Source organism: Saimiri boliviensis, chromosome 3 (assembly GCF_048565385.1).
Source record: "Saimiri boliviensis isolate mSaiBol1 chromosome 3, mSaiBol1.pri, whole genome shotgun sequence".
In the NCBI taxonomy this organism is placed as follows: domain Eukaryota; kingdom Metazoa; phylum Chordata; class Mammalia; order Primates; family Cebidae; genus Saimiri; species Saimiri boliviensis.
In genome coordinates this window covers 177,023,499-177,167,677 of record NC_133451.1, presented here as the reverse complement: position 1 = coordinate 177,167,677, position 144,179 = coordinate 177,023,499, and the positions used below count along the sequence as shown (strand labels likewise).

The window sequence follows — 144,179 nt, the reverse complement described above, 5'->3', positions numbered from 1 at the left end:
ACTGCAACCTCCACCTCCTGGGTTCAAGCAATTCTCTTGCCTCAGCCTCCCAAGTATCTGAGATTGCAGATGTGTGCCTCCACACTGGCCAATTTTTGTATTTTTAGTAGAGACAGGGTTTTACCATGTTGGCCTGGCTGGTCTCAAACTCCTAACCTCATGATCTGCCCTCCTCAGCCTCTCAAAGTGCTGGGATTTACAGGCGTGAGCCACTGTGCCCAGCCCCACTGAGAATTTTAAGGATTCTTAAAATTAAGAGTCGCAGCTTACATATGCCTTAGGAGGTTGTGGGATTTGGACTATCCCAGTGAGAATCTGAATAAATACTTACACAGTCCAAGACCAACCTTGTGTTTTCTTAAAGGTGGGCAGGGAAGGGATGTGCTTTCTTCTAACCACTTCTAACTTCCATAAGACTTGCTTCTGTACAGAAAGATCCTGCCCTGTCCTTGTGGAGAGGTTATTTAATGCCTTGGCATCATGAAACTTGACCAGGCTCATCTGGCTTAATGCCACGCTTATGGCAGGACACTGCTTCTTGTTTCTTCCCTTAACCATCAGGGCTGGTTTTAGGAGGAATAAGTAAACAAAAGAAATAAGTGCTCCATTTAAAGCACTAATTTTATGTTGGTAAATGTAAGAATTTTTTTTTAAAATTACGTATTTATTTATTTTTTTGAGATGGGATCTTGCTCTGTGGCCCAGGCTGGAATGCAATGGTGCAATCTTGGCTCACTGCAACCCCCGCCTCCCGGGTACAAACGATTCTCCTGACAGCCTCCTGAGTAGCTGGGACTACAGGCGGGTGCCACCTCTGGTCTTGAACTCCTTCGTGATCTGCCCGCCTTGGCCTCCCAAAGTGCTGGGATTACAGGTGTGAGCCACTGTGCCTGGCCAAAAAGAATTTTTTTTAAGTGTCTAATTGCCAGGCATGGTGGCTCTTGCCTGTAATCCTAGCACTTAGGGAGGCCAAGGTGAGAGGATCCCTTGAGCTCAGGAGTTCGAGACCATGCTGGACAACATAGCAAATCACCATCTATATGAAAAAACAAAAATTAGCCAGGTGTGGTGGTGCATGCCTGCGGTCCTAGCTACTCAGGAGGCTGAGATAGGAGGATCGCTTGAGCCTGGGAGGCAGAGGTTGCAGTGAACTGAGATCACGCCACTGCACTCTAATCTGGGTGACAGAGTGAGAACCCTGCCTCAAAAAAAAAAAAAAAGTGTACAGTTTTGTATGTATATTTTATGATACCTATATAGTAAAAATTTTATGTGTATTTTATGTTGCATATTTTCATGATACCTATATAGTAAAAATTTTCATGATACCGATATAGTAAAAAATTTTAAAAAGTATTTATGTAAGAAAACTCAAAAGGGATGGCAGTGTGAAAAGTCATCATGAAGAACTACTGGCGTCACAGATGCTCCCCCATCATTTTCTGTTTCTCGCACTTTTCATAATGTGGTGTCATTATGCCTGTAAGGAGTTTTGAAAGCATAGGAGTCAGGGAGAAAAAATAAATGCAGCTAGTCTAATTTTTGATTAAAAATGAAAGAGAGAGAGTGAAGCAGGGGTAGGGTGGGACAAGGAGAGAGAGAGCAAAAATGAGAAAAGTGAAATTAGATATTCTCAAGTATTGTCAGATTGTCAGAGAAGAAAACAACCCTGATGTAACTGTCTTGAAACATTTTAAACTCTTGACTTCTTTTTTTTTGAGACGGAGTTTTGCTCTTGTTGCCCAGGCTGGAGTGCAGTGGTGCGATCTGGGCTCACCGCAACTTCTGCCTCCTGGGTTCGAGCGATTCTCCTGCCTCAGCCTCCCGGGTAGCTGGGATTACGGGCACCTGCCACCACACCCAGTTAATTTTTTGTATAGAGACGGGGTTTCACCATGTTAGCCAGGCTGGTCTCAAACTCCTGACCTCAGGTGATCCACCCGCCTCAGCCTCCCATGGTGCTGGGATCGCAGGCGTGAGCCACCGCGCCCCGCTAACTTTGACTTTTTTGTCTTGAAGTAGTAGAGGATTTTTGTGCTTATTTTTAGTTTATGAATGAGTGGTGTTTGTGTCAACATGTTAAACACTGGGATAAAAACAAATGTATTCTTATTTTCTTCAGTGGAACTGTTGGAAATGTCAGATACCTTCAGGCACGAAGCAACTGCTTCTCAGAGAACCGCCTCAGGTTTGAGCTTCCAGGGCTATTTGGCAGAGGTGCCCCTGTTCTCTGTTTGTCTGAGACAGAATTAGGTCACACAAACAACAAAGACACATAAAAGAAATCCCCTTCTAGGTTCAAAAGGAAGTGAGAAAAAACTGGTATAAATAAGAAACCTTTTTTTTTTTAATTGTACTTTAGGTTCTGGGGTACATGTGCAGATCATGTAGAATTGTTGCATAGGTGCTTTTTAAACATATTAAAGTATCCCTTTCTCAGCCCTTTTTTTTTTTTTTAAACAGGGTCTTGCTCTGTCACCCAGGCTGGAGTACAGTAGTACAACCTTTGCTCACTGCAACTTCCGCCTCCCGGGTTCAAGCGATTCTCCTGCCTCAGCCTCCTGAGTAGCTGGGGTTACAGTCATGCACCGCCACAGCAGGCTAATTTTTGTATTTTTAGTAGAGACAGGATTTCACCATGTTGGCCAGGCTGGTCTCGAACTCCTGACCTCAGGTAATCAACCCACCTTGGCTTTCCAAAGTGCTGGGATCAGAGGCATGAGCCACTGTGCCCAGCCTGGTTTCAGACTTTAAATGTAAATATATTGTCTCAGGACATGTTTTCATTAGAAATTTCAAAATATTCAACACATATAATATGCCAACAAATATATAGATACTTTGTTGACTAAGGTATTCTCATATGAATTGCAAGAGGACTTCATTTAAACCATACAAGAAACAATCAGGTTGATTCAATAGGAGTTAGAGCTGGATTGGCCTTTACAAATTATCTAGACCAGAGCAGTCCTGTACAACTTTTTGAGGTGATGGAAATTTTCTACCTCTGTACTGCCAATGCCGTAGCCACTAGCTTCGTGTACGTACTTGAAATGTAGCTGGTGTGATTGAGGAATTGAAGTTTTAATTTAATTTAACTTAATTTCCATTAAGTAGCCACACATGGCCAGTGCTGTGTTTGCAGTCTCGATCTAGACCATGACGTTTATTTAGCAGATAAGGAAATCAAGAGAGAAGCTGAGAAGCTCAAGACATCTGTCCGATATAGCATTAATAGTTTCAACCAATTTTCATGAAGGAGAGATTAGGGGAAAGAAGGAAGACAAATAAATTGGATATGTTAGTGCTCGGAGACTGTTCCCTTATTCAACTTTTATTTTAAATCCCTTGAAATGCCCAGAAACCACCCACGTGGTGGGGGTGATGTGTAAGATTACCCAAATTGATTTCACTCCCAAATCCCCTCTGATTCTCACACTACGCATTTAGAAAGCACTTCATAGTTTTCAAATCATGTTCATCTATACAGTTTTCTCTCATTTACTCTTTTTTATTTATTTATTTTTTTGAGACAGAGTCTTGCACTGTGGCCCGGGCTGGAGTGCAGTGGTGAGTTCTAGGCTCACTGCAACCTCCGCCTCCCGGGATCAAGCGATTCTCCTGCCTCAGCCTCCTGAGTAGCTGGGATTACAGACGCCCATCACCACATCCAGCTAATCCTTTCTATTTTTAGAAGAGATGGGGTTTCACCATTTTGGCCAGGCTGGTCTCAAACTCCTGACCTCATGATTCACCCACCTTAGTCTCCCAAAATGCTGGTATTACAGGCATGAGCCACCACTCCCAGGCTCATTTGTGCTTTTCAACATCGATGTCATGTTGGAAGAGGAACTATCACCCCTACCCTACACCTGAGGTTCCCACAGGCCACATGAGCTTCACAGGTACAGGTAACTAACAAGTACAGCTGCGGGGGAAGGTTCTGACTCCTAGTTCAGCCTCTTTCTGTTACACTCGGCTGCCTTGTATCTAAGTCCCTAAGAAGTGTTAAGACCTTGGAACCTGCCTTCGTATTTAGGGTGAATTAGGAAAGCCCACAGAGCAGAAGCATCTTCCACAAAACATCCTCGTCTAGTAGAAGCACAGACTCCAGAATCAAGGGGATATGGGATTGGTAAGAGTCTGCCAAACTTACAGGTATAATTGGACAAGTTACTTAGCCTTTTTTGAACATCATTTTCCATGTCGATAAAATGAGGATGATCGTGGTACCTAAAAGACTTCTTGTGCAGATTAAATAATTCAGGTAAAGTGCTTTGCGCAGTACTTGTTAGCAATAATTATGGATATTAACATAGAAAGAAGTAAGTCGTGTTTTGATTGCTTCCTGGGCCTATTTCTTGATTCAGAACTAGAAAACAGCAACTTTGTTCTTTTAGAGTGCTTCTGAATCTTTTAGCCTTCTCACCATATTCTACCCTCCCTCTACAGTTCCTGATTCTCCTTCTCCCACTATCATACCATCAAGAAAATGGGGCCGGGCGTGGTGGCTCACGCCTGTAATACCAGCACTTTGGGAGGCCAAGGCAGATGGATCCCGAGGTCAAGAGATTGAGACCATCCTGGCTAACGAGGTGAATCCCCATATCTACGAAAAATACAAAACGTAGCTGAGCATAGTGGCTTGTGCCTGTAGTCCCAGCTTCTTGGGAGGCTGAGGCAGGAGAATTATTGAACATGGTAGGCAGAAGTTGCAGGGAGCCGAGATCCTGCCACTGTACTCCAGCCAGGGCGAGAAAGCGAGACTCCATCTCAAAAAAAAAGAAAAGAAAAAAAAGAAAAAAAATGGAATTGAGTTCCCACCCCAGAAATCTCTCATTGCTGTAAACTTTGTAGGGCTCCAGGGGAAAGAGTGAGGCCTGTGGGATTTCAGAACCATTGACAGGTCCCCTGATGTCCATAGCATCGTGGGAACAACAGTATAAAGCTGTGTGCCCAATTCAAAGGAGTATATTCTGAAAGTTTTCTAAAATTAAACCTTTTCTCTCCATGAAAAGATTTTTTTTCCTCACAGTCCTCCTATCCTCATCACTATAAAAATCGAGCCAGTGTCTGGCTGTGTCATGCTCAGAGTCAGGTTCAAGCCCCAGCTGGGGGCTTGGGGGAGTGGGTGGACGTGGGGCAGGGAGCTGGAAGAACACTCAGTAGACAGCAGGTAGACGAAACATGGCTTTGTTCAGCAGCAGCGTTCACAGCTTTCTCACACTAGCTCTCTCACGCTGTCCGCCCTATCTCGGTTGCTTAGTCCAGCAGCTCCCACACACAGAGCTGCACAGCCGGCTCTCCCTTGCCTTCAGGGTCAGCAGCTTAACTCTTTCTCTGTCTGGGCACAAGTGAGCTGAGCTGTGTCCTGGCTCTTCCTGTCCATCTAACAAAGACGGAAAGCTCTGACTCTCTCTCTCTCTCTCTCTCTCTCTCTCTCTCTCTGGGTGCCAGCACACCTGTATAGTGTCAGCAGGGCAATTATACCTTTTACAGACAATACCGATTTAGAGCAAAGGGATGGCCTTCCCATGTTATGGCTACATGGCTGTGATACCAAGTGGAGTTATACACCTGCACTCTAAACTCCCTGAGTCACACAGGATGTGACATCCTACCTTGGCCTATCCTTGAGCAAAGCACAGCTATGTTCCTTACAGGCTATTATTAACAAGTCAAAAAATATGCCAGCCACGATGGCTCATGCCTATAATCCCAGCACTTTGGGAGGCAAAGGTGGGTGGATCACCTGAGGTCAGGAGTTTGAGACCAGCCTGACCAACATGGAGAAACCCCATCTCTACTAAAAACACAAAAAAATTAGCTGGGTGTGGTGACACGTGCCCGTAATTCCAGCTACTCAGGAAGCTGAAGCAAGAGAATTGCTTGAACCTGGGAGGCAGGGGTGGCAGTGAGCCAAGATCACACCACCGCATTCCAGCCTGGGCAGCAGAGCAAGACTCTGTCTCCAGAAAAAAAAAAAAAAAAAAGTAAAAAAAATAACAGATGCTGGTGAAGTTGCAGAGAAAAAGGAACACTTAGACGCAATTGGCGGGAATGTAAATTAGTTCAGCCATTATAGAAGACAGTGTGACAATTCTTCAGAGACCTCAAAACAGAAATACCACCCAACCCAGTAATCCCATTACCAGGAATCTACCCAAAGGAATCTAAATCATTCTATCATAAAGACATGTGCATGTGTAAGTCCACTGCAGCACTATTCACAATAGAAAAGACACGGAATCAACCTAAAGGTCCATCCATGGTAGATTGGATAAAGAAAACGTGGTATGTATACAACCTGGAATACTATGCAGCCAAAAAAAAAAAAAAAAGAACAAGATCATGCCCCGTGCAGGAACATGGATGGAGCTGGAGGCCTTTTTCCTTAGCAAACTAACACAGGAACAGAAAACCAAATGCTGCACCTTCTCACTTATAAGAGGGAGCTAAATGATGAGAACACATGGGCATATACAGGGGAGCAGTAGACAGCGGGACCTATTGGTGGGTGGAGGGTGGGAGGAGGGAGAGGATCCCAAAAACAACTAATGGGTACTAGGCTTCATAACTGGGTGACAGAATAGCCTGCACAACAAATCCCCTGAAACAAGCGTACTTCTGAACTTAAAATAAAGAATTTTTATTTTAAAATTTGAGCCGTTTTCAGAATGGATAGGAGAAATGAGCCTGAACATAAAGCCTGTCTCCAATTCAGAAGCTGATCCAGTAAGTTTCTCCTCTCCTTCTCTGGCCATCCTGTGACCTAAGGCTCTTCCATAAGCTTTGGAGTGTTCACGATCGATCCAGGAAATCTTGGCGTCAAGGATATCATTTGGATCTACACATTTTCTCCCTAATGATCACCCCCTAGTGTGAGAGAAAGACACCCAAATCACATAAATCCTACACACAAAATAGGAGAAAACTGAAGACATTATTTTAAGTTAAAATAGAACGCAAATGATAACCTGTTCCCTATCTGGTGAGACAAAATATACAACACTGGAAAACTGTAAAAGTGCAATCAGGGAAGTAAATCTCTGCTCTGTAATTTGGGTGAGCATAGCTCATCCTATATCCATGAATTACCATCCTTTTAAAAGCACTCCAAATCAATATGTTCTCCTCTTGGAGACTATTCAGATGAGCGGAATGGTTGTAAAATACTTCTTTGGCTAATATGAATGACGACAAGAGAAGGTTGTAGTATCATCAGGGCACCAGTCTCAACAGAACATAACAAATACCTCATAATTACTGCAAAGAGTGAAGTGCCATCTTCTCTACTCTGATCAGAGATTGTATTTTTGCTCTTGTTAAAAATTTGTATCACAGCAGGAGTGTGGATAGATTCCTATAAAGCGATTTTAGCAATCTGGAAAAAATATTATGGTTAAAGTCTGCACTGACATAACTAAGAAGACAGTTCTCATCTCCACACGGGCCAATTAAATAAAAAGTCTACTTCACGCTTATAGACTGGGTCCCCATCTGGGAGCAGGCTTTTAAGCATTGTGCATCACAGGACATAAAATGCCTGGGCTGCGCAATGATTATGGTTCATACTGCCTGTCATAATTACTGGAAAAAGCAACACAAAGAATTTGGACTTACACTTGAAGAACAGCCCATTATTAATATGGTTAGAAAGCTCTAGATCTGGGTTTAAGCTTTTGCAGCTCGCCAGCTACGTGACCTTGAACCTCTGAACTACGGCTTTGCCATGAGGAAGTTAGACATCATAATAGCTTTTCAGCCAGGCATGGTAATCCCAGCACTTTGGGAGGCTGAGGCGGGTGGATCATAAGGTCAAGAGATGGAGATAATCCTGGCCAACATGGTGAAACCTGTCTCTACTGAAAATATAAAAGCCGGGCGTGGTGGCGTGTGCCTGTAGTCCCAGCTACTCAGGAGACTGAGGCAGGAGAATCTCTTGAACCTGGCAGGTGGAGGTTGCAGTGAGCTGAGATTGTGGCACTGCACTCCAGCCTGGTAACAGAGTGAGACTCTGTCTCAAAATAATAATAATAATACTAATAGCTTTTCTTCCATTATCCAAGGTAATTGTGGGAAATACACAAAAGAATGAATGAGAACTCTGTTGTAATGGTAAAGTGCTTAGACAAGCAGAAGATACCATTAATATTTACAGCTTAAATGCTGAGATTTTAAAAATATAGCTGCTGTTGTATGTTTGGTGTGTGGTCCCCCTGGGGTAGCTTTAAAAAGATATGGGCTGCATTTCTGTTAGAATGGCATTTAGAACTCCACTTCATCAAAGTCCAGAAGAAACTTCCATAAATTCTTCTTCCTTACTGAAATAGAAATCCCCTATGTCTCCAGGGGCATGTTATCATAAAAAAAAATGCTCAGTTATGATCAATAGCCATGAAGCAAAGTTGATGGCCACCTCATAATCATCCTTCCACGTGAGTTACACTAAAAACAGCATCGCAAGTAGCACCTGCAAGACTTCTAGAGAAGTTATTTTTAGTTGAGAGGGTGGGAAGGAAAAAGATGGCACATGCCAATGCCTCCTGATGAGCTGTAAAATACCCACCAAAAACAGGGGCGAGGTCAGGCATGGTGGCTTATCCCTGTAATCCCAGCACTTTGGGAGGCCAAGGCAGGTGGAGCACCTGAGGTCAGGAGTTTGATACCAGCCTGGTCAACATAGTGAAACCCATCTCTACTAAAAATACAAAAAATAATCAGGCTTGGTGGTGGGTGCCCGTAGTCCCAGCTACGCTGGAGGCTGAGGCAGGAAAGTTGCTTGAACCCGGGAGGCAAAGGTTGCAGTGGGTTGAGATCATGCCACTGCATGCCAGCCTGGGTGACAGAGTGAGACTCCATCTCAAAAAACAAACAAACAAAAAGCACCAAAGTAAATAAAAGCAAACAAAAAACAGGGGCAAGCGTTGCTTTGCTTTCTGTTTTACATCCATCCCTGAGTTGTAAATATTAAAATCACAAACACAGATATGCTCTTACTTTTCTTTTTATCTCTTTCCATTAAATTAAGCTTTCGTTTGAAAGCCACACGAGATCTCAGATAATTGCCTTTAAGAAATTAAGTGAGGTACAGAGAGAAGCCCTTCAGTTAGAGTAACCTGGGAGGGTGAGGGGGGCAGGGGCTTCTTGAATCTATACTTTAAATATTGGCATTGTTGGAATCCTCAACAATTTAAATACTGAGGGGAAAATGCCATATGTAGTGAGACGTAAGGGATAGAAAACACGTGGACCAGTGAGTAACGACAGCAAAAGGAGAGAAATCTCAGGCAACTGGGACAATCAGTTCATAATCAGGCTGGGTTGGTGCTAAGCCACAAAGACTAGCCTTACAAGGCTTTGAAATCTTTGCAGGGCTTCTGGGTACCAAGTTGGACGATCAGCTTCCAGGCCATGAGAAGTTCTGTCCTGGGGAGGAGAATCAGATAAGTGAGGCCAAGTAGAAAGACAACTTCCCACTCCTCTAAGGATTCATGCCAAATATATTCTCCCTGGGCCTTTAAACAGAAAAATCTCTAGTTTCTTGAGATAAAATGTACGGTCACTGCATAAATTGCTGATATGAGGAAAAGAACAGGAGTAGTCTTTTTGCTGAGGGAGCCTGTCCTCCTTCAGGGAAAACTTCTATTTTGATTCATTTCTCATGAGAGGAGAGAGGGGCACTCGCCCATTTTTTTTTTTTTGTATAGATTCTGTGCTCATTCATTCTCTGGTAGCTTTTGTTGAGCAAGCTCTGAATGAAGAGACCACCTAAACAATAACTTATTTGTGTAATCAACAAGGCTGGTTATTCACTTGGGTGCAAGCAGGCTGAGTCTGAAAAGAGAGTCAGCAGAGGATGGTGGGATAGGAGCTGGTTTGGGATAGGCAGTGGAAAGTTACAGTTCAGGGTAGTTTTTGCAAGCGGGGTAGGGGGGTTGTCACAGGGTCCAATGTCACAAGGTTGGCTTATCAATTGAGGCAGGAACAATGGCAGAATATCACAAGGTCAGTCAATCAGGTGCTGCAGGAGCTAGCTATTCTTCTTTTTTGGTTTTCCTGTTATCTCAGACTTTCTGGGTCCAGGAGGCCATCTGGAAGTGTATGTGCCAATCACAGAGGTCACCATGGCTTAACTATGGTGTGGCCCATGGTGCAGTCAGTTCAAAGGACTTTGCAGCTTTCACTCAAACATGGACTTAGCCCCTGGAGCCTGGGGAAACATAAAGAAAGAGAATCTCAGTCTATTTTATTTATTTATTTTGTTTTTTGCTTTTACTTTTACTTTTTTTTTCTTCTTTTTTTTTAATTGCATTTTAGGTTTTGGGGTACATGTGAAGGACATGCAAGATTGTTGCATAGGTACACACATGGCAGTGTGGTTTGCTGCCTTCCTTCCCCTCACCTGTGTCTGTCATTTCTCCCCATGCTCTCTCTTCCCGCCTACCCACACCCCCATCCCTCCTCCATTTCCCCCCAATGGACCCCAGTGTGTAGTGCTCCCCTCCCTGTGTCCATGTTTATTTTTTATTTTTTAATTTTTCTGTATTTTCTTTTTTTTTTAATTGTGTACTTCTATTTTTTGAGAGGGGGTCTTGCTCTGTCCCAGGTGGAATGCAGTGGCACAATCTTGGCTCACTGTATCCTTCCCCTCCCAGGCTCAAGTGAACCTCCCACCTCAGCCTCCTGAGTAGCTGGGACTACAGGTACATGCCACCACACTTGGCTATTATTTTGTATTTTTGGTAGAGACTGGATTTTGCCATTGTTGCCCTGGCTGGTCTCAGACTCTTGAGATCAAACGATCCACCTGCCTTGGCCTCTCAGAATGTTGGGATTACAGGTGTGAGCCACTGCACCAGGCCTGAGAATCTCAACATATTTTAAATGAGATTCTTTTACTTGGGGTGAGTATTAAAAATATTAATTGAGAGGAATGTATGTATATACAAATGTAAATGCATATGTAGGAAAATACATATATGAGATGCATGCAAATGTCTGCTAACACCAAACGCCCTTCAGAAACCAGAAAACTATCGCATGAATGAAAAAGAGGTGGGAACCAGTGTTGGTTTGGGCTAGATTTTGCCTTAGAAAGTCAAGAAGGGACTGAATTAGATTCTGCACAAACCAAGCCTATTTAAAATGCTCAAATATTTGGAGTCCAAAATAATTCAGACTGAGCTTACAGAAACAAGCGAAATTGAAGCTGATTTATTGAAACATTCTTTTTCTCTCTATGAAGGGAAAATACATCTCAGGACCTTCAATTCACTAAACCAAGGGAAAAGTCAAGCTGGGAACTGTGTCATGCAAACCTGCCTCCTATCTGATTCCTAAGATAGCTTCAAAGATAAAAGAGCTACATACCTCCGCAGGCTGGGCATGGTGGCTCATGCATGTAATCCCAGCATTTTGGGAGACTGAGGCAGGCAACCAAACTCTCGACTCCTGAGGTAGGGAGTTCGAGACCAGCCTGACCAACATGGAGAAACCCCGTCTCTACTAACAATACAAAAAAATTAGCCGAGCCGTGGTGCATACCTGCAATCCCAGCTACTCAGGAGGCTGAGACAGGAGAATCGCTTGAACCCGTGAGGCGGAGGTTGCGGTGAGCCGAGATGGCGCCATTGCACTCCAGCCTGGGTGACAAGAGTGAAACTCCATCTCAAAAAAAAAAAAAATAAATAAAAATAAACAAAATGAAAACCTACATACCTCCCTCACAATTTCACAATTTGCCCACTAGGAAATTCCTGTGAGCCTCAAGGTCTTTACCCTAAAACAGTTCTGTTGAATTTCACCCTGGCAATGGAAACTGACAGCTTGTCTTCACTTCCCCAGACAGAAAGTCATCCCTCTGCTCACCTGAGACAAATGCCTATCTGATGACTGCCTCTGCCCTAGTGTTTACGTAAAAATGCAGATTCACTGAGCTAAACTAAATTGTCTTTTCAGTGAAAAGCTAATCAAGGACTCAAAAGAATGTAACCTTCTGTCTCTTTCATCTAGCCTGTGTGTCCTACCCCACTCTTCAAATTGTCCCTCCTGTCGGGACTGAACCGAACCGATGTACATGTTACACGTACACCTATTGATTCATGTCTCCCCTCTCCCTAAAATGTGCGGAAGCATGCTGCACCCCAGCCACCGTGGGTGCCTGGTGCCAGGACCTCCTGAGGCTGTGCCATGGGCATGTCCTTCGCTTTTCTAACTAAGGTTCCTAAGTTGTTCGGGACCTGTTTCTGATCCTAAATAGTTTGGGTTCACATCTCTAAGGCTCAGCTGTGATTTTCTTGTGAACTGGGCTTCATTTATTAAACACAGATTCGTTAACTGTTTACTAAGCATCAGGCCCTGTACTCAGTGCTGGAGCGCAACAGTCAAGAAATCACGGCTGCTGTCCCCAGGAAGTTGTAATCGCTCCAAGGAGGTAAATAGTGTGTAAATAAATTCATAATAATGATTTAAGCATAGTTAAGAAAGTATTTCATTTTGGATGGGTGCGGTGGCTCATGCCTGTAATCCCAGCACTTTGGGAGGCCGAGGCAGGTGGATCATGAGATCAGGAGATTGAGACCATCCTGACTAACACGGTGAAACTCTATCTGCACTAAAAAGTACAAAAAAGTAGCTGGGCATGGTGGCATGTGCCTGTAGTCCCAGTTGCTCAGGAGGCTGAGGCAGGAGAATCACTTGAAACTGGAACAGAGGCTGCAGTCAGCTGAGATCGTGCCACTGCACTCCAGCGTGGGCAACAGAGCAAGACAGAGAGGCTCCAACTCAAAAGAAAGAAAGAAAGAAAGAAATTATTTTATTTTAATTAATCACCTCTTTAAATGCCCTGGGTTCTAATATAGTCACATTTTCAGGTACTGGAGGAGGTAAGGGCTTCAGCATATGAATTTTGGGGGAACACAGTTCAACCCATAACACTTCCTGATCCTAGTACATAGTTTTGGTCCTGAGAGGCAATGAATGGGATTCAGAGATTGGGGGGTGAGGGGCACCTCCCACCTGCTCCCAGAGCTCAGTGGTGAAATGGACGAGGCTTCATAGGAACTTTTAACATTCTGCATTTCCCTCCAGTTGTTTCCTAATATTCAACAGAAATAAGAGACCTAAGTTTTAATCCTCTTCCGACAGAGAGAGATAAACATGGTATACTACAAGAATTCATAAGAGAAAGATATTACTTGTGTTTGGTGGGTCACAGAAGCTCTGCCTAAGAGGTGAGATGGTTGATGGGCCTTGGAGAATGGGCAGCAGGTGGATGTGAAGAAATTAGAGCATCAGAGGCAAGACAAAAGCGTGGATTCAGGAGCATGTCTTGGGTATGGAGGTTATTCCTTGTGAATCTGTTGTATTTGAGGCATTTGGTATGTTATCACTTTGAATTTCCCCAGAACTTGTGTGAGCTAAGCTAAACAGGAATTTACACAGTTTATTCTTTTCAACAACAAGGATACAAAAGCTTAGAGAGGTTGAAAAGCCCTGGAGTGACAGTGAGCCTGTCTGACTTCAGTGTTCTTCCCACACATTGGCTCTTGTGTTTTCTTTTCTTTTCTTTTTTTTTTTTTTTTTTTTTGAGATGGAGTCTCCCCAGGCTAGAGTGCAGTAGTGTGATCTCGGCTCACTGAAACCTCTGCCTCCCAGGTTCAAGCAATTCTCTGCCTCAGCCTCCCGAGTAGCTGGGATTACAGGCACCCACCACCACATATGGCTAATTTTTGTATTTTTAGTAGATATGGGTTTCACCATCTCGGCCAGGCTGGTCTTGAACTACCAGCCTCATGATTCACCAACCTTGGCCTCCCAAAGTCCTGAGATTACAGGCGTGAGTCACTGTACCTGACGAAAGTTCTCTATTTTTAAGGCTCACATAATTAGTTTGGGGTTACCTGATAACCCATGGTAATATCCCCATTTTAAGGTCTACACCTTAAATTATATCTGCAAAATCGTGTTTGCCCGGGAAGATAACATATCCACATGCTTCAGAATTAGGGTATAGACATCTTTGGGGCCTTTCTGCCCATGACAGTGCTGGTGGGAGGGCAGCATCCCTAGAGACTTGAATTCCAAGGACCAAGCAGAGGAGGCGTGTGAGGAAGATCCTTTAGAGATGTTTTGGCAGCTGGATAGCCTATCAGCAAATGAAAAGGTGTTTAACTGGAGCTTTAAACGAAATTCATCTTAAAAATACACAAAAGCCTGTACATGAAGGTTCACAGCAGCTTTATTTGTAACAGCCGAAAACTGGAAATGACTCAGATCTCTGAAAATGGGGAAACAGTTAAATATAGCACATCCACACCATGGAATGCTGCTTAGCCGTAAAATGAAAGAACTATTGATATATGGGTCTCAAGGGAATTGTTTTGAGTTGAAAAAGCAAATCTTAAAAAGTTGCATACCATACGGTTTCATTTAGATAATGTTTTTGAGATAAAAGACATTATAAACATGGATCCTACATTAGTGGCTCTCAGGAGTTAGGGATGGGAGGGGAAGGTGGAGGAAAGGACGGGTGGGAGGTAGGTGGTATAGTTGGACATAGCAACATTAGGAATCCTGGGGCTGATGGAAATGTTCTGTATCTTGTCTACCAACTTACACAGGTGATACAATTGCACAGAACGAAAGACACACATGAATGAGAATAAATGAAATGGGGAAGTGGAAATGTGATCAGTGGATTGTACCTATATCACTGTCCTGAATGGGTTATTATACTGTAGTTTTGTGGGATCTGGCCAGTGGGGAAGACTGGGCAGAAGGCTCAAAGCATCTCTCTGTATCATTCCTAAATGCATGTGAGTCTATTGTTATCTCAAAAAGTTTAATTTTAAAAAATGATACAACAGGCTGGGCGTGGTGGCTCAAGCCTGTAATTCCAGCACTTTGGGAGGCTGAGGAGGGCAGATCACTTGAGGTCAGGAGTTTGAGAACAGCCTGGCTAACACTGTAAAACCCTGTCTCTACTAAAAACACAAAAATTAGTCAGGCATGGAAATATGTGCCTGTAATCCCAGCCACTTGGGAGGCTGAGGCAGGAGAATTGCTTGAACCCAGGAGGTGAGGATTGCAGTGAGTTGAGATTACACCACTGCACTCCAGCCTGGATGACAGAGTGAGACTGTCTCAAAAAAAAAAAAAAATATATATATATATATATATGCAACAAAATGCATTTTATACCCACCAGGTTGACAAAAATTTTACAGTTGGATAATAAGTGTGGGCAAGGATGTGAACCAACAAGAACTTTCGTCTGCTGCTGGTGGGAAACATCTTTGAAAACCATTTGCAAATTCTGCCATAGTACAAAGGTCTATATTGTTCTCCCTCTGCTGGGCACTCATTCTTCTCTCTTCTGCCACCATGTGAAGAAGGACGGGTTTGCTTCCCCTTCTGCCATGATTGTAAGTTTCCTGAGGCTTCCCCAGCCCTGCAGAACTGTGAGTCAATTAAACCTCTTTCCTTTATCAATTACCTAGTTTCAGGCATTTTTTTTTTTTTTTTGAGACGGAGTTTTGCTCTTGTTACCCAGGCTGGAGTGCAATGGCGTGATGTTGGTTCACTGCAACCTCCACCTCCTGGGTTCAGGCAATTCTCCTGCTTCACCCTCCTCAGTATCTGGGACTACAGTTACAGGCCACCATGTCCAGTTATTTTTTTTGTATTTTTAGCAGAGACAGGGTTTCACCATGCTGACCAGGATGATCTCGATCTGCTGACCTCGTGATCCACCCGCCTCAGCCTCCCAAAGTGCTAGGAACACAGGTGTGAGCCACAGCGCCTGGCTTCAGGCAGTTCTTTATAGCAGTGTGAGAATGGACTAATATAGTTTTAAGTAGTCATTTTTGGAAAATGCTCAGTCTTTTGAATGGCCTTTTACTTCTTCCTCTCTGGGTGGAGGGGCCTGGGAGTACAACATGGTGGCCGCAGGGGAAAAGGGCTCTCCTCTAGACCGTCCGGCTGTCCTCTGGATGTCCTCTGGCATCCAGGGGGGTGCTGCTGCTCTGAGCTGGCCCCAGGGCCCTTCACCAGCATCCATGGTGAACATGAGAACTTCTTTCTGGTTGGCTCTTGGCTGCAACAGGCCCTGGTGGGTTTCCCAGCTAATGCCACCCTGCAGGATCCTAGGAGTTCTAGAAACTGCTCTGAGTTTAGCTGCATTTCTGTCAAATCTCTGAGGCCTCTTCAGGAGGGATGTGCTTTTCTCTGGCCATGACAGCTCCCAGGCCGGGCCTGCTGCTCTCTGTGCGGTGACCTTTGTCCCCATTCTGGGGCAAGAAAGAACTTTCCTTCATGTCATACAGGAGCTGAGGGCGGCTTGGGCCAGGTCCCCGAAGCTCTCTGTGCCTAACTACATGCTCCTGTCCTTTTCCCGTAGCTGCAGCAGAAGCTGTCCCCACCAGGTTGATAAGAATTGTGTGCTGGCGAATGTTCATTGCAGCACTGTTTACAATAGCAAAGACCTGGAACCAACCCAAATGCCCAACGATGATAGACTGCATAGGTAAAATGTGGTACATATACAACACGAAATATTACGCAGCCATCAAAAACGATGAGTTTGCATCCTTTGTAGGGACATGGATGAACCTGGAAACCATCATTCTCAGCCAACTGACACAAGAGCAGAAAATCAAACACCGCATGTTCTCACTCACAGGCGGGTGTTGAACAATGAGAACACATGGACACAGGGAGGGGAGCACTACACACTGGGGTCCGTTGGGGGGAAATGGGGGAGGGACGGGGAGGTGGGGAGGTGGGAAGAGGTAGCATGGGGAGAAATGACAGATACAGGTGAGGGGAAGGAAGGCAGCAAACCACACTGCCATGTGTGTACCTATGCAACAATCTTGCATGTTCTTCACATGTACCCCCAAGCCTAAAATGCAATTAAAAAAAAAAAGAATTGCGTGCTGGATTCTGGACAGAAATATAATAAGTATTAACCAGGGCGCTCTTCCTTTTTTGCCAAAAATCATGCGGTGCTAGATCCTGACCGTTTGCATCCCTATTGTTTCTATAGATAGAATCTCTGACATTAGAATCCTAAGGCTTTGGCTTAAGAATCACTTAAGATACTTTTCAGACCCTGAATTCCAGCAATCACTTTGACAACCCCTGCAGAGGAACACGATCCACACAAGGACACAGCTTCGTCATCTCCCTGTCCCACGACTTCACCCTGCATTCTTCAACCAATCAATGATCTCCTCACTTCAGCCCACTTCGAAACCCCCAAAAGCCCTAGCCCCAAACTGCTTGGGGAGGTGAATGTGAGGTTTCCTGCCATCTCCTCGCTCAGTGACCCCGAGATTACACCTCTTTCTCTGCTGCAATCGGGGATCTCAGAGTATTGACTTAATGCGTCCATCAGGCAACGAACCTAGTGTTCTGCAGTTGCCCGTGTGGTCTGGAGCCTGTTTGCACAGGAGACTTCCTCACATGGAGCCCTCTGTGTCTGGCTTTCTTCCTGCTTTTTACGTGATGCTGTCCCCTTTCTGGATTGACGCCTGAAACAGAGCTGTCACCCCAAATGTGACCGACCCTTATCTCCTGATGTGGTGCAGGAAACACTGCCTCAAAATATGGCACCTTGGAAACTGAAAAAGCAGAAGCAAAAAGGCTACCTCATCTTTTTTTTTTTTTTCTATTATTTTTTTCTTTTTTTGAGACACAGTCTTGCTCTGCCACCCAGGCTGGAGTGCAGTGGTGTGATCTTGGTTCATTGCAACCTCTGCCTCCTAGGTTCAAGCGATTCTCCTGCCTCAGCCTCTCAAGTAGCTGGAATTACAGGCACCTGCCACCATGAGTGGCTAATTTTTTGTATTTTTAGTAAAGACGAGGTTTCACCGTGTTCGAGACCAGACTGGTCTCGAACTCCTGGCCTCAAGTGATCCACCTGCCTTGGCCTCCCAAAGTGCTGGGATTATAAGCATGAGCCACCACACTGGGCCTACCTCACCTTTTTCTTGCCCTTCTTCTCTGAAGCAAGTCATAAAACCTAGGAAGGTCAATCACCAACCTTGCCCCCCTCCTCCCCTGAAAATCCTCACGTGACAGGTGTCCTGCCCTATTCCCAGGGGGAAAAAATGTCACGCATGAAGGCCAAGAGGAATATGAACAAGCAGGTCTTGCTAAATTCCCACTCCCCAGTTCATTCCCTCAAGATAATTCCCCTCTCCAAGAGTACTCCTGCATGACTGTCCATGAAAATCCACACACCTCCTGCTTCTTCGGGTCTTCATCTTCTGAAAGCTCCTGTGTCACAAAGAACTTACATTAAGTAAATTCCTATGTGCTCTCTTGTTCATCTGTTTTGTTATTTGAGTCTTAGCTGTGAGCCTAGCATTGGTTGAGAAAAGATATTACCTTTTCTCCCCTACACTTTCCAACCCCTGCCTCACCCTCTGGGGGCAGCAGGGGTGGGCCCACCATCTTCTCTTACCCGGCAGTCACTTCTCTTACCCGGCAGTCACTTCTCTTACCCGGCAGTCACTTCTTCCCCATTTCCTCCTTCTCTGACCTGTCTTCCCTCGCACCACAATGGCAGCTGAAAAGCAGGCTGAGAAACTGCCTCAGAGGAAGGGAATATCTAGAAGGTTTAGACGCCTTACATTAATTTTTAAAATTTTTAAATTAATTAATTAATTAATTAATTTTTGATGGAGTTTCACTCTTGTCACCCAGGCTGGAGTGCAGTGGTGCCATCTCAATCCACTGCAACCTCCAGCTCCCGGGTTCAAGCGATTCTTCTGCCTCAGCCTCGCCAGTAGCTGGGATTACAGACGCACACCACCATGTCCAGCTAACTTTTGTCTTTTTAGTAGAGACGGGGTTTCACCACATTGACCAGGATGGTCATGAACTCCTGACCTCGTGATCCACTCGCATTGGCATGAGCCACTGCGCCCAGCCAATTTTAGGATGGGGGGGCAGGGATGACGACATCGCCCACCATACCCGGACCTCGCCCAGGCTGGTTCTGTTGTTTCCTTACACAAACTTTTGAACATTTAAGGGTTTTAAAAGCTAATTTGTACAAGGACACTTCTGCCTTACGTTCTTGCAAGTAAGCCCATTTCAAGATGCTAAGAAGAAAGTAAGTTTCTTCCCAGATCCCTCCCTTGTGAAACAACAATCGCAGCCCTTCAGCCTTCCCGGGTCTGGGCTTTGATCTTTCTGCTCGCCCAAGGGGGAGGAAAGTTGTAATGGCTGAGAGCTCAGAACTTAGACTTGTAAATGAGGAGCTTTCTCCTTTGCATGGTAATCAGGCCAGCGATTTGACCTTCACTTGACACTCAGAAGTCAAAACACACTCCAGACAATTCAAGAGTCAAGTGTAAAAGGATTCAAGTGTAAAAAACCAGACACATAGAATTAGGTATTTGTATATTTACAACATCTGGAGGGGTAAAGACTTAATAAACTGAGAAGTGGTAGAAGTCGTAAAGAAAATAATGGGCGAATTTATCTGCATGAAATTAATTTTTAAATGAATTTGTTTTATTCAAACTGGCTGTTAGTGAAATTGGTCACAGGCAAATTGGCTTTTAAATAAATTGGTTTGAGAGAAACTGGCCAGCACTTCCTTAGGAATGGTTGCGGGAACAGAGCCAAGAGAGAAATATGTGAATAATGGCTAACTTTGTTGGAGGCAAAGACAGGATTGGTGGCTGACTAGATACAGCAGGCAGGCAGGACGGAAGAGTCCAGAATGGACAGGAGGTTTCTGAGCCCAGGTAGCTGTGAGGGTAGTGGAACTAATTAACCCAAGTAGGAAGCAAAGCGGGAGGAGAAGACTTGGTCCTCAGAGCTGACATCACATAGGTCACCTGTCATCTAACTTTTGCCTGCCTCAGAATTACCTGGAGACTTTGTTAAAATGCATATCGCCGGGCACATCCCTAGAGTTGCTGATTCAGTTGGTCTGGGTTGGAGCTTGAATTTGCATTCTTTTTTTTTTTTTTTTTTGAGACGGGGTCTTGCTCTGTCACCAGGCTGGAGTGCAGTGGCATGATCTTGGCTCACTGCAACCTCCACCATCCAGGTTCAAGGGATTTTCCTGCCTCAGCCTCCCGAGTAGCTGGGATTACAGGTGTGTGCCACCATGACTGGCTAAATTTTGTATTTTTAGTAGAGATGGGGTTTTGCCATGTTGGCCAGGCTAGTCTCGAACTCCTGACCTCAGGTTATCCACCCGCTTCTACCTCCCAAAGTGCTGGGATTACAGGTGTGAACCACCGTGCCAGGCCTTGAATTTGCATTTCTAAAAAGTTCTTAGGTGATGCTGATGCTACTGAGCCTGGACCTCACTTGGAGAATCACGCTCTGGTTTGGGGATGAAGGTGGTGGGTAGTGTCCAGCAGAGAGTTGTTACTGTGGACCTGGAGCCTCGGAGAGAGATCAGGGCCAGATGTAAGGACAATTGCTGCCATTCCCTGTAAAGCTTCCCGTTGGTGTGCCATTAATGATCTGATGGGCCCAACTATTGATTACACACTAGGGTGGGGCTGGGCAGGGGCTGCAGAGACCAATGCTCCCAGGGCAATTGTCTTTGGCCTGAGCAGCTGCTTCCATGAATCCCCGAATACATACAGGCATTATCATTTTTCTAATGGAAGCAGTAATATGAAAAACTAAAATGTTGAAAAGCACTAATTTACTGAGCCCTTAGTCTGTGGCAGGCCGAAGTGTTATTCCTGTGAGCAAGATCCAATTATTATCCAGATTTAAGAGACGAGAAAACGGAGGTTTCGGGAGGTTAAACCACTGTTCATTGTCACATGGCTAGTAATTAGCAGATCCTGGATTAAAACTCTGCCTGGCCCATTTCCAGACCTTGAGCTTTTAATCACTGTGCCTCTTAAAGGATTTGAATATTACCTGCATAGAGGTGATATTTAAAACCGTGAGATCGGATGAGACTCAAGCAAGATGGAATAGACAGAAATATCCCAGTACAGTACGTTGGGGAACATTTAATCTAGGGGATGAGGGGAAGAAATGGAGTCTCAGAGGATGTTACAGAAATGAAAGGAGAAGAAAGCATGAAGAAAGAAAAAGAACGTAATTAGTATCGTATGCCTTGCAGCTGTCAAGAAAGAAAAACAAATAAAAAAGGTTACTCAATTTTGAGACTAAGATTACTGTTCTTGAACTGCTTCACCAGAGAGGTAAGAATGGAAAAGGAATGTTTGGTGATCTATTGGTGCTTAGCAAACAACCCCAGACATAGCACCTTCAAATAGTAGCGACATTTATTGTTTCTCACATTTCCGCTGGGTGGTCCTTCAGCTCCAAACGGTGTTGGCGAGGGGGTGGGGAGGGAGAAGGAGGGGGACGGGCGCACTGGGAGGCTGCAGTCATCTGGTGGCTTGGTTGGAAAGAAACATTGCAAATGGCTCATTCACCTGACTGGCTGTCAGTGCTGGCTGTTGGCTGAGAAGCCAGCTGAGTCTGTTGGCCTCAGAGCCTCAGTTATCCCCCCAACCCCACAGTTTATGCATGAGGCTGGGCTTCTCACAGCATGGTGGTGGGATTCCAAGAAGATCTGTTCCAAGTGGCGTAAAAGTCAAAGCAGATAATCTCTTAAGTCTGTCTCTGAAGTTACATACTATTGTTTCAACCACATTCTGTTAATAAAAAGAAGCCACAAGGTCAACCCAGATTCAAGGGAAGGGGAAGTACACTCCACTTCTTAGTGGAAGGAGTGGAAGGCCAAAAATTTGAGGCTATTTAAAATTCATCACAGGGTAGATGATAATAATATGAGTGTAGGTAATATAGATTATTTTCTCATCAAGAAATATTATAATAGGCCAGACGGAGTGGCTCATGCCTGTAATCCCAGCATTTTGGGAGGCCAAGTCCGGTAGATCACCTAAGGTCAGGAGTTTGAGACCAGCCTGGCCAACATGGTGAAACCCCATCTCTACTAAAGATACAAAAATTAGCTGGGTGTGGTGATGTGCCTGTAGTCCTAGCCACTTTGGAGGCTGAGGCAGGAGAATTGTTTGAACCTGGAAGGTGGAGTTTGCAGTGAGCCGAGATTGTGCCTCTGTACTCCAGCCTGGGAGATTCTGTTAAATAAATAAATAAATGAATAAATAAATAAATAAAATAAAAGAGAGAGAGAGAAATATTATAACAAAGGGAAGAGGAGAACAATGGTGGTTGCTTGAGAGCACAGTTGGGGAAGGATTTTCTTAGGTATATAAGGTGAATTAGCCGTGTGGGGCTATATAACACTTTAGGTAACATCTTGTCACCTTTGCCATATTTTTATTGTTAGAAGCATATCATAGGTCCTACCTGTGAGGGGACATACACAGTCAGGAATACCTGGAGGCAGGAATTACAGAGCCATCTTAGAATCTGCCTGCCATGAAAGACTGAAATTTGATGAGTCTGGAAGGCAATGGTGAGAGTAGAAGGGAAAATCAATCTTAAGAGAGGGTCAGGGATAATTGGTAGACAGGGTTTACAGTTACATGTGGCTGGATTCGATATCTCACGCCTGTAATTCCAGCACTTTGGAGGCCGAGGCGGGCGAATCACAAGGTCAGGAGTTCGAGACTAGACTGACCAGCATGGTGAAATGCCATCTCTTCTAAAAATACAAAAACTTAGCCAGGCATGGTGGTGCGCACCTGTAATCCCAGCTACTCTGGAGGCTGAGGCAAGGGGAATCGCTTGAACCCAGGAGGCAGAGGTTGCGGTGAGCTGAGATTGCACCACTGCACTTCAGCCTGGGCAACAATAGCGAGACTCCATCTCAAAGAAAAGATTACATGTAAGTTAGATTTGGAAAAGGAACTTTTTTGTTTTCAATATATATGAAAGGGAGAGAATAGAAGAATATAAGAGAAGTTGTGAAGTAGGAAGAAGGCAGTTTCTAGGAAAGCTCACATCAGTGAACCTCTATCTTCCCCGTAAAGCGGGAGATGGGATTGTTTGCCGAGTCTGAGAGTTGAGGAGGGATTCATGCTTTGAGGAAAATGGAAACTATTTGAAACAGATACGATGGGAAATGTCATAGATGGTGATTAAAGTGAAAATAGGGAGAGGAAAGGCTAATAAACAGCAGACAGAGTCAGCTTCAGTTGTTTCACATGAATCGTTTCAGAACTGTTGGCCAGCAATTTTAGATATGGGCTGATTACGGGACTTAAGCTGTGTAAGAAGGCAAATGAGGTTAAGAATAAACAAACATGGTAAGACCAGAGCTTAAAGAGCAGATTTCCATGAGGGGAGATGGTAGCCTCAATAGGGCTGAGGGAGCAGTAAAGGGAACTTTACAAATTCTGAATCTTACTTGAATTTCCAGCAAAATATGTAGCCCTGTTTCGTCTCCTCCTGGCTTAAAGCGCTTTGTATTTTTCCTGTGCTTTGTTTTTCCTGCTTCTCTGGAATGTTGCTCTGGTTCAGCCTCTCTCGTTCCTCTGTTCGCCTTCCAGCTTAAGGTGACCATCAGGGTTCTCCCGTGGGTCTGCTTCGGGGTGGTGTCCTCCACTCCCGTGGATTTAATGACTCTCTCAAAGCTGCCAAATTGCAAAAGTTATATCTCTAGTCCAGATTTCCTCATTAATTTCAGCCTATGCCCAGCGGTCTGCATGACCCACAGGCATTAAAGCTGGACATTTCAAAAAATAGAAGGCATTATTTCTTCCCCCACCCTCTTTCCTCTTCTAGCAATTCCCTACCTGGGGGAATGGTGCCGCCACTTCTTTATTTGCTCAGGGAAACTGCATGTCAGGGAAACTTCTACCACTTTCTTTCCCCTTCTCTGTGGCCATTCTTCCATTCTCTCTTCCAGCGTACTTTGCTGGATCACTCTATTGGGCTCTTACACTGCCTCACTGCTCCTCCTCCTCCTCCTCCTCCTCCTCCTTCTCTTTCTTCTTCTTCTTTTTTTCTTTTCTTTTTTTTCTTTTTTTTTGAGACAGACTTTCGCTCTTGTTACCCAGGCTGGAGTGCAATGGTGTGACCTCAGCTCACCACAACCGCTGCCTCCCAGATTCAAGTGATTCTCCTGCCTCAGCCTCCTGAGTAGCTGGAATTACAGGCATGCGCCACCATGCCCAGCGAATTTTTAGTAGAGACGGGGGTTTTTCTTTATCGGCGAGGCTGGTCTCGAACTCCTGACCTCAGGTGATCCGCCCTGCTCAGCCTCCCAAAGTGCTGAGATTACAGGCATGAGCCACTGTGCCTGGCCCTGCCTCACTACTTCTAATACTGATTCCTACAACCTATTTTCCTCCCTGTAGCCAAAGGGATCTTGCAAATTGCATATCTTACCATGTCAACACACCTTCCCACTCACCCCAAGACACAGATACACACCACTTAACATCTACACGCCACTTAAAATCCGTCCTATTGCCTGTAGAATAAGTAATAAAGAACAAGGATTTACTCAGAGCTTTACTTTGTGTCAGGCACTATAATTTGCATTTTTTTTTTTGAAGTGGAGTCTCGCTCTGTCACCAGGCTAGAGTGCAGCAGCATGATCTCTGCTCACCGCAAATTCTGCCTCCCATGTTCAAGTGATTCTCCTGCCTCTGCCTCCCAAGTAGCTGTGATTACAGGCATGCGCCACCATGCCTGGCTAATTTTTGTATAAAATTTACATTTTGCAAATACAAATTCATCAGCATGCTATTTCAGGATGTTCATTATCTGGTCCTAGTCTAACTCTGCAGCCTTATCCTTATCTGTTCCTTCCTCTTTACCTGAATCCTTCCAAATCACCCTTGAAGGGTTATTAGGGTTATTATTGCCCCCAGGGAGCCTCCCCTGTCCTGAGTTCAACCTCTCTTAGGTTGAACATGAACCCATCACAATCTACAGTATTAACCTCATTTGTCTGTCTCCAACACCACTCTGTCTTATTAGTTATTACACCTGCAATGTCTTTCACAGTGCCTGGTGCACAGCAGATGCTCAATAAATATTTGCCGAGTGAACAAATGAATCTTGAAAGTGAAACAATTCTGGCTGAGCGCAGTGGCTCACGCCTGTAATCCCAGCACTTTGGGAAGCTGAGGCGGTCGGATCACAAGGTCAAGAGATCAAGACCTTCCACGCCAACATGGGGAAACCCCGTCTGTACTAAAAAATACAAAAAATTAGCTGGGCATTGTGGTGCGCACCTGCAGTTCCAGCTACTTGGGAACCTGCAGTTCCAGCCTGGTGCCTGGTGACAGAGTGAGACTCTGTCTCAAAACAAAACAAAACAAAACAAAAATTCCACATATTGACAGAGTTTAAAGGAGTGGCTCTACCTGTGTGTGGCTCCACACCTCCCCCTAGCTTTTTCCATGTGGGCAACCTTTTTCACATGTTTAAAAAATAGATGTCTAAGGCTGGGTGCAGCGGCTAATACCTGTAATTCTAGCACTTTGGGAGATTGAAGCGGGCAGATCACTTGAGCTCAGGAGTTGAAGACGAGCCTGGGCAACATGGCAAAACCCTGTCTCCACTAAAAATACAAAAATTAGTCAGGCATGGTGACATGTGCCTGTAGTCCCAGCTACTTGTGGGGCTGAAGCAGGAGGATCACTTGAACCTGGGGGGTGGAGGCTGCAGGAAGCCAAGATGGCACCACTGCACTCCAGCCTCGGTGATAAAAGTGAGACCCTGTCTCAAAATAAGTAAATAAATACGCTGGGCCGGACACGGTGGCTCACACCTATAATCCCAGCACTTTGGGAGGATGAGGCACTCAGATCACCAGGTCAGGAGATCCGGACCATCCTGGCTAACACAGTGAAACCCTGTCTCCACTAAAAAAAAAAATCAGCCAGGTGTGGTGGCATGCACCTGTAGTCCCAGCCACTCAGGAGACTGAGGCAGGAGAGTCTCTTGAACCGGGAGGCAGACGTTTCAGCGGGCTGAGATTGTGCCACTGCACTCAGCCTGGGTGATAGAGCAAGACTCTGTCTTAAAAAAAAAATTAAAAATAAATAAATCAAGTAAAAGAAAAAAGAAATCTAATATTTAATTTTAAGTTACATTGTGAAGTTACATAATCCCCTACTGTTACCCACAAATCTTTAGTAGGGCCCACAATAGAGCAAAGCCTTAAAGGAATAGGGTTTGGGAAGAAATATATATATATATATATATATATATATATATATATATATATTTTTTTTTTTTTTTTTTTTTTTTTTGAGACAGAGTTTCACTCTTGTTACCCAGGCTGGAGTGCAATGGCGCCATCTCAGCTCACCGCAACCTCCGCCTCCTGGGTTCAGGCAATTCTCCTGCCTCAGCCTCCTGAGTAGCTGGGATTACAGGCACGCGCCACCATGCCCAGCTAATTTTTTGTATTTTTAGTAGAGACGGGGTTTCACCATGTTGACCAGGATGGTCTCGTACTCTTGACCTCGTGATCCATGTTTGACAGCCGTATGCCCCACTTGGTTACTGGACCATACAGGTCAGGTGTTAAATTCAAGAAGCAGAGAATTCGAGAGATTTAGAATTGAGTAGAAGAGAACATAGTAGCTAGACGTGACTAGGCAAAAACATAAGCCTGTGAAGTCCCTGGACACACTAGGAGGGTCAGAGACTTTCCCGTAACAAATGAGCCGGGGATTGAAGCCAATTTTATTTGAATCTCAAAGCACAAAGTGACCCTAGTAGACATGGAGTTGAGAAAATCAAATGCATGTCTGTAATTATTTTTATCATTATGTTCTTTATTAAAACCCTGATATCGAGAAGCAGTCCAGATCGTTATATTCTTATTCAAGTCTTTCTGGATTGTTTTTATCTCCATGGAAGAGATAGGAGAGGAGGATTCGCAAAACGTTTGGGTAAAGACAATATAGTTTTTAGAAGAATCAAATGGAACTGTGGATGAGATCATTTTAAGTCTTTGCAGAAAAGCTCAAAGGAAACTTATCCTGGACAGACTATAAAATTTGGTTTTGTAGAATGCAAGGGATATATATTTTTTGAGGCGGGTCTCTGTTGCCCAGGCTGAAGTGCAGTGGCACAATCACAGCTCACTTTAGCTGTTACTTCCCCGGGCTCAGGTGATCCTCCTACCTCAGCCTCCCTAGTAACTGGGATTACAGGTGTGTGCCACCATACCCAATAATTTTTGTATATTTTGGTAGAGACATGGTTTCACCACATGGCCCAGGCTGATCTCAACCTCCTGGGCTCAAGTGATTTTCCCGCCTCAGCCTCCCAAGTGCTGGGATTACAGGTGTGAGCCACCACATCTGGCCTGTTTTATTTTTCTTACCAATTATTGATAAACATGTGCCTTCCCTCGCTTCACTACTTTCTAGCTCCATCTCTGTTACTTTAGATGCAGTGTCTCTGGGCACTTTTGACACTCACTGTGGGGGATCACACCCCATTTGACTGAGATGGAAGCAAGAGTTTATGAGGGGGTGTCCAGTTCAGGGAAAGTGGACCTGTGTGATCCTGTCTGGAGGCCAGCATGAGAAATGAATGAGTGAGAGTGTTGGTTCTCAAAGTGAGGTCCTCAGGCAAGCGAATCCTCATCACCTGAGATGATGCTTGTGAGCAATGTGAATCAGGGGCTGCAACTCAGATCTACCAAATCAGCATCTCAGGGTAGGGCACTGTGATCGCTGTTTTCACAAGCCCTTCAGGTGAGCCTGACCCATGTCAAAGCTGGGTTTTTGCCTGAGTATTTTAGTAACCAGAGGCCATATGTACTTAAATTATTTTTCTACTCTCTTCTGCCAAAATACTTTCTACTGAGATAATCTAAGAAGTTACATTTTTAAAGTAATCATGAAGAAATACATATCTTGCCAGGTGTGATGGCTCACACCTGTAATCCCAGCACATTGGGAGGCGGAGGCAGGCGGATCACCTGAGGTTGGGAGTTTGAGACCAGCCTAACCAATATGGAGAAACCCCATCTCTACTAAAAATACAAAATTAGCCTGGTGTGGTGGTGTATGCCTGTAATCCCAGCTACTCGGGAGGCTAAGGCAAGAGAATGACTTGAACCTGGGAGGTAGAGGTTGCGGTGAGCTGAGATCATGCCGTTGCACTCCAGCCTGGGCAACAAGAGTGAAACTCCGTCTCAAAAATAAAACGAAAACAAAAAATGAAAGAACATATCTTGAGAACATTGAGAAAATGTAACCGCCACTAACGAGGCTCTATGGTCAATGCAGTTTGGTCAACACAGTTCCAGGAGAACTCAAGACAAAGTAGGAGAGCCTCCTACCTCTGTGACTTCACCCACGTCTCCGGTTTCGTTCATTACTTTTCTGGTGAAAACTATAAAAATCATCCTACTTTTTGCATTCACCACAATCACTCGCATGAACTTCACTTTTCACTTTAATTAATTATTATTTTCTTTTTGGGATGGAGTCTCACTCTGTCGTCCAGGCTGGAGTGCAGTGGCGAGATCTCACTGCAACCTCTGCCACCCAGGTTCAAGCGATTCTCCTGCCTCAGCCTCCCAAGTGCCTGGAATTACAGGCGCCTGCCACCACACCCAGCTAATTTTTGTAGTTTTTAGTAGAGATGGGGTTTCACCATGTTGGCCAGGCTGATCTTGAACTCCTGACCTCCTGATCTACCTGCCTCGGCCTCCCAAAATGCTAGGATTACAGGTGTAAGCCACCGCGCCCAGCTGAGTTCACTTTTTCCTTTTATTTTTCGCTAGGCTACCTGAAAGCATGGGGTGAGTTCACGTTCAAGTGCTTGAGTGTCTGCTAAGCAGCAGAGCAGCCTTTTTTTCTAGCATTTCTGCCCTGTGATGTTTAACTTCCCTGTTGAGATGGGGCAGGAGGGGGTGGACAAAATGGTGACAGTTACGTTCACACGAAGGGAAACTGGGAGGCGTGAGTTCAACAAATAGTCATCATAATCATTTTGTGTGCAATGCAATGTGGCAGGAAGGAATAGAGATAAATGCCTAAAATGCAATATAAGTGGTATGACGAGGGTGTGTGTGTAACACAGAACACATAGGTAAGGAGCAATGAATGGGATGATGGAGAAATGGATTAGGAGAGGTACAGAAAGTAAGTAACATTGGCACTGGCCCTTAAGGTCAAGTTCAACAGGTAGATGGACATGGGAAGGGGACGTCGGGTGAAGGGGATACCTTGAGCAAAGGCTTGCAGCTAGGAAAGATATTTGGGGCCTAGTTCACAGGAGCTCAGTGTGGCTGGAATACAGGGGACAGAGCAAGAGTGGATGCAAAAGAAAGTGGCCCCTACTCTAGGATCAGACTGTGAGGGCCCCTTCCTGCATGTTTAACTATTTTGGCATAATCATTGTTTGGACGACCACATAGAGAATGGTTTCAGCTGAGCAGTGGGGTCAGAATCAAAGTTTTATCTATCATATCTGTCTATCTGTCTGTCTATTTATCTATCTTTTTTTTTTTTTTTTTTTTTTGAGATGGAATTTCTCTCGGTCACTCAGGCTGGAGTGCAGTGGCATAATCTCAGCTCACTGCAACCTCCGCCTCCTGGGTTCAAGCGATTCTCCTGCCTCAGCCTCTCGAGTAGCTGGGACTACAGGCGTACACCACTACACCTGGCTAATTTTGGTATTTTTAGTAGAGACGGGATTATGCCTTGTTGGCCGGGCTGGTCTCGAGCTCCTGACCTCATGATCTACCCACCTCGGTCTCCCAAAGTGCTGAGATTACAGGCGTGAGCCAACCGAGCCTGGCCTGCCTATTTTTTAAAGACAGGGTCTCGATCTGTCACCCAGGCTGGAGTGCAGTGGCATCCTGGCTCACTGCACCCTCAAACTCCTGGGCTCAAGCGCTCCTCCTGTCTCAGCCTCCTGAGTAGCTAGGATTACAAGTGCGTGTCAGTATGCCTAGCTAATTTTTGAAAAGTTTTTTTTAATGATGCAGCTCGCTATGTTGCCCAGGCTGGTATCAAACTCCTGGCCTCAAGTAGTCCTTTAGCCTTGGCCTCCTAAAGCCCTGGGATTACAGGCGTGAGCTGCCACATCTGGCCAAAATTTTGGTATACAGATGAGGAGATGAACTGTAAAGAAGGGTGGTCATTTGAACAAAATGATTCATAGGAGAAAACGGGTTTTACCGTAACAACCAAACCCTACCAGTATAGAACTTTCTTATTCATTAGGCATGTTATTAGGGTAATTTTAGCTCCAGCATTATAATTATGCAAGTAAAATAAACTTCAGGTGAATATTGATGTGTCCCTAAGTATCTTACTTCACTGAATTGGAATTCTACTCAGATGACTCTTAGTAGATCTTTCTTTCTTCTCTGCTAATATCCGGGAAGCTAGGAAAATGAGATTTCTTGAAGTGTAACCTGTTAGAACTTGCATGGAGGCATGGGGAACAAAGCTTGTATAGAAATACCTGCAGATGTTTGGAGCTGTAAGAACACAGTCCTTGAGGATGCTGAGCCTGTGGTGGCATGCAACCTTGACAGCCTTTTCCCAGACCCAATATCATTAAACCCTGCATAGACGGGAAACCCAGAAACCATCTCCCATCCTCCAGAGTCCTGCAGAGACAGCTGAGGTTTCTGGATGAGTTTGTTTCTAAATATGATAGGGATGAGGTTATTCTCAGAGAATGTCACCAATGTGATTATAGTTCCCCAATTTTTTTGAGTCTTGCTCTGTCACCAGGTTGGAGTGCAGTGGTGCGATCTCGGCTCACTGCAACCTCTGCCTCCCGGGTTCAAACGATTCCCCTGCCTCAGCCTCCTGAGGAGCTGAGACTACAGGTATGCACCACCACACCCAGCTAATTTTTTGTATTTTTAGTAGAGACGGGATTTCACTATGTTGGCCAGGCTGGTCTCAAACTCCTGACCTCGTGATCTGCCTGCCCCGCCTCCCAAAGTGCTGGGATTACAGGCGTGAGCCACCGTGCCTGGCTCCCAATTTTTTTTTTTTTTTTTTTTAGACGGAGTTTCGCTCTTGTTACCCAGGCTGGAGTGCAATGGCGCGATCTCGGCTCACCGCAACCTCCGCCTCCTGGGTTCAGGCAATTCTCCTGCCTCAGCCTCCTGAGTAGCTGGGATTACAGGCACGTGCCACCATGCCCAGCTAATTTTTTGTATTTTTAGTAGAGACGGGGTTTCACCATGTTGACCAGGATGGTCTCGATCTCTCGACCTCGTGATCCACCCGCCCCGGCCTCCCAAAGTGCTGGGATTACAGGCTTGAGCCACCGCGCCCAGCCTCCCAATTTTTATTATACATAACAATAGACCAGATACTCTCCAGATCTTATTATTTCCAACTTGACATTTGGGATAGTATGGCAGATTGTATTTTCTGAAGATGACCACAGTCCTGTCTCCTAAACCACGTGGTCTTTTGCAGTGGGACCTTGTCACGTCTCCACTGCTCACACCTTGAATGTGAGCAGGCCCTGTGACTCCTTTAACAAATACAACATGGCGGAGATGATGCTGTGCCATCTGGCCTGGAAGCTTCCTGCCTCTTGGCTTCCTCTGAGAAGCTAGTTGCCACTGTCTTGAGAAGCCCCAGTCACATGGAAAGGCTGTGTGTGGTTGCCCTGGTCAACACCCAACTACTGGCATCAACTGCCAGCTACGTAGCAAGCTCTCTCGGACATCTAGTCCAGTCAAAGCCTTGGGCGACTGTCACCCCAGCCAGCATCTGACGGCAACTTCAGAGAGAACCCACATGAGAACTGCTCAGCTGAACCAGTCATCCAAAAAACTGAGAAATAGCAGTGAGTTGTTGTTTGAAGCCATAAAGTATTTAAAATAAGTTTGATTGAGCTATGATCCTTACACCATAAAATTTATCTTTTTCAGGTATACAATATACAGAGCTATAACTATCACCATTCTCAGTTAAAGAACATTTTTATCACCTCCCAAAATGAAACCCCCTGCCCAGAAGCAGTCACCCTCACCTACCCACCACCCAGTCTCTGGAAAGTGCTAATTTACGATGTCTCTGTGGGTTTGCCTATTCTGGACACTTTTTTGCTTGTTTTTTGTTTTGTTTTTGAGACAGAGTCTCCTTCTCTCACCCAGGGTGGAGTGTAGTGATATGATCTCAGCTCACTGCAACTTCTGCCTCCTGGGCTCAAGTGATACTCTCACCTCAGCCTCCCAAGTAGCTGGGATTACAGATGTGGAACACCATGCCTAACTAATGTTTGTATTTTTAGTAGATAGTCTCACCATGTTGGCCAGGCTGGTCTTGAACTCCCAACCTCAAGTGATCTGCCCACCTTGGCCTTCCAAAGCGCTGGGACCACAGGCGTGAGCCACTGCTCCCAGTTGAATTCTTATGTCAGTGCCTACAGGTTAATGGCTGTTTTCTTCCTGGCCCACCACCATCCATTGTGTGATCTCACAGGCACCTTCTTATCCCAGAAAAATCCCACCTTCCACTCACATGGTTCACAGGTTATCGTCTCTCCATCAATCCTAATCTCAGAATCTTATTTAAGTTCTGGCTAAATTTGGTCTGTACTTTAATCTCGGCTCCTTTACATGGCTTGTTGATTTATGTGGCTTCTTGAAATGCTGTTTACAAAATTAGACACTTGAAAAGTGGCGTAATTGGTTTGCCTGTGAAAACTAAATCAAGATTCACCTCAAGCCCAACAAAATAAATGAAGATGGAATGAAGCTTTTGCCTGGCATTTAGCAGGGCTGGCACAGATTCTTCCTCCATAGCACAAGGAAGAGCAAGTGAACAGCATTCCCTGAAGTCTCACCAGGAGCTCCAAGCTCCAGAGTGGAGCCAAATCAGGCTGCTAACCCGATGGAGAAAACTTGGTGTGAATACACATATCTATGTCACATATCTGTGTGAGCATATAATATGTATCTATATATAGTCAGCTAAAGCTGGCAATGAAAACAAAAACTCTACTTTCTTGGCTTACTCAAACTGCATAAAAATAGAGTGTTTGACAATCAAGGAAAAATGTGCAAGCCACTGCTTGTTAAAGGGTATATGAATATCCCATCAAAGAACCTATTAGGAATCTTATAGGCTGACTGCTGGCTTGGTTTGGAAGCCAGAGGCCAGCTCTTTGTCATGTCCTGTGCTAATTCAACAGGAATGACTTCAAGGACTGTCTTATGTGCAGGCAAGATTTATGTGGCAGGGAAGAAGAAAGGGGTTTCTGTAAGCTAGCCCAAGTTAGGGGATCTCTTGGAGCAATTGGGCCAATACATATGTAGATGCTGGTGAGGCTGGGGTGAGTAGTCCAGGGAGAAATGGACGTGAAATGCGCATGCACACTCCCATGTGTTAAATATATATGCAGATATACAAGCACTGCCATCCATTGTATGTATTTTCAAGGATCCATGGAGTTTGGGGCACTGAATAAAAGTTTCTGGTGAATGCCGGGTGCAGGGGCTCACATCTGTAATCCCACCACTTTGGGAGGCCAAGGCGGGCAGATCAAGAGGTCAGGAGTTCGAGAACAGCCTGGCTAACACGGTGAAGCCCATCTCTACTAAAAATACAAAAAATTAGCCAGGTATGGTGACAGGTGCCTGTAATCCCAGCTACTCGGGAGGCTGAGGCAGGAGAATCGCTTGAACCAGGGAGGCAGAGGTTGCAGTGAGCTGAGATTGCACCACGGTGCTCCAGCCTGGGTGAGACTCCATCTCAAAAAAAAAAATAAAATAAAATAAATTACAGGTGGTCAGGACAGGTACAGCGCAGGCAGCGCCAGTGAGAGCTTTCCCCATACCACCCAGTCCATGTGCCTGAACCCCGAACTGAAGAGGGACCACCCCATAGTTGACCAAGCTGCACCAGTTGGCAATGTAACAGTCTCATTTTCCCACGACACATGGCAACACTGGATTCAGTGGCATTGACTCCAGCTCTCCAGAGGTGAAAGGCTATTGGGCAGGTTTGGATGCATCTGCTTAGACTACTTCTCATGAACTCACCAATTCCAAATGATTTGATTGGCTGCGTAATCAGGTGTCAAGGTGCCAGAATCAATGAGATCCGTCAGTTGTCCGGGGCGCAGATCAAAATTGCCAGCCCAGTAGAAGGATCTATGATAGGCAGGTTACCATCACTGGATCTGCTGTCAGCATTAGCCTGGTTCAATACCGAATCAGTATCAGGCTTTCCTCTGAGATGGGTGGCATAGGGGCAGCTAGAAAATGCAGATTCATCCATAATCCCTTTTTGCTGTAACCACCATCCATAATCCATCTGTGTAGTTTCTGAATGGTCAGCAATTCCAGGTTTTAAATAGTTCATAAATTTTCAGTTTCTACAACTTTTATCATCCACTCGTGATTTTTTAATTGAAGTGTTTTAATGCCTTAAAAAATTTCCTGGTGAGTATAAGTTTAAGTTATTGTTTTAAAATTTTTACGTTTTTTAAAATTTATTTTTTTTTTCTTGAGACAAAGACTGGCTCTATCGCCCAGGCCAGAGTGCAATGGTGTGATCTCAGTTCATTGCAACCTCTGCCTCACAGGCTCAAGTGATCTTCCCCGCTTAGCCTCTGGAGAAGCTGGGACCACAGGTGTGCACCACCACGCCCAGCTAACTTTCATTTTTTTTTTTTTTTTGTAGAGACAGGGTTTCACCATGTTGCCCATACTAGTCTCGAAATCCTGAGCTCTAGCCATCCCCCTGCCTTGGCCTCCCAATATGCTGGGATTGCAGGTGGGAGCCACTGTGCCCATCTGTGTCACTATAATTTATTTATTTTTTTATTTTTTTAAGATGGGGTTTCACCATGTTGGTCAGGCTGGTCTTGAACTCCTGACCTCAGGTGATCCACCTGTCTTGGCCTCCAAAGTGCTTGGATTACAGGCGTGAGCCACCACACCTGGCCGTTATACTATATTATTTGACATCTATATATTCAAATATAGACAAACATCTATGACAAGCATATATTTATTTGACAAACATATATGAAGCACCTGACATGTGCCAGGTACCATGGCTGGCAGTAAATGCATGCCAAGCATTACCTTTTCAGTGAAGCCTTCCCAATTCCCCAAGTTACTAAGGCATACAAAGATACAAAGATGAATAAAGCAGAGTTTTGTCTCTGGGGAGCTTGTAATCCCGTGAGTAGGACAAATAAAATTATTCTGCAGTGGAATTGAGAGCTATGATGTTGGTATAAACAGTCTTTTTTGTTTTGTTTTGTTGTGATACAGGGTCTTGCTCTGTTGCCCAGGTTGGAGTGCCGTGGCATGATCTTGGCTCACTGTAACCTCTGCCTTCTGGGTTCAAGTGATTCTTGTGCCTCAGTCTCCCAAGTAGCTGGGATCCCAGGCATGAGCCACTGTGCTTGGCCTAAACAAAATCTTTTGGAATCATAGAAAATCGTTCCAGTTACTTTTACTATGTAACATATTAGCCCAAGACTTACTGGCATAAAGCAATTATTTCATTATTCTCCTAGACTTGGTGGGCTAGGAATTTGGAGAGGGCACAGGAAAGACAGAGAAGAGATGGCTTTCTTCTGTTTCACGATGTCTAGGACCCCAACTGGGAGGACCCAATGAGCAGAACTGCTGAGTACAGTGCATTCACATGCCTCCCCACAGAGCCAGGCTTCCTCACAGCTTGGCAGCCTGGGGCTCCAAGTGAATGTATCCCAGCAAATAAGGTGAAAGTTACATCACCTCTTATGGCCCAGCCGCATAAGACACTAGTATCACTTTTGCAATACTCTATTGCATTAAGCAGCCTTAAGCCCATCCAGGTGCAAAGGGAAAGGGACATAGAATCTAACTCTCAATTGAGGAGGACTACGAAAGAAATTGGTGGCCATTTATTATTATTATTATTAAAAATATTTTTTATTGCATTTTAGGTTTTGGGGTACATGTGAAGAACATGCAAGATTGTTGCATAGGTACACACATGGCAGTGTGGTTTGCTGCCTTCCTCCCCTTCACCTATATCTGTCATTTCTCCCCATGCTCTCTCTCCCCACCTCCCCACCCCCACCCCTCCCCTATTTCCCCCCAACAGACCCCAGTGTGTAGTGCTCCCCTCCCTGTGTCCATGTGTTATTGTTCAACACCCGCCTATGAGTGAGAACATTTAAAAGACTGCTATGTGTTCAGAGTGCCTTAGTGACTTGGGGAATCAGGAAGGCTTCACGGAAGAGGTGATGTTTGGGATGCATCTTGAAAGAGGGACAAAAGTTTGCCAGGAGAAGTGGGGAGATACAGAAATGATTCTTCACTGGGAAAACCACCTTTTACGTTTACACGTACACAAGGAATACTGAAATGCAAGAAGGAGTACAAAGGAGTAAATGTGAATGGAAAAGCAGTCTCACTGCTTTCAGACTCCTTGAATACATCAGCATGCTTGAACTGCTAACTAAACTCAATAATTGTCCGTTCATTCTTTTTTTTTGAGACAGAGTCTCACTCTGCTGCCCAGGCTGGAGTGCAGTGGCACCATCTCGGCTCACTGCAACTTCCGCCTCCCCAGTTCAAGCCATTCTCCTGCCTCAGCTTCCCGAGTAGCTGGGACTACAGGCGTGCGCCACCACGCCTGGCTAATTTTTGTGATTTTTCGTAGAAATGGGGTTTCACCATATTGGACAGGCTGGTCTTGGAACTCCTGACCTCATGATCTGTCTGCCTCAGCCTCCCCACTTGCTGGGATTACAAGCCTGAGCCACTGTACCTGGCTGTCCGTTGATTCTTAAACCATATATAGGGTTTGGGAAAGAACCGAACCGTAGTTCTTTGTTTGAGAAAGAACTGTGGAGCAGATAGGTTAAAGCTGGGATTTAAAGTGAAAGGCCTACTTTTTCTTTCACAAACCCGTAATACCCACTCCATCAGGTACCATACTAAGGACATGACAATTTCAACTCACTTAATTCTTATCGCAGCCCTACAAGGTAGCTATTGTTACTCTCTATCAATTACAGATTAAGTACTTGAATCCTCAAGAGGTTAAGTCACTTGCCCAACATCACCCAGCTGGTCAGTGGCACACCCAGAATTCAAAGGAAGGTCATCAGGCTTCAGCCTGAGCACCTCACCACGGTGGTGCCAGGACACCCTCAGACAACGAGGGCAGAACAGTGGCTGACATTAAAGGCAACATGGGGAGCTTGAATTCGATCTGCATGGCAACTGAGAGCCACTTAGGGCATCTGAAATGGTAATAAGTGTGATGTAAATTGTGTTCACCTAACTAGTTATTGGCTGAGCCAGACAAGGAAACAAGCCTCTAGCTGTTTAGTTCAATATTCTTCACTATTCCATAAAGCTGAGCCTGGAGATAGTGTTTTATGGTTCAGTGCCACTTCTGAGACTCTTCTTAAATGATGAATTAAGAGCCTGAACTCCTGAAGAAGCAAGTGAGGGAGGTAACTCACGCTCTGCCGTTTCGTCTGCAGGGTACGTCCCAGGTGAGGCCAAATCAGTTGACTCATGGACATAGTTGTTTTAAGGCTAATCTAGGACCGTGGAAACATCCCTCTGTAGTTTGACTCTCAGTGATGAAGTACAGTATGTAATTGGAAGCAGCTGAATTTCAGTACTGTTCCTTTACTGCCGTGGGCTGTGACTGACCTAATAGTCTGCTGCATGGTATGGTGCCTTTTATATATACATGCTGATGTCAGGCAGGACGCATCCATGTAGGCAATATGTCTAAATGAAAACACCATTACATTATCAAAATGAAAAATGGCTAGATCAGCAAATGGAGTGTTAGAGATGGAAGCTGAGAAAAAGAACTGCATTCCATTTTAGTCTCACATCTGTGACTTCCTTGTGTAGTTACTACAGAACCTTAAGATACATCATGGTTGAAAGATAGTTTGGGGCACACTGTAATAGCTACCTCAGACAAATGTTAGAAGCAATTGGTAGTTTAATTTTGGGTTTTGTGGCAGTAATCTTCAGTCGACTTCATGCTAATCATTTCCCATAAATTTAGACATTTCACTTTGTGATGGCTTTACATTTTCACTGAGATACGGTAGAAAGTGATGGGAATTATGGAAGCAAAGAAAACCACAATGTCAAACCCTGGGCTCAGAAATGTCCACCAAACAGACGTGGAAACAGACTGAAATGTGTTCAGTTTTAATCATCTTGAAAATTGAAGGTGGGTTAAAAGAGCAAAGCAATAGTTCTAGAATTTGAATATGAGGTATATAAAGCCACAACACAGGAGAAAAGTCAGGCTTATTTTAGCAGGAGGTGTGCCATCAGTTGGGCCAGAACAAAGTCACCTGCACCTAATCTTACAAATGATCTCTGGTGAGCTTTAGTGGACATACAAAAGAGAGACAGAGATAGAGACAGAGACAGAGACAGAGACAGAGACAGAGACAGAGATAGAGATAGAGATAGAGATGAGATAGGGATAGATATTGGTCAGTTTTCTAAAAAGTGGGTAACCATTAAGTAAACAGCTCTTAAGATTATACTTCCAGCCGGTCATGGTGGCTCACGCCTGCAATCCCAGAACTTTGGAAGGCTGAAGCCAGCCAATGATTTGAGGTCAGGAATCTGAGACCAGCCCGGCCAACACGAAGTAATACCCACTCTGTCAGGTACCATACTAAAGACATGACAATTTCAACTCACTTAATCCTTATCACAGCCCTACAAGGTAGCTATTGGTACTCTCTCTCAATTACAGATTAAGAACTTGAATCCTAAAGAGGTTAAGTCACTTGCCCAACGTCACCCAGCTGGTCAGTGGCACACCCAGAATTCAAAGGCAGGTTGTCAGGCTTCAGTTGGGGGCACAGTAAAAAGTGATGGGAATACTAGAAACTATCTCTACTAAAAATACAAAAATTAGCTGGGCAGGGTGGCAGGCACCTGTAATCCCAGCTACTCAGGAAGCTGAGGCAGGAGAATCACTTGAACCTGGGAGGCAGAGGTTGCGGTGAGGAGAGATGGGACTACCACATTCCAGCCTGAGCAATAGAGTGAGACTCCGTCTCAACAACAACAACAACAACAACAACAACAACAAACACGCTTCTTGCATGCATGTAGGTATGTCACACAAACTTCTTTTTCTGCGATAAAATGATGCACAGGCCCCCAACCTTAATTCTCTGCGTCTGCCTCCAGCTGGCAGCAGGAATGGAGACATCAAAGTATCCAACACTGGTTTGTCCATCAGATCATTGACCAGCATAGTAGCCTCCTTATTTTCTTTCTTATGCCAGTGTATATGTGGGGTGTGGTGTGTGTGTGTGTGTGTGTGTCCTTGCACATGTGCAGAGTAAAAAAGAGCAGACAATACACAACTGTATGCCACATGCTTTCTCTACAGACTGTTGTTCACTATCCTTATCTCTTGGAGAAGCCAATGTGACTGTTCACTGATTTCTAAATTATGACTTCAAAGAGGCCGTGGTGGGAAAATTGATCTACAAGTATTAAAGGGCTTTGGGTTTTGGGGGCATTAGGGTGACACAAATACATTACATACTCTCCTCTAGACTAGAATCTTTTAAGTATGTATTTAGGTCTATCACAGACACTCATTTCTCTTTAGAAATCTATCCTGCTGACAAAGCTTGTGGAATATCAAAAGTTCTACTTGGATGGGCCCAAAGCATACATAAAAGGGAATATTAAGCATTCCTTTTTACTTGTAAGTCATGGGAATAACCAAGGGTTGAAGAAGGGTGTATTGTATGGCCAGGGCATTTAAATCATCACTATTTCCCAGTGCTTACTCTCCAAGTTTTGACACATATTAAACCTTGGCTGCTACATGGTAATTCCATGCTGGAGACACATGGGATGTTTGGAACGACATTATTATTCAATAGCCTGAGTTTTGGGAAGGAGCTTGTTTTACCTTTCGGAGGGAATTGGTTATAAGAAGAAGAGGCTATTTTTGGATTCTTCTTTATTCTATTAATGTCCGCTCTATTGAAATGCTTTGATTTTTTTACCCTGTTGCTTAGAAACATTTTATTAAATGTTGTCAGTTCTTCCATCTGATCTGATTTAAAATGTTACTTTTATCTGTCACTGTAGCATGAGCTCTAAGTTATTAATAGGTATTAAGAATATTTTATTGACAGGAGAATGAGAGCTTAGGTTAAGCCAGTATCTCTGGCTTATCTATTTTAAGGGCATTGGGTGTGGCTTGATTTGGTGAGGTTTGTGATGGACAAAAACAGGAATGATAGGACATTTCTAACATTCATGACCTCTCTTAGAACCTAAGGGTAGACAGAATGGGGAGGTTAAGGGCTCAAAAGCTCAAAACTCCTTTCTCAAACTAACTCTAATCACCCGTCCTGAGTCCAATTGCCCATCACCATCTGCCTGATATTTCACTGATGTTGCTTACTGAGTCATCAGATTCAAAGTTAACTGGAGATTTGCTGAACAGCTAGATGAGTGTGAGATCCAGAAGAAATGGGGTACAGGACAGGGTGTTGGTGAAAACAGGGGGGTGGGTAGGAATAAAAAGAAAAGGAAAAACTGACAAAGCTGAGGGTAACTCATTTCACCTCCTCCTCTCCCTGCTGTGCCACACAGGCCTGGTCCTCAGGCTGCAAGGGACAGCCCCTTAGGGGCAGGGGGAAAGTCAGGTCTTCCTGGGCCTTGGATGACTCCCTTGCAAGAAGACGTTCTGTGAGTTGAGACCAGAAGCAGCAACCAGAATAACTAGATGATGACTGTTCTCTTCATGTGGTCAAAGCATTTATGGTATGTGGTGATTCCTTAAGGACCTAGAAATAGAAATTCCATTTGACCCAGCAATCCATTACTGGGTATATATCCAAAGGATTATAAATCATTCTACTATAAAGACACATGCACACAAATGTTCATAGCAGCACAGTTTACAATAGCAAAGACCTGGAACCAACCCAAATGCCCATCGATGATAGACTGGACAGTGAAAATGCGGTACATATACACCATGGAATATTATGCAGCCATCGAAAATGATGAGTTCGAGTCCTTTGTAGGGACATGGATGAACCTGGAAACCATCATTCTCGGCAAACTGACACAAGAGCAGAAAATCAAACACCGCATGTTCTTACTCATAGACGAGTGTTGAACAATGAGAACACATGGACACAGGGAGGGGAGCACTACACACTGGGGTCTTTCTGGGGGAAATGCAGGAGGGACGGAGGGTGGGGAGTTGGGGAGAGATAGCATGGGGAGAAATGCCAGATATAGGTGAAGGGGAGGAAGGCAGCAAACCACACTGCCACGTGTGTATCTATGCAACAGTCTTGCATGTTCTTCACATGTACCCCCAATCCTAAAATGCAATAAAAAAATTAAAAAATTAAAAAAAACTCTCATGAAATCTCTGAGATTGACTCAATTGTATGATTTTCTCTGGGACTCCTTCGTGTGCACACACATGTACGTTTTAATTTGGCCTGATTTTCACAAAGAACTACTTCGCCTTGAAGGGCTAATTGAGTCACTAATTCATGTTAAACCTGAACTGGGGAAGCACTAAATCCTGTTTTAGAAATACCACCCAACTCATACCTTCTAAGTAATGGAGCACCTTTTGCTATTATAGCTGTACTTCAAATTAATACAGTTATACTGCATCCACTAATAGAAATAATTTTAGGTGGCCTAGGATTGTTACAACAGGACTGAGGGAATACGTTCTCTTTCCAGGTCCATGAGGTGGGTGTAGCTTTAAGGGCAAGAATTTCCCTGGCTATGCCCCCCCTCCCATCTCTCTCTATCCAGAGATTCAAGGGTTTATGTTTGAATTTCGTAGGCGTGGGAAGAAACTAAAAGCCAATCACTCCAGCGGAAGTTCTAAGGAACTCCTTTCACTGGCCAGTGTCTTGGAGAAGGTGGGGATTTCTCCCAGGATAAAAGTCCCTGCTCCTTCACCTGCACCGGATTTTCCAGCTCTCTGGAAACCCCTCCCACATGGTGAGAGCTCCCTCCGGGATTTCCCCTCTGGAATCCCCTTCCACACTCTTCGTGGAAGCCTTTCTGCTCTTCTTCTTTCCTTCTCTTTCCTCTACCTAAATAAAATCACCTTTCTGCAACACACTTTTGGGTCTGATACTCACTTTGCGAGCATACGGTGAAAGTGAAGCGGCCCCACCGCTTATTCCTTAAGAGCTTGGAGGCCAAGAACCCACAACGATCACCATCACCAGCATCCAAGAAAAAATCCGGTTACAGGGCTGGAAGATTGTGTCAAACCAAGTGAAATAAAACTTCCCAAGTGGTCACTCCAATGACAAACACACACACGTCATACTTATGTAGTGATCCCCGTATTTCCTGCTCCCTGTTAGATAAAGGGCATCATTATGTTATCATTATGAACTTGACCATTCTGATTCTCACATTTTATGTAATATTAAATTTTCACCATTGCAGAATCTCTTTTTCTGCTGGGTGATTGGCTTTAACGTTAAAGCTCTGAAATAACAGACAGTAGCTATTATACTACCAACGTTTTCATGATAGAAAGCATGTTCCTGTAACATACACGGTAGGTCAGGCTTTCTTAAAGGTTCATGTTTCACACAGAAACTGATAACACTTAGGGAAGTAAACTTCATCTAGGAGACGAATTCCAACTAGAAGCTGCTAACAGAGGCACCAGCTAGAAAGGAAAGATTCAACTTGGTTATAATTTAATGATGTCAATATCCCTTCTAAAAACGAAGAGGTCTTAGCCATGATTCAGGCAGCAAAAATAATAACTCGGTAAGGAATTACTATTTTTGCCCATATATATCTGGGTGGTTGAAGCATTCTGATTATATGATTAGGCACGAGTCCAATCTATGGTCTAAAATAGCTACATGGGAAAATATTGGAAGTGTATTTTCGCCTCTGAGAGATTGAAACCTGGTGAGTCAGTACATTTCTTCTCTGATAGTTGATGTTTGTGCCTCACTGGAAAGCAAACACGCAAAGAAACAAACAAATGAATCCTGTTTCCTAGTATTTTATATTAACGGCCACCATCAAGCTTGACGTTTTATACCTCGAATATTCTGGGGAGCTCCTGATGTTTGGTGGTTGTATCTGCTCACTGATCCTTAAGACAGATATTCTTGAGAAGTGTGAGGGAAGATGCTATTTTCAGACAAAACATGGGCCATCTAAGTGGAAGCTATGCATAAATAATAAATCTGTAGATAGGTGAGATTTAAACACCTGAGTCTCCCTGTAAAATGTTGCTTTTTTTTCCCCCAAGACAGATTCTTGCTCTGTTACCCAGGCTGGATGGAGTAGAGGGACGGGATCTTGGGTGACTGCAACCTCTGCCTCCCGGCTTCAAGCGATTCTTCTGCCTCAGCCCCCTGAGGCTGGGATTACAGGCAGCTCCCACCACACCTGGCCAATTTTTTGTGTTTTTAATAGAGATGGGGGTTTCACCATGTTGGCCAGGCTGGTCTAAAACTCCTGACCTCATGATCTGCCTGCCTCAGCCTCCCAAAGTGCTGGGATTACAGGTGTGAGCCAGCATACCCGGCCTTTTTTATTTTTATTTTTCTGAGATGGAGTCTCGCTCTGTCACCCAGGCTGGAGTGCAGTGGTCTGCTCTCAGCTCATTGCAACCTCTGCTTCCGGGGCTCAAGCAATCCTCCCAGCTCAGCTTCCTGAGTAGCTGGGACCACAGGTGCACACCACCACACCCAACTAATTTTTGCATTTTTTTTTTTTTTTTTTTTTTTTTTGTAGAGACAGGGTTTCCCCATGTTACCTAGGCTGGCTTCGAACTTCTGAGCTCAAAGAATCTTCCCACTTTGGCCTCCTAAAGTGCTGGGATTACAGGTGTGAGCCACCAGGCCCGGCCAAATGTTGCTTTCTATATGGAAAACTGTCAACTTTTGAATTTCATGAATAGTCAAATTAGGCAGCAGCATCTACTTTTAGTTTTCTTTTTCCCCCCTGTTGTTTCAACTGACTTGCCCATTTGTGTACCCTTACACTTAGCAGTCTGAGAAACTGTCCTTTGCCAGCTCTAGTGAGGCTTATCTAGTCTGACATACTGAAGATGGATGGCAGTTTCAAATTTGGAGGGACTTCTAGAGTTTGTTTTTTTTTCTCTCTGTCTCCAGCAGTAACTGAAGCAGTCAAAATGCTGGATGAGAGAAAGACACCCACCCACCCACACACACACACACACACCACACTTTTCATAGACCCAAGGTTCTATGGTTACAAAAACCATGAACTAATTTCAGAAATGATAATGGAAGCTGAAATGCTTTAGATTTGAGAATTCAAGTCTTTCCAAGAGCAGTGGAAAGTCAATGGAATGTTATAAATACTTCCACGTAGCAAAAGTGTTACCATATAAGGAAATGCCATTATTTACTAAACTCTCTATTATTTATTAAATACTGTCTGTCCAGATTAAAACAAGTAAGACTCAATGGACTTTTGGCTTTGGTGGTTTTATTGTGATCTGTGTCTGTTTAAACATGAAATCGTTTTGGAGAAATGAGTGCAAACCCAATCAGACACAAAACCCACTGCCTATTTCTTTCACTTATCTAACCAAAATGTATTTACACTGAACTAATATTAGTCCTGATACTGAGGGTGCACAGATGCTCAAGGTCCGTCTCTTATCTTCATAGAACTCACAAGCATGAAGGGCAGCAGATGTGTGAACAGATACAATATGCTAACTGCAGCCCCAGAGATATTCAAAGAAGGAGGGGCACCAACTCAGATAGAAAAGAAGGGAAGGATTCCAGAGAGGTGATCCACGATGAGTAAAAATTAGCCAGGAATTTGCAGGGGGAAGTTGAAAAAGAAAGAGAGGAAGAAAGATATTCCAAATGGAGGGATTCCCCTGAGCAAAGACACAGAGGAAAGAAGTACCAGAGTATTTGAGCTGTTTTTTGTTCCTGATGTTAAAAAAAAAAAACTAGAGATGAGGAGTGCAAACTTATGGCTGGGGCAAGAGAGATGTGACTGGAGAGACAGTTAAGAATGGGAAAGGAGGTGGGCAGGTTCTCCAGAGCACTGTATGGCTGGCCAGGTAAGAAGAGTTTCAGGTAGAGGGTAAACACCGCAGATTAGCTGACTTGGATGAGATTACAGACAGGGAAGTAAGAGAAGATGAGGGATGAACATGGGAAACAGTAATATCGACCGAAAGAGGGGGCTGAATATAGCAATTCATAGAAGGTGTGCAGTTGGCCCTGATGCCAGGGTGTCTTCTAGGAATGAGAAAATTGGCTATGATTCATAGTTTCTAGTTCATTTGCATATATCATATTTTATTGAATTGTCTGGCAGGATAAGTCTTCAGGTGAGGGTGGTGTTTTTGCCAATCAGAGTTATTAGTGGCAAGGAAAAGAAATGAACTCTGGATAATTCAATCAGAGAAAGAGTTCTTAAAGGATATTGAGAAGCTCACAGAATTTCTAAGGATGGCATATGGTTTAATAAAGACACCTGTAGTGATTTTAAAATATGGCTGCAAATTCTTTGACACTCTTCTCATCAAGAGGTAGAATCTCTGTCCTCTCCCCTTGAATTGAGTGGGGTTGTGACTGCTTTTTAAAAAATCACCTAATTTAAAAAGTTTTATTTTATTAAATGACATAGTAGAGCTGGGTGAGGTGGCTCATGTCTGTAATCCCAGCACTTTGGGAGGCCGAGGTGGGCGGATCACCTGAGGTCATGAGTTCAATACCAGCCTGACCGACATGGAGAAATCCTGTCTCTACTTAAAATACAAAATTATCCGAATGTGGTGGTGAATGCCTGTAATCCCAGCTACTCAGGAGGCTGAGGCAGGAGAATCCCTTGAACCTGAGAGGCGGAGGTTGCAGGGAGCTGAGTTCGTGCCACCGCACCCCAGCCCAGGCAACAAGAGCACAACTCCATCTCAGAAAAAAAAAAGACATAAGAATTGGACATATTCATGGGGTTCCATGTGTAGCTATCAGATCATGGTAATTAGCATATCTATCATCGCAAACGTTTCTCATTTTTTTGTGTTGGGAACATTCAATATCCTCCTTCTGGCTACTTGAAACCATATAACTATTGTCATCCTATAGTGGCATAGAACACTAGAACTTACTCCTCCTATCTACCTACAATTTTGTATTCTTTAATCTATTTCCATCCCCCACTGCCTTCTACCCTTTTCAACCTTTAGTATCCTTTGTTCTACTTTTTACTTCTATGGGAATAACTTTTTTTTTTTTTTTTATCTTCCACATATGAGTGAGAACATGCAGTGTTCCAACTTTCTGTTCCTGGCTTATTTCACTAACATAATGTCCCCCAGTTCCATTCATACTGCCACAAATGACAGGATTTAATTCTTTTTAATGGCTGAATAGTACTCCATTGTGTATATACACCACATTTTCTCTATCCATATATCTGTTGTTGGATACCTAGGTTGATTCTATTTCTTGACTACTGTGAACAATGTTACAATAACATTGGGATGCGGATGTCTCTTCCATATACTGACTTCCTTTTTCACATAAATGTCTAGCAGTGGAATTGCTGGATCATATGTTAGTTCTATTTGTAGTTTTTTTGAGGAAACTCCATACTGTTTTCCATAGTGGTTGTACTGTGTATGAGTTTACATTTTCACCTACAGTATGTAAAATTCCCTTTTCTTTACATCCTCACCAGCATCTTATTTTTGTCTTTCTGATAACAGCCATACTAACTGGAATGAGTTGATACTCATTGTGGTTTTGATTTGCATTTCCTTGGTGATTAGTGATGCTAAGCACCTTCATATTTTTTCCCTATGTATATCTTCTTTTAAGAAATGTCTGTTGAGATCATTTGCCCATTTTTAAATTGGATTCTTTGTTCTTTGCTGTCTTAAGGTGTTTGAGTTCCTCGTATATTCTGGATGTGAATCCCCTGTTGGATGAGTAGTTTGCAAATATTTTCTCCCATTCTGTACATTGTCTATTCACTCTGTTGATGGTTTCCTTGGCTACATAGAAACTTTGTAGTTTCATATATTCCCATTTGTTGATTTTTGCTTTTGTTGTCAGTGACTCTGAGGTCTTGTTGATAAAATCTTTTGATTTTATGAATAAGAAATGTTCGGAACCATTTCCCTTATGTTTTCTTTTAGTAGTTTTATAGTTTTGGGTTTTACAGTTAGGTTTAGATTCATTTTCAGTTGATTTTTGTATAGGGTAAGAGGTAGAGGTCTAGTTTTATTCTTCTGAGTATGAATATCCAGTTTTACCAGCATCATTTATTGAAGAGAGTGTCTTTTCCCCAATGATTGTTCTTGGCACCTTTGTCAAATATCAGTTGGCTGCTGATATGTAGGTTAATTTCTGAGTTCTCGATTCTGTTCCATTGGTCTGTGTGTTTGCATTTATTCCAATAGCATGCTGTTTTGGTTACTACAGCTTCATGGTATATTTTGAGCTGGGCTAAGGTAAGGTGATACCTCCAACTTTGTTCTTTTCCCTCAGGATTGCTTGGCTATTTGGGATCTTTTGTAATTCTATAGAGATTTTAGGATTGTTTTTCCTATTCCTGTAAAGAATGTCATTGGTTTTTCCTATTTCTGTAAAGAATGTCAATGCCTCTGTAAAGATAGGCATTGTGACTGTTTGGAAAAATAGATTATAGCAGATATGATGCTATGTGACTTTCCAGGCTAGGTCGCTGCCCTGGAGCAGTGGAGTGCTACCACTGACACCCTCAAAAGGATGGATGGTGTGTGGCCCCTGCTCTTCTAGTCAAGCCCTAAGGAGGTTATCATCTTATTTGTGCAGCCATGTCTTAGTTGCAAGGGAAGCTGGTAGAGTATTAAGCTTTTTCAGTTTCTAGAGTGACAGACAAGCTCTGTTTCATGGGGTGGGAGATTCCTCAAATGCAGGAGAGAAGTTTAGATTCTGAGTTTCCTGAAAAAATGGCAAATATCTGCCCGAGGGTGCATTGTCAAAGGTGGAAATGGGTGGAATAAACTACTTCTGGCCAGACTCTGCAGAAAGCACAGGCTGGAGATGCTGTGGTACAAAGCAATTGGGTTCCAAGAAGGAAGGGCTATCCCCTACTGAGGCCAGTTGAATGAAGGCAAGTCTTTAGGGTTGTTACCCCATGCAATTTCATTTTAATCCTTGAACTTCAGGATATTACTTAAGTTTCTCATCTCACAGATTTCCTAGATCATGCATTGACATGATCAAAACACTCCAGAGGCTTCCCATCTCAAATTAAAGCCACAGATCTTAATATTGCTGATGAGATCCTGCAAGCGTTGCCTCGCCTCCCCTGCCTTCACTCCTTAGGCTCCCACCTCACTAACTATACTGGATCCTTGCTGTTCCTAGAGAAACCCAAGTGCTGTCCCTCTAGGGATTTTACACTTGTTCTTATTGAGGCCTTCATATAAAGACCACTGCATATGAAACAGAGACTTGGCCCCACCTGCCACACTTCCTTTTCTCTTGACCTTGCATTATTTTTCACCTTAACACTTACTACCATCCAATATGCTACAGATTTGTGTATTTGTCTATTGTCTGTTTTCTCCCCTTAGAATTTTAGCTACATGGGGGAAGGAAATTTATTTTGTTAGAGGTCATCTCTCCAGTGCCCAGAACAGAGCCTGCCTGATATGTTGCAGACTCTTAGTCAATTAAATTCTTGAATGAATTTAAGAATTGTTAGATTTGATGCCCTTGTTCTGATGCAACTCATTATGGTTGTAAAATAGTCTTGAGCTGTGGCCAATGCAGAGAAGGTTTCTGAGTGAATGCATGTGTGTCTGTAATATGAATTTTAGCAATAATTTCTAAACAAGTTTGTGTGTGTTGTGTGTGTATAGGTATGGAGGGGGAAGAGACACTCATGCAGCATATTATGAATATAATAACTTCATACACCACTGTACTGATTATTTTGTTCAGATTACTAATTTCTTTGTAGATTATCTTACTCAATTGGTTACGTGTTTATTCTCAGTGCTGACTGGATCATAAGCTCCATAAGAGCAGGGACTATGCTTTGTTCATTGCTGCATCTACAAAAACCAAAAGAGTGCCTCACATATACATTAGAAGGTGATCAATAACATTTGTGGAATGATCACTTTAATCATCATCATCACCACCATTATTCTTTGCCATAGTAGAATATTTTGATGTTGGTATACCGATCAATAATTCATATTGATTTGCAAGAACATGAATAGAGGAGAATGGAGAATGGTACAACCAACTAATAGACCAAGATGTCCTTGACTGCCTTACTGTGGTAGTACTCGTATATGGCCCAGTGAATTGGGAATCTAGGCCAGGTTGGTGTATTAACTTGCTGGTTAAGGACAGGTGGCCATTCTGCTGGATTTGGATACTTTAGCATGAATTTTCAAGGTTTCATATTACCTAGTAATGACAAATGCATGAAATCAATCAAAGAGGCATGCCAAAAATTATGGGTGCATTGACATGAAGATACCAAGAGGTCAGCTGCATACATAGTATTTATCTTACCCAAACCTTATACATGTATCAGCCATTCTTAACTGAGTAAAAAAAAAAAGTCTTAGAGGCATGGCAAATGAAAATGAAAATTGGATTTATGGGTAAATACTTCATGAATTAGAAATGCACACATTTTTGTGTACAAATGTTTAAACAAACATGAGATGGCCTAATTTGTTGGGATACATATATGAAGCAAGTATAAACTGAACATCACAGGAGACAAGGCCTGTAGTTCTTCAGGCTGTAGAAGCTGCATTTCTGCTCTAAACCACACCATCACGATCATTAGTCATTCATGATAGAAATCAATGATTCCACTTTTCTGAGGGCGTTTGTTCACAGTTCCCAGGAACTGCCTTCTCTCTTCCCTCAAGAGGGCATTTAGAACTTTAAGCTTTCTCTCTCGGCTTGTTTATTGTGCACTGTTCATTTGCAGAGTGGCTGCAGCATCCTGTGCCAGTTTGGCAGCATAAGGAGGGTTTGCGCTCACATTCTCCCAAGAATAAGTGTTAGCTCTCTGGTGACTTAGAATTCCCTTCCAAATGACGACTGTGGCTGGAGAGCCCAGGAACTGTGTGCCAATTGGTCCTCGTTTCTATGGCTGCGAAAGTCCCCTGAAACAGTGACAGAAAATAAAAGCAGATTGTTCTCAATTTCTGAATTAATCGATACGAATTGTTAAAAAAAGTCCACCCCTAAATGCACTCTCAAGGTGGTTATTTTCCCTTTTGTTGCACTCCTGTGCTCACACTCTTTTTCTCTCTCTCTGGCTGACTGTTGGGATTGTAGAAATATCACTGGTTGTGCCCCCAATGTCATTCATCCCTAATGTCTCTCTTCCTCATATAACCCCTCATATAGCCTCTTTTTTTTTTTTTTGGACAGAGTCTTGCTCTGTCTCCTGGCTTCCTGCAACCTCAGTCTTCAGGGATCAAGTGATCCTCCTATGTCAGCTACCAAGTAGCTGGGACTACAGACACATGCCACCATGCCCAGCTAAGTTTTGTATCTTCTGTAGAAATGGGAGTCTTGCTATGTTGCCCTGGCTGGTCTCAAACTCCTGGCCTCAAGGATCTACCCACCTCCCAAAGTGCTGGGATTACAGGCATGAGCCACTGCACCCAGCTGCTCCTTCACCAATCTGGAAACCTCTTTACTTCCAGAGTTCTTGTTATGTGAGATTTTTTAAAAAAGAAATCCCAATATTGTTTAAGTCATTTGAGTTGGGTCTTCTCATACTGACAACCAAGCCAAAAGCATCCCAAACCATTTCATGTCTCCTTGTTTGCTCAACCTGTCTTTCTAATTCCCCTCTCTTCACTGGTCTGGGGACTGCCAAACAACAAGGAGACTTTCTAGTAATAAATATGTCAAGTTATCAAAGATGTTGAGCCTCCATTTCCAACAGAAGACTAATTATTGAGTCTATTTTTAAGTGCTAGAAAACGCAGTGTTTTTGTGTGGCATTTTCACTATTCAAAATGCTATTGCGTATTTTGCTATTTCAGCAGGCTTTCAAAGTCCTGCCATGTGAGGAATCCAAGGACAAGAAGACGTTAAATAATCCCAAATTTACCGGGAGAAAGAAAACAGTTCTGTCAAGTCCCATGTTTATATATGCATCATGTCACTCTTAAGTAGCTAAAATGGACTTTAAAAAAATCACAATAATAACTTAGAATGGTTCCAAACATTCTGTTTCCTTTACGTTCTCCTTCCTATTTCTGCTAATGGTGCCATCATTCTCTTAGTCATCCACACTGGAAATTTCCGATATCTTTTTGGCTCCTCCCTCTCTCTTGCTCCAGAAACCATCTGTTGCTGAGTCCCTGATGATGCCATCTTAGAAATCTCCCTTACAACCCTTCCTTGCAAACCACCCTCGTTGCCACTAACCTAGGCCAGACTTCGTCAGCATCCTCCCAAACTGCTCTTTCCTCCACTTTTTCCCTGTTCATCATTCTAAAGCTGGGGTCTGCCAGGCCCACTCACTTCTTGGTGAGTCCACACTGTCCAAGGGTAGGGCCAGAGCTTGCACATCTGCATTCAAGGTCCCTGCACTAGCTCCAGCTGATGACGCCCAGCCTTCTTCCTCACGCCGCCTGCATCACCTTCCAGAGTCCAGCCAAGGGCAGCCTTGCCCTTATGGCCATGACCTCTCTTTTGACATTGAGTCTCTTTCTTGAAAAGTCTTTCTTTCTTACTTTTATCTGTTCAGATCATACCTACCATTCACAGATTATCTGAAATGATCTTTTTCTTTACAAGGTTCTCTTGATTCCTCTCAGTCAGAAGTGTGCTATGCCCTCCCTTGAATTTCACTAAGATTCTATCTCTTTATCAATGAAGGCATTTGTTACTGGAATTTATTACATTCTACTGTGTATACTAATTATTCGCTGCATATCTGATGCAGTCTCCAAAAAAGGTGAAGAAGTCCTTCAGGACAGGCACCATTTTTGTTCACTTTCGTGTTCTCGTTGGAGCATGTTATTTCCTTGACTATTGCAACCCCAATAAGTGAAATGGAATTACTGCAAAGTGAGTGGCTTTCTGCCAAATCTTCTTCTGTGTGTCCAGACCTTATCATCTGATTAATTAAAACATCATATAGAAAAAAAGGAAAATTTTTATTTGATTCAGCTGATCAGTCATAAGGGAGACTTCTTTCAGGGGTGATGAATTTAGAGTTACATCGGCTACAAAATCACATGCCTTAGTTTTCTGTTTCAGAGATACTCTTAATTGAAAAGACACTTTTTCTTTTTTTTTTGAGATGGAACCCAGGCTGGAGTGCAATGGCACCATCTTGGCTCACCACAACCTCTGTCTCCCAGGTTCAAGCAATTCTCCTGCTTCAGCCTCCCGAGTAGCTGGGATTACAGGCATGTACCAGCACACCTAGCTAATTTTAAATTTTCTTAAATAGAGATGGGGTTTCTCCATGTTGATTAGTCTGGTCTTGAGCTCCTGATCTCAGGAGACCCACCCGCCTTGGCCTCCCAAAGTGCTGGGATTACAGGCATGAGCCACCTCGCCCAGCTTAAAAGACACTTTTAATAACATAAATGCTTCAGGATTCTTTATCAAATTTATAACTACTTTTTTGGCTTTCATCTGAAGATTATTACTTGAACTTTACAAAAGGATGATTGCTTTGCTTCACTGAGAAACATCACTTTCTGATGAGTCAATATGTACCAATATCAAGATGAAAGATATTTTTATAAAAACAATTGTCTATTTTTTTCCCAGGCAACTTTTCTACTCCTCAGAATTAGTGCACTGGTGTTCACTTGTAGGCATCCTGATGAGACATTCAATTACCTAGTTACCAATTAACATAAAGGAGAGCCTGTGGAACTTCAGGAATCCTGAGTTCACTGGCCCGCAGAAAAACACCACCATACACAGGCATGTAAAGGGGAAATTATGAGAACTACCTGGAACCAATGTCCACATTTTCTTATCCTTACATATTTTCCAGCTATTTATCTTAAATTTAATACACAGTATAAAGTAGAAATAGACCCAGGGTTATTAGGTCAGGGAAACTGATCAATCATGGTAAATACATCCTATTCATTTCTCTCTCTCTCTTTTTTTTTTTTTTTTTTTTTGGTGAGACAGAGTCTTGCTCTGCCACCAGGCTGGAGTGCAGTGGTGTGATCTCCGCTCACTGTAACCTCCACCTTCCACGTTCAAGCAATTCTCCTGCCTCAGTCTCCGATTTAGCTAGGACTATAGGCATGCAATACTACGCCTAGCTAATTTTTATATTTTTAATAGAGACAGGGTTTCACCATATTGGCCAGGATGGTCTCCATCTCTTGAACTCGTGATCCACCCACCTCAGCCTTCCAAAGTGCTGGGATTACAGGGGTGAGCCACTGTGCCCTGCCCGCCCTTTTCATTTCTATGAACTTACTGCTTACTGGGTAAGAAGAGAATGTAACTTCATACCACAGTAGGATTTGTTCTGACTCAGTCAGTTTAAGAACAGATTACAAAGTAAGCATTTTTATAATTGGTAAAATGGAATTCCTGAGTATGTAGTAAGAACAATGAAGATTTTATTTGCACAATATTCTCGTAAAAGTAAAAAACGGAGCCCACCTGCTATCCATATCTGGATCTAACACTTTCTTGAGGTCATGATAAAGAGGTCACGAGGTACTCAGAGACGCAGAGCACAAAGTAGAAAGAAGTGATTTACACAGAGCGTTCAAAAGGATTTCTACTATTTAGTTAAATAATTCCTAGAGTCCAGTCTCTGGTAACCCTGCAAATGCTGGGAAAGAGGATTTACGGCGAGGTTGGGAGGGGCTGATGTTACATAAGAAAGCAGTGGCTGAGCTACATACATTGCCAGATGCCAGGTCAGCCCGGAGCTCAGGGACCCAAGGCCCTTCTCAGACTCCCGTAGCAGCGATGATAGAGTTTAGCCATTTAGGAGAGTGTGACAGGGTAGGGGCAGAAGGACTTTAGAAGAAATAAGTTTGGAATCTGGTTCTGAATCCCACCCCTCACCGCTGCCTCTAGCGTGTCATTAAACTTTAGGAGAAGAGAGGAATTTTAGAACCAAGACAAAGAACTGTCTTTGGTTGAGAGGGTGTTCCTGCCCACATGGTGTGCCATACAGGAGGGGACAGGGAGATTTCCTGCATGTCATAGGATGACGTGGTTCTGCCATTATAAGATCAGCCCTCTTTGTTGGGCGCAGTGGCTCACACCTGTAATCTCAGCACTTTGGGAGGCTGAGGCGGGTAGATGGCCTGAGGTCAGGAGTTCGAGACCAGCCTGGCCAGCATGGTGAACCCCTGTCTCTATTAAAAATATAAAAATTAGCTAGGCGTAGTATTGCATGCCTATAGTCCTAACTAATCCGTGCAAAAAGGCCGGGCGTGGTGGCGGGTGCCTGTAATCCTAACTACTCAGGAAGCCAAGGCAGGAGAATCACTTGAACCTAGGAGGCAGAGGAAGCAGTGAGCCCAGATCATTCCATTGCACTTCAGCCTGGGCAACAAAGTAAGACTCTTGTCTTAAAAAAAAAAAAAAAAAAAAAAAGCCCTCTTGAAAAGATCAGCCCTCTTGATATAGTGACTGTTTCTTAGGATAATCAGAATGAATCGTGAATCACAAACCTGTTAGCATTTCCTCCTCCTTACCCACCTCTGGTTGCCAGTGAAGTGCTGGGTTGAAAGTGTGTGGAGTGTGTGAGCAAACACATATGAACACACGTGCAGGTGTGATGGGAAGGGGCACACGGGTGTGTAAGCAGTTTGTCACACAGCGAAACAGTTCAAGGCCCAATAGCTTGAGGCCTCTGGGTGAAAGTACTTGTCGTGAAGAACACAGGAGAACAAAGGCAGCGTTCTCATGGTGTGACAGTGGCGGGGAGCAGTTCAGGAGAGGCTCAGAAACGGGAAAATGAAAGTGAGCCGTGAGGCCCAGGGATCAGGCCAATAAGAAGGAGTAGGGTTAGTGGCGATAAATTAGGCCTGATCTCCTTGAAGTTTGGAAAGAGAGGCGGAATTAAGGAGGTACACAGGCTTATCCTTCAAAGCGCCCTATAAAACGTGGGGAAATTAACTCACAGCATTGAAAACGATTAATGTTTGGACATTTGATGTGTGTTAGTCTGGAGGTGACCAGAGACAACTGTGGCCGAAATATGAGAACCAGTAAAAGCCAATATTTCTTGGAATATATCAGCAATTGCCTGTGTCAATGTAAGCGCTGGCCTACCTGTAAGCCTCTGGCTAACTTTAAACAAAGGCATTCATTACTCCCTGGGGGCTGAGAACAAAGCTGAGGATCTGGTCCAGGCTTTCCCATAACAAGACTCAGACAGAGGCACATCTAGACCAGGAACATAGCTCTCCAGTTCTATCCATGTTCTGTTAAATGAAATAAGCCTGCAACAGAAAGGCAAACCACGTGTTCTCACTCAAATGTGAAAGCTAAAAGAGCTGACCTCATAGAAGGAAAAGGCACTGGCCAGGCGCGGTGGCTCATGCCTGTAATCTCAGCACTTTGGGAGGCCAAGGCAGGCAGGTCACTCAAGGTCAGGAGTTTGAGACCAGCCTGGCCAACACGGTGAAACCCCGTCTCTACTAAAAATACAAAAATTAGCCTGGCATGGAGGCGGGCGCCGGTAATCCCAGCTACTCTGGAGGCTGAGGCAGGAGACTTGCCTGAACCCAGGAGACGGAGGTTACAGTAAACTGAGATCACACCACTTCACTCCAGCCTAGTCAGAAGAGTGTGACTTCATCAAAAAAAAAAAAAAAAAAAAAGAAAGAAAGAAATGATAAATGTTTATGACAATGGATATTCTAGTTACCTTGATCTGATTACTGTACATAATATGTATTAAAACATCACTATAGTACCCCATGAATGTGTGTAATTATTATCTGTCAACAACAAAAAACAACTGGATTTCTCTTTGTGTTCTTTTTTTGAGACTGAGTTTGCTCTTGTTGCCCAGGCTGGAGTGCAGTGGCACGATCTCGGCTCACCACAATCTCCACCTCCCGGGTTCAAGTGATTCTCCTGCCTCAGCCTCTTGAGTAGCTGGGACTACAGGCATGTGCCACCATGCCTGGCTAATTTTGTGTTTTTAGTAGAGACAGAATTTCTCCATGTTGGTCAGGCTGGTCTCAAACTCCTGACCTCAAGGGATCTGTCTACCATGGCTTCCCAAAGTACTGGGATTACAGGCATGAGGCACCGGGCTGAAACTGGACTTCTCTGAGGAAGTAGGAGGTAATGGTAATTTCTTGGACAAATGAAGCAGCAGGAAGCTGCATGAGTCCTCCTTTCCATGAGCTGGGTGAACCGGGGCTGCTGAACACCTACAGGAGCTGGCTAGGTAAAATGAAACGTGACTGATATCAAAATGCACAGGCTTGAGATGTTGGAGTCAATACGCGTTTAAATTGGCATATCATGCCCGTTATGTCTATATCTGCTCCCTCCTCAATCTTGAAATAATTCCCTCCCTTAGCGAGTTGTATTTTCCTCTTCTTGCAGCAATGAGATTCACGTGCAATTCTACCCTTTTGTGGCCTGAAAGCAAATCAGGGAAGATACACGCCTTCTCATTTAGAAAAGGAAAATTCAAACTCATCAGCTGCTTGTGAGTTACTTTTCTATTTACTTCGATTTATTTTTTTTTTATTTTGAGATGGAGTCTTGCTCTGTTGTTCAGGCTAGAGTGCAATGGTGCGATCTCAGCTCACTGCAACCTCTGCCTCCTGGGTTCAAGCAATTCTCCTGCCTTAGTCTCCCAAGTGGCTAGGATTACAGGCACCCACCACCATGTCCAGCTAATTTTTGTCTTTTTAGTAGGGATGGGATTTCACCATGTTGGCGAGGTTGGTCTCGAGCTCCTGACCTCAGGTGATCTGCCAGTCCCAGCATTCCAAAGCACTGGGATTACAGGTGTGAGCCACCGCGTACAGCCAGTTACTTTTCTACTGAAGGCAGTCTAGCTTGATGAGGATTTCAGAGAAGGAAGAACAGGCTCTAGAAACTGGGTTCTCCAATTCTGCTTTCCACTAGAATCTTGCTTTGTTTCTTTTGAGAAAAAGAAACCTAAAACATAGCAGGGCACCTTGGACAGTGATTGCATTAACCCGGTGTTGGGGGTGCATTTACTGTCCCTGCCAATATCTGCACTGCAGAAAGGATGTGTTTTTATTCTTCTGGATCCTCCAGTGACTGTCAAGTGCTTGCAGAGACCGTGACACGTAATGACGTCAAGCAATTACAGTGTCACAATTTATTTCTCTTGAATTCACTGCAGATTTCTAACTGTAGAAAATCATCTCACCATGGCAAAGCTAGAGTGAACAAAAGCCTTTTAAACAGCCCTTTCAAATATTAGGTCCAAGTAGCAAAGAAAAGAAAATGTGGGAAAAAAGTAACATTCTATTCTCAAAAAAAGAAATCTGGCCTGGGCCCGGCAGCTCACGCCTGTAATCCCAGCACTTTGGGAGGCCGAGGCAGGTGGATCATGAGGTCAGCAGTTAGACTAGCCTGGCCAACATGGTGAAACCCCGTCTCTACTAAAAATACAAAAATCAGCCGGGTGTGGTGACACGTGCCTGTAATCCCAGCTACTCAGGAGGCCGAGGCAGGAGAATCGCTTGAACCTGAGAGGCGGAGGTTGCAGTGAGCCAAGATCATACCACTGCACTCCAGCCTGGGAGACAGAATGAGACTCCATCTCAAACAAACAAACAAAAAATATACCCAGAGAAACCACTGTTTTAGTCTCTCTGTGCTGCTGTAATAGCACAGCCTGAGTGAATTATAAACAAGAAAATTTATTCCTCGCAGTTTCAATGCTTGGGCTGTAACATTGGACGTGGACTGCCCAGCCCAAGCCATGCCAGTGATGTCTGTATCTACTCCCTTCTCAATCTGGAGATCAAGGTGAGCAATACGTTGCTTGGAACTGAGAGCAATACATTTCTGATCAAGGGGCTGGCTGACCTAGTGAGGGTCCGTTCTGTCATAGATGATGCCTTCTTGTTTTGTTCTCACATGCTGGAAGGGGCAAACAAAAGGGGTCTCTTTCATAAAGGAATTAATCGCACTCATGAGGGCTTCACCTCCATGCCATATCTGCTCCTAAAGGCCTCACCTCTTCATTGCACTGGGGGGACACAGACGCCCAGACCAGAGCAAGCATCTGGAAAAGGGGTTGTGGACAAGCATGGCTTTAGATCCAAAGAGGTTCTTCAAAATGTACTTTTAACTTTTCACTGGGCTTTATGAATAAACACATTTAACCAGTCCCCCCAAATCCTAATTCGCTGGCGGACAAATTGTTTCTTTTTATTAACATTTACTAAAGCTAGCAATCCTTAAAGTTCCCGGGAAGCATTGCGGAGGTAGGGATTTGATCTCTGCCTGCGCAAAGTTCATAGCCAGTAGCTGCAGAATCTACTGCAGACTTGCTATTCTTATTCTCGGGAAAGTGACTTTGCCTTTTCATTCTTTAAATATGGAACTGCCTATTACTTGAGCTAAATTACCTGTAAGACAAGGAGAAAAGAGAGAGAGTATTGTTATAAAGGGTAAACCAGAGACTCCAGGGTTTACTTGGCTTTATCTAAACACTCTTCCATAACCAACAAAAAGAAATGATGGGAATTGTTACATCCTGCTGTTGATAAATAAGTATAAACAATTTTGCATAACTAAAATACATCATATGCAGAGAAAATAGAACAAACATTAGGTATTACTGAATAAAATTAAACATCATAATTGGAGTGTGGACTATAGATTTTTGTGCTTAATTCTGAGTTTTGAGTGGAAAATACAGGATAGCGGTGTCATGGATGCTATAAGTATAAAGAACATTTTTGAGCTTAATGGAAATAAAGTATCCTAGTTTATCACTCTCAAAATAAAACGAGCATTTGAAGAATGCTTTAATGTTGCTCTTAACTGACAGGTGGGCCCTCCACTATCCAAGGGAATAATTTCTTGGAAATAATTTGATTAGTTAATTTTTTTTGAGACAGAGTCTTGCTGTCACCCAGGCTGGAGTACGGTGGTGTGATCTTGGCTATCAGCTCACAGCAACCTCCACCTCCCAGATTCAAGAGATTCTCCTGTCTCAGCCTCCCAAGTAGCTGGGATTACAGGCACCTACATGTCCAGCTAATTTCAGTATTTCTAATTAATTAATTAATTAATTATTTTGAGATGGAGTCTTGCTCTGTTGTTCAGGTTGGAGTGCATTGGCACGATCTCAGCTCGCTGCAACCTCTGCCTCCTGGGTTCATGTGATTTCCGGCTAATTTTTATGTTTTTAGTAGAGATGGGGTTTCACCATGTTGGCCAGGCTAGTCTTGAACTTCTGACCTCAGGTAGTCTGCCCACCTCAGCCTCCCGACGTGCTAAGATTACAGGCATGAACCACTGCGCCTGGCCTAATTTTTGTATTTTTAGTAGAGACGGGGTTTCACCATGTTGGCCAGACTGGTCTCAAGCTCCTGGCCTCAAGTGATCTCCTGCCTCGGCCTCTCAAAGTGCTGGGATTGCAGGTGCGAGCCACTGTGCCCGGCGACAAGTCAATTTTTGTAGCAGGACCACCAGATGGCTTAGACCAAAATGCTTTAAGCATTGAGGTTAGCATCATTTAATAGACTTCCAAGATTCAGACTGAAGGGTTATCTTGACTAGAAATTAGGTTAATGAGTGTAACTTTCTGTGATTTTCAGGATTAATTTACATTAAGCGGACAGATTATTTGCCGTATTTTAAAAATTCACTGCTACCCGGGCATGGCTGATCCTGGGGAGCAGGATGAAGTAGAAGTTATTTTTCAGTTTCCCCATGCTTCTTTTAGGTAACTTGTGTCCTGCGCTTCTCAGAGGTCCGTGTTTCTGATGCTTTCTGGCTGTCCGGGTCCTCCAGCCCGGCCAGCTCCCCCAGAAGTCCCGCTGCAGTCAACACGGCTCTTCCTTACCCTCTTCAACACCCTTGTCTCCCAGGCTTTCTGAGTTCAGGGGGTTGTTAGGTAGAATTATGGGATTAAATCAGCTCATACTATGAATGAACAATTCCTGACAGGGCCAATGGTGATTACAAGTCTAAGATGTTTGCGTAAAAAGAACAGTGTTCTACTGAAATAAACCTTTCATGGTGACGTTTCAGTGGCTTTGAATGAGAACCTTTCCAGTGTCATTGACCCTGTTCCAGGGATCCACCTCCTGCAGCCTCCTTGGAGTTTGGGCAAAGGTTCTTTTCCTCAACACTGTGGCCAGTTGTTTTAACTTCAGTATTTGAGATGGTAATTGGCATTAGGGGTGTTTTACCAAGTTCCTTAAGCCTTTCTTACTATAACAATATCTGAATTGAGAGATAGCTCATTATGGCCTGGGTGCTGGATGCATGGGTGCTTATACTAAGTCCTTCTTAGCCAAGGGAGAAAAATGTAAAGATAAGACAGCCAATATTACAGGGCCTGTCTGAGCCTTTACCTGTGATTTTCTTTTTCTTTCTTTCTTTCTTTTTTTTTTTTTGAGACAGAGTCTTGCTCTGTTGCCCAGGCTGGAGTGCAGTGGTGTGATCTCGGCTCACTGCAACCTCCAATTCCTGGGTTCAAGTGATTCTCTGCCTCAGCCTCCCAAGTAGCTGGAATTATTGGTGCCCCCGACCACACCTGGCTATTTTGTGTATTTTTAGTAGAGACAGGGTTTCACTATGTTGGCCAGGCTGGTCTCAAACTCCTGACCTCGTGATCCGCCTGCATCAGCCCCCCAAAGTGCTGGGATTATAGGCATGAGCCACTGCGCCTGGCCAACCTGTGATTTTCTACACTCAGTGGCCTTCTGGAGCAGTGGTGAGTACTAGACATTTTGATAATGGTGGGAGTACTTTTCTTTGAGACTTTAGAAGCCATGTACAAATCATGTCTTTCTTCTGTGTTCTGCATCTGTCGGCTGCAAGGGCAGTTAAGGGTGTAAACTGGACGTCCAGGAGTCCCCACTGTGACCTCCAGCTGCCTCAGGGTGAGTGTAGCAAGTATTCCTGCTTCTCAAGCATTTTCCAGGCCTTCAAGTCTATGCATGTCTCTGATTCACAAACCAGGTCTCTATCTGCACTGTACAAGTTGTTTAAAAGTGACGGGAAATCAGATGCCAAGAAACTGATAAATCAGCACGTATTTTTACGGAAAAACACTCACTACAATTGGTTTCAGACATGCTTCAGTTATCTAATGAAGCAGAGTTTACTGATTTTTAAACAATGTGTTCTGGGGTTGGGAGGGATGGAGGTGTGTTTATATACGGCAACATGAAGGATCTTTGCGGTGATGGAACTGTTCTATATCCTGATTGTGGTGGAGGATACACAACATACAATGCGATAAAATTGTATAGAACTAAACACACATACACACACACACACACACACACACACACACACAGACACACACAAATAGGTACACGTAAAACTGGGAAAATCTGAGTCAGAGTAGAAAGCTGTATAATGTCAATATCCTGGTAATGACAGCTCTGCAAGATGTTATCACTGAGAGAAACTGGGTAGAAGTTACATAGGACTTCTCTGTACCGTTTCGTACATGTAAATCTACAATTATCTCAAAATAAAAAGTCTAATTTAAAAATATGTGTTCTGGCTGGGTGCAGCGGTGCACACCTGTAATCCCAGCACTTTGGAGGCCAAGGTGGGCAGATCACCTGAGGTCAGGAGTTCGAGACCAGCCTGGCCAATATGGTGAAACCCCTTCTCTGCTAAAATATACAAAAATTTTCCAGGCATGGTGGCGAGTGCCTGTAATCCCAGCTACTTGGGTGGCTGAGGCAGGAGAATTGCTTGAACCTGGGAGGTGGAGGTTGCAGTGGACCGAGATGGTGCCACTGCATTCCAGCCTTGATGACAGAGCAAGACTCCATCTCAAAAAAAAAAAAAAAAAAAAAGTGCTCTATGTCCCAGGCTTGGAGTATTTAGAAAGATAAAATTCATACATGTGACAGACAAGCAAACACACGTGTTCCCGACAGTGGTCAGGGTTCAGTCCCCCACAGTGAGCACACACGTTTTGCTACCTATTGGAGTGAGACAATTTAATGTTTGGGTAATGGACTGAATCTAAATTAGGTATCAAAAAGCATAGCCATCCTTTTTAAATTTCTCTCACACAGGAAAATCATGACCATATGAGATTTTTTCTATGCAGGTGAATGTAAATGTTTAATGTGATGTATGCCTGTAATCCCAGTGATTCAGGAGGCTGAGGTAGGAGAATCACTTGAACCAGGTGGGCAGAGGCTGCAGTGAGCCAAGATTGTGCCACTGCATGCCAGCGTGGGCAACAGAGCAAGACCGTTTAAAAAAAAAATCTCATAAACAAAAAGGCTTAAGAAGCCAATTCAAATCCATATGTAAGAAGTTGGAGAAATGTGTCAAATGTTTTAAGGGGTCCTTGCAGTCTTTTTCCCACCACACACCCCATTTGCGAGCATAGCATAACAAGATATTAGCAGAAAGTCTTCCCTTTCTAAGCTTCAGATAAAGAAACATTCATAGATCACTCAGCTGCTCTGCTTTTATAATCATACTGTAAATTTCTCATTGATTCAAAATGATTGAGAGTAAAATGTTTCACTAATAGGTTACTGGGAGTTTGTGAGCATGTATGAAATACAGCAATTACCAATTTCAAAGGATTCAAAGAAAGTAGAATATAGTTTAATCCAATCACCTCAAATTCATTATGGAATGAGAGAAGGTAACAAAATAGTCATAATGATACTAAAATATTTATTTTTAAATTTGGGTATTTTTTTAGGACCTGACAGGGTTCAGAAATATCATTAGTATATCTCAACTATTATTATGAAACCAAATAATTGAGATTGAATTGATACAGAAAGTAATTCTGCACATTAAACAATCTAACAATCACAGATTCTTCTTATTGACTGTCATTTCCCCCCCATAAATACAATGTAGACTGTGCAATTAATTTTTCTGAGGTCTTAACACTTTCAGATTTATTTAAAAGTTTTCTTTTTCTTTTCTCAACCATCATCACAGATCAAATTTCTTATTAGATGAAAACACTTCTATAAATACGATGCTGAGTCCTAGTTTTTGGAAGGTTTTGTTTTAAATAGTTTCAGACACACCCAGCATTAAACTCATAAAGGGCCTGCTACATGGCAGATGAATTTTCTCCTGGTATCTATTATATAACCAAACGTTTACATCATGCATAAGAAGCTGGTCTGCTGGTCAGACAGTGGAGGTAATGCTAGCAGGGAAGAGAATAGAAAACACCAGCTAACAATGAGGGCAATCTATGCAGCTGTCACAGGATCACTTGACTTTCTTCAGACAAATGTCTTTCTTTCCATTTTGTGTCAAAACTTTGGTGGTTTTCAGAATTCTGAATCCTCTTAAGGCTTTGGGATTTTGTTCATCTATCTCACCAAGTATCTAAGCAGAAGTCTACAGCACCAGCAGACACAGTCAATCAGATTTAAGTAGTAAATTTGTTCATCCATCTCACCAAGGATCTACACAGAAGTCTACAGCACCAGCAGACCCAGTAAATCAGATTTAAGTAGTAAATCTGACTTAAATCAGAAACACTGATCACTTAAGATGTCTCTGATGTACATCAGTTTCATATAAATCATGAAAACTTTCAGGAAAAGAACGCTGTATAGCATTTATGCTGAACAGAAGAAAGTCCCCTAATTTCGTTGGATTTCTATGCTCAGGTGATTTTTTGCATGGTTCACTGTGATTCCTATTCTATAATGAGCTTTAAAACACAAATCAATTGTAAGAAAATCCACTCGTTTAGTTAGCTGCAAGGGCTAACCAAACTATTCACCTTTTTCAATGAACTGGACCAGAGGCAGAAAATATATCGGTAGTGAGAAATTTGTTTTTTGAAAAACTCATATTACCCAACTGCCATTCATTTTTAAAGATTATTTAATATTTGTTACTTCATATCTTAGGAAAACTATTTTCCCCTTAGTATCTTCATTTTATCTAAGTGTAAATGCAATTGGTGCCACATCTAATTCAATTGCTATTTAAAAATACTTCAGTATACCACTCCATCCATCCATCCATCCATCCATCCATCCATCCATCCATCCATCTATCCAGCCATCCATCCATTCATCTTTCAGGAAGTTAATTCTAATGGTCTTTCAAAAACATACTAATCAACCGAGGCAATTAATCTGCTGGTTAATTCATTTTCTTCCCTGGTTATTGAACAATTCTTTAAGGAGCTATAGCTTTATGACATCTCAGGGGGTGGGGGTGTAACTGATTCTGTCTTCAACATCTCTGTTGGCAGAAACCATTCACTCAAAAGGGGGTTCACCACATGCCATATAGCTAATGGAGTAGTATCAGGCACACCCAATCTGTTTCTTGTATAATTTTAGTTTTGTCTTGACAGTAAAGATGATTTTATTGTACCAGGACTAACTCATGTTTCCAGCTCCACATGACTCCATGACTGGTGGGGTACTATTATTAGGATTCTTGACTCAACAAAGAACATGATATCATGAGATCATGAGCTCCCCCTTTGTCTCAAGAGATTTTCAAACAGAGCTGAACTACTACTTGCCAGGGATACTGTAGAAAAGATTTGTATAACACAAATCTTGAAATAAATCAGCTACCCTCACATGTATTTTCCAACTCTCTGACTATATGCTTCTTTGAAAATCATTTGTTAATGTTAAGCCTTGCTAGAAAGGCCAGGCAGAACATGGCATTCCAAAACCTGAAAAAAAATGAGCAGATGTTCGTTCTGGGTCTCGACAATAGGGATCAGCCAGAATTTCCCAGTTAGGACAAAAGTTTCCTACTTTCTCTTTTGTGATGACACACGGTTAATTTTTCCATTTATACCAGTGTAATTTGCTAAAATCTTTTTTTTGAAATTTTTTTCTTTTTGAGACAGAGTGTTGCTCTGTCACTCAGGCTGGAGTGCACTGGTGTGATCTCTGCTCGCTGCAACCTCTGCCTCCCGGGTTCAAGCAATTCTCCTGCCTCAGCCTCCCAAGTAGCTGGGATTATAGGCATGTGCCACCACACCTGGCTAATCTTTGTATTTTTAGTAGAGATTGGGTTTCATCATGTTTGCCAGCTGAGTCTTGAACTCCTGACCTCAAGTGATCCGCCTGCCTCAGCCTCCCAAAGTGCTGGGATACAGGCATGAGCCACTGTGCCCAGCTTAAATCCTTTTTTTTTAATACAGCAAACCTGTGGATGGCTGCAAGCAGAAATTCTGGGTAACTCAGTCCGCTGTTTTGCTTGCCTGTTTGATTCGCCCTGCAGTGCAACACTGATTTGCTGCCCCTTTCATTCATCACTTTCCATTTGGTAGTCTCCTTTTTTGGTTCACTTACATATACTCCACAAAGTCATCGCATCCAAGAGGAATTTGGTTTTTGCTTTTTACTGATTTTCAAAGAAACCTCACACCTGTAATCCCAGAACTTTGGGAGACCAAGGCGGGTGGATCATGAGGTCAGGAGTTTTGAGACCAGCCTGGCCAACATGGCGAAACCCCATATCAACTAAAAATACAAAAAAATAGCCGGGCATGGTGGTGGGCACCTGTAATCTAAGCTACTTGGGAGGCTGAGGCAGGAGAATCGTTTCAACCTGGGAGGTGGAGGCTGCAGTGAGCCGAGATTGCACCATTGCACTCCAGCCTGGATGACGAGCCGGGGGTGTGGGGGGAGGGGGAAGAAACCTACTGAGCATGTTCTTGGATTTGGTGTTGTCTAGGTGTTTTGCGGCATTCTGCTACTGATGTCTTCTCCCTGTGGAATGCTTTAGGGATGTGAGCTTCTTCCTTGGATTCTCTAAAGCAAGCTCGACATGATGTGCGAAAAATTATTTCTTGATATAGATTAAAATCGATTGCTATAAAATTTGTCAGGACAGAGTTAGGCTTCTGTAGTGGGACAAAATTATGCAGGTTTTACATATAAATTGCTTCATTTTTCTCTTTTCCCAGGAAATGCTGCAGATGTAAAGGGCAGGGGTAAGAACTGGCTGCAGGTTTTAAACCATGGGAAGCAATGAGTCAAGCCACAGTTACCACCCTTCAGGTGGGACATGACACACATTCCACACACCTGTGCAAACCCTTTATTAAAGCATCAATCAAAATACAGGATGGATCACATGGTTTTCTGTTTTTGCTACTGTTATATCAACTTATATATGAATCATTTGTTTACATCTTTATTTTTAAAAAGTGAACATTTTACAGTTCACAGAATCACCAGATGGACATTTCTGTATAGAGACATTGTTCCGTTTTCCAATTTTAACAAAGGACATACAGAACTATTGAAGTACAACAAACAAAATCTAAGTGCAAGCATCTTCCTTGACTCTCACTGTTAGCAGCTCTGTGGTGTCTGAGATATACATTTGGAGGTTTTTATTAATGGCTAAATAAAAAAATTTATGCCAGAATATTCTTAGAACTATTTACTTCCTATTTTTACATTCTCTAGCTTCGATTTTGATTGTGGTATTCTTAGTATTAACTTTTTAATAAATTCCATCTCTAAAAAATCTGTTAAAGACTATCATCCTATGATATATTCTTGAAGAAAAGATAAATAAAAGATAAATGCATTTTCCAAAATCTTTTGGAAAATACAATAAGCAATTGTTTTATTTGATTTTTCCCCCACAATTGATTCGTTAACCCAAACCTGGTTGATCAGTGAAGAACCCCCCAAAAAACATTAGGAAAATAAACTGTGTTATATACTGAAGGACTTTTTTTTTTACTGACCAGTATCTTGATGCCCAAAATATGAATGTGAATATACAATGAGATTTGGTAGGTATTTAAAGAGTACTAGTAACTTGATTTAAAAACCAAGAATAGAAACACTTATAGAATTGCTGAAGTGACTGCCAAAAGGATATGTGAAGAGAGGTAAAGCAAAGTATCTGAACAATGCTGAGAAAACAAGAGTATCTGAAATACAAGGTAAATGCTCCATTTGGGTACCAGATGAAACACTGAAAGGAAATCCCCAGTTAAAAGAACCATAGGGAGCGCCACTTAAGAGTTTTAGCACTGAACAACACTGTATTTCCTAGGGCAGAATAAAAAGGTATCTGGTTTGCCTTTCTAAACCATTTATTTCTTCCAGCAGCTGGAAATGGTGTTTCTACAGTCAAGCCAATTTGTGTTGGCTGCTCTGGGCTCAGAGCGTGCTGTTCAAAACATGGAAATGTCCTTTGTACCTGACATTTTCTTCACGTGCTAAAGAGCTGAGTAGATCCTAGATCACCAGTAAATAAAGATCCAAGCATTAGACTTAAAACATCTTGCCAATCGTTAAAATAACTTACACAGCCATAAATTTATCCAGTCTTTCTATCACATTGCTTTCTTGTGATCTCATATTTGCCCTTCCAAACAAAGGTTGGACAACACAGACTTGTGCAATTAAAAAGGAAACAAACACTGAAAACAGATAAAGGAGGAAAGGGGAATTCCAGAACCCCATTGTGTGAGATGTCAGGTCTTCCAGCCTTAGTAGTGAAAAAGGAATGCTCGTAAGCATTCAAGACAAATCATTCTGGACATCATGACACAGCACAGTAATGCCTGGGATGGATAAGACATTCAGAGATTTTTAGAGCGACTTCTGTAAGTTATATATCACATGTATCACATTTGGTTCCTAGAGATTTTAGTCAAGTATTAGTCTTTCTTTTTGCTAAGTATGGTATACAAAAAGATGAGGATAGTAGATGTGCCCTAAAGATATGAAAATATAATATATAAAACAAAACCATTATAAATTACAGAGATTTTGCATATAAAATTGGTTTTCCTATTTAGAATAAATACCATCCAAGTTTACAGATCATTTAAATGAATTCAATATACACATATGTGAATCATTTTCAGAATTTTAAGAAAAACATTGCTAGAGATATGACCAGGATGACTCAGAAGCCAGAAATGGATTTTAAGAATGACTACATAAGACCCAAAGGACGAGGCTTTGGATTTAGTGTCAAGCTTTTAAAACTGCCCAAGTGAGTCCAATGTGCACGAGTGTGTACACACACACGTTCAGTCACACACGTGAATTTCTATGAAGCTGAACAGTTCACTTTATCTTTGAAAAATCAGCTGAAAGTCATGAGGTCTTCTGCATTTCATATTCTAGCAAGAGGGCCTCTCTTCTTTCATAAAGCAGCTGCGGGATGGATAGGAAGAGTGTAGCATTTTTGGAAAGAAAAATTCGTTTTAAGTCAACCTCCCTTTATGTCGGCTATTATCAAAATCGAGAGCATTCTGATGCCTTAAAGAGGGAGAAAGTTTTGAAAATCTATATACTCTCTCCCCACTGCAGTCTAAAGCAGCAAAACCAATTGGGAAACATTCTTTGGCCGCGTCTGTCTGCTCTTGCTCCACTAAAAATCTGCCCACTTTTAGCTTCTTACCACTCTTCAATGTCTAGGTGGAATGGATGCCTTCTCCCGCTGCTTCCATGTGGAAACCTGCACGTGAGTTTGGGTGGAATGAGAACTGAATAGAACGGAGTAACATTCATACCATATCACAAAATGAACTCGAGTCCCCTGTGATTGCTTTGGGCACATAAACCCGTGGTAAAGCATCTGCGGACCTTCATGACAACTGGAAAATTTTTATATTCTAAGAGCTGGAGTTAAAACTTTTCTGCAACCCCAAAACATGCAATGCTAGTCCAGAGAGCCTGAACAGGAGTCATGATTTCTCTGAATTTCTCACTACTGATTTCTTTATGTGACTGCCCAAAGCACTTCTATCTAGAAGTCAACAGTTCAGTCCTTTCCAAGGGATGCCTGATCAAACTCCATGACTAGGTCCTATCAGCTTCCACAACAGTTAATCTATAAATCAACAAATCAAAGCCAGGTTTCAAGAGAAGCCCACTGCCCTCCATTACAGAGCCAGATGATGTTTGTTGTAAAGCTGGGATGGCAAAAGCATCCAATATCAAGGACCCGTTTTTGCTTGTCTCATGCAGTGGGGGTTGGTTATCCTGGAAGACGCAAACTTTCTGTAAAACTACACATGTTTGAACTAGAAGGGATCCTGTAGACTCTTGGGTGCTACCTGCATATTTTACAGATGAAAAAGATTAAACTCCAGAAAAGGGAGTTGTCCAGACGGCAACAGGGTGAGGAGTAAACATCTGGGTCTGCTCTCATCACCAGTGTGGCCCATGCAATCTTAGACATCATAACCCCACCACTTGATGTGGCTTTCGAAGGCCCTTATAAGTTTAAGGTTACTGTCTCCTTTGCATATCAGAGAAAATGAAGTAACATGACTCATTCTCACCAGTACTAAATCTCAATTGCAGATGTGGTCCTAATGGCTTTTTTGGAAGGAGAAGATCCACAATTTGTTTAAAATGCTACAATTTCTCAAAACCAACAATCTTATTTAAGTAATGAAGCGTGAAAATGTTAGGTGGACCGAGAGATCAAAGCAAAAGTCTTTAACGTGATTGTGAAAAGGAGTGAGGATTAGTTTGGTTCTGTAACAGAGTGAGACCATTTCAGTGGTGTTCAGAGTTCATCTCCTCTGCCCCTTCTACAGATAAGGAACTTGACGCCCAGACTTGCCCAAAGCCAGGCAGCTGGATATTGGCACAGTCGGGGAAGGTATTAAGCCTTTGACTGACTTTTTCTTCTTTCCATAACATGATGCACCTCACATATAACTACTTTCTTGCAGGACTGAATAATTATTCAATGATTTTGGCATGAAACTTGATGGCACAGTTCCCTTTGCTATTACCCAAACTTTCCCTCTCCCCTTTAAGGACAGCCAAGTCAGCTATGCAGTTCACAAAGGTGGACCTGGTTATATGACTTCAAAATCAAGTGTCCGAGTCATCCAACAGCATGTGGTCCCTGCAAGCCTGTTTGAAAGCCAGTATTGTACAACCTACAGGAATTCATTGACTCCTCTGTCTTTGGAAGCAATACAATTTCCAGGTAAAGAATCAGTCTTTGTTTGGAGGATGATGTAACTTAAACATAAATAGTGATTTTCATGGGTGGTGTGGGTATATTTAACCTTTTCCTATTTCCCTCCACACCTCAGCTGAGCTCACCAAAAGGCTCTCTGAATCAGACAGGTAAACACATTTCTTGACTATTAAAGTGCTATTCCGGGGCAAAGTTTTTTCTCAGTTTCACAACAGCAGCTTCATTAGAAATGAACAAAAAAAGCAATCTATGAAAATAGGCCTGGGGAATGGAAAAAAAAAAGCCTCCTAACTACTTTGGAACATAACAAATGATTAATAATGTGACTTGTAGATATCAGCCCTGGTACTGGTGACTGACACCAAAGTCTCTGAGGTACGTGTTCTAGGGAAAAATAAGGACAAAAATGGCAACGAGGACTAACCCAGAAAGAGCAATTAGTATCAATCACAAGGACTCCATTAAAAAGGAACAGCCAAAGGAAATAAAACTGAGAAGAAAGTGCAAAAAACCCACGTACGTGCATTTGCTATTGTAGCAGACCTATACTTTTTAAAAGGAAAAGCAACGCAGTGTGCATCGGACAGGGCTCTTGAACTCAGAATATCTTACAGTGGTGGACTCTTTGCCAAGAAGGCATCACCAATTAAGGTATTTGGCAGAGATCAGCCTCTGAAACTCCTATCACACAGACACCTTCTGTCTGATATCAGTTCTGCACCCTGATGTTTCTTGCATCCTTTTCTACTGGGGAAATGCCAGTCCCATTCATGGCAGGCAGGTGCTTCCCCTTTCAAAGTGGCGTCACTCCTAGCTAAGGGATGAGAGTCTTCTGGTAAGGCTTAGCGGCAAGTGCGAACTACATCTGTATTACAAGGAGCAGCCCCTGATTTTCTGGATATGCATAGCTTTTCGGGGTTGGTATTAGACATGGCTTTCGTAAATAATGCAGGTGTTTTTGTCATGTGTCACTGCTGGCTCCGTGGCTTCCAGGTAAGCTGGCGGCAGTCCCTTATCTGATATCTCAACAGGTGTGGGCTCTTCCGACGTTAGCTCGGTGGACGTGACATCGGTAGAAGGCTCTGCAGTTTCAGGGGAATGTTCAGCCGACAGTTCTGTCTCCTCTACATCTTTGACTTCAAACTGTCTACCCTCTTGGTCGTCTGCATGCTCTTTTTTGGACTGCGGGTGAACCGACACCTTGATGGCAATTTGCTGAGGTTGCTCGTGCAGTGAGGAGGCGTCCGAGTCGGCAGCAGGGGAGTCGCTCCGCTTCAGAGAGTTGGGGATTGTGTAGACCTCATCCCTGTCTGCGGCCTCCTGGCCCTCTGGAGTATGCCTCACAAAATTCTGCCCCTGCTCCTCCAGCCCAACCACCTCCATAATCTCCTCCATGATCGTCCTGCAGTTCATGATGAGAGGTGGCAGAGGCACACTCCTGGCAAGCTCTTCGATGTAGCGGGCGAACTCCATGGTTTTGAACTGGGTGACTTTGGCAAGCTCGAGAGTTTTGGCGGAGGTGATGATGGGGATGCGCTTGGCGATCTCGAACGCCTTCTGCAGCTTCTCTGCACCTTCTGTCCTAAAGAACTCATTGATGGCCTTCTCGGTCTTCTTCAGGTGGCTGCTCATCATGCACAGGCGAGTGATGTTGAGGACCAGGACGATGGTGAAGGCCACCAGACACACGACCATGTAGTAGACGCCCATGTCTCCGGAGGTGAAGATGACGCGCAGGGTCACCGTGTTGTTCACTGTGCCGTAGACGTTCGAAGCCACACACGTATATTTACCTCGGTCTGAGAAGGATACCTTGGTGATGTTCAGGAGGCCGCTATCGTGCATTTGCCATTTTTCTGCCGGAAGGGAGAGAAGAGAATTCAACCAAGGAACACAGAGCTCCTGTTCTACAAACTGATAGGTTTCTAAGAATACCTACTACTAACTATGATCATCTACTTAACGTGCTTGCAATGTGTCAGGAAGTGACAGGCATTCGCTTATCTAATCTTGACAGCAACTCTGCAGGGTGGGCCCTGACACTGGCTCTGTTTTACAGGATGAGGAAACTGAGGCACAGTCAGGTTAAACAACATTCCCAAGGACACCTGCATGGAAGCCACAGAACTGGAAGATGAACTTGAGTTCTAGAGGCTGTGCTCTTTTCTTTTTTTTTTTTTTCTGCGATGGAGTCTTGCTCTGGTGCCCAGGCTGGAGTGCAGTGGCACGATCTTGGCTCACTGCAACTTCCACCTCCCAGACTCAAGCAATTCTCCTGCCTCAGCCTCCTGAGTAGCTGGGATTATAGGCGCCTGTCGCCGCACCCAGCTAATTTTTTTATTTTTTAGTAGAGATGGGGTTTCGCCATGTTGGCCAGGCTGGTCTTAAGCTCCTGGTCTCAGGTGATCCACCTGCCTCGGCCTCCCAAAGTGCTGGGATTACAGGCATGAGCCACCACACCCGGCCAGGTGCACTCTTAACTACCAAACCCTATTGTGTAACTCCACCTCCCAGTGAAAAATGAGAGAAATCAACAATCTGGAAAACACTGTGCTCTTATTGAAAAGTTCCTTAACTTTAAAAGCAACTGATTCTCTAACCTGCCAGTGAGCATGCTCTACTGAATATATGCTCAATGGGGAGGTTAATGCAATTAAATTATAATTGTTTACCTGAGTTTCTCAAATTTAAGACTCAAGTTATCCTTATATAATCTCAGTTAATTAAAACATAATTTATGTCACTCATTTTGAGACTCCACAATGAATTATCTACACTATTTAAAGTTACAAGCTAACACTGAATATTCAGAGGCTGGATATGAATTAATATCACTTTGTTTTAGCCTTGCAAATAAATTACAGACCCATGAAGCTGAAAATAAGCTTGTCACGGAGGAGAACATACAATGATAATAAATGTGTGTGTTCTTACCCCCACCACCCTCTCTGGAAGGGATCTAGCATCGCCTTAGGAATGATATTTTGAATCCAGTGAAATACTTCGGTTTGAATATAGTCTGCTTATCTACCTGCAGGTCAAAGACCCCAATAAAACACGATACTAGGTGTGGGTTCGGGGTGCTAGGTCTGAGCCCTTCTGAAACCCTGCCACCTCCTTCAACTGTCCCATAGAGCGAATGAAGATCCCAGTTAGGCTTTTGGGGAGTTCTAAAAGACAGGCAGATATCTCTCCATAAAAACAGTCTATTTCCCTGAGCCGACTAGAGAAACCTCTCCTGAGCGCTGAGGCAACTGAACGCAGAGCTTCCTTCCAAGCATCTATTATTGCACTGTGTATTACTTGTTTGTTCTCCTTACGGTGTTGAGTTTTAATTCTAATAAAAGGTTTGGTATTTCCCAAGACCAATTTTTTTTTTTTTTTAAATCCAGGGTTCCAATGACTATGGAATGAGGCAACAGAGGGCCCATTTTCCCACAGTGTCTCTGCTCCAGGGAACTTTCTTCAGGAAGCTGGACGCGGCAAGGAGGTACCTCCTGGGTTCTGCAGTCCCTCCTGCCGATCGGCCAGGGCGAATCTGGCGGGGGGCCTCTCGGTGGAAGCTGTCACATGACTGTGCCTTCTGAAAGAACATCTGTGAAGAGTACTTTCTGGCGTCCCTGAGTAACCCTTTTCTAACAATTCAGCCAGTGTATTTCCTCCGAGAGTAGAAAACACTGGCTTGGAAAATCAAGTGAGAATTTTCAGCTTCTTATGAATGCGTGCGAACCAACCAACCTACTCGGTCTGTGAAATTCTCGCTAATTCAGGTGCGTCATGGGCAATGCTTCTACCACGTTCGTTCCTTGAACATACATTTTGATATTTTGGCTACAGATTTATTCAAATATACAATGGCCTGAGGCCAGGAAAGTTACCTTATTTTCTTATAATTTGCATGTCTCATAAAAGCAGACTGCAGCAGGCATAGAAAAAAAAAAAAAAAAAAAAAACCAGAACAAAACTCTGATTGATTGAAAGCTTATTCCATATAGAAGACACTGGGTTCTAGAGACATACAGACTATGCTTCTAGTTTCTCAGATTTACCTTCCTTTTGTTGGAAAATATAGCAGAAAATGGAGTGAGGAGTGTAAGAAGGTGAGGTTATTTGTGTGGAGGATGGTTAGGTTCAGCTTGTTATTTGTGTGGACGAGTTTAGGATCATCGTCCCCATCTGCACCACTTTTGTGGAACAATTATCTGTCAATACAAGGACTGAGTAGTCTGAACCTGGGTACAGAAGAAGAGAACGCCAACAAAGGCATCTGATGGTAACAGAAACGGCTTTTCCCCAACCCTAAGTAACAACTTCAGTGACACTCATGTTCTAACTGTTACAGAAAAGTAAAATGTGAAAACACTCACCAGTTATAACATCCCAATGCTTTCCTCTATCATTTAAAAGTGTTTCTGAATGTGAACTTTAGAGTTCTCAGAGACGCTTCTGTTCTACCGATATGTTATTTAACCTACAACCAAGCAGTTCAATTCAGACAACTACTTACAGACACTTCAAACATTTCTTGTGACTTTGTTAAAAGGGGGATAGCTTGGCATCAAAGCAGTGTAATTAGGTGATATGCGTGGTTCGTTTTGGGGAAATCTGTGAGACGTTTAACAGATACATTATTACTTAGGAGTATAGTCAGATTCTTAGCCCAGTATAGTGGGTCCACAGATGAACGGTTTTTATATACTTTATCCAATATTTAATCTTATTTGTTCTGAAAGTTTGAAGCCCAGTCATGTACCTGTGAAGTGACTATTTTAACTATAAACAATAGTTAAAATGTTGAATACATGACAAATACAGATAGATGATAATCCTAAAGCAGTGGGGTTCTTACATATAGTGTGAGCTGTGACAGTCTAGTTAAATGACTGACACCATTACAGCTCTCTCTGCCAACAACTTCCCATTTCCAGTGGAGGACAAAGATATCAAAATACCTCTTTTGTTTTTAGTCTACTGCTAGATTCCTCTTGAAACCACTGTCATCTTTATTTTATGGGTTAATGTTCATGTCACTTAGGATTCTGGGTGAGATATGGTAAAATGAGTATGTGCCCTGGATTAAAACATATATTCCCAGACCACAAAGTGAGTCCACATCTTTGGAAGCCAACACAGAGTCCTACAACTATCACAGAAGAACTAAGGTCCTGCAGCCTTGAAGGTTACGTATGTCTGTCTTCCCCTACTTTCTTTTTTGTAAAGGCCAAGACATTAATTTGTTCTGTGAACCAAGATTCCAAATATTTCCTCTCAGCCTCAGCTGCCCTTCCATTAGTGAAAAATACAGATTTCTGCACATACTACTGCCATATACACCTCTGAAAAGCAAAGATGGTACACATTCTGAGGCTCCTCCCACATCAGCTTGGGGTTCATGCTTAAGAAGCATCTCCATCCACACCACACTTGTCCAGACAGAACATCTTGTAAACATTCCTGCTGCTGCATGTCACCATTCACACTGGTCTTTAAACACCTGGCCCTGCAGCTCATTCTAGAAGGGTCCCAACTTCAGCTGCCAGAAAGTTGTACAAACACCCATGGTGACTACCACAGATCTTTAGTGCTTTACACGCGACATGCGGATGCACAGTGCAGTTCCCACGTATTTTAAACTGTAACTGAGTGGGAATGTCAGCACTTCAGCACAAATAAAATCCAAAATGTCAGCAGTGAATGCCAAGTCAGTTCTACATGCGATGATTCTGGAGGAAACAACAGGGGCAGCCATCTCACCGTGACCTTCTGAATAGAAGACAGATTCACCCTCTTCCTGCACTTGGACTCAGTTACACACTCCCTGTGCCTTGCCCAGATTGCAGCTCCCCCGCCACCACGCTGAAATGCCCTTCCTCCATCCCCTCCCGTTCTGGAAGGTGATGCACACGTGAGGCTTTAGGCTAAAATGCTCAGGCCAAGGGCTGCTGCAGCTCATCTCTCCCGGAGACTAGAAATTGCCAGGGACCTGCCACAGTCTTCCCCAAGCGCAAGAGTTAACTGTGAAAATCTCCCAGAGGTGGATAACAGTGTTGTGGTGACAGCGTCTCCTTTGCAAAGAGAAAAGCCAGCAAATGTTGTTTTTGAACTGTACCACAGTGCGTGGGCTAGGCCACACAACAAAGCTGACATTTGTAGAAGGGCAGTGATCTTTTTTTATCTGGTTCGCTAATTCAGTCAACAAATATCATCGAGCAAACTCTCTTAAGTACCAGGCTCCACTCTAGATGATGAGAATACCAAGATGAGCTGGACACGACCCCTGACGGCAAGAAAACAGCCAGTTCCAAGAGAAAAACAGACTCCAAGACACAACCACAGCATCATGTGGTAAGTAGAATGGCATCTGGGGAGGAGTGAAGGGGGCGGAGAGCAAGGGCTTCCTAGAGGAGGTCACTGCTAAGCCAGATCTGCTGGCACAGGTAGGGAGAGGAAGGCGATGAAGAGAAAGGACTCTTGAGGTCAGAGGGAGCACAGGAGAGAAGACGGCGGGCCACCGGAGCTGACAAACCACTAGGAAACCGAGAAGGGCTCAGATGGAGGAAGGCAGGGCTGGATTCAGGAGGGCCCCCAAACGTGCAAAGCTTTCTATCTATCCTGCAGGAGAGCGGGAGCCCCTCCTGCTTCTCACCGTCATTTACAGTGACCTTTCCCCTGACAGGTTGGCCTTACTTTATTTCTTACAGGGGCCACGGGGCCTTCCCACATGCTTCCTCTCTGGCTGCAAGGCCTCCTTCCTCCCCACCCCAAGTCCCAGCCTCACACACTTCACCTAGTTAAGATCCCATCCTTAAGTCTTGCTCCAATTCCCGGTAAAGCCTTCTCTGTCCCCTGATTAAATCAGCGGAGGAACCTGAAAGCGCTGAGCAGATGCAGCAAGTGTGGGATGTTTAAAGATGAAGACGACAGCAGTTCAAATTTGGGGGAAAAGATTGTTGGGATAGATGACTATTCATTTGCATGAAAATAAAGGCAAATTCCTACTTTAGGTGATACATAAAAATAAATTCTAAGTATTCTGAAGATCTAAATATAAAATTAAGTCTAAAATTAATAGAGGATATAAAATATTTTTATAACCTTGAAATAAGTCCTTTTAAAGCATTTCAAGCACCTCAGAAGCTGTAAAGGAGAACACCAGTGGATCAGATTTCCCCTAAATTAATTTTTTTCACTATAAAATATGCCCTATTAAAGTTAAAAGAAAATGACAGAGCAGGAGAAAATTCTAGAACAGGCGTCCCCAAACTTTTTACACGGGGGGGGAGTTCACTGTCCCTTAGACCGTTGGAGGGCCGCCACATACTGTGCTCCTCTCACTGACCACCAATGAAAGAGGTGCTCCTTCCTGAAGTGCGGCGGGGGGCCAGATAAATGGCCTCAGGGGGCCACATGCGGCCCGCGGGCTGTAGTTTGGGGACGCCTGTTCTAGAATGTTTGACAGACAAATGCTTAATGACTGTAAACCATCATGAACAGCTATAAATCAAGACAAACTGTAAGTCAAGACAAACCAAAAAGAAAAAATGGGAAAGGACTATGAATAGATCACTGGCAAAAACAAGAAATGCGAATGGTGTCTATGTGTAGAAAGTCACAATTAAATTATGATTAGATTTATAGAGATTACGGTCTTTTTTTTTTTTTTTTTTTTCTTTTGAGACGGAGTTTCACTCTGTCACCGAGGCTGGAATGCAGTGGCATGATCTTGGCTTACTGCAACCTCTGCCTCTCAGGTTCAAGCGATTCTCCTGCCTCAGCCTCCTGAGAAGCTGGGATTACAGGCACCCACCACCATGCCTAGCTAATTTAAAAAAAAATAATGAAAAACATTTTTAGTAGAGACAGGGTTTCACCATGTTGGCCAGGATGGTCTTGAACTCCTGACCTCAGGTGATCCACCTGCCTTAGCCTCCCAAAGTGCTGGGACTACAGGTGTGAGCCACTGCGCCCGGCCATTACAATCATTTTTAAAACAACTTTTTCACCTTGCAAATTGCCAGATCAAAGGGAATCGCTAATGATGCTGCCAGCAGTGGAAATCGACGGCCGCCTGGCTGCGTGAGGGGCAGGCCCAGGAGCTCGCGGCAGCCTGGATGGCCCACTCTTGCCCAGCTCAGCCTTCTTTCATCCATTCTTTTCCTTTTTTTCACTTTTAATGTAGCTGAGAATGTGGGTTAAGGGACACTTCCACTCATTGCAGGTAGTCGTCAAGCTGGTAACGTTGGAAGGTTGATTTAATCACAACTTAAAATGAAGGCAGCCTATGACCCGCTTTTAGACTTCTTGAAATTCTTCAAACCAGGCAAGCCTAGGCTGACTTGGAAAACATTAACGATGTCAACAAACCAAGGTGATGAAAAAAGTATCTTTTTAAGAACAGTGTTTCTTCCCAGGGACATAGTTCCATAGCCTTCCTCTCCTGCTCACTTTCTCTGGGAGAAGCCATAACTGTGGTGGGTTCCACAACTGGGAGGCGGCTGACCTGGTGCCCACGTGGGATGGCCCAATGTCTCCTCGACAGGACAGTGCCAGGTAGCCCATCTAGCAATGAGAGAACAGACCAGTAGCATCCTATGGCTGCAATTAAACCGGTGAACAGCAAGAGATTCTATGGTACACGGGTGACTGCGCCTCAGTGTGAAACCAACATAGAACATCGGAACTGACACTCACACAACTTTTGAGCAAATTATTACTGTACAGGAATGAGCAACGCATTCTGCATGGAAGAATCACAGGGGAACTGACAGCACTACCTTCACAGTCATCATGCCGCTTCTACGAAAACCCTGCCTTCTTTCCAGGCTTACCTTAGGGTCACTGAGCATTAAATGTTAATATTTTCAACTTGAGAAAGCTGACTGAAAAGAAAAATAACATTATACCCAAATGCTAAGCTCTTAAAATTTCCAATTACTTATTTGGAAAAAAAAAAAAAAGACCTATTTTTCCTCAGAGCAATCCTCTAATGAATGCATATGTGTAAACAGTGGTGGACGTACGGATTGTCTATATCCCCGATGAGTGGTATAAACAGATTAAAACTGCATTAACAATGCTGTTTAGACACTTAGGCTCTGAAGCCTCACACACCCATGCTTTTCAAGGAGAAGAATTTAATCTACTAAAACAAGTATGTTCATTTCTTGAAACCAACTTAAAAATATTCAGATGGTGAGAGTGCCAATAAATGTTTATGCAAACATAAATAAACTACAACATTCACTTAAATGACAATCACGTAGAATCAGCACCCTTCAAAGGGGCACACAGTGTGTACATATGTGTTTGTCTATAAATGTGGTGCATTATTTTCTACTATGTGAAATATAGGCTATGAAGAAAAAGGATTCATGCCTTTTTATAAAACCTAATTGAAAGCAAATTTAGCACTGCATGGGTACACCTGTTACAGGGCTTCTGCAGAAGATGACAGCTCCTTAAAGCCACTGCAGCATCAGGTTATAAATCCCAGAAGCTGCAGGTGCTCTTGTGCCTCTCCGACCCCACCCACAACCCTCCCAAGAGACCTCTTCAGCGAGTACTAGGGCGGCTCTAACAAGCTATTTCTTACATCACGTGGAGTGAAGGTGGCCTGGGGTAATATACGCCTGGCTAAGCTTTCAACGCAGGAAGGTGGGGATGGGAGGATTTTGCTGTTCTGAATCCGCAGTTCTGTTCTACATCAAGGTATTAATATCTGAAAAGAACCTACGGTCTTTTTATTTCCTGGAAAAGGAAACATCTGTTCCTCTAGCTAATTTGATCTGGTAATCTTAATTTTAAAAGAAGTGCCAAGCATGTAATTCCACGTGGGCTCACAATAGTCTTTGCTAGAGAGCAGCTACAGGTGGTCCTCCAAAATAAGAGCACCCTACACTTGGTTCACAGAAATCACTTCCATTTTGAGACTCTCAGCTGTCATCCTTCTCTGAGACGGATCTGGAAGGGTCTTTTCACTGCTAAGACTAAAGCTATCTGGGCTCACATCCCAAGTGGAGCACAACTCACTAATGAAACTCACAAATGGTGGTTACCAGGTTGGTACTTCATAAGGCTCAATTTAGAAAATTAACCTTAGTAATGTCCATTAAACTCCTTCTATGGGATCTACTTTAGAATGCCTTTTTTTTTTTTTTTTTTTTTTTTTTTTTTTTTTTTTTTTTGAGATGGAGTTTCACTCTGTCTCCCAGGCTGGAGTGCAGTGGTGTGATCTTGGCTCACTGCAGTCTCTGCCTCCCGGGTTCAAGCGATTCTCCTGCCTCAGCCTCCCGAGTAGTGAGGACTACAGGCGTGTGCCACCATGCCAGGCTAATTCCTGTATTTTTAGTAGAGACGGGGTTTTACTACATTGGCCAGGCTGGTCTCGAACTCCTGACCTCGAGATCCACTCACCTAGGCCTCCCAAAGTGCTGGGATTACAGGTGTGAACCACTGCGCCTGGCTTCCAGAGTGACTCTTTAGTTAGCTAAGGGGTTGCTCCTCTGAGAGCAGAGTTTCTCAACTCTGTTACTCCTGACATTTTGGGCTGGATAACTATTTATTGCAGGGGTCTGTGCTGGGCAACATAGGTATTGAACAGCACCCCTGGCCTCTCACTAAAAGCCAGGAGCACAACCTGCCTGACCCCACTGGTTATGAAAACCAAAAATGTCTCCTGACTTGGCCACGTGTTCTCTGTGGAGAAAATAGGCTCCAGCTGAGAACCACTGGCTTAGGCAAATGCAAAATTCACCTGGTAGATAATACTTTGTAGTTTCAACATACACTGCTTTATTCCGAGGCAGAAGCACATCAGGTATCAAAGGGCCCTTTGTACGCAGAAGCGATGCACTAAGAAAGGAAGCCTCTGATGAGAAGATTCCCAAACTCACTATCACAGCAGTTGGGACATTATTTTGAAATTTCAAATAACATGTAAGGGACAGGAATTTCTTCTGTATTTACTGAGTTTTTAAAAGGTTGAGAAATTGAGAGAGAGAATATCAAATTACCCAGAAAACACTTTCCTTTACGAAACACACTGTATTAGGAAACAGGGATTTTAGCAATTGAAACCTACTATTGTGAGGATATGGTACAATATTAACAATAATAATAGCAGTGCCACTTAATGAGAGCTTGCTATATTCCAGGTACCTCTGCTAAGCATTTAAAACTCACAGTCTCACCTGTAGTGAAAAAGGATCCTCTCTATTTCACAGATGAGAAAACTGTGGTTCAGAAAAGTCAAAGAACTTCTTTAAAGACTATATAGTGTGAATCTTCAGAATTTCCAATAATATATTTTTAAGTACCTATTTTCCAATAATCCATACATAATATGTTCACAAATCATAAATTGTGTTTGGTACCTTTTGGTGTTTTGTTTTTGAGATAGCACCTTGCTATTGCCCAGGCTGGAGAGAAGCCTCACTGCGATCAAGGCTCACTTCAGCCTCAAACTCCCAGGCTCAAGCAATCCTCCCACCTCAGCCTCCACTGTAGCTGGGACTACAGGTGTATGTCACCAAGCCTTGCTAACTTTTAATTTTTTTATAGAGACAGGGACTCACTATGTTGCCCAGGCTACTCTTGAATTCCTGGGCTCAACTGACCCTCCCACCTTGGCCTCTCAAAGTGCTGGGATTATAGCCGTGGGATTATACCCGTGAGCCAAGGCACCTGGCTTTGATGAGTGTTTTTAAATCTCAAATATTTAATATACTAAACAAGGAATTCAGTCTAACAGGTTAATACACCACTTACACTGATCTTAGAGGTTACGAATAATTTACATTGAATGCTGTGGACACCGACCTCTTGATCTATAGATATTGAGTAGGGAGGTGATAACTACAGTCTTAACACTGGCTGACACAGCTTGTCATGGTCCCTTGCTGAAAGAGGCATATTACAATCTATTCAAAGAAACCTGCAAAAGTAGAGGGAGAAACACAATAAAGCAATGTAAACTAGAGGCAAAATGTCTAATACTGAATTCCACAGCACTACAAGAGCAGTTGTGACAGTTGTGGATTCAGTGCTTAATTGTTTTTGGCAACCAGACACTACAAGAGTACCGAAAACAAATCCACAGAAAGTAAAAAACCTAACTTGATGGAAGAATTTCAAACGTAATCTCTAATAAACCAGACATGTTTACAAGGACCGAAACCAGCTGACTTTCTTAAAACCCTTGTTACTTATCATCTCAGACAGCTGCTAATGTTAATGTAAATGGTTTCAAGTCACAGTAAGAAGCAACAGTGAAAATACATTGGATAATTAGTGCCTGAAATAATTAGGACTCACTTCCTGGCTACTATACATTTCTACTTACTTCTTGCAAAAGGAAAACTGAAGACAGTCTATTTGGTGGCCATTTGTGGTTACTGATGTTGTTTGCTTTATGGCGGGTGGACCACCGCAAACAAGTTCTCTGCCGAACTACCAAAACGAAAACCAAAGTCTTCCGGAGAGAGATCACACATTAGCCTCTCCTGATCCAGTGAAATTGAAGTGACAGCACCAGGCAAGCAAAGCAAACCCGCCAATGAAAGGAAACAGCCCAATTCTCACTGGGTCTGGAGGGGCTGGCAGGAATTACATACAGCTCTCTCACCTTTTCAGCAGAAACAAGACATGAAATTGCTCCTTTCCAGGCTAATCACAAAGTGAACGGCGGTATGCTCCTTGAGTGACTCACCTGATGACTGTGAACGCCTTTTTGTGCATGTGCATGCCACGTACACACGCACGTTCCAGCACAAATCCCAACCCTGTCTGACCTGGCCATTGGTAGTGATGATGCCTTTTCCACCCAGGAATTCTCACATTCGCTCAATCTGGGTGAGAGGCTCTTCAACATTTTTCACCTACCGGAACCTAAAGGACGCTGCTGGTGGGCACTGAGGGAGAATGAATACCAGCTGGCCACACTCTGGTTGTGCCATATCCTCTGGTTTCACCTTGTTTCTCACCTGTATACATGAGGATTAGTAGCACTTCACTATTGTGCTTATTATAAGGACTAGAAATAACATGTCACTTGGTGCAGGTGCTTAGTAAATGGCAGCAGTTGTTAATGAAAATTATATTGATTTTGTTTGTTTTTAACAGTAGTCTTAGTGTACCTAGGTAAGGTTCTAGGATACTTTTTTTTTTTTTTTTTTTTTTTTTTTTTTTTTTTTTTTTTTGAGACAGAGTCTCACTCTGTCACCAGGCTGGAGTGCAGTGGTGCAATCTTAGCTTTCTGCAACCTCTGCCTCCTGGGTTCAAGCAATTCTCCTGCCTCAGCCTCACAAGTGGCTGGGATTACAGACACATGCTACCACACCTGGCCAATTTTTGTATTTTTATGAGGTTTCATTGCATTCCTGACCTCGTGATACGCCTTCCTTGGCCTTCCAAAGTGCTGGGATTATAGGTGTCAGCCACTGCGCCCAGTATTTTTCATACCATATTCAATCACCTCTTTGTTGAGTTATTAAAAGAAAAAAACCCACTCCATTTAAACTTCTAGCCTACTGGCCTGAAAATGGAAATCTATGTTCATGTTATAATATGGACATTTCCCTCATCAGAAATGAAAAATTAAAGACTACAGGTTTTCCAATAGGCCATTCCGGCTCTTAGATTCTGATATTTTATGAGCAAGAACCTCTTGTTTCTGTTGTTTTCTGCATGTTGCCTGGTTGTTAGGTATGCTGCTTTGTATATTATCCCATGTTGCCTATGCTCTGAATTACCATTACGCATTGTAATTACAGAAGCTGAGCTGGAACATCAAGTACTGGTAGCACGAGTTCTTTTTAAAACTTGAAAGTGCAGCTTCCTTATGAGATTTAAAATAGATTTACCAGCAAGGCTGCTGGTGACAAACAAGATGAGAAGGCTGGATTCTGATAGAGCGGTTGTGTGCCAAAGGCTTTTGACTGGCGGCCACCAGCTTGGGGTCTACCGACTGGCTGCTACTATAGTCCATCTTAGCACCCAGAAACAAAAGAAAATGGAGCCAAATATGACTACCAGCTGGTTCAATGCCCTCAATATACAGATGAAGGAGGCACAGTGCAGAGTCAGCTTGCCAACGCTGAGTCGGCAGCTACAAGGACCTTTTCGCTAAGACACTGCCTAAGTATCTCTGAAGCAGTAAGGTACTACACTTTGGGATAATCCTCAAACGGGTGCAACTGAAATCCGGGCCCCAGCACTAGCCTGTTCCCATAGTTCTTTTTCTCTCTAGGACTGAGGAGTTCAGTGCCAAAGCCCAGCTCTTTAACACCGAGGGATACAACCTTTGCTTCAGGGTCCATGTAAAGGTAGATCCAGGTCTGGAGTCTTCGTTCCCTTTGATTCAGTCACCCTGGGTTCCCCAGCCATGGCCCAGCCCTGTGGAAAGACCTGCTAAGGTACCTGGGCTGCAGTGTCTTTGTTACCATGGCTACTGCCCTCTGTTCACAAGTGTGACATCACTACCTTTTAACTTGTGCTGGAGGCAGGGGCTGTAGGAACAGAAACCAGTGTGGGCCAGGGGCTGCATTCCGTCATCTTTCCACTGTCACTAGTAAAGGTTCTAGTCATAGCTACTTTTTTTTTTTTTTTTAATTGAGACAGAGTCTCACTTTGTCATTCAGGCTGGAGTGCTGTCCTGTGACCTCTGTTCACTGCAACCTCTGCCTCCTGGGTCTAAGACATTCTTCTGCCTCAGCCTCCTGAGTAGCTGGAATTACAGGTGTGCGCCACCATGCCTGGCTAATTTTTGTATTTTTAGTAGAGATGGGGTTTCATCATGTTGGCCTGGCTGGTCTCGAACTCTGGATCTCAGGTGATCCGCCCGCCTCGGCCTCCCAAAGGGCTGGGATTACGGGCTTAGTCATAGCCACTTAATAACAGCAGGGCTTTGGGCAAATTTCAGTAAAGGGACATTTGAACTCTAATGTCTCCAAGGTGCCTTCTAATTTATCTCTGCGACTGTCCCACAGTTCCTCACGGTGGGTAAAAGTTCGACTCTCCACGGTTAAACACGATGCATAATATATCACATTTTGACTTAAAGGAAGAAGCTTTATAATGCTGTACAACCTTGACTGGCTAACCCAAAGCAACGTAAGTGAGAACATTACAGCAAACCCCACATCCCAGCCACTCAGACGGCTAGCAGCCCTAACCATGCGGAACACAGCTGTGAACCAGAAGCAGGCAACTGCCAGAAAGCTCCATCACTTAGCTCCTTAGGAGATAGATGGCATTAGCCCCGATTCCTTTTTCAGAGCGATTAAGATGAAACGAGGGAAAGAGATTTAAAATGTAGGTTTTCGTGTAGCAGAAACTCTTCTGGGGATTGTCCATTGGTTACAGAATTGTGGAACAGCGTGAGCACAAGGAATGAAAAAGCGACCGCTTCAGAACAACTGTCTTTTCACTCCCCAACTCCAGCCCCTCGACTTCACACAGCACATGACTAGGAAAGCAGATTCACCAGGCTTGGGTTTTCAGACAAGTACTTCTCACATCTAAAAGAAGAAATGCACTGATTCCCGAAGGGCTAGTCCTCTCCCGGGCTACTCTTTCCTGGAGTGAGGTGATTCACACATTTTGGTCGGAGATGCATTTATTAAAAACCCAGCAGTCTCCCGTTGCCCCAACTCCCTTCCTTGCAATTGCATCCTCCCTCCCTCCCTGCCTCAGCCTAGAAACTGCAGCCAGGTCTCCAGGAACACAGAGGGACCCCAGCCAGTGGCTGAGACTTGCACTGAGGTTTCCTTTCCAAAGTGTGGCCTTTAAATCCACAATGAATTGTACTGACATTTCATCATAAACACTGGCCATATTGTTTATTCCAGCCGTCTCCATGAAAGAAAACAAAACTCCCTTAAAAATGGAATGTATATTTAGGAAAATCTCTTTTACATTTGTGTCTGTAATGTATTGAATGTATGAGATTATACAATTCCAAGAAGCCTTTTAAAAGACTTCTGTTTGTCTTCTGTGTCAATGAGTGAAAAAAAAAATGAATTAATTGCTTCTTGGAATCCTTAAGAATATATATTCTCTCTCCTACCTTAGAAAAACAAGACAAGGTAAGATCTTTAAACGATCTGTATGAGAACAACTAACATCAGGGGTGCTGGCTCCAAAGCTCCTGTTGATATTTTACTACGACATTTTACAACTGTAAAGCCTACCTCCGCCTCTCTCCTTCTCATCCTCTTCTTCCTTCAGCAGCTTGCCAATGGAATTATACCACTTGAACTGTGGGGCAGGGACGCCATGCACACTACAATTAATCAAGGCACTGTTCCCTTCCTTGACTATGATATGGTCAGTTCTGGCAATGATTACAGGCACAGAGCCCAAGACCACGTTAGTGCCATTTAAAGTGCTGTTAGTCACACTCTTCGCAGTGGCTAGAGTGGATACGAGGATTAAGAAGGGCACAGAAGGTAGAAAGCACACAGTCAGATGGCTCTTCAATTGATACATCTTCTTTGCTTGCTCTGTAAGGCAATAGAGAGATGGTTTGCCAACCAAATCTTCTATCAGACAACACACCGTTCACAGCAGCTCATGGGACAAACCTGTCCTGGATCCATAGAGTTGGTACTTGATCAAGAACCTGTTTTTAAAAAAAACAAAAATATATATACATAAACATTAGCATTCAGCCACTAAAAACAGTATTTACAGAATGTTAGTAATGCAGCTAAAATACAAACACCTACATACTTTTATTTGAGACAGAGTCTCGCTCTGTCACCTAGGATGGAGTGCAGTGGGGTGATCTTGCCTCACTGCAACCTCTACCTCCTAGGTTTAAGTGATTCTCCTGCCTGAGCCTCCAAAGCATCTGGGATTACAGGCACCCACCAACATGTATGGCTAATTTTTGTATTTTTAGTAGATACGGGGTTTCACCACGTTGGCCAGGCTAGTCTTGAACTCCTGACCTCATGTAATCTGCCTGCCTCAGCCTCCCAGTGCTAGGATTACAGGTGTGAGCCACTGTGCCCAGCCAAACCTACATACTTTTTAAACAAAACACAACCATAAGATGTTCCGGATGTGAATTACATTTTTCATAGAAATCATAATTTTTTTTTTTGCTATCCAAACATATAGCTCGTATAGGAACAAATATGTTAAATGTATATATTACTTCATAGAGCTCAAAAATGGATTCAGGCTTCTTTCATTTCCCATGACAAGCTCTCTTTACTCCACAGCCCCTGTCTTCATTGCGGAGGAGCTAACTGTCCACCTGGGTGTTCTGTCACCTCTTCTCTCCCAGTAAACATGACTTCCATTTTCGTCAGTGGTCACAGCGTGGGCTCTGCTGGCATTTGGAAGGACTCCATCACAATCACTCTGCCATTCTCCTAGCTCCCCATTACAGCTTCCAGAATGCTCCTTACTCCCTCATTCAACTGCCCGTGCTCCTCTGAGCACCACCTCATCTAGTGCTCTCTGCTCTGCGTGACTGTTACCTATGGCCTCCAGATCACTCACGCGCGGCCTGGTTTCAATCTCATCTGCCTCCCACAGGCTGGGGAGCACCAGTGTGTAGGGGCTGACACGATGGCTGGCTGCACTTCTATGCTGAAAGATTTAACCTTGTCCTCTATCCTCCATCTCATTCTCATCCTGCAGCCTTCTTCAAAGGCAGAAGTTACTCTTTCAATTCTGTCTACAATAACACTGAAGGGTTACCTGGTGATGATAAATTAGCTTCAGATCGTACATTTTTTTTTCAGTAGGAAAGAAAAGAGTTTTGTTTTGCCAAAGATTTCCATACACCCCCTAGGAAGCCAACACATTACGCCACCAGCCGAAAGAAACCCGGTGGCGAAGGGAGATAGCACACAGACTGCAAAGGCATGATAGACACCCTGCCATGACTTTGCAAATGTCTTTCTTTACTTGGCTAAACTTGTGGTTTCCTTTGTGGTTGTAAAGCTGACCTATTCAATACAGAAGAGCTGTGAAGAGCACGGTCTCAGGTTAGAGAGAGACAAAGCCAGGATTCTGGATGTAACCACCTTCACTGGCTGTGTGTCTCATACAAGACAGTTACAAGGATTCACAATCAAATGTCTGTCACACTTACGTCCTGCTTGCCTTGATAAACAAGAATTATTGGCTTCCTTTATTGAAATTACGCTTCTCGAATCTGTTTTTAAGTTATGTCTTCCAAAAGCCAGACCTTGAGTTTTATTTAAAACGTTATAGGCCGGGCGCAGTGGCTCACGTCTGTAATCCCAGCACTTTGGGAGGCCGAGGCGGGTGGATCACAAGATCAGGAGATCAAGACCATCTTGGCCAACATAGTGAAACCCCATCTCTACTAAAATACAAAAATCAGCCGGGCGTGGTGGAGCTCGCCTGTAATCCCAGCTACTCAGGAGGCTGAGCAGGAGAAACGCTTGAATCCAGGAGGCGGAGATTGCAGTGAACCAAGACTGTGCCATTGTACGCCAGCCTGGTGAAAGAGCGAGACTCTGTCTCAAAAAAAAAAAGAAAAAAACAAAACGGAACAAAACGTTATTATAAATTACAATTATAAATGACTTTCAGCACTGGGTCCTTTGGCAGGGGCTCAAGTCTGAGAAAGCATAAGCTGCTTCCTTAGGTGTATTCTGTGGTGAGCATGTGGTGGGCAGGAGCTGGGTCACTCATCACTGACTCCCTGGTGCCAGGACCATAGCAGATGCCTGGCTAAATATCACAGGGGAGGATCAGAGATGAGGCAGGCTGGGAGATGGGTTCTAATAAATATGGGTGGTAAATATAACTTTCTTCTCCAGTTAGAGAGAATGCAACAAATGGAAAATCAAACTGAATTTTAAAGCACGTATCTCGAGACCTATTTTCAAACAGAGGCTCTCCACATTTGGCTTTCTGCTTTCTTTCTTTTTTTTCTTGAGACAGAGTCTTGCTCTGTCACCCAGGCTGTAGTGCAGTGGCACGATCTTGGCTCATGGCATCCTCTGCCGCCCAGGTTCAAGCAATTCCCCTGCCTCAGCCTCCTGAGTAGCTGGGACTACAAGCACACGCCACCGTGCCCGGCTAATTTTTCTGTATTTTTCATAGAGATGGAGTTTCACCATGTTGGCCAGTATGGTCTTGATTTCCTGACCTTGTGATCTGCCTGCCTCGGCTTCCCAAAGTGTTGGGATTACAGGCATGCGCCACCACATCTGGCCAGCTTACCACTTTCAAACGCATTGTGCTAGCAAGAGTAAAGAGAAGGAGATACTGCTGTGCTATTATATTTTAATAATGTCAGCAGGTGCTTTGGGCTAGAAACACAGCAACTGTTCTGAAATGGAATCTAGTTACCTTAGGGACCTTATGAGATACAGAAGCAGTGACTTTCACTTTATGCAGGAATTTCAGTTAGCAAACAGGTTTCCTTCTCTTTCTCATTTCCACTCCCATCCTCCCCCATCCGGAAAAGTTACTAAGGTACAGAAGACATAATGCATCATTTAAAGGTTGTTTGTATCAAAGTGTTAAGACTGTGAAACTGTATTCAAAGCATTGAATTCACACTACTGAATTAATAGTTTTAGTAAGAATTTACTCTCAATTTACTCTTTTGCTTCAGATTTTAAAAGATGTATTTATTATGCACTGGGCACTCTGCCAGGATTTAGGGGATGGGAAGTGCCACAAAGCTCGATAAACCACAGACCATGTCCACTCACAGCCTAGGTGGAGAAAAGACATACAGATAACTTCAACACGTTCTCCTGGTGCTGTGGGCTTTGTTGATTGTCATCCAGCATGCAGCTGAGTTCTACCTTTCCTTTCTTCCAGTCCCATGGCTCACGCAAGTCCTAGTCCTTCGCCCTACCCCATGGCACCCGCAACTCCTACCAAGCTTGCATTCCTCCCTGGTGCATAATCGTGCACTATTCTGTTTTGTGTTGAGGAAATTCCTTCTCGATTACAAGGAGAGCTCCTGGACAGCAAAAACTTGCACGCGTTGTTTAGTAGGATTTCCTTATTGCAGGGCACCCATAATCATCTTTACATACTTGCTGTATGAAGCCATGCTTATGTGGAATCCAATGGCAATTATTTAAGAACAAATGACAATGTGTTGCCTGAAGAACGTAAGATATCATGTGACTTTGGACGCTGGCAAAATATTCTGCAAATGTACTTTTTCAGCTTGTTGGATTAGGATCTTACAGACAGAACCAAGAAAAGTTTAGTTGACTGGGCGTGGTGGCTCACACCTGTAATTCCAGCACTTTGGGAGGCTAAGGCTGGCAGATCACGAGGTCAGGAGTTCGAGACCAGCCTGGCTAATATTGTGAAACCCCATCTCTACTAAAAATTCAAAAATCAGCCATGCGTGGGGTTGCACACCTGTAGTCCCAGCTACTTGGGAGGCTGAGGCAGGAGAATCGCTTGAACCTGGGAGGTGGAGGTTGCAGTGAGCTGAGATTGTGCCACTGCAGTCCTGCCTGGGTGACAAGAGTGAGATGCTGTCTCAAAAAATTAAAAAAAAAAGTTTAGTTGATAACAATCTAACACTGTGAAAGACATTTGAGCCAGCAAAGAGTAAACTGTAAGTACTATAATCCAGCAGCTTAAAGTGCAGTCCTTCAAAATACAGGAACAAAGACAAGAGCTTTCAAAACCAGGGTTTAACAAAAGCTACAATGGACTGGTTGTTAAACCTCATAATCTTTGGGAAAACTCTGAGAGACGGCTTTATTTTCTATAAATAGAACAAAAGAGGAATATTTAGCAAACATCAAATGTTTCTTATTTTGACCTCTTCCCTACCTCCCAGTCATTGTATTTTATCTAAAAATGTTTAATAAACTACTTTGTTGAGTCCTATTTCTTCTTTCTCCACCAATAATCAACAAGACTGTTGCCCATGTATTTCTGGAATTGGAATAGTACAAAGGGGTACAAGCACAAATAGCACAATAGCACAAAGGGGCATTTTGTACTAAGTGAATTTTATGGTTTTTGCTTGACAGACTCAGTGTGGGCATTGCCCCATCTACTCTGACGAATAATTTGTGGAGTGATACAACTGGATTTTGCTGCAACACCTACTGAAAGTTACCCCTATTTGCATTTGCGTGGGAATGATGCCACGGGCACATAAGCTGCCATCTGCATTAAAACACATTCTTCATAGGGTTATACTCATGAAGCATTTTTCATATGAATTGGAAAGTGGCAGTAAAATACTCAATCAGACATAAATGCTAACTTTTCAAAACTGGTAATCAACTCAAGCCATGTTAGTTATGAATATACTTCTGCCACTTCCTTTCCCATATATCATAATTAATTCAAAATATCCATGTCATTTTAAGATAAAAATTAAAAATATTTTTTTGCAATTTTTTTTTTAAAATAATGAGAACAAAATTCTCATTGGCCCATTCTATCCCACCTAACATCTTTCAGGATCAGCAAGGAGTCTCTTGAACAACATGGGTTTGAACGGCTCAGTCCACTTACATGCAGGTTTTTTTCAACAGAATTTACACTGAGTGTACCTGTTTCTCCTGCCTCCCCTCCCACCTCTCTTCCCCCTCTTCCACATCCACCACCCACAAGACAGCAAGACCAGCTCCTCCTCCTCCCTGGTCTACTCAACTCGAAGATGGTGAGGCTGAAGGCATTAATGATGATCCACTTCCCTTGATGAATAGCGAATGTATTTTCTTCTTTTTAAGAGTTTCTTAATAACATTGTCTTTTCTCTAGCTTACTTTATTGTAGGAATATGGCATATAATAAACATAGCATACAAAATATGTGTTAATGAGCTGTTTATGTCATCAGAAAGGCTTCTGGTCAACAACTGGCTATCAGTAGTTACGTTCTGGGGAGTCAAAAATTATATACAGATTTCCAACTGCATTGGGGGGGGTGCCCCTAACACATGTTGTTCAAACAACTATACTGAATTGTAGGTAATTAGGGTGATCTCTGGATGTAAACTATTCAGAGATAAGGTTTGGCTGTGTTCCCACCCAAATCTCACCTGTAATTGTAATGATCTCCATGTGTCAAGGGCAGGACCAGGTGGAGATAATTGAGTCGTGGGGGTGGCTTCCCCGACACTGTTCTTGTGGTAGTCATTAAGTCTCATGAGATCTGATAGTTTTATAAATGGGAGTTCCCCTGCACACCCTCTTTTCTTGCCTGCCACCACGTAAGACATGCCTTTGCTTATCCTTTGCCTTCCGCCATGATTGTGAGGCCTCCTCAGCCATGTGGAACTGTGAGTCAATTACGCCTCTTTGCTTTATAAATTACCCAGTCTCAGGTATGTCTTTATTAGCAGCATGAGAACAAACAGATACATATGGGAATCTAAAGTCAAGGGCCAAGAAATCTCTGGAACAAGAACGTTCCTTTAGCAATTACCGCAGTCCAGAGTCAAATGTCCAAAGCCTTACTACAGAGATTCCTACTGCCCTGTTTTACAGCCTGTTTCTGTACAGAGATTCCTGATGCTTTAATCACACAAAGGTAATACCTAATTCAGATAGCAAATGTGATCATCGCAGGAAAGAAAGAAAGGGCATTGCTTTTAGAAGCACCTAGAGGGGATCAGTTCAATCCAAATCGATATGCATGACCTGAGAAATGACCCCATGCCAGGTGCCCTGCCAGGGGTGAGGAACACAGAGGTGAGACTAAGGCCTCTCCCCTCTCGTCTCAGAATCCGGCAGGGGGACAGAGGAACATATGTCATCACTTATAAGACAGTGTGACAGCTGCCCATCACAGGGCATCAAAGATCTACTGGGGCATCAGAGAAGAGACTGAAGTATGAATAGTATGGATGTACCAGGAAGAACTTTCTGGAAGAAGTGATCCTTTAATTTTAAAGAAGTCCCCAAGTGGACCAGGGGAGAAGAGCTGATCCAAAAGAGGGCTGAATATTCAGAGCAACGATGATGACAGAGAACCTGGGTCAATGTCTGTAATTGGGCATTGATGCCCAGGTGTGTGTATGAGAACGGAGGAGGGGCAGCAGGCTGGAAAGGCAGGCTGGCCCAGATAACGACTGGATAGTGTGCAATGCCAAGGGCGATTCTGAAAGGGAGAAGTGACAGGGCTAGCTCTGTGTTTACAAAGATCAGCTTGATCCTCGTAGGGCTGCAATGTGGAGCTGGCTAGGAGAATAGCATTACACAATATCCAGGAAAGAAATGATCAGAGGCCTGAACCAATGGCAGTGGGGAAGGAAAGAAGTGGGCCGATCCAAAGAGGCGCAGGAATTAGAATGCACAGAATGACTATTCAAGTAGCAGGTTCAAGTAGTGCCAGAGCTCCTGATTGTGGCACCTATGATTATACAGACAACAATTAGGAAGGAAGTGTCTCATTTGCTAAAAACCAATGCCTGGCACTGTCAGTGGAATCCACAGATGAAGAAATTCAACAAACCACTCCCTTGGGCAGCACTCTCCACTCTGCTGCCACTCTTGGATGAAGGCCTGTCTGTGAGCAGCGACCTGGCAGAGGACATGGTGGCTCCTGCCTAGCTCCTCACGGTTCCTCCTAGCTTCACCATCTACTCTCTCCAAACCGCTGACTGATGGAGGGTGTTGTGATGGCAAGCAACAGTCATGACATTTAAATATATAAACTCGCAAATTAAGAACTATACAGCAGCATGCCGTGAGAAGAATTAGAACCTGTCTTATTAAAGTAGCTGGCCCTTGGGAGGAAAATGAGACTCAGGAGAGACCTCATGGCATTCTTGGTACAACATGTGCTTATTAATTGTGGAGTGTTAGGATGATTTCCAGCTACTTCATGGGTAGAACTAAGTATACACCCAGACTTGCTGGATTGCTGTGAACAGCCAGCAGATGAGCTAAGCCCACAGAACCACTGAGAGGGGCGGCAGCATTATTACTCCAATGACACCAACGTTCAGCCTCTACAGATTTCATTTTATGCTCTGTTATTTTTTTTTTATATATACATAGAAGGCACATACTTTTTCAAAAACTGATCCAGGTTAAATCACTGTTTTTCAAACTAAAAAACAAACTAGAGGCACAGAGATGCCATTCATCTTCATAAAACTTTATTTTTAATAGAGCAGAATATTAAGAAACCATTCTTGAATCTCTACACTTTGTTCACATGGTATGCATTTCTGATTGAAAGTAAATACAAAATAAAGCTCTCAGAAATATAATGTTTAAATTGCCCAGGGTCATCAAATGATTATTTTAAAACATCACTCTAATATGCAGGTGAAATACTGCTGACATCCTACTAAACGTAAGTGCTGGTTAAGCCTGGTCATCAGAAGGGAGATACTCAAGGGATCTTTACTACAGTCTTTTAAAGAGAAAAAGAGAATCACAAACCCTTACAAAGGGAAAAAATTACATTAAAGGTTGTTCTCTATATATAATTATTAAGCAAGTTAAAAACAGGGCTACACATGTCTTCTCAGAACTAGAACATTAGACTTGGAAAAACTTGGGTATCTTTTCATAAAGGTTTTCCTTTATTCTAAAAAACGGAGGCCTAGAGAAGGCTTGGTATTGCATATGGTCACGCAATTAATTTAGTGGCTCAGAACAAGAATAAAAAGACCATGACTGCTAATAATGATTCCAGATCAGGCCTGGGATTGTTTTCTTGGTTCCATAAAGGCAATTTTTAAACCATTCCAGCACTTGAAACATGCAATGAAGGCTATTCTAATCACAGGTTTGTCATTAATGTTTTAGCACACATTTAATGTCAAATTCTTATTCATTATTCATGTATTAAGACAGCATCTCACCGTCATCATGGCTCACCATAGCCTCAAATTACCGAGTTCAAGCGATCCTCCTGTCTCAGCCTCCTAAGTAATAGGGATTACAGGCATGACCTACTGTGCCTGGCCAAATTTTCATTCTAAAGAAATAGGCTACAATAGTTTTGGACCCACTTAATATAAATCCTTAATTGATCAGAGAGACATTTCCCCAGAAATCTGATGATCCAAAGAATTAGCCCAACCTGGAAACTAAATACAAATGGGACAGATGCACTGGTACGTGGGGCCTTTAGGCTGCTCAGCCAATCCCTCAAACGGATGACAGAGCACATCAAAGAGTTACAATGCTGTCTCCAATTTTTCTTTGATCTTTGACACTATCCTGATGAGATTCCATATTCAACCTAAGCTGGTACAGAAGCATCTCTCGCTGCTGTCTTATCATTAGCATATTTCCCCAATGTTTCCCCCTTTAAAAAATTAAATCCTTTCAACACATTCTTCCTACTCATCTGGGGCATGCATAGAGGTTCAAATTCACGTTCTTGCCCCATGAATTTATGTCACCTGCTAATCTGTAGACGGCACTACTTCTGCCAGCTTTCAATTGCTTTTATTTGATCTCAAGCCCATTTTCCAAGAAGTTCTTGATGTATTTAGTGTGAAGCTCCTATATTCAGAGTGAAGCCAGGCAGGAGCTGAGGGATGTCTGCAAGCCTGGACACATCAGTGAGTCAGAACTCTTCTTTGGCTAGAAAAATGGCCAGAGGATGCCATGTATCAGGGAGGTGCTTTATGAGGCTGCCAGTTCCTGGCTGCCTACCCATAAGTCCAGGCTGCCTATGCTCTGCCTGGGAGGAGGAAGCAAAACCTGTCCTCTCTGCAGCCCAGAGCACACTGTTCACAAATCAGAGAGCAATCTTCTTCATATGCTTTCCTAAATATGACTCAGGACCTGAAATAATTGTGAGTTTACATTTTCTTGCTAATTCTGGATCCTTTGTAAACCCTTAACAGCCGTGATAATGAAAGTGCCTTTCCCAATTCCTACCTCTCCCTTCTACTTGATTGTGCACCACAGCTTCTCAACTGGCCAAATGTAAACTTCCTTTTCTGGAACTGGGAGGGTAATGTCACATACAATGTTACAAAGGGTGGTTAATTATTTTGTGGCGGGACAGCTCATGATAGAGCTACTTAACTCATGATGAGCCTGAAGGATAGTATTAATAGCACCCAATCAAGACACAATAACTTCTCATGGAAACACATCCAGTGTTCTGAGTGACAGCCGGTGTGAAGAATTCACTGCAGGTCTCCCGGCAGCCGTGGAGCTGAGATTATTACACAGCAAATGGATAGGATCGGGTGCCTGGGATAAGAGATGGCTTGGGTTCTGAGGTTAAGGGCAAGAACAGAAATTCTGGGGTGATGTATGTGAAGAGCAGGTCAGTTTGAATTTTCGGATGAAGACCCACAAGCTGGGAGTGAGGATACTCACTCCTTTCCTCCATTTTTTATTTACTAGTAGATAACCCCTGGGAGCTGGCTGATCTCTCTGGGCTGCAGACCCATCTCTTAGGCCCTTTCCAAATCTATCATTAAATGATGATAACCGGGAGCAAGACTGGGGCTGGCAAAGGGAAGAAATGGTGAAGGGTAAAGAGACAAGGGGAAGAACAAGGGAGCTCTGGGCGCATTGCTACAAATTCTGCTGCAGTAAATACAGCTGGGGCAAAGCTCCGTGATGGCAAAGCCATTTGTGACTTGGCAGATGGCCACAGACACAGCTTGTGCACCATGCAGCCATGAGAACTTGTTCTCCATAGGCAAGACAACTTCGTGTGTGTCCCTTACGTTCTGGACAATAAAATGAGGGAGTAAATGGATTCAGGCTTTCATTAGGATGCCCTCATCTCACTGTGGATGTGAATCAGCCCAGACTCCTCCAGGACTTCCTATATCGAAGATGGGCCAGTTGTAGGTTTGGGGACAGCTGTAGGTTTCTCCCTCCAACTTCATCCCCAGAGCAGCCTGGAGTGAAGCCTAAGCCTCACGACTTTTACCTCGTCACCTGAACTAAGGGCAGGTGATGAACCTAGCACCTGCGGCCGTGCCATGGACGTAACCTTTCCTCTTCAGACCAAGGACTGCTGGTTGTGTCAATCTGAGCTGCTCCACTGGGGGTGTGACCAAGGCCCATATATTTGGGCCTTGAAACCTTCATTTCACTTGATAATTCACTTCAGTGAGGCCTTGTGTCTATTCTTGCAATTTGGGAATGTAATTTTTATCATTAACAAAATTCTCCCATTAAAAAAATGGCTGGCATTCAAATATTTGTTGATTGTGCTTAGACCATGCATGCATTATTTTTATTATTGTTTAATGATTAGTAACAATCTGTGCATGGGGAATGCCTCAAAATATAATGAAAATAAAACACTAAAATTATTAAATTATTACCATGCACATGTTTCCAGCAGTTCCTCACTCAGGGTAGAAGCTGGAGGCAGCCCGGCTATGGTCTGAGGGTAGGCCCCCGCAGACTCACAGCCTCCATGTCTAACTTCTCTGCACTCGCTAACTCCCCACCAGCCTCCCTGGGCTCTGTGAATCCTGGAATGCGAAAACCCTGGAATCCCTGAACTTACTATTCCCACCATTTGAAATGAGTTCTGGGATTCCTGGAACATTTCCTTTGGAGCCCTCAGGCCTCTCATCAGTGAGCCCTTCCCGGTCACCCATGTGAAAAAGCACCCACCCCATCATGCTTTATCTACCTTGATCACGCCTTTGTCTTCACAGCACTAACTAGTATGTATTTGCATACCATGTCTGTCGCCATTAGGATGGGAGCTCCTAGAGGGCTGGGCTCCTGTCATTGCCCCTGTTTATTGACACATCGTCAATGTTCAGAAACACTTTGCTCACAGCAAACCCTGAATATCTGTTGAGTGAATTTATTCTACTTCTATGCCCTTAAGTTAGACCTGCTACTAACTTATTGATCGCCTGTGGTACAAATTCTATTCATTTCTTAGATGGTTTTGGAAAATGTCTATTCTTTAACCACAGAACTAAGTATAAAACAAGAGTTCTTTAGATCAGTCTTCAGAAACGCAACCTTCGCTTACAGTGGAACTTGAGAGGCTGGTGATAAAGATGGGCGTGAGAACAGGGGCTCAAGGTAACACAGAAGAGGAGGTAGAGAGGCCCGAAATGTGTGCTCTTGTTATTGCTGAAGTGAAAAGCAATCGCCTACTTAATTTCTATCTCAAAATGTTGAACCATTCCTCCTTCCTGCATCTGTGGTTGTTTGATTAAGGCCATTCAAATTCACACCATAGGAACTGGATCACCAGGGTTTCCTCTTTCATCGGGATAAAATTTCATCTGTTGGAAAAGATGCACTCCATAGCTGGAGAGGGTAGTCAAATAACATTTCCTCCTTCCTCTTAACCAGCCCATTATCACAGAGTGGAGTTGCATCGTGAATGCTTCCCTGAATCTCCCACGCGGAGTGCCATTCCAGGCTCTTTCGCTAAGAACTGGGTCTCAGTGAAAAACGGATTAGAAGAGATCCCTGTAATTCAAACCCTACTGGATTTAATTCTTATTAACAGTGATATGATAACTTCCCTTGTAATTCACCTAGCATTTATGGCTTACAGATGTTATCTCATTGGAGCCTCAGCACCACTCTAAGGCAAGGATAGGCCTGTGATTCTGCCCACACGGCAGTGTGAGAATCTGGGGCCAGGCCATCAAAGCTGCAGCAAAAGGCCCTGTGCAGAGCCCACATCTCCTCTGAGTCCAGGCCTCCTGTAACCTGCACATGGTGAGTGCATGCCAAAGCTTCAGCAACCCTCAAAACAGTGTAGTTAAGTATTTTCAAATCGTGTTCATAAAACCAATCCCTTTTTCCGGAATTTGCTTCCGCCTTATTAATCTTCCTGACTTTAGTGCTTAATATTAGTCTTCCACCTAAGTGTTTTTCAGTGTGACAACACAGCAAATTATTGCAATTAAACAAAACCACCAGAAGAAAGTTGAATATAGGGATTCAGTGGCTTCCACTTTGCTCTTCTCTCAGCTTGGAGGGAGAAAGGCCCCGCTAGGCTGAGTAGACTTTCCAGGTGACCTCAAGGATCTCTCCACTGGGCAGTCAGCTTTATCTAAGCGATAAACACAATTAGGAGTCAGTCATATCAATTAAATGAACTCTAAGTCCTTATGAGGCCAATATTATCCATTTAATACCAATTTCTATGGGGATTAAAAAGAGTTTAAGACCAGCCCTTTGCCCCAAAGGTATTAGAATCTTGGTGACACCTGCTTATAAAGCAATACAGAATTATGCGCTAAACTAGGGAAATTCAGAGGAGGCCAAGCTGGGAAAGTAACAGAATGTTCCTTGGGGTTGGCCAAGACCTGAAGGAGGAATAAAAGCGACAGGCAGTTCTCCCAGCAGGAGTAATGGTTTAGTCTAGACAAGTGAGGGTAAAAAGAAACACAGCGTGCCAGTGATAAAAACTGATGTGGCATTGTTTTTTGCACAAGCATCACATAGTGGACGTGCTGTGCAAGCCAGTCTCAAGAGCTCTGGGGCAGCAGGGGACTCCTCCAGAAATTCTGCTCCATGAGAAGGCCTCTGGGGCTTCTTAGGAGAAATGATCAAGAGGACTTTGGGACAGACGATCCACTACTTAGGCACAAGAACTAACACCCCAGGGAAAGAGGGAGAGGCGGCCCTAACGTGGAAGCAGGGATGAGATGCCTTCCAAAGGCAGGGAGAAATCAAAAGTCCACTGCGGGTCCTGAGCACAGATGCACAGGGAGAGATGCTCAGCCCCCATGAAGGCAAAGGATCGGTGATAATTCATCTCCAGATGTTTTCTGGAGATGAATTTCAAGTTCCTCAAAAGTGTTTTGAAATGGAGAGTAACATGCTACCTTTGAGAAGTTCTAATCAGAGCTGGACTCAAAGACTAAGTAATCTAGGATTTTCCAAACCTTGAAGAAAAAACAAAACAAAAACACCACCACCTTCCCGCCAGCATAGGGCTGCCAGCAGAAATGGCAGGAAGACGGGAGACAGAAGCACAGGCCTGGCTGGGAACAGCCCAGGGAAGCCCAGTGCTAGCTTTAGCAGGTAAGCAGCAACTCTCAAGATGAACTTAATAACAGCAGCTGAGAAGCAAGACAGCTCACTGGTTACTAAGAGTTTATGCTACCCACAGCCATCCTGGGTGTAAACGCCTAACAGGAAGTGTTGGGAGACACTCACTCACTCCATCTTCACTCAAATATCTTCCCCTGCTAAGCGCCAGGGAAAATGGGTTTTGAGTCTTTAAGCACAGGTGTGTAATCTACCTGCTTCCTTGCAGGGCAGTCAGGCCTTTGGGGAGGAAAGGAGTTGGCTCTTCTCTTCAAGGTGGTCATTCCTGCCACAAATATAGAGCACTTGCTAATTTCAAGAAGGAACAGAAAAGTACAGATGCAACCTGGAGCAATGGCTCATGCCTGTAATCCCAGCACTTTGGTGGAGGCTGGAGTTCGCTTGAGGCCAGGAATTTTGAGACCAACCTGGGCAACACGGCAAGACTTTCATCTCTACCAAAAAAATGCATTAACTGGGCATGGTGGCATGCGCCTGTAATCCCAGCTACTCCGGAGGTTGAGGTAGGAGGATCACTTGAGTCTAGGAGTTTGAGGCTACAGTGAGCCATGATTATGCCACTGTAATCCAGCCTGGGCAACAGAGCGAGACCTCATCTATACACACACACATATGAAAGGTAGAGACTTGAGAACAGATGCATTGTATCTTGTTAAGGAGAGGTACTGCTTTAGTAAACCGATGAGAATGATTTGAGTTACTCCCAGCCTGCGCCTTAACTGGGTGGACCCCAGAAGTGGACAATTCTGGAGCACTTTATTCTAACCCATTTATTTCCTCAAGGAGCAAACCCTTCCCTTATCTTCTTCCTTACACCAACAGCAAACTCAAATCTTCAGTGGAAGGAAGGGGGTGGGATTATATTTCAGTATCTGCTAAGCAAGCTTTCCTCTTTCCTGTTGAGTAAAAAGAGTCAATTTCATCACAGCCTCTAAGTGAGTTACGGTCTCAATCCAGAATTAGGAAAGCCCGATGCACTACCATTTTCTTTCAGTCTCGTTAGCATAAGTCCCCAATGCTTTAGTGCAAAAGCCGAGGGGCCATCAGGGAATTAATTTCTTCTTTTTTTTTTTTTTTTTTTGTCTCTCTTACAAAGTCTGTGCCCTGTGATGCTAAGGTTCTGACTTCTGCCCTCATACGTGATGCTGTGTGTGGGCTTTGTGGCTTCTCCCCTGCCTGAAGTTAGTCTCTCTGGTGCTGCAAAGCCTTGCCCTCAGTAGGAAGACCCCTGAGGGATGCTCTGACTCCACTATTTCTCCAGACAGGTGGTCCTTCCACATTGCTGCTGCACCTGAGACAGGGAATCTGATTCACTACAAAGGCGTTGTTTATAACGCCCCCTTTCCTTCCCTGCCCTGCGACACCAATCAATCACTGAGTTCTAATGATTCCCAATCCTCAATATGGGGCTGCCACATCTTGGGCTTCTCCTGGGTTATGTGCTTATCACCTCTACCTGACCCCTTCCTTGCTGACCTGCCTCTAGTCCTGCCTGCTTCCAATCCAAATACCATGTCATTACTAAAGTTAGCTGACTCTGAAAGATCGAAAACATATTCCCTGTCTTCGTGGTGTCAACAGTGTGAAACTCAAGTCCTTCACAGGACCCACGTGATTCTTCACAGTCTGACTCCCATCTACCTCCCTGACTGTGTTTCTGGAGCCTCCCCTCCCCCGCCTTTCCATACACCCCAACTCCAGCACGTTCTCTTTCCTGAACTCCCAGGAGCTCTCCACAGCACCTCTGTGCCTCCAGCCACATTCCCTTCCTACCACACACATGTGGCAAACGCCTACTTAGTTCTGAAGTCTCGGTTCGAAGCCCTCCAGGGCGCCCCAGGTAGCCCCACACACTCCTTTTCTCACCGCCCTTTACTCATAACTTCCTGTTTTCGTCATAATTATCTTTTTGCACATCTGACTCGTCATTGGATTAAGATCTCAGGCTGTCACTAGTTGCTGAATGAATCCATGAGTGGATGGAATATGAGCTTCAGAAAAGCTGGACACTGTGCATGGGTGACTGATGCAGTCATGAGGAAAAACAAGTCACCCAGAAAGAACATAAAGGGCCACAAGACAAGAAGACCCAGGTTAGAACCCAGGGGAGGCAGAGGACAGACCCTTGTAGAAAAAGCCATTAAAAAAAAAAATCTTGAGCTAGACACAGTAGCTCACACCTGTAATCCCAGCACTTTGGGAGGCTGAGGCAGGCAGATCACGAGGTCAGGAGTTTGAGACCAGGATGGCCAACGTAGTGAAACCCCATCTCTACTAAAAATACAAAAAATTAGCCGGGTGTGGTGGTGCATGCCTGTAACCTCAGCCACTCAGGTTACTGAAGCGTGAGAATTGCTTGAACCCAGGAGGTGGAGGTTGCAGTGAGCCAAGATCGCACCACTGCACCCTGGTGACAGAGCAAGACACCGTCTCAAAAAAAAAAAAAAAAAAAAAAAAAAAAAATCTTGGGAATAGTATTCCAAAAGGCCACAACAGGTGGGCCCTCTGTGCTGCTGCAGAGCCTGACACAGATAATCCAATTAACCACATGGGAGTTGTTTAAAATGCCCCCTTTACTTCCCTGCACATAGAGTACAAGTCCACCGCTGAGTCCTGGTGGTTCTCACTCTAAATATCTTGCTACCATATCTTGGTTTTTCCCTGTTAAGAGTCAAGAGAGAGGGAATGGTTTACACTGACCTAGTACTCTACAATAGAAAACAATTATTTTTGCATCATTCTATGAAAACATTTGGGTAAAAATCTTCTGAAGTTATACAAATGGACACTAGCTATACAACATAAAGTTCTGTTTTTATTAGGATACATTTTAGTCAAGTCTTGCTGTTGTTTCCAGCATCTGACACTGCTAACCCATGGCTTCTTTCACCACATCGTCTGAAAATTTTTTTTCTTAGTAATTTTTTCTTTTCCTTTCTTTGAGATGCAGTTTCACTCTGTTGCCTGGGCTGGAGTGTAATGGCGTGATTTCGGCTCACTGCAACCTCCGTCTCCTGGGTTCAAGCGATTCCCCTACTTCAGCCTCCCGAGTAGCTGGGATTACAGGCATGCACCACTATGCCTGGCTAATTTTTGTATTTGTAATAGAGATGGCTGGTCTTGAACTCCTGACCTCAGATGATTCTTCTGCCTCAGCCTCCCAAAGTGCTGGGATGACAGATGTGAGCCACTGCACCCAGCCTTAGTAAATTTTTCTTAAATATAGTTCAGTTTCAATTCAAAGCCACTCTTATAACACGAAGGTAGAAGAATCCTTCAGTTTAGGTTTTCCAGACACAGACATCAATTTAACCAGGAGACAATACGCTTTTGCAAGGTAGATATTGAGGACTTGCACATAAAAGAGACTAAATGAATGTTTGAAACTAATTACTAGAGTTCTAATATTCAAACCTGGAAGTTAGTTCATTTAAGTCAACTCCTGCACCCTCAACGACAAATATGGAGCCCACTGCAAACATTGCTGATTGATTGTGACAGTTTCCCAGGTGAACCAGTACAAGCCCACGACACTGCAAACAGCTATTACCAACTGGTCAGAGACGGCCCATGTGAAATCTCATCATTCTCAAGTTAATTATGTTAAATTTTAGCTTTCTCAGCTCCCTGCTCACGTGTGCATGGTACAGAGACAGCAGAACAGCTGACTGCTGTTAGAGGACAACGGGTAGAAGCAAAGTGAAATGTGCCTCACCTCTGTTGCTTTATGATGTCCCACTTACTGTAAATAAAAGTTTTAATCTATTCATCCCATACATGCATACGAATGCTGCCATTTCAGATGGATTCAGAGACCTGAATTACAACAGGCTGGTTCTAGAACTCTATCGGCCACTGACCACCTCTGGTTGGACATTCTTTATCATGCTGCCCTGTGAAGCCTGAAAGGTTTAGTTGCCCATTGTGTTTTTAGCAAGTAAATCTGGCATCAATCTGTTCATTTCATGTTCTGGCTTCCCATATGTTATTAGCTATAATAGGAGAGAATCCAAACTCCTTCACGTGACGCTGAGCTCATCACAGTAAAAGGACGACTTCGTTCCTCTCCTCCTGCCCTTGCCGATTACTCTACAGCACCAAACCTCTCGGTGGATATGGCTGTATTTGCTTTCCACAGCTCCTGTAACAGATTTCCACAGACTGAGGGACTTAACACAAATTTATCTTGCAGTTCTGGGTCATGGAAGTTCAAACAGGTCTTAAAGAGCCACCATTCACGTGGGCCCAATGTAATCACAAGGGTTCTGTCATGTGAAAGAAGGAAGCAGAAGGCAGCGTCAGAGTGATGCCTCTCGAGAAAGACTGGACTGACTGTTCCGAGCTTTGAATGGGGGATGGGGGCTACGAAACAAGGAATGTGGGTGGCCTCTGGAAGTTTGCAAAGGCAAAGAAACAGGTTCTCCCCGAGAGCCTCCAGAAGGAACAGGGCTCTGCAGAGTTCCTGACTTTTGCCCAGGAAAACCCATGTTGAACTCCCATGCCACAGAAGTGCTGGGCCCACCTGGAAACTCCTGAATAATCTCCCCATGTCAAGACACTTAACTGAATCACATCTTTGAAGTTCCAAAGCTGACATCTCTGGTGGCGGGCAGTATTCTGCCTACCCTAATCGTGTTTCTTCTGCCGGGAGTGTCTACCTCTCCGCGTAGAAGACCTTTCTCATTCTTCAGGCATTCCTTAATGGAAATGTCACTCCAAGAATGCGGTCCTCTCCTCCTCCCGTCTATGGGGTTCATTCCCCTATTTCCTCGGCCCCGTGTGTGTACCTCTCTGAAGCACTCATCCTGTACTGTATTTTATTTGTCCTCAAGCATATCTCTCTGACTCATCTGTGAGTCACTCTGTCTTATTCATTTTTGTGGCCTCAGGAGCCTAACTATACAAGTTTGTGGAAAGAAATTAATGTGATTATTTTAATAAGTAAAGACCTCAGGTGGCAGCAGAGGCCAGACCAATACATTCACAGGACTTCTGTTTGGAGCCTAACTTATAAACTGCTTCTGACAGCTCTTACATGGTTACACCATGATATAATCAACCAAATCCTTTGTAACCATCTTTTAACCATTCCAGGGAGGTATTATACCAAACTTAAAATTAACCATTTGCATGTTAAGGCCATTTCTAACTATAATGTGATATGCCATAGATTGAAAACACTGGCAAAGTTTTAAGTGTCCACCCGGTGTTGGCTAGGAAAGACATCAAGATGCCAGCTTAGGGGAGTGATACCATCTACATGATTTCGAAATTCCAAAAACTAAGTTAGCACGTGTCTAACAAATCTGACTAGCCTGTGTTGAGGTTAAAAGCAACTTGGCTACAATATTTATTTGTATTCCAGTATCTAAAAGTTCTTGCATTAAAAAGTAGAATGAAAAGTCCGAATGAAGCAAAATTTAAAATACCTTGAGTATTTAAATTGCAAGCCAAATAGGAGTTGGATAAATTAATGTCACAGGGATGGGGGTAGATCTATTTTTAAAGGAAGTCATTTGCTGTAAATGTCTAATGTCACCAACATCATATCTAAACACATAGAAATAACCCTAAAAATCAAGTGCCTAGCAAGTGAGCTGAAAGAACCCAACAAGTAACTACAAAAGACAAGAAATGATCACCTTTTTTTGTAACACGCCTACAAAGTCAACTTTTTCTTTTCATGTGCAGTAATACAGCCCCTTTTCAACCTAATTCCTGTTGTTTTTTGAGTTTTAGGTTAGGGCAATGTGGACCTTCTGAAGCCAAGGGCAGTGTGTCAATAAGCCTTTGATTAAATTTCATTGTCCTTCTTAACAATGAGAAAATACTTAGGATCTGTACTCAGGATTTCTGGATCGAGAAGGGGGCCCATTGATCTGTATTAAACCTCACAGTCACAACAAGTAAACTGAGGCCTAGCTGCCTCCTCCAGGTCAGGAAGATCCCAAGGCTGAGGGGAGATGCTAGCTACTTCTACGGGGGAATGCCGCCTGAGGATATGAGACGTGCTGTACAGGGCAAGGTGTACATCCAGGCAGTACTTCATGGAAGATTTTAAACTTGATGCATTTTTATAGAAAAGGGAAGCATAATTATTCAGTATTTGGGTTGGGGTTTTCAAACTTCTTTTTCCATAACTGTATTTAGAAATAAATTTAGGAGCAGTGAACATCACCAACCAAACTACTGGCTAAAATGGAGGACTGCAGGTTCTAATGCATGCAAATTGTAATCATGTTGTTGCTACTGCTGTTGTCTGCACATTTCAAGCCTTTCCTAGTATTAAACGTCAGTCAGGCAGCAGCACAGGACAGAGCCAACTCTATACTGGGGGAAATCACCCCAGAGAGTATCCAGAATTAGAGCTGGAGCCATCGCAGGCTTGCAAGCACCAACCTTAAAGACTACCCACAAACCAATGAAAAGTCAATGCATTTCTGAAACCTATTAAGGTCTATTAAGAGTGCAAACAAGAAGCTTTGTAATAAGCTTAATGAATAAAACAACTGAACCCATTAAGTGGCACTTAGAGAAATAGGCGTGAGAATATAGCTTTAGTTAGCAGAACTAGTTCCCACTAGTACAGGATTGTTTACCTTGCCCCTATTAGATACAATAATCCTAACAGTGTTCATGGTATTAAATGTTTTGGGAAGAAACAGCTGTAGAAACCACAGTGCGACACACGAATTGCATTTACTGTGTAAGTAAAACGTCTGAAGAACTACATCGTTATAACTTACGGTCTCATGAAAAGACATTTTTTTTCCATCTTGTATTTCATACTGAAGGATTTTACTATGTTCAGTATAGTAGCAACTGAAAAAAAATGTGTTTCATCTAGAAACAAAAGTGAGAAAACTACAAAAAACACTGAGCTTCTGCAACGCTCGGTTTCCAAGTTTTTAACATTAAATCCAAGATAACGCAAAATAAAGATTGCCACAGTAACCGAACTTGTCTGTTAAGTATCCTTAAAAATAAAGACAGTTCGACCGTATCTTAACTGTTTTGTACAACGTGAGCAGATAATAGACCTACAAACCTTTCTTTGCTAGCTTGCTTTATAAATCTTGCAAGATAAGTTTTTTTTTTTTTTTTTTCCCCCAGGGGTGGAGAACACAGATTAATGATCAGGCTTAAAATAAATCGGTTCTGCAACCACTCTGTGTTTTAATCCGATGAAGCACGTTTCCCCATTCCACGCCATGAAGCAATTCGATGTCAACTTGTTATGGAGTCAAATGCGACAAACTCCGGCAGCTCGGGGCGCGAGGCGGCGGCTCGCGGCACCCACCGCCGCCCGCACTCCTGCGGCCTCAGGACGGAGTGCCCTCCCGACGCGGAACCCGCATTCACGTTCTCCGGAGCCCCGGCCAGCGCACCCTCCTCCCTGTCTGGGGAAACTGAGGCACGGCCGAGCGAGGGACCCAGAGCCTGGCGAAGGGCCCCGCGGCTGCTTGGCGCCCCCTGTCCCCAGGACACCTGGGAGGCTCGCCGGCAGCCGGCCGGGGATTCCGCGCTCCTAGCCCTCGGAGGGTGGCGGTTCGAGCCCGGGCTGCGGCTGTCCCCAAACGGCCGGCCCCCGCACGGCGCGGATCTCCAAGCATCCCGCGGCCCCCTGGCGCCCGCCGCCGGGACCCCGCCGCGCCTCGCAGCGCAGCCTCCGCCGGCCCTCACTCGCCGAAGTTCCGCGGCCACGGCGCCGACCCGGCGCTCCCCACCCCGCCCTCCTCCGCCCCGGCCCGCCCGGCGCCCCCCTCACCTGACACCGCGGCGCCGCTCAGGTGGCCGCCGGGCACCCCTCGCCATGGCCGGCCCGACAGCGGCCTCTGCGCCGCGCTCTGCGCCGGACCCCGGGAGCGCCCACCGCGGGCGAGCCGCCTCCGCCCGCGCCTCACAGCGTTGCGGGCTGCGCCGCCGGCGGCCGGGAGCGCGGAGCTTGCCACCTCCAGGCGCCGGGGCCGGCCGGGCCGAGCATGCCCAGTGCGGCTCTCCGGCGGCGTGGAGGCGCCGTGCCGCCGCCGGGTTTTCGCGGCAGCCGCGGGCGGGCGGGGCGAGCCGGGCGGAGCGGCGGCCCGGCCCTCCGGAGGAGCCGGCGCAGGAAGCCGCGGAGGCTGTCGGTGCCCGGAGTCCCGCGTTCCGTGCGCTCAGCCTCTGGGCCGGGCCTCGGCGGGCCCCGGAGCCCCGCGCCCGCGCCCGCACGCCCAGGCCCTCCGCGGCCGCGCGGGGCCTCACGCCGCCCTCTGTCCCGCCGGGACGGCGCGGCTGATCCTCGTCGGGGGCGGGGCGCTCCCCGGGCTGCCACCGCAACTTCTGTGGGCGTCGCATCCCACTCGCGTTCAAGGACACCCAGGAAAAGGCTCCCTAGGGTCCCATCCCGGGGCACTAAGTGGAAAGCAGTGAACCCACCCGGTCTCCTTGCAGTCACGCGCAGTCAGGAGCAAACCCCTTGGCAAGCAAAAGCGGCTTCTCAGGCCCGCCCGGGCGACTGCGCTGTCAGCCTTACACGTCTCTCAAGGCAGAGCCCACAGATGGAAGAGTCTGGAAGGAAACCCAGCGGGACGTTCGCTGGTGGCTTCTTGAGTGGTGCGGTTCCAGGAATTTTTTTTCATTTTCTTTAAAAACATTATTTGTGCTTTCTACGTTTTTTTCTAATGAAGCACGAGTGGATTTTTTAATGAAAAAGTAGATTGCTCTAGAATTATTGTTAAGTACCTACAGCAGTTTCGCTGCACGATCCTGCAATGTAAGTGGCTCCTCCCCTCCTTACCCGCCGTGGGAGAGAGAGCAGCTCCATTTCAGGGGCGGGGCCGGGCTCCGCCCACACGGCCTTCGGTCCCGCCCCGTTGGCCACGCCCCACTCCGGCCCTTTTACTCCCGTCCCTCCCTCGTCCCGGTGGGTTGCGGCGAAAACCCGGAATGGTGGACTTTCCCACGGACGCTCCCGGCGGCTCCTGCAGCTCCTGCAGCCAGACTGGGCATGTTCCGCCGCCGGGTCATGGATGGCCATGCCAAGACAGGAGCTTGAGCAACTCTCCGTCTCTCACCTCCTCTCTGTTCCTGGCAGACTGACAAAGTAGTGCTTCTGACCCCACGCCCCGAAGTCGGACCTGCAGAAGTGGGTCAGGACCCGACTGAGCATGCTCGGGGCAGTGCCAGGCTACCGCACGCGGCTGCATCTGGTTGCCCAAGGTTGATGTAGCCGCGGTCTCTCGTCACGACATCGAAGCTCGGGAAGCGGGTGGAAGCAGGGCTGTAGAGAGGCACGATTGCGTCGACACGTGGGCAGGTCGCCCGTGCCAAGGGCCATGTTGGTGGGTGGGTGCGTGGGATCTGTCTTACGAGTGAGTCAAAGCCTGTTTTTTTTTTTTTCTCCAAGAAGATTGAAATGAGATATCATATTTTAACATTAATTTCATGGCATCTCGAATAGCAACACATTTTAGCTCAAGGGATATTTCAACTGTTACTTAAACCTAAATCTTCTGTTTTCAAGTATTTAATAAGCATTCTTTCCAAATGCACCAGAGCACGAACTTTTCCCATGCTTTGTTGATTATTAGATGTGTGTCCCCACTATGAAAATATTCCGCAGTATTACATCCCGTTTTCCTCTCCAGCGTTTCTGCATTCACTCTGACTGTTTCCTCTCCTCCCCACTCTCTTTTAAATTCTCAGAGAACCTGCAGAATGCACTCATGCTATCTTAGAAACCACTTGAGGTCGGTGTGGGGGAACTTGCTTTTAATTCTCCTTTAGAGAAGACAGGATTGAAATGGAGAAAGTCACAGGGAAAATCTTTTTACAGATTCGAGATTAGTAAAGAACCCGAAGAGAGCCTTTCATTGAGAGCAGGAAGGCGAATGGAATTCGCTGTTTTTTGTATAAGGAGGAGGAGGATGGGCAGGCACTTCAGCTGCCCAGTGGGGCTTGGAGTGAAAGTGGGAGACGTCCTTCATTTCCACCACTTTGCCTTGCCCAGCTCCAGTTCAGCTTCAGCGTGCTCAGAGACACTGTGGAAGGTCATTCCAGGAAGACTACATTTACTTAGCTGCTTCCACGGTGGAATCCTAATTTGTGCTGGAGTCCCCGTCATCCTTCTCCTGTGCTTTGAGAATCCATCCTTGAGAGTCCCTGCCCTGAGCACTGCCCTTGAACTTGCCCAGTTAGCCCTTGACATCCACACTAGAAATAGTCTAGCTTTGCAAAGGTGGACAAGAGGTCTTTTCAACAGTCTGTGCTGCCACTTCCATCCATCCGAAGCTTTCTGTTCCTCAGTCTATCATGACATTCATCTTTCTTGGTTCTCCTTCCTCTCTTTCTGACTGTTCCTGCACATCCTCCTCCTCCAGGTTCTCATCCTTTGCACCGCCCCATTGCAGGTGTTCCGTGGCCTCTTCTCCCTGAGGGCTGTCATCCTCCTCTCTGATGACTGTCACCGTCAAAGGGGTGTTAGCTGGTGTGTTCTCACATGGCCATGCTAGGTGTTTATTTCTGGAATCCTTTCTGGTTGATCAGACACATGTTCTGATTGGTCAGCGTCTTCCCTTTAGCCATTATGTGTGTGTATGTGTGTGTATTTTTTTTAGCCAGAGTCTCACACTATTGCCCAGGCTGGAGTGCAGTGGGATGAACTTGGCTCACTGCGATGTCCACCTCCTGGATTCAAGCGCTTCTCCTGCCTCAGCCTCCCAAATAGCTGGGACTACAGTTGTGCACCACCACGCCTAGCTAATTTTTTTTTTGTATTTTTAGTAGAGACAGGGTTTCACCATGTTGGCCAGGCTGATCTGGAACTCCCGACTTCAAAAGATTCACACACCTTGACCTCCCAAAGTGCTGGGATTACAGGCCTGTTTGTTAATATGGTGGATATCATCTTTACCGTAATTATATCTTCCTCTCCACGTCTCTCTGAGTTCAGATTTTCATATGTGATCTACCAAATCTCTTAACTGGTATGATCCTCAGGAAGCTTGAACACAGTATGACCCAAACAGAACTCAGGACCTGCAATTGCTCTTCTGGTGTATTCCGTCGCTTGGTTCGCGGGTAACCCTATCTTCTCAGTCACTTACATTACAAATCTGGGCATGACCCTAGATTCATTTATCTGCCTTTCCCCTCTCATCCAGCTGGTCACCTGGCATTGTCTACCCTGTCCTTATTCATCTCTGAACACCTTCCTCCCTGGCTTCATCGCCTGTTTTGTTTACTCATTCCCCATCATCTTCCTGATCAGCTACAGAGCAACAGATTCCTAGATGATTTCTCTCTCTGTGTCCCCTCCAATCCATCCTCCATAGCTTCTCAGGGTTTTCTTTGTAAGCAAATTATATTCCAATATGTCTGCTATAGATCTCCAGGTGAATTAATAATGCCTTCAGGATAAGGTCCAAACTTTAAGCATGACCTGACTGCTGACTTCCTTTCCAGATTCGCCTGCGTTCTGTGTCCACTAGTATTTCATATTCCTAGTCAGTCCAAATCACCCGCCATGTGAATTCACACCTCCATATATCTGTTAGTTCTTTTGTCTCTCTTCCCCTTTGCTCACCTGACAAACAGACCTTGGAGATGCATTTCAGGCAGGGTGTCCTCTGATCTTCCCAAGGTGAATTCCTCTTGAGAACTTCACCTGTCTTCATTTGACACCTAACCTGGATTGATTTTCCTCTGTCTTCTCTGCTATGCTGTAGGCAACCTGATCGCAAGGGCCGTGTCTCGGCCATCTTTGTATCTTTTTTCGTAGTCTTCCATAGAATTTTACTTAATAAATGAATATTAAACATATGCACTGACACAATGTTTAAAGTTTATTAATTAAAAAAAATTTTTTTTGAGAATTATAAACAGGCAGCAAAGAAAAATGCCAGAACAAAGGCACATCAGATACAATCTGCTGAATGATTATGCCCCTAACCATAAGTGAGGAGACAAATAAGGGAGTTCTCAGACTTGACCTCCTTAAGCCCAGTGAATTTTCTTCCACTTCAGAAATCCGGAAGTATTTTGTGAGCCAGTCTGATAGCCTTGTTTTATTGGTCTGTAACTGCATGAATCTCAGCACTGTATTGATAATTGACCCACAAATTCCATTGTTCTTTATTATGGTATTTCTTTCTTTCTACAATGTAGTCATAACCTTCTAATTATGTGGTCACTCCTTAGAATAGATCTAGTTTATTTTTTTCTGTGGAATGCATGGCAGGCACCCCAGGAAGACAGACTAGCCTTTTGGGAATTAGTATAATTTTTTTTTTTAATGGTGTCTCACTTTGTTGCCCAAGCTGGAGTGCAGTGGCGCGATCTCGACTTACTGCAACCTCAACCTCCCTCATTCAAGCAATTCTCCTGCCTCAGCCTCCCGAGTAGCTGGGACTATAGGCATGCACCACCATGCCTGGCTAATTTTTTATTTTTTAGTAGAGACAGCGTTTCACTATGTTGACCAGGCTGGTCTTGAACTTCTGACCTCATGATCCACCCTCCCCGGCCTCCGAAAGTGCTGGGATTACAGAAGTAAGCCACTACGCCTAGAAGGAATTAGCATAATTTTTACAGTTCTATCAGCTCATAGTGTCTGCTAAGGGCACCTAGTACTAACTATTGGCGAACTGATAGCCAGCTTCAGGGTCACCTGGGGGAATGAAGTTCCCATTCCAGACCTCCGGATACAGTAGTCCAGGAGGCACTGATTTTTTTTTTTTGGCAGTTTTATTTATTTTTTTATTATACTTTAAGTTCTGGGGTACATATGCAGATTGTGCAGTTTTGTTCCATAGGTATACAAGCAGGAGGCACTGATTTTTAACAAGTCCTCCTGGTGACTCTGCACGCTATATGTAGAAACAGTTCTAAGTCATGGACAAAATGAAGAATGATAACTCTTGGTCAAAAACTTCAAGTAGCTCCTGTATTGGGTTTTCTTTGGCAGAGAGACCGATGTGGGTGGGAGCGGTATCTGCCCATTCATAAAAGTGCTATTTATATCTGTGCTTATTACATAGCCTTGGCTTGTATTAGAGGGTCTGGAGAACATAGATAAGTAACCTAGCAAAGTAGCTGCTTGTTTTTCCAGCTGTTGAACCTCATAGAGATTTCACTTGGTAATTGATGCAGGCTGGATGGTACTCTCCAGCTCCTCCATTCTGAATTCTGCCCCCTCCAGCACTTTTGACCTTACACTCTTCGTGGAAGAGGACGATAAGAGGTGTGTTAGGCTTTCCCTTATCCTGGGAGTTTGTAACAGCACAATTAGGAGGAGAGTTGGGGGAAGAATGGAAGGAAGCAATATGTCTCTCTAGTCTTGTGATTTGCTGGTTGAGGACAGCAAGGCCTCTTGAAAAGGCTGAGTCAATCCTGTATTAGGAAAATATTCCCCTTCCTCATTCTGGGTTTGGACTCAGCATTGACGTTGGTCCCTTGGAGGGGTGTGCACATGTGTTGGTTAACTGGTTATCCAACTGGAAGAATCAGGAGATCAAATGGCATGCCTGCAACTCACAGTGGGCAGAAACCCAGCATTAAGGGTCACATCCTTCCTGGACCTCCCTCTGAGACCACACCAAGGCCCTTCCCTTCCGGACAGTTTGCCAGCTTGGGACATTAACGGCCATTACAGATGAGCTCCCACCTGCCATGGTTTCATTTCACTCAGTAACTCAGATGTAGGGCCATGGATTATTGGCAGGAGAAGGGATGCATCTGGAACTTTGCGTCTTGGGTGTAGAGGTGGCATTTCTTGAAAGGTGGGTGGATATGTACAGAGGAAGGTGAGAAGAAGGAATATCTTGGTGAGAAAAGTATGAAATAGAGCCCTGGAGACTCCGACTAGAGGGGGATGGCTGAGCTCTAGTGGGAACCCCTTTGTAAAGAATTTGACTTCACTGGTACTTTGCTCTTGGATTCTGGGAAAGTACTAACTTTATATATAGCTTGGAGTTTGTTCTTCTCATTCGTGATTTCCTCAGGAAGGAAGGAAAACCAGACAGCCCCTTTCCCACTCTGTGATGGAGGATGTTGGAGTTGGGTGACCAAAATAAACAAACAAGCAAAGGAACATCAGCACTTGACACATGGGAAAACACATATCCAAAGATGCCAACATATTCTCCAAGAGTGTGGCCCACCAGGTGAACCCTTTGTCCCCAGACTTGACAGGGAAGCTGCGCCACTCACCTCCAAATGCTGCTCAGAAGAGGAGGGCTCTCAAGCTCAGAGGAGGATCTGGCAGCTTCACTGTGATCTCAGCAGGAATCACTGTGACTTTGCTTTTGCATGATGAGAAATCCAAAGGAAACTCATGCTGTTGATTGTAATTTTCTGGGCTGATAACTTTCATACGTCTCTTTTTTTGGGCAGTTGTTTACTAGAATTAAGAGAGAAGAAACAGAATTCTGTATTTTATCTTTCCTTTTCCTATTTTTTTTTTTTTTTGAGACAGGGTCTCGCTCTGTTGCCTAAGCTGGAGTGCTGTGGTGCAGCCCAGCTCACTGCAGCCTCAAACTCCTGGACTCAGGCAATCCTCCCATCTGAGCCTCCTGAGTAGCTGGAACTACAGGTGCATGCTACCACGCCCAGCCAATTTTTCAAGTTTTTATAGAGATGGGTATCTTACTATGTTGCCCAGGCTGGTCTCCAACTCCTGCCTCAAGTGATCCTCCCACTTTGGCCTCCGAAAGTGCTGCTGGGATTACAGGCATGGGCCACTAGACCCAGCCTTGGCTTTTTATCTTTTGAATAAATGTGACACCAGAAGTCCTGGTGTGGACCCAAGGACTCCTTTGAGGGCAGAGGCTGAGGAGAAGCCCCAAGGTATGGCCAAGGCCAGGAGGGATGAGGCTGAGATGGATGGTAGAGATGTACAAAGGGCTTTTTAGTGGTGTCTGGGGGACTTACAGAGACAAGACTGGGGAGGGTAAGAGGCTGGCTTGGCAGTAGGTAGAGCAAGCTGGCTTTCATTTGGTAAGATCTGAAGAACTCTGGTAGGCTAAGAAGGCTTGCTTTATAGGGATAACTGGCTTTTTTTCTTGGGACCTCCCCACGGCTAAGTGAGGCTTTTCTGGAGTGTGGAACCACCTGTCCAAAGCCTGGGTCCCACCCTGAGAGGCTCCACAGTAGGGAGCCCAGGCCATCTACAAGCGGATTGTCACAATGGGAAAGTAGGTTTGACACTGAAGTCTACTTTAGATGATGTCACAGTTTTGACTTAATCCAACCCCAGAAATGAAGTTTCCTAACAAACTGGACCCTTTCCCTTCCCTATCACAAGAGGCCAAATGCGGTCACCTTCAGTATGATACTGGCTCTGTCTTCCCCAAATAATAAATACAGTTTCTACCCTTCATTCCAGGAATGACTGGCTGCTTTGTTTTATTCTCCGTCATGGATAAATATGCTTATGAATAGTCTCTCTTTATTTATGGATTGTGTAGAGTTTATGTCATAACTGCAATTATCCAGCTGAGGAAGTAGGTTTCTTTATTTGGACCTAATTTCTTAAGAAATTATGTTTCTCCTATGATATTCAGGCATATATAAGCTCTGCAGCTTTTCTTTAGGACTCTTTTTGGTCTAATCTAGTATAGTTTCTGACACACAAGAGATGCCGATACATTCTGTTGAATTATCTGCTGGAAATTGGTGGTAGAACCACATGTTGGAGAATCCTAGAGGCAGGCATTTTTAAAATACAGATAACTATCAGTCCACTTGGTTGGTCTGAAATACCAGTCAGGCATTGGCCTCAAGTCTCTCTGGTATAGATTCTGCTTTACTCTCTGGTGACATGTTTCAGATCTGTTACCAACATGTTTCTCCCTGACTTCAGTCATCCAGCAAAAAAGGCAAAATTGATTAGTCCAGGATGAATGTATGGCCAGATGTATGGATGACTTTGAAGCAGTGGCTGTCCTTTTCAGCATCATGATTTACGGGCTCTCTCGTCATAGGTGGGCGTATCTCCTGCTAATTCCAATGAGCCTTCGTTGCTGCTTTAATAGGAATTGTAAAGGCGTGTTGAAATTAACCATCCCTAACATTTGAGGAACGTTGTCATTGTGTTTATGAATGAAATGGGACAGTTTCCTTAAAATGAATAGAAATTACAACTTGCTGCTCAGAAGTAAGGAGTATTTGCAATTCTTAGAAGGGCAGCTAAGAATTGCAAATAAGCACAAGATGTGGGTGAGCAATGATGAGGGGCGAGAAAGTGGAGCGTAAAAGGACCCTGGAGATCCCCATCACTGTGAGTGATTTCAGTGATGTGTACTGCTGTGTGAGCGTGTGCTTGGCCTGTGGTACTAATTACTGAAAATGGACTAAGATTAAAAAGGGAATAGCCAGCTGTCTTTAGGAATCTTGGACTGTTACATGAATATTACATTTAATTATATTAAAAGTCAACTATAGCTTATTGCCCATCAGAGACAAGGTAGGTAATGAGTTTACTCCGAGCAAAACTGCTGGTCTTCACTTAGCTGTTAACCAGGCTGCCGTTCTCTTAGCCCCAGGCCCCCGTTCTGAGGACACCAGAAAATTGGGAGCATGAAAGACAGCTCCGAAAAGGTCAATATTACAAAAGAGTACCAAAATAGTCATCATAGCACCACCATGCTCCTCCGCCTTGCCTTACACTCATTTTACAGCTTGACTGCCTACTTGAAAGCTTTAAGTTTTTTTTTTTTTCTTTTTTTTTTTTTTTTTTTTTTTTGAGACAGAGTCTCGCTCTGTCCCCCAGGCTGGAGTGCAGTGGTGTGATCTTGGCTCACTGCAACCTCCGCCTCCCAGGTTCAAGCGATTCTCCTGCCTCAGCCTCCTGAGTAGCTGGGATTACAGGCATGTGCCACCATGCCCAGCTAATTTACAGGGTTTCACCATGTTGGTCAGGCTGGTCTTGAGCTCCTGACCTTGTGAACCCCCTCTCCTTGGCCTCCCAAAGTGCTGGGATTACAGGCGTGAGCTACCAAGCCCAGCCCTGAAGCTTCGAGTTCTAAAGGTCTTAATCTGGTTTTCTATCTCTACCTCTTGTTTTTGCTCACATTGACTCTCATGCTATTTTTTTTTCTTGACAGCATTATTTGCCCTCCTTTCATAACGTAATGGGAAGACTTACAGGGAAATGAGGAACCAGAACCATTACTGGAAGTGTCCAAGAGACTTCTCAGATGTAAGCCTGGTTGTAGCTTCCAAGAACATTGCTGTCAGCCTGACTTCCAGTACCATTTTCAAAGACTACATGCGGGCCGGGCATGGTGTCTCACACCTGTAATTCCAGCACTTGGAAGGCGGAGGCAGGTGGATCACAAGGTCAAGAGATGGAGACCATCCTGGCCAACACAGTGAAATCCTGTCTCTACTAATAATACAAAAATTAGCTGGGTATGGTGGCTCATGCCTGTAATCCCAGCAACTCAGGAGGCTGAGGCAGGATAATCGCTTGAATCAGGGAGGCGGAGGTTGCAGTGAGCCAAGATAGTGCCACTGCACTCCAGCCTGGCATCAGAGTGAGACTCTGTCTCAAAAAAAAAAAAAAGGCTACATGCAGAAATAGTTGATTATTTCTTATAAGACACTGGCTCAGGTATCTGTTTGATTTACATAGTAGTTGTCTAACTTAAGGCATTAGAAATAAGATGATACACAAGTCAGGAACATATAAGTTGCATAATTCAAGGATCTGTGGCTCTTTGACTCATCACGAACATACCATTTGTGTATCTGTGAGATCTACCTACAGAATGCATTTAGCTGTTAAGAAACCAATATTGCCTGCTTCAAAGAGGCTGCTGTATTGCCAACTTGCTTTTAAGATGTCCTCGCTTCACCTCCTCAGCTTCCCCTAAAGTGCCTCTGATCCTGGCTCCAGCAGGGTCTCACTTCCTTAAGGAGAAGGCCATGATCTGAGTATACCTTTCTGCAAGCAGTGCCTGGGGGCCCAGAAGCTGAGAAGTAGCCCGGGAGGATAGAGACCTTCTGGGTGCTCACGGTCACCTTTGGCCCGGAGTGTCCTACCCTGCTTGGCCACCAGGGTTGAGGATGATGGAAGAATGTAGTGGTCACTCACCACTGCCCTTAACTGCCCTATGGTCTCCCAGCCCCTCCTGATGGCAGAAGAAGTTGAAGCCTGGGGTTGTGGCTAAAAGGACACTGTCTTCTCTTTGCCCTGGCTTCCCCAGGCATGGGCTGTGGGCTTGCTAATTTCTTGCCAGTTTCTTCAAGCATTGTTACACCTGCCCCAGTTTTATTCAAGATACCTTGGGTCCTGTGGATGATCCCTGGGGATTTCCTCAGAATCCCCTAAAGTCTATTCCACCTCTCATAATTGCAGCTCTGTCTGGGGTTACAGTTAAAGCAAGAAGTTCCTTGAGAGAGGCCTGGGGGTGAGACCATGGAATGACAGGATACAGAAGTTAAGAAGGGGGTGGGTATGACTTCATTCCACACTCTTGATCAATCGAGTGCAACTTTTTAATGGAATCAATATCTTTACTATAAACAAATATATATTGATTGTTTTTGGGAGAGAATAGTTTTCATTTGTTGTATTAACTGTCATATTGTATCATTCTAGACATTAAGATGACTACATATCACCACCGTGTCTCTGAAGCAGTAAATTGGGAATATCGTATTAGCTTCAGTACGATTTGCTCTTAATGTCATCATGAGAAATTAGCCATATAATTCGTGAATTTTAGAATGGATTAGATGCAATATTTTGGACCAGTGAAATGAATATTGTGAATAAGTGGGAAAATCAAGTCCATTGTATACATTTTAACTTATTATAAAATAAATATGCCAGATTTGTCTAACAGTTTAGGAACATTGCATAATTTATAGTGGCAGTTCATTTACGAAAGAACTAGGATGTCTTTTTTTTTTTTTGCCATAAAATAAATTGGACAGTGACTCTTATCCCATGATTTATTTATGGTGAAAGATTAGTAAAAACATTAAGCGTGATGAATGTTATTTTCAGTGAGAGTATCACAGCAAGAAAAAAATGCCAGCAACAATAAAAATAAATGAATTTTACGTTTTTAATCAGTCTGAAGAATTTTGGTGCACAACAAAATAAGTGATATTGTTTTTATCACTCACATTAAAATTGTTTTGTTATGCAAACTGTATTAATGTACATTGCTCACCTTCACAAACTGGGGGTAAAGCCCCTCGAGAACAAAGGACACATTGCATGTTCTTGTATCCTCTGCATCCAGGTATTGTCCTACACATAAAGGTGTTGCTGAGTGTCTGTTAATGAAAATATAAACTTACTAGTGATTTATACAGTTTTCTTTTTTTTTTTTTAAGACACAGTCTCAATCTGTCACCCAGGCTGGAGTGCCATGGTGTGATCTTGGCTCACTGCAACCTCCGCTTCCCATGTTAAAGTGATTTTCCTGCCTCAGCCTCCCAAGTAGCTGGGAATACAGGTGCGTGCCACCACGCCCAGCTAATTTTTTTGTATTTTTAGTAGAGACAGGTTTCACTGTGTTAGCCAGGATGGTCTTGATCTCCTGACCTTGCAATCCACCCGCCTCGGCCTCCCAAAGTGCTGGGATTATAGGCGTGCCTGGTGGATTTATACAGTTGTCAAATAAATTGTTCTATATTAGGAACAACATATGTGGAAGAAAGGCGTTGACTTCGTTTTGAGTAGCTGTTCACCTAAAAAGAAAAAAAAGATATTATTTGGTTAGAAGCCAGTTGGTATTCAGGGAGGTGTCTTCTCATGGAGGTTTAGCTTCTGAAGTTAGTACATAGTAAAAATGAATCTAGAACATCCCTTACACTGACCATAAAATGTAACATGTTTGAGGGCATAATCTATGCAGTAATTCTTATGCACACAAAAACTTCGTAAATGAGGGCTGAAAGGAAAGTCCCTGTGCCGATGTCTGGGTGACAATCAGAGGCATCAGTCTTGAAGGGATTTGTCAAATTGCCAGGTGAGTAGAGGGTTAGGGTTCCTGCTTGTCTACAGGATTTACTCCAGTCAGTCTTAGTACTAACCCTTGATGGCTTTGATAGGTAACACTATGAGGATTAAATCTGATAAGGAGACACCTTTTCTGTATGTTATGGAGGGAAGGGCCAGATGCTGAAGTCAGGGAACCCACTGCCCTTTATCTTCTGACTATGGTTTGATCTGATGTGAAAGGAAACTGGAGATCCATGGCAGTTTTTGGATTCAGTTCCATCTTTCACAGTTGCTAGAGCTCCATGCTTTAGCCATCCTGGAGTGGGGTTTGCTCAGAGAAGTTTTGATCCAGTAAAGAATTGCTTGATGGGCGGGCGTGGTGCTTCACGCCTGTAATCCCAGCACTTTGGGAGGCCGAGGTGGGCAGATCATGAGGTCAGGAGATCAAGACCAGCCTGGCTAACACAGTGAAACCTTGTCATTACTAAAAATACAAAAATTAGGCGGGTGTGGTAGCTGTGCACCTGTAGTCCCAGCTACTCTGGAGGCTGAGGCAGGAGAATCACTTGAACCCAGGAGGCGGAGGTTGCAGTGAGCCAAGATCACATCACTGCACTCCAGCCTGGGCGACAGAGCCAGACTCTGTCTCAAAAAAAAAACAAAAGAGTTGCTTAATGAAATGCCATATGATTGGTTACTTCCCCCAGATCGTGATACACTACAGTGTGAAAGTAAAACCGAAGTATCACTGATGTTTGAAATTTAATTTCACCTTGTTCTGGGCCTTAGAAAGACTTTGTCCAGACATCTTAAGATGGTCGCAGAGGAGACTGCATAAGGTACAGTGTGATAGTGCCATGCAGCACCATGATTGGGAAAAATGTGCAAAATCTGGTGAGCAGTCTACCGCTGATGATGCATCCAAAGTTCATCGTTAACTGTTTTCGCGCAAAGACGTAGTATTTCCATCCATTTGTGTGAGCTTCCTGTACATTTCTCAGCCTTTCTTTTAATGAGATCCTTACTAATTTAAGTCAGGCCCAGCCAGGGTCTTGTTTGTAGCTGGTTTGTAACTCGGGGCATGAAGAACCTGTATGGTCAAAGCTGGTGCAAGATTTATCCGGACACCATGGTTTATTTGCCAGGAATGCCGACTTAAGTTTGAGCTCCAAACGTCAGCAACCATGATGACCTGACTGAGCAATGAGATTTATTCCTGAAAATTCTATGAAGAGCTTCAGGTTCAGAAGGGTTTCCTGGGGAGTCACAAGAGCACTTTCATTTTCTGCATTGTTGAGCTAAAACGAAGTGATGGAGAGCATGATTCTATGGGCTCCATGAATTTTTGTGCCCTTCTCATTTTAATTACACTTGATATTTCCAACCTGGAGTGCAATGTAATAAACCCCTTTCCAATGGGCTGGCGTTACATGGAGGCAGAGTAGCTGTCCCTGCACACGCTGAATGACTCAGGAGCAGGAGTCTTCTGCAGAAGGCTCTCCACCAGCATCCTTGGCTGGCCCGCAATGCTTCCTTCTCTCCTCCCACCTGTGTGTTCTCACCTTTTGAGTCGCCACCTCATTTCCACAATGGAGATAATGGTGTTTCTCTCAGATGCTTGTGGCCTCACGTATGTAAGTGTAGAGTGCACTGTTTGAAAGTGAAGCTCCACATAAAAGTGTGCCGTGACTTTTGTTGTAGTATGGTTAGCTCAATCGCAGCCTGGGTTGCAGACTCAGACACCATGGGTTCAGTTCTGCTGGGTGTGTGTGCACGCGTGAGTAGCAGAAAACATTCATTCAGCCCGGGCAATAGAGTGAGACGTTGTCTCTACAAAATGAAAAAATATTAGCTAAAGCCGGTGGTGTGTGCCTGTAGTCTCAGCTACTGGAGAGGATGAGATGGAAGAATCCCTTGAGCCTGGAAGGAGGAGGCTGCAGTGAGCTGAGATTGCGCCACTGCACTCCAGCCTGGGTGACAGAGAGAGACCCTGTCTCAAAAAAATAAAAAAAGACCTTTAGGAGGCTGAGGTGGGTGGATCATGAGGTCAAGAGATCGAGACCATCCTGGCCAACACAGTGAAACCCTGTCTCTACTAAAAATAACAAAGCAATTAGCAGGGCATGGTGGCACGTGCCTGGGGTCTCAGCTACTTGGGAGGCTGAGGCAGAAGAATCACTGGAACCCAAGAGGCGGAGGTTGCAGTGAGCCAAGATTGCGCCACTGCACTCCAGCCTGGTGACAGAGCAAGACTCCGTCTCAAATAAATAAATAAATAAATAAATAAATGAAAAAAGAAAAAGAAAACATTCATTCAAAATAGACATAGTGTCATACTTCATCAGTCTTATCCTGATTCAAGTCTGTCAGTACAGAAGAATCAACTGACAACGAGACAATTGATTAACAATTCAGGAAGGGGCCAATATTAGTGTCATGTTAGTGCCATGGGCTGCTCGGATGACTGGCTGACTTTTTCTTTCTGCAAGGATGTGACTTAATGGAGCTGTCAGAGTAGAGCATGCTGGGTTGCCATGGAGTAATTTGTAGGTGGTATATGTGGAATTGTGTTTCAAATGCAACCCTACCGTATATATATTTTTTGAAGAATGGTTCTTTCTTGTTTGTTCTGGGACACTTTAGGATAATTCAAGGGATCTTGGAGAAAAGGACTGTGATCATTTTGCTCTTTCTAAAATAAATTCTTGAGCTCTGATTCTTCTTTTAAAATTAAAACTAATTTGTTAAAACATTTAAATTGTGTCAGTCATTCCCCACCGCCACCTATTTTATTGAATTGTGTTTGTAAGGATCTGTAGTGCTTGTATTGTTATTTCCTTAGAAAAAAAATTATTCATGTTAATTCATTTTTATTTCTCCTGTTTCTTGTGTGTGTGTGTGTGTGTGTGCGTGTGTGTGCGTGTGTGCGTGTGCTCCTTGTTTTCCTGTTATATAATTGGTTCAGATGGTAGCTTTTTCTGTCTCTTGTTTTTTAGTTCTGTGACTTAACGAGTATATACAAATGCCAGGCCTGGTGGTTCATGCCTGTAATCCCAGCACTTTGGGAGGCCAAGGCATGAGGATTGCTTGAGCCTAGGAGTTTGAGACCAGCCAGGGTAACATAGGGAGGCTGCTTCTCAAAAAACAAGAAAATTGGCTGGGTGGGGTGGTGCAGGCCTGTGTGCCCAGCTACTCGGGAGGCTGAGGTGGGAGGATTTCCTGGGCCTGGGAGGTACAGGCTGCAGGGAAAGCGTCATGCTGCTGCACTCCAGCCTGAGCAAGATAGTGAGACCTAATCTCAGGAAAAAAAAAAAAAAAGTATATACAAGAACAAGTTAGACACACACACACACACACACACACACACACACACACACAAACACTTTTCTCAAAGTAAGTTTTCCTACACACAGGGTTATCGTTTGTTATTGAGCCTGTTCTAGGGAAATATGGTTAACAGTTAATAAGAATGAGTAAAGAGAACTTCCCCTACCTTTTCTCTGCTGTTTATATTGACCAACTTATCTCTGATTAGCTGCTGTATGTAAAAGGTAATGTCATGGCAGATAAAACTTATTCCAGTCTTTGAAAGTCATGGCGGCAGCAGGAGCTGTCTGGAGGGGTGCTGTCATCACGCCAGCTGCTGCAGAGCATGGGGAGGAGGCAGACAGCCCCCTCACTTTCTCCCACAGCTTGCAACAGGGCTCAGCGCAGCAAGGGAGCAGGGAAATCAGGCAGAGAGGGATCCGGTTGTGGAGCTGGGGCTCTTGGGAGTTGGGAGCAGGCAGAAGCCCCGCCCTTGTTCCCACCTGCTTTGCAGCTGCAGCTGTCCAAAGCAGCAGCTGCAGACTTAGGTATTCCTGCACTCTTGGGGGCCTGGGAAGGCTCCCCTGCCTTTGCAGGCTTGTTAGTGCTTCTTCCTGCTGCCTGGCTTCTCCCTGCTGTCAGCACCAGCTCTGATCTTGGAGCAAAGTCTGGCCAAGCCTGGGTGCCATGAATGGCAGGAGGCAGACAGATTCCTAGGTGGAAGGTGTGTGTGTGTGGGTCTCTGGTAAAGTCCCATCTTCAGGCCAGGGAGGGCTGGAAGGCTGCAGGAGGCGCTGCAGTGGGGACTTGTGGTGCCTTTTCTGGGCCTGCCTGTGGCTGCCCATGGACCAATTGGCACATACTTCCTCCTGTGTAAGGTCCATAAATGTACCCCATCATCCCTCAGCACAGCCAGAGCAGAGCAGAGAATGGAGTCACTAGAGGACCAGCTGCAGAGAAGCGCTATCCTCTCCGTGGAGAGCTGGGAAGATGATGGGGCAACCAGCTTCAGAGAGGAGCTATGGTCTCTGCTGAGAGCTGCCGAGTTGATGGGAACCTTCCTGCAGAAAGGAGCCACTCACTGTGGCTCTCCTCTGAGCTGTTCCAACACTTGGTAAAGCTCCTGTTTGTCTTGTTCACACTCCATTTGTCTGCATACCTCATTCTTTCTGGATTCTTCCTGGACATGGGACAAGAACTTGGGCAAAGGTGCCACCGGACACCCCAAAGAAAAAGCAACACCCTAAAGATCCCAAAACATACGCATGTGTTGTTCCAATAGCACAGACCACGCATGCATTTCCATTTGGTATCTGAGTAGAATTTTCCATTCCGTGACAGCCGACTTGATAGCATGTGTAACTACCCTGTAAATTTCAGACCACATGGTTGATCATGTACATCTTGGCCAGGTGTTTTTATTCTAAGTCATCTCAAGTCCTTTTGGGAAACAGGGAAGTCAATTAAATAAGTACACCAAATCCAAATAAACAAGGATACATGGACAGGTTTTTTTTGGTTTTGTTTTATGTTTGGTTTTTGTCTTCTCAGAATCGGCACAGTACTAACCCTGAAGATGGAGAGTCATAGGTTTGAGGATCAGAATCAGGAGCATTCTGGATCATCTTTCAGAGTGGCAGTCCAAGCTAAAAGCCCAGTTCCACCACACAGGGTACATGAGCCAGGTGAGGCAATGTTTGGCTGAGAACAAGAAAAGTGACTCAAAGCAAGCCAGTGTGGACACCTAAAGCCAGGATGATGTTCCAACAAGCTGGTGATTCATAGAGCATTGTGCAACCGGCCTTCTACCTCATGCAGAATCCAGAGAGTAGCCTCATCAGACCCTTTTGCTACTTTTTCACTGGCCTCCACCACCTCCCATGCTTAATTTTAAATTGGTGAATGAGGTCAGGTGCAGTGGCCCACACCTGTAACCCCAGCACTTTGGGAGGCCAAGGCAGGTGGATCACCTGAGATCAGGAGTTCGAGACCAGCCTGGCCAGCATGGTGAAATCCTATCTCTACCAAAAATACAAAAAAAAAAAAAAAAAAAAAATAGCCGGGCATGGTGGTGCACACTTGTAATCTCAGCTATTTGAGAAGCTGAGACAGAAGAACTGCTTGAACCTGGCAGATGGAGGTGGCGGTGAGCCGAGATCACACCATTGCACTCCAGCCTGGGCAACAAGAGAAAAACTCCATTTCAATAAAATAAATAAATAAGTTGGTGAATGAGAATTTACTTAGAGTCCTCTGCATGAGTTTCTTCCCAATCTATAAGTCTAATGGGGTGACTACCTCTGAATACTTACACTGAATTTCACTATATATGTTTATACATATAAAATATTGAGATAAAGGCAGTGCATTTTGATTGATAGGTGTTATTAGTTTTCTAGTGTTGCTGGAGCAAAGTACCACAAACAGGTTGCACCAAGAATCTTCCAGAATCTTACTGGTGCTTACCCTCCACAGCCTGGTTATTGTTATTGTGTCTCCCCGAAAATTCATGTTGACATCCTAACCCCCAGAACCCCATGGATATAAGTTTGTTGCAGATGTAATTAGATATGATGAGGTCATGCTGGAGAAGGGTGGGCCTTAAATTCAATATGCTGGTGTTCTGATAAAATGGGAATATGTAGACACAGACGTGGCTCAAACAGCAGAAATGTATTGTCTGATAGGTCTGGAGGCTGGAAGTCCAAGATGAAGGTGTCTGCAGGGCCACACTTCCACTGAAGGCACGAAGCAATGTTCTGTTCCAGGCTGTCTCCCAGCTTTTCTGGTAGTTCCTTGTCTTCTGGCAGCAACACTGCAGTCTTCATACAGCATTCTCCCTGTGTGTGCATCTGTGTCCACATATTCCCGTTTAATCAGAACACCAGTTATATTGAATTTAAGGCCCCATCCTACCCCAACATGACCTCATCATAACTAATTATATCTGCAACAACCTTACATCCAAATCAGCTGACATTCTGAGGTTCTGAGGGTTAGGATGTGGACATGAATTTTCTGGGGACACAATGACAACCAACCTATGGAGGGTTAGGACCAGTCGGATGCTGGAAGATTCTTGGGTGCAACCTTACTTTGCACAAAAGATCACTGGGCAGTAGAGAATATACTATTTTTAAAATTAAATTAAGTAAAAGGTCTTTACATAACAGTGAAGACTCCTTTATGTTTACTCATGCCTTTGTTTTTTTTTAGACAGAGTCTCACTCTGTTGCCCAGGCTGAAAAGCAGTGGTGCCATCTCTGCTCACTACAACATCTGCCTCCTGGGTTCAAGCAATGTTCCTGCCTCAGCCTCCCAAGTAGCTGGAATTACAGATGTACACCACCATGCCCAGCTAATTTTTATATTTTTAGTAGAGACAGGGTTTCACCATGTTGGCCAGGCTGGTCTTGAACTCCTGACCTCAAATGATCTGCTTACCTTGGCCTCCCAAAGTGCTGGGATTACAGGCATGAGTCACCGTGCCCGGCCTCCTCATGCCTTTCTTCCAACCCATGCCCCGTCTCCTCCTCTCTGTCTCTCTGAAGCTTCCTCATCATCCCAGCCCTAGTTTATCATCCCAGCCATTCATCATCATCAGGACATCTTTGTTCTCACTGGCAGGGTCTTTGCCCAACTCTACACTTGCAGTCTGCACCACCAACCTTTAGTAATTTGGTCTGTTTGGTCTCGTGATTTTTTTCTAGCTGATATTAAAGCACATATACCACCATATGTTATCTATCAGGCCATGCATTTACTAGGTTTCTGGTATTTCTAAATTGAGCACTTTCTGGTTTTATCATGAAAAGGAACTCGGATACTTAGGCACATGAATCTTTTCTAAGATATAGGTTTTAATCACCTTAATCTTGAAGAGTGCATGTGTGAATGTGTTGGGGTGGAGTTGAGCAGTGAGGTGGCCATGAGTCTGTGAATTATTGAGTACTCAGCTGACTATTCATTGTCTAAAAAGCACACCAGCTGCCACTTTCCACTTTGATAGCATAGGCAAATTGCTGGGAATGTATATGTAATCAAATCACGTGTTTGGAAATTTGAGCATTTCCAGAGACATCAGACGCTATTGGACCTGTCTCTGTAACAAGGTTATGTGCTCCTTGAAGGCAAGAACCTTTTCTTTCTTTTTTTCCTTTTTGAGATGGAGTCTTGCTCTGTCACCCAGGTTGGAGTGCAGTGGCGCCATTTCAGCTCACCGCAACTTTTGCCTCCCAGTTTCAAGTGATTCTTCTGCCTCAGCCTCCCAAGTAGCTGGGACTACAGGCACGTGCCAACACACCCAGCTAATTTTTTGTATTTTTAGTAGAGACGAGGTTTCACTGGTGTTAGCCAGGATGATCTTGATCTCCTGACCTCATGATCTGCCTGCTTCAGCCTCCCAAAGTGCTGGGATTACAGGCATGAGCCACTCCGCCCTGCCAAGAAACTTTTCTTTTACTTCTTAATGCCCAACATAATTTTAGGGGCAGAGGTATGCTTATTAATGTATTACACTAGCATTAGTGAAACCAGAGATTTCTTAATGTAAATAAAGTACATAAATAAAAATGTGGCCAGGCATGGCAGCTAACACCTGAAATCCCAGCACTTTGGAAGTCTGAGACAGGCAGATCAGTTGAGGTCAGGAGTTTGAGAGCAGCCTGGCCAACATGGTGAAATCCCGTCTCTACTAAAAATACAAAAATTAGCCAAGCGTGGTGGCATGTGCCTGTAATCCCAGCTACTCAGGAGGTTGAGGCAGGAGAAGCCCTTGAACCCAGGAGGTAGAGGTTGCGGTGAGCTGAGATCATGCCACTGCACTCCAGCCTGGGAAACAGAGTGAGACTCTGTCTCAAAACAGAAAAAAAGAAAATGTGTTCTTACTGTACTAGACTCAATAAATATTTTGCAAGTAAACATAAGTTTACTATAATTACCAAGTGGAGTTTGTCATTTTAATTTTGAATATTATGTGTTATGGTTGGAATATGCCCTCCAAAACTCATGTTGATTTTTAATTGCCATTATGACAGGTGTAAGAAGTGGGACCGTTAAGATGTGTTTAGGCCATGAGGGCTCTGCCCTCACAAATAGATGAATGTTGTTATTGTAGGATTGAGTTAGTTATAAAAGCAAGTTTGACCCTCTTGCTCTCACTCTCTCTTTCCCTTCTGCCTTCCGTCATGGAGTGATGCAGCACTAATGTCTTTACCAGACACCAGCATCATGCACTTGGACTTCCGGGACTCCAGAACCATGAGCCAAATAAACTTCCTTTCCTTATAAATTACCTAGCCTGTGGCATTCTGTGATAGCAACACAAAGTGGACTAAGTGTGTGAAATATGCTTTTAAATGTGATAAAAATTACAACCATATATTAACCTTTCTAAAATATTGAAAATAATCTTTCTTCAGAATGAATGAAAACTTATACATTAAAAAAGTGAATGAGATTTCCAAGCTATGTAATATAAAATTATATAGGCCTGGCATAGGAAGGTAAAATATATTAAATATCTTAATTGGAAAACTAATATTTAACTATATTTGCCCCCCCCCATGACTTAGAGTAGTCTAGACATTATGCTTTTACATCTAGGGTGCTGAAATATGTCTTGATGATAAATTCACTTAATAACCACTTATTATCTTGTATTTTTGCAGTTAGTTGAATAGTTAACATTAGTCATAGAACTCAAGGCCATGTTATGATTAAATAATACTGAATTTACAATTCATTCTAAATATGAGTTTTATATTTAGCTTTCTGTTAAGATATCACACACAGTAAAATAAGTTACTGTAATTCTTTCTGCAAGCTTTTGAAGAAATTGTATGAGGTAAGACTGCCGCCTGCTGGTCAAGATTTGTTGCTTCCTTTACTTTTCAAACTTGTTTTTCATTATAGCATAGGATGTAATAAATACAATCCGAAGCAATCCAACATACAGACTTTTGAGATGTCCTAGGTTGTCACAAATTATGGATGCTTGAACATCCTAATGATTATGATTCGCACAAACCTTTCGTGTTTATCCTTCCCTCTTGATGGCCGTTGATAACAAATCTATGGCTGTATATTTCTTTTCTTTTCTTTTCTTTTTTTTTTTTTTTTGAGGCGGAGTTTCACTCTTGTTACCCAGGCTGGAGTGCAATGGCGCGATCTCGGCTCACCACAACCTCCGCCTCCTGGGTTCAGGCAATTCTCCTGCCTCAGCCTCCTGAGTAGCTGGGATTACAGGCACGCGCCAAATGCCCAGCTGATTTTTTGTATTTTTAATAGAGACGGGATTTCACCATATGACCAGGATGGTCTCCATCTCCTGACCTCGTGATCCACCTTCCTAGGCCTCCCAAAGTGCTGAGATTACAGGCGTGAGCCACCGCGCCCAGCCTGGCTGTGTATTTCTGAATCTTTGAAAGATGCAACCTAGAGGCTAAGTTGTATGCAGGCTCCTTTATCCTGAGCAGTGTGAGCCAAGCATCTGTCGGTAGGTGAGGGGCCTCTAAGTGTTGCTGAACCTGCTGCATAACTGCCCTCCTCTACCTTGTCTTTATCTGACGGCATCTCACAAACATACTGGCAACGCCACTTTGTCCTCTTTTGGAACCCCAGTGTGAAGACGTCTCCCACTCCTCTCACTGGCTCTGAGCCCAGCCCTGAGGTCACCCATCACTCAGGCGATCCTTAGCTCATCCCTAAGGTGACACAGTCTTGTATCCTGACTCTCGGGCAGCAGTTCCCAACCTTTTTTGGCACAAGGAACTGGTTTTGTGAAAGGTAATTTTTCCAGGAACTGGGGTTGTGGGGGATGGTTTGGGGATGATTCAAGCTTATTACATTGATTGTGAACTTTATTTCTATTCTGATGACATTGTAATAAAGAATGAAAATTTACACAAGTCACCATAATGGAGAATCTGGGAGCCCTGAGCTTGTTTTCTGGCAACTAGACGGTTCCATCTCGGGGAGAGGGGAGACAGAGACAGATCATCAGGCATTAGATTCTCATAAGGTGCATGCCACCTAGATCCCTCGCATGCGCAGTTCATGATAGGGTTAGCGCTCCTGTGAGCACCCAATCTGGCAGCTGATCTGGCAGGAGGCGGAGCTCAGGCTGTAATGCCAGTGACCCGAGTGGCTGTCACTACAGCTGGAGCTCACCTCCTGCCGTGTGGTTCAGTTCCAAACGGGCCATGGACTGGGGGTTGGGCACCCCTGCTCTAGGGGACAGACAACCTGAGTTTGAAGGCCTAGTCTACCCCTGGCTACCTCAAGGACTCATTTTGGTCATCATGGGCATGCACTCCTTCTATAATAAGTAAAAAATAAGTTGTTATAAACGTCCTTCCCTAAATGCTTCAACCACCAACCTGCCCTGATCTGAGGCTGATGCTGAGTTCCAAGAGGCTCAGGTCCAAGAAACAGAAAGTGCAGGTTCAAGTCCTTGGGTGTCAGTTTCAGTTCCCAGACGTCGTTCCCCCTTCTCCTTTTGCCCAAGAAAACCAAATTATGCACATCCTGTCTGCTCTTCTCAAGCTTACAGAGCATGTTGAAATTAAATTGTACCCTGACAACTTGAAAATCCTTTTTCCGATTAAAAAAAATATTTACGGAACACTTTCCAGGTAGCAAGAACTTGCTAGACACTGCATTTAAAAAGATGGATGTGCTTTCTACATGCTTAATTTGCACCACGAACACCGTTTATTCAGGATCGCCAAGAGACCTAGCCAGCAGAGTTATCTGTCAACTCAATTGAGGAAAAAAAGGCAAACACTAGAAATTTCAGGCATGTGAAATTTGTAAGAACAAGAAAGGTAAAAAGGAAATCTTGGGAAATTCAAATGTGACATTCTGTAATGGCAGAAAGTTAGCTTGTTTTTGGGATGCAAAGAGTTAAGAGATTTTTGCGAACTTCTTCTGGACAGGGGCTCTTTTCCGATCTTGTATTTCCAGCACCTCTCACAGTAGCTGCATATAGTTAGCACTTAATTAACATTTATTGAACTAATTGCCTCCCTTGCTCTTGCTTACGGAAACAGTCATTATCATTATCCCCTTCATCTAGTAAATACAAAGTGAGGCGGAATGAGCACAGACTAAGTAAGAAACAGACAAGTGAAGCTGGAGAAGCTTCAAATGTTTGGAGGACTCCTGGGCATCTCTCCCCAGCCTCCAGATGAATTCTGTGGTGCTAAGGGCGATGAGTGAAACTCGGAGTCCCTGGGATTGCAAAGTCTGTCTGCCAAGGAACGAAGTCTTCAAAGTCCATGAGAAAGGAAAACGAGAATTAAAAATGGATTTGGTGATATAGATGGGGGAGAAAGTCATACCGTCATATCTCAGTGAACTTTCTAACTGCAGGTAATAGACATGGATGGCAGAGTCTTCTAAGGCACACAAATAACAACAGTGATGCTATGTGCTTTGCTTACCTAAATTAATGTTCAAAACAACTGGAAGCAGATTTGCCCCATTTTACAAATGAGGAGGAAACTGAGGTTCTGGGAGCTCGCTAGCTGCTTGGTGAAGAGGCCTAGATTTCTGCGTATCTCGGCTTTCAACATGCCTTTCTCACTAAGCCTAATTATTTCCAGCTTTTGATTTAAAGTGAGAGACTTGGGATTCTTCCTTTCAGTTGAACACTTAGAGGCTATTGTAAGATTCTTTTTTTTTTTTTTTTTTTTTTTTTTCGTTAAGACAAGGTCTTGCTCTGTCGCCCAGGCTAGAGTATAGTGGCACGATCTCGGCTCACGGAAGCCTCCACTTCCTGGGCTCAGACGATTCTTTCACCTCAGCCTCCCAAGTAGCTGGGACTACAGGTGTGCACCAGCATGCTAATTTTTGTAGTTTTGTAGACACGGAGTTTCTCCATGTTGCCCAAGCTGGTCTTAAACTTCTGGACTCAAGCGATCTGCCTGCCTCAGCATCTTAAAGTGCTGGAATTACAGGCTATCGTAGGATTTTTTTTTTTTTTTTTTTTGAGATGGAGTCTCACTGTGTCACCCAGGCTGGAGTGCAGTGGCACAATCTCAGCTCACTGCAACCTTCACCTTCCAGGTTCAAGAGATTCTCCTGCCTCAGCCTCCTGAATAGCTGGGAATACTATTCAGGATATGTGCCACCATGTCTGGCTAGGTATTTTGTTTGTTTGTTTGTATTTTTAGGAGCAATTTGTATTTTTAGGAGAGATGGGGTTTCATCATGTTGGCCAGGCTGGTCTGGAACTCCTGGCTTCCAGTGATCCACCTGCCTCAGCCTCCCTAAGTGCTAGGATTATAGGCGTGAGCCAGTAGGCCTGGCTGGTATTGCAGGTTTTTTTTTGTTTTTTGTTTTTTTAAAGATGGGGTTTCACCATGATGGCCAGGCTGGTCTTGAACTCCTGTTCTCAGGTGATCCACCCACCTCGGCCTCCCAAAGTGCTAGGATTACAGGCGTGATATTGCAGGGTTCTTAATTGGCCTAATTTCAATATTGTTGCGTCTCAGGGAATAGGGAGGCCTGAGGAGAGAGATGGGGAAATGGCCGGTCCATAGAACAGTCACAATATTTATTGATGAAGTTTGCTGTCTTACAGGGGTACAGTTCATGGCACCCCCCCCACCCAAATTACAATAGTCATGTCAAAGATAATTATTGATCTGCATAACATATATCATAATAATGACACAGTGAAATATTGTAAGAATTACCCAAATGTGACACAGAGACACAAAGCGAAGGCCTGCCGTTGGAAAAATAGCGCCGATGCAGAAGGTTGCCCCAAACTTTCCCTCTGTAAGAAATGCAGTCTCTGGAAAGTCAGAAGGCAAAGCTCAGTAAAGTGCGGCAGGCCTGCATGCGCCTTGTTTTCTCTGCTGCTGCGGAGCTGGTCTCCTGCCTGGTCCTGGGACCCTGAGTTGAGAGGGTTCAAACTCGCCGTGGGGCCTGGCTCCTCCCCCAGCCACTGCTTGCCTCACTTGAGTCTTCGTTCACCTTCTCACTTTCTCAGTGAGGAACAGTGACCACCCCACTGAACACTGCAACATGCCCCCCACCCCCACACTCCAGCCCCTCTTCTTTTTTTTTTTTTTTTTTTTTTTTTTTTGAGACGGAGTTTCGCTCTTGTTACCCAGGCTGGAGTGCAATGGCGCGATCTCGGCTCACCGCAACCCCCGCCTCCTGGGTTCAGGCAATTCTCCTGCCTCAGCCTCCCGAGTAGCTGGGATTACAGGCACGTGCCACCATGCCCAGCTAATGTTTTGTATTTTTAGTAGAGACGGGGTTTCACCATGTTGACCAGGATGGTCTCGATCTCTTGACCTCGTGATCCACCCGCCTCGGCCTCCCAAAGTGCTGGGATTACAGGCTTGAGCCACCGCGCCCGGCCAGCCCCTCTTCTTTACTCTCTCCAACCCATGATCCTTTTACACCTCTAACATGCTGTGCAGTGTACTCATCTATTATGCTTATTACATTTTTTTTTTTTTTTTTTTTTTTTTTTTTTTTTGAGACAGAGTCTTGCTCTGTCGCCCAGGCTGGAGTGCAGTGATGTGATCTCGGTTGGCTGCAACCTCCACTTCCTGGGTTCAAGTGACTCTCCTGCCTCACCCTCACGAGTAGCTGGGACTACAGGTGCGTGCCACCATCCCTGGCTAATTTTTGTATTTTTAGTAGAGACTGGTTTTCATCATATTGGCCAGGCTGGTCTTGAACTCCTGGCCTCAAGTGATCCACCCACCGCGGCCTCCCAAAGTGCTAGGATTACAAGCATGAGCCACGGTGCCTGGCCTGTTATGCTTCTTACTTAAGGGATTTCCCCATACTCAGATGTAGGCTTCACGATAACAAGGATCTATTCACCGATAGGTCAAGAACACTCAGAACGATCCCCGGCAATGTGGGCATCCGTACATACAGTTTGAATAAACATACTCTTTTGTTAGCAAATAAAAATGGGATTGCATTGCACAAACTGCTTTAGAAAGACTCTTTGGCCTCCTATTTTTTGAATGTGTTCTCATGTCGATAGACATACAATTCAAATATGTTTTCTAACTGCATCATGGGCTACTATATTCCAGTTTTCATCAGTTCACATTTAATCAAGCAATTTATGTTTTTATGGTAATCTTTTTTTTAAAAAACATCGTTATTGAGATGTAATTCACATACCATAAAATCCACCCATTTAAAGTTTACAATTCACCTGTAATCCCAGCACTTTGGGAGGCCAAGGCTGGTGGATCACATGAGGTCAGGAGTTTGAGACCAGCCTGGCCAACATGGTGAAACCTCGTCTCTACTAAAAACACACAAAAAATTAGCCGGTGTGGTGGCAAGTGCCTGTAATCCCTGACTCGGGGAGCTGAGGCAGGAGAATTGCTTGAACCTGGGAGGCGGAGGTTGCAGTGAGCCGAGATCAGGCCACTGCACTTGAGTCTGGGCAATAAGAGCGAAACTCTGTCTCAAAAAATAAAAAAAAAAATTTCCTTAAGGCAAATCCCTAAAACTGATACTGCTAGATCGAGCTGTATGCAGATCCATCCTCCCTTCCTCTCTCTCCCTTTTTTTTCTTTTTGCTTAAGCCTTTCCTATGTATTACATTGCTAGAAGGTGGTGGTTTAGGTGTTTAGGGAATTCCAAGGCCCCTACAATTTTGCTGCTTCCTTTTCAAGATGATTCACACAGGATTCTGGGAACCTTGGAAAATCAGATCCTGTGGCAAATCTTTGTAAACTGAGGCTGGCAGGTAGCTGCAATGCCACAGGTATAAAGAGCATCGAAAGTTCTGAGCATTCAAATTAGGTTTCAGTAGATCTGAAGTGTAGTGAGAAATGTTTTTCTTTTTTTTTTCTTTGAGTGCACAGGTGTGATCTTGGTTCACTGCAACTTCTGCTTCCTGGGCTCAAGTGATCCTCCTACCTCATCCTCCTGTGTAGGTGGGACCACAGGTGCACACCACCACACTCACCTATTTTTTTTTTTTTTTTTTTGGTAGAGACGGGGTTTTCCCATGTTGGCCAGGCTGGTCTTGAACTCCTGAACTCAAGCAATCTGCCTGCTTTGGCCTCCTAACGTGCTGGGGTTATAGGCATGAGCAACCGCAACCTGCCTATTTTCCCTTTACTTAGTTTGTTTCTTAAATGGAAAGTCATTGAATAACTCTATTAGGTTCTATTTTGATTGCTTTTTCAGTGACTCTGGTGAACACATCATTGTAGTATCTGGGCAATCTGGCTATTTAAGTACTAAGTGGTACTGAAGTTATGACCATATTGCAGGTTAGTACTGAAAATTTCAATTTAAGTTCTAAATTCCAAATTTTAAAATGACATGAAGTCGTTTACAAGAAGCACATGAAAGAAAATGGAAATAAAAAATCTGAAAGCAGGAATAAAGAAAGAAAGAGCAAATTGGCCAAATCATAATAAAAACAAGAAGTCAGATGAGTTACATTCAAATTATATGAAAGGAAGAGGCATGTAATACTTGTTTTATCTCAAATTCATTGAGAGGCCTTTTTATGTTGTTTTTTGTTGAAAAAATAGTTATGTGTCTCTCCTCAGATACCTCTGTGAATTGCCCTCTACTTTATTTCGGTCTTGCCTTAAATGCCATCACATCACAGTTCTTTCCTGTTTACACGAGTTAAAACAGAGATTCTTACATGGTCTTCCAGCTTCTACCCTGTTCATTCTGACCCATTCTCTATGCTGGAGTCAGAGTGCTCTTTTGAAATCCAAATCAGCCCATGTTGTTTTGCTGTTTATTTATTTAGAGATGGAGTCTCACTCTGTTGCCCAGGCTGGAGTGCAGTGGCATGATCTCTGCTCACTGCAACCTTAGCCTCCTGGGTTCAAGCAATTTTCCTGCCTCAACCTCCTGAGTAGCTGGGACTACAGGTGTGCACCACCATGTCTGGCTACTTTTTTTTTTTTTTGTATTTTTAGTAGAGATGGGGTTTCACTAAGTTGACCAGGCTAGTCTGGAACTCCTGACTTACAATCTGCCCAACCTGGCCTCTCAAAGTGCTGGGATTATAGGTGTGAGCCACCACGCCCAACATGTTCTGCTGTTTAAAACCCTCCAATGTCTGGCAAAAAAAAAGAGGTTTATGAGTTCTGCCACAGCAGACCTAAACGTACCTGCCCAGCAGCTCTGAATGAACAATGGAGCTTACAGCTCAGCACTTGAGCTCCTATAAAGGACAGACTGTCTCCTCAAGCAGCTCCCTGATCCCTGTATATCCAAAGAGTCACCTCATAAAGGAGAGATCAGACTGACATTTGGCAGGTATCCTTCTGGGAAAAAGTAAGCAGAGAAGAAACTGGTAGCAACCCTTACTGTTCTGAAGCTGCTGCAGGTGATCCCCAGGCAAGCAGGGCCTGGAGTGGACCTCAGCAGTCCTAGATCAGAGGGGCCAGACTGTTAGAAGGAAAACTAAGAAACAGAAATAACTTCCTCATCAACAAACTGGACGTCCACTCAGAGACCCAATATGAAAGTCAGCAACTACAAAGATGACAGGGGGATAAATCCACAAATATGGGAAGAAACCAGTGCAAAAAGGATGAAAACACCCAAAACCAGAACACCTCTCCTCCTATAAGGGATCACAATTCCTCACCAGCAAGGGAACAAGGCTGGATGGAGAATGAGTGTGATGAAATGACAGAATCAGACTTCAGAAGGTGGGTAATAAGAAACTACTGTGAGCTAAAAGAACATGTTCTAACCCAATGCAAAGAAACTAAGAACCTTGAAAAAAAAAAAGATTTGATGAAATGCTAACGAGAATGGACAACTTAGAGAGGAATATAAGTGAATTGATGGAGCTGAAAAACACAACGCGAGAACTTCGCAAAGCATGCACAAGTTTCAACAGCCAAATTGACCAAGCAGAAGAAAGGATATCAGAGGTCGAAGATCAACTCAATGAAATAAAATGAGGAGGCAAGATTAGAGAAAAAAGGGTAAAAAGGAATGAACAAAGTCTCCAAGAAATGTGGGACTATGTGAAAAGACCTAATCTACGTTTGATAGGTGTACCTGAATGTGATGAAGTGAATGAATCCAAGCTGGAAAATACTGTTCAGGGTGTTATCCAGGAAGACTTCCCCAACCTAGCAAGGCAGGCCAATATTCAAGTCCAGGAAATACAGAGAACACCACAAAGATATTCCTCAAGAAGACCAACCACAAGCCACATAATCTTCAGATTCACCAGTGTTGAAATGAAGGAGAAAATGCTAAGGGCAGCCAGAGAGAAAGGTCAGGTTCCCCACAAAGGGAAGCTCATCAGACTCACAGCAGATCTCTCAGCTGAAACCCTACAAGCCAGAAGAGAGTGGGGGCCAATATTCAACATCCTTAAAGAAAAGAACTTTCAACTGAGAATTATATATCCAGCCAAACTAAGCTTCATAAGTCAAGGAAAAATAAAATCCTTTGCAAACAAGCAAGTACTCAGAGATTTCATCACCACCAGGCCTGCTTTACAAGAGCTCCTGAAAGAGGCTCTACACATAGAAAGGAACAACCAGTACCAGCCACTCCAAAAACATACCAAATGGTAAAGAGCATCAACACAATGAAGAATCTGCATCAACTAATGGGCAGAACAGCTAGCTAGCATCAAAATGGCAGTATCAAATTCACACATAATAATATTAACCCTAAACGTAAACGGACTAAATGCCCCAATCAAAAGACACAGACTGGCAAATTGAATAAAAAGCCAAAACCCATCAGTGTGCTGTATCCAGGAAACCCATCTCAAATGCAAGGATACACAAAGGCTCAAAATAAATGGATGGAGGAAGATTTACTAAGCAAATAGAGAGCAAAAAAAGTAGGAGTTGTAATTCTCATCTCTGATAAAATAGACTTTAAAGCAACAAAGATCAAACGAGACAAAGAAGGACATTACATAATGGTAAAAGGATCAATGCAACAAGAAGACCTAACAATCTTAAATATATATGCACCCAATAAAGGAGCACCCAGATACATAAGGCAAGTTCTTAATGACATACAAAGAGACTTAGACTCCCACACAATAATAGTGGGACACTTTAACACTCCTTTGTCAATATTAGACAGATCAACCAGAAAGAAAATTAACAAGGATATCCAGGAATTGAACTCAGACCAGGAACAAGCAAACCTAATAGACATTTACAGAACTCTCCACCCCAAATCCACAGAATACACATTCTTCTCAGCACCACATCACACCTACTCTAAAATTGACCATATAATTGGAAGTAAATCACTCTTCAGCAAATGCAAAAGAACGGAAGTCATAACAAACAGTCCTTTGGACCACAGTGCAATGAAGTTAGAACTCAGAATTTAAAAACTAACTTAGAACCACACAGCTTCATGGAAACTGAACAACTGGCTCTTGAATGTTGACTGGATAAACAATGAAATGAAGGCAGAAATAAAGATGTTATTTGAAACCAACAAGAATGAAGACACAACATACCAGAATCTCTGGTACACATTTAAAGCAGTGACTAGAGGAAAATATATAGCAGTAAGTGCCCACATGAGAAGCAAGGAAAGATCTAAAATTGACACCCTACCATCAAAATTGAAAGAGCTGGAAGAGAAAGATAAAAAAAAAACTTGAAACCTAGCAGAAGACAAGAAATAACTAAGATCAGAGCAGAACTGAAGGAGATAGAGCCAAGAAAAACCTTTCAAAAAATCAATAAATCCAGGAGCTGGTTTTTTGAAAAGATCAACAAAATAGGCAGACCAGTAGCCAGATTAATAAAAAAGAAAAAAGAGAATAAGCAAATTGATGCAATAAAAAACGATAAAGAGGATATCACCACAGATTTCACAGAAATTCAAACCATCATCAGAGATTATTACAAACAACTCTATGCACATAATCTAGTAAACCTGGAAGAAATGGATAAATTCCTGGACACTTGTCTCGTTCCAAGCCTAAACCAGGAAGAAGTCGAAACCCTGAATAGACCAACAACAAGGTCTGAAGTTGAGGCAGCAATTAAGAGCCTACCACCCCAGAAAAGCCCAGGTCCAGATGGGTTCACAGCCGAATTCTACCTGACATATAAAGAGGAGCTGGTACCATTCCTTCTGAAACTATTCCAAACAATCCAAAAAGAGGGAATCCTTCCCAGATCATTTTATGAGACCAACATCATCCTGATACCAAAATCAGGCAGAGACTTAACAAGAAAAGAAAACTTCAGGCCAATATCCATGATGAACATAGATGCAAAAATCTTCAATAAAATACTGGCAAAATGATTGCAACAGCACATCCTAAAGCTTATCCACCATGATCAAGTAGGATTCATCCTGGAGATGCAAGGCTGGTTCAACATACTCAAGTCTATAAATGTAATTCACCACATAAACAGAACCAAGACAAAAACCACATGATTATCTCAATTGATGCAGAGAAGGCCTTTGACAAAATTCAACAGCCCTTTATGCTAAAAACCCTCAATAAACTAGGAATTGATGGATCGTATCTCAAAATAATAAAAGCTATTTACGACAAACCATCAGCCAATATCATACTGAATGGGCAAAACTGGAAGCATTCCCTTTGAAATCTGGCACTAGACAAGGATTCCCTCTCTCACCACTCCTATTCAATATAGTACTGGAAGTTCTAGCCAGAGCAATCAGGCAAGAAAAAGAAATAAAGGGTATTCAAATAGGAAAGGAGGAAGTTAAATTGTCTGTATTTGCAGACGACATGATTGTATATCTAGAAGACCCCATCGTCTCAGCCCAAAATCTCCTGAAACTGATAAGCAACTTCAGCAAAGTCTCAGGATACAAAATCAATGTGCAAAAATCACAAGCATTCCTATACACCAGTAACAGACTTAAAGAGAGCCAAATCAAGAACGAACTGCCATTCATAATTGCTACAAAGACAATAAGATACCTAGGAATACAACTAACAAGGAACGTAAAGGATCTCTTCAAGGAGAACTACAAGCCACTGCTCAACGAAATAAGAGAGGACACAAAGAGATGGAGAAACATTCCATATTAATGGTTAGGAAGAATCAATATCGTGAAAATGGCCATACTGCCCCAAGTAATTTACAGCTTCAACGCTATCCCCATCAAGCTACCAATGACCTTCTTCACAGCACTGGAAAAAAACACTTTAAACTTCATATGGAACCACAAGAGAGCCCGCATAGCCAAGTCAATTCTAAGCAAAAAGAACAAAGCGGAAGGCATCACACTACCGGACTTCAAACTGTACCAGAAGGCTACAGTAATCAAAACAGCATGGTACTGGTACCAAAAGAGAGATATGGACCAATGGAACAGAACAGGGGCCTCAGAGGCAACACAACATATCTACAACCATCCGATTTTTGACAAACCTGACAAAAACAAGCAATGGGGAAAGAATTTCCTGTTTAATAAATAATGTTGGGAAAACTGGCTAGCCATGTGCAGAAAGCAGAAACTGGACCCTTTTCTGACACCTTACACTAAAATTAACTCCAGATGGATGAAAGACTTAAACATAAGACCTAACATCATAAAAACTCTAGAAGAAAATCTAGGCAAAACTATTCAGGACATAGGTGTAGGCAAGGACTTCGTGACCAAAACACCAAAAGCAATGGCAACAAAAGCCAAAATAGACAAATGGGACCTAATCAAACTCCACAGCTTCTGCACGGCAAAAGAAACAGTCAGTAGAGTGAATCGGCAACCAACAGAATGGGAAAAAATTTTTGCAGTTTACCCATCTGACGAAGAGCTGATATCCAGAATTTACAAAGAGCTAAAACAGATTTACAAGGAAAAAACAAACAAGCCCATTCAAAAGTGGGCAAAGGATATGAACAGACACTGTACAAAAGAAGACATACCTGAAGCCAACAAACATATGAAAAAATGCTCATAATCACTGGTCATTAGAGAAATGCAAATCAAAACTATATTGAGATACCATCTCACACCAGTTAGAATGGTGATCATTAAAAAATCTGGAGACAACAGATGCTGGAGAGGATGTGGAGAAATAGGAACACTTTTACACTGTTGGTGGGAGTGTAAATTAGTTCAACCACTGTGGAAGACAGTGTGGCAATTCCTCAAGGACCTAGAAATAGAAATTCCATTTGACCCAGAAATCCCATTACTGGGTATATATCCAAAGGACTATAAATCATTCTACTATAAGGACACATGCACATGAATGTTCACTGCAGCACAGTTTACAATAGCAAAGACCTGGAACCAACCCAAATGTCCATCGATGATACACTGGACAGGGAAAATGTGGCACATATACACCATGGAATACCATGCAGGCATAAAAAATGATGAGTTTGTGTCCTTCGTAGGGACATGGATGAACCTGGAAACCATCATTCTCAGCAAACTGACACAAGAGCAGAAAATCAAACACCACATGTTCTCACTCATAGGCGGGTGTTGAACAATGAGAACCTATGGGCACAGGGAGGGGAACATCACACACTGGGGTCTGTTGTGGGAAAATAGGGGAGGGACAGTGGGGGGTGGGGAGTTGGGGAGAGAGAGCATGGGGAGAAATGCCAGATATAGGTGAAGGGGAGGAAGGCAGCAAACCACACCGCCACGTGTGTACCTATGCAACTATCTTGCATGTTCTTCACATGTATCCCCCAAAACCTAAAATGCAATAAAAACAACACAAAACAAAAAACACCCTCTCCAATGGCCTCCCATTTCCATGAGAATAATTGAGACACTCACATGACCTGCAAGGCCTTACCTAGTCTGGCTACCACCTCGCTCCTATTTTTGACTTTTCTTCTTTTTCTGCTTTCCTGTCTTTGTGAGCTAAACTGTTCCCTAGTTTCCAAGTTCATGTTTAAGGTCTTAATCCCCAGTATCTCAGGATGTGACCTTATCTGGAAATCAGGTTGTTGCAGATGTGATTAGTTCAGATGAGGTCGTACTGGAGTAGGACAGGTCCCCTAATCCATTAGGACTGGTATCTTGTAAAAAGGGTAAATTTGGACAGACACGACACAGGGAGAATGCCTCATGAAGACTGCAGTGTTGCTGCCACAGCCAAGAACCACGCAGCTCGCGAGACAGGCCTGGAACGGATCCTTCCCTCCACTTTCAGAGGGAGCATGGCCCTACAGACATTCTGATCCTGGACTTCCAGATTCCAGAATGATGAGACAATACATTTCTGTTAAGCCGGTCAGTTTGTGGTACTTTGTTACAGCAACCCTAGTGGACTAACACACCTCTGTGTGCTCTCTAGCACTCCGGACTCTATAGCTTTTCCAACAGGCCAGGTGCGGTTCCTCCTCAGGGGTTCTGCATTGCAAGTTCAGGCTACCTGGTATCTTTGCACAGGTATCTGCATGGCCTTGTTTAAAACTCTCCAATGGCCTGCAATTTCCATTGGAATAATTCAGATCCCAAATACAAATTCCATGAAGGTCAAGAATTTCTCTAATTTGTTCCCTGGTATATGCAGAGTCTAGAGTAACAGGCACTCAATAAATATTTGCTGAAGGAATGAATGAAATATATAAGTGAAGGCCAGGTCAGCACTTTAGGAGGCGGAGTCAGGTGAGTTGAGGTCAGGACTTTGAGACCAGCCTGATTGACATGGTGAAACCCCATCTCTCCTAAAAATACAAAAGCTAGCTGGGTGTGGCGTGGGATCTGTAATCCCAGCTATTCAGGAGGCTGAGGTAGGAGAATTACTTGAACCTGGGAGGTGGCGGTGACAGTGAGTTGAGATCTGCCATTGCACTCCAGCCTGGACAACAGAGTGAGACTCCGTCTCAAAAACAAAAAACAAAAAATGAAAAACAAAACCCCATAAATACATATGTATGTGAAAATTTAAATCCTAAAGCTTGGAAGTAGGGTAACTGTGAAGGCATGATAACCAATACATTCCTTTTGAAAATGAGGTATTCCTAGTTACCACTGGGTTCTAGAGAAAGTATGCTTCTGGACTTTAGAGACCTTAAAATGTTAATAAACACACATCACTAGTGAAAATTATGTGACTGGTCGATATTTCACTTTCATTAAGACTTTAGATCCTCTAAAATACTTAATGCTACTTTTGATAAAGTTAATACTTCCTACTCACTGAGTATCTAATTAGTTGTGTGGGAAAAGAAATTTGAAGATACACTATGCTGTACAAGAATTATCCTCTCCATGTAAGAAATTCCTAAAGTGGACAAATATTCAAATTTAAATTTAAGAACTATGCCAAGTGACAACTCCTCTGTTATAAGCCACCTTGCAATTGCCATGTTGAGTACCACCAGGACCAGGTACTCCTGCTGCTTCACTTCGGCGTGGACCACGGCCTCCACACTGAAGCGATGCAGACCAATCGTGGGAAATTAAACCCAGGTCGATCTCGTCCAGGCCCACGTTGACTGTGATCATATGGGTGTGACTTTCAATGCGATTCCTACTGCTTGGTACTAGCCCCGCTGCCATCCTGAGATACGTATGTTTTGACCATTGCCTTTCGCAGTCTCTGCTTGTTCAACTGAAAAAGGCATCATGTCACCAGGTTACTTAAGGTGTTCAATTTATTTGTAAATTATAAAAGCAAAGAGCCATGTTATAGACTATTTTAAAAATAAGGAAAAAAATGACCCAAGGGTTGCCATTTTGTTAGCCGTTTTCTGTGTTCACATAGTTGTAACTAAATTATGGCCATGCTTCTTATACCCTGGGTTTTCATTCCTATTACACTCATTTTTACCTTACTGCCCTCATCCTAAAATGAATAATACTGCTTCATAATGGTGTTTCAGTGGTTGCCTGAAATTCAGTTAAGTGGATGAACCATCATTGACATTTTCCTACTGTGAGAACTTCAGTCACACTATCTCTGCCCCTACCCCCCAGCTTTCTGCTATTTTAAACTGCAACAACTAC

The 144,179-nt window shown here is 43.8% G+C and overlaps 1 protein-coding gene and 1 long non-coding RNA gene across 7 annotated transcripts; both read right to left on the bottom strand.

Annotated features, from left to right (window-relative positions):
* Nucleotides 1–21,221: 21,221 nt before the first annotated feature.
* On the bottom strand, nucleotides 21,222–23,834 carry LOC141583942 (uncharacterized). Its single transcript, XR_012516771.1, has 3 exons — nucleotides 23,730–23,834; nucleotides 23,342–23,567; nucleotides 21,222–21,659 (listed from the first exon to the last, which is right to left on the bottom strand). It is a non-coding gene; the product is annotated as an uncharacterized LOC141583942 (long non-coding RNA).
* A 42,311-nt stretch (nucleotides 23,835–66,145) lies between these two features.
* MFAP3L (microfibril associated protein 3 like) lies at nucleotides 66,146–108,754 on the bottom strand. Of its 6 annotated transcripts, none has more exons than XM_074396983.1 (4): nucleotides 108,416–108,516; nucleotides 86,619–86,656; nucleotides 86,226–86,537; nucleotides 66,146–71,894 (listed from the first exon to the last, which is right to left on the bottom strand). In XM_074396983.1, exons 3-4 carry the CDS (start codon nucleotides 86,521–86,523, stop codon nucleotides 70,963–70,965), a joined length of 1,230 nt encoding a protein of 409 aa, XP_074253084.1. In that variant the 5' UTR covers nucleotides 86,524–86,537; nucleotides 86,619–86,656; nucleotides 108,416–108,516; the 3' UTR covers nucleotides 66,146–70,962. The 6 variants fall into 6 exon arrangements, with proteins under 6 accessions (XP_074253084.1, XP_039335102.1, XP_074253081.1 ...); XM_039479168.2 differs by lacking the exon at nucleotides 108,416–108,516 and adding an exon at nucleotides 107,769–107,886; XM_074396980.1 differs by lacking the exon at nucleotides 108,416–108,516 and adding an exon at nucleotides 108,726–108,754 and having other exon boundaries at nucleotides 86,226–86,656.
* Nucleotides 108,755–144,179: the final 35,425 nt, after the last annotated feature.

Excerpts from the sequence above, each read along its gene's own strand:
- MFAP3L (XM_039479168.2), bottom strand. The coding sequence starts at position 107,815 with ATGGCGAGGGGTGCCCGGCGGCCACCTGAGCGGCGCCGCGGTGTCAG. Across the intron at positions 86,657-107,768 it reads GAGCGGCGCCGCGGTGTCAG|GTTCTTGATCAAGTACCAAC; the intron begins GTGAGGGGGGCG and ends TTTTAAAAACAG. Across the intron at positions 86,538-86,618 it reads ACTCTATGGATCCAGGACAG|AGCAAGCAAAGAAGATGTAT; the intron begins GTTTGTCCCATG and ends ATTGCCTTACAG.